The sequence below is a fragment of the Bufo gargarizans genome, chromosome 5, assembly GCF_014858855.1.
Source record: "Bufo gargarizans isolate SCDJY-AF-19 chromosome 5, ASM1485885v1, whole genome shotgun sequence".
Taxonomy (NCBI): domain Eukaryota; kingdom Metazoa; phylum Chordata; class Amphibia; order Anura; family Bufonidae; genus Bufo; species Bufo gargarizans.
In genome coordinates this window covers 22,839,660-22,983,838 of record NC_058084.1, presented here as the reverse complement: position 1 = coordinate 22,983,838, position 144,179 = coordinate 22,839,660, and the positions used below count along the sequence as shown (strand labels likewise).

At 45.9% G+C, this 144,179-nt stretch overlaps 1 protein-coding gene across 1 annotated transcript; it reads left to right on the top strand.

Moving 5' to 3' along the window:
• Positions 1 to 27,571: 27,571 nt before the first annotated feature.
• LOC122939587 (cytochrome P450 2C29-like) lies at positions 27,572 to 119,249 on the top strand. Its single transcript, XM_044295695.1, has 9 exons — positions 27,572 to 27,708; positions 34,246 to 34,409; positions 35,873 to 36,013; positions 68,948 to 69,108; positions 70,779 to 70,952; positions 85,547 to 85,688; positions 92,266 to 92,453; positions 113,048 to 113,189; positions 117,477 to 119,249. Exons 2-9 carry the CDS (start codon positions 34,340 to 34,342, stop codon positions 117,668 to 117,670), a joined length of 1,212 nt encoding a protein of 403 aa, XP_044151630.1. The 5' UTR covers positions 27,572 to 27,708; positions 34,246 to 34,339; the 3' UTR covers positions 117,671 to 119,249.
• The last annotated feature ends 24,930 nt before the right edge of the window (positions 119,250 to 144,179 follow it).

Genomic DNA, 144,179 nt, shown 5'->3' with positions numbered 1-144,179 from the left:
AACGCTGCTTGCAGCGCTCAGCTGTCCGCCTGGCCGTGCGGATCCGTTCAGACTTACAATGTAAGGCCCCATGCACACGGCCGTGTTTCACGGCCGTGTGCGGGCCGTGGAACCGCGGCCTGGATCCCTCCTGAGAGCAGGAGCGCACGGCGTCACTGGTTGCTATGACGCCGTGCGCTCCCTGCTGCCGGCACAGTACAGTAATACACTGGTATAGATCATACCAGTGTATTACTGTATTGCGGCGGCAGCAGTGAGCGCACGGCGTCATAGCAACCAGTGACGCCGTGCGCTCCTGCTCTCAGGAGGGATCCAGGCCGCGGTTCCACGGCCCGCACACGGCCGTGAAACACGGCCGTGTGCATGGGGCCTTACATTGTAAGTCTGAACGGATCCGCTCAGGCTGCTTTCACACTTAGAATTTTTTCTAAGTTATTAATGCAGACGGGTCCGTACTGAATGGAGCCTCCGTCTGCATTAATATGATCGGATCCGTTCAGAACGGATCCGATCAAGCGCAAGTGTGAAAGTAGCCTTACCTGTTCTACCCTCTGACTCACGGCTCTTTTAACTCAATGAATCGAATGAGTCACAAACTAAGTCGGATCTTTAGATTCTTTTAACTAGTGACTCATTCGATTCCTTTCTATTCTTAGACTCCCTGCACTTGTGTGACTCAGACGACTCGATTCAGAGAGCTGCTGGTGTGCTGTGCTTGCCTTGCCCCCTCAGCTCTGGTCGGTGATTGGTTGGTGGGCGGGGAGGGGTGGGGCTGGCAGAAGCAGCTTCCACTCTGAGATCATATTACGCTCCTCCCCGTCCCTCCCTCAGGCTCCGGCTCCCTGCGTCCCTGCTGCCAGCAGCGTGAGGTGAGAGACTCTGATCGGATCAGTCAAGTGAATGCTGCTGGCAGCAGGGACGGGGGGGGGGGGGGGGGCGCATTTTAGTTGGGGGGGCACATGGGGGGGCCCAGCATGATGTTGGGGGGGCCGTGGCCCCCTCTGGCCCCCCCCTGGCGACGCCACTGGGTGAAGCTGGTCATGGCGATATAGAGTCAGCAGGGTCTGGTTGTAGGCTTGTCTGAAGAGGTGGGTTTTTAGGTTTCTTTTGAAGGATTCCACTGTAGGTGAGAGTCTGATATGTTGGGGTAGCAAGTTCCAGAGTGTGGGGAATGCATGGGAGAAATCTTGGAGAAGGAGGTCTTGTGAGGATCGGAGATTGCGTGTGGGGATGTATCAGGAAAGTAACTCAGAGATGTAGGGAGGGGACAGGTTGTGGATGGCCTTGTATATATTTGTTAGTATTTTGAACTGAATTCGCTGGGCAATGGGGAGCCAGTTAAGGGATTGGCAGAGGGGAGAGGCAGAGGAGTTACAGGGTGAAACATGGATTAGTCGGGCAGCAGCGTTGAGGATAGATTAGAGGGGTGTGAGAGTGCTAGATGGAAGGCCAAAGAGGAGAATGTTGCAATAGTCTAGGCGGGAGATGATGAGGGCATGTACAAGCATTTTTGCAAATTCAAAGTTAAGGAAAGCGCAGATGCAGGAGATGTTTTTGAGTTGGAACCGAAGGTGATGGAAAGAGCTTGAATGTGCGGTCAGAAGGAGAGGGCAGAATCCAAGGTCACTCCAAGGCAGCGGACTTGGTTGACCAGGGAGACTGTGCAGCCATTGATCGTGATACATAGGTCTGTTGGGGGGGTTGAGCAAGATGGGGGAAATATGATGAATTATGTTTTCGCCATGTTAAGTTTTAGAAAGCGAGAGGAGAAGGATGATATAAAAGATAGACATTGTGGGATTCTGGATAATAAGGTGGTAATGTCTGGACCGGAGAGGTAGATTTCTGTGTCGTCAGCATAAGAGTGATACTGAGAAGCATGGGACTCTATGAGATGCCCCAGGCCAAAAGTGTAAATAGAGAAGAGCAGGGGTCCAAAGACAGAGCCTTGCGGGACACCAACAGAGAGCGAATGAGACGAGGAGGTGGTGTAAGAGTGGGATACGCTAAACGTTCTGTCTGTGAGGTATGATGTGATCCAGGAGAGGGTCAGGTCAGTGATGCCAAGAGATGAGAGAGTTTGCAACAGAAGGGAGTGGTCAACAGTGTCAAAGGCAGAGGACAGGTCAAGGAGAAGGAGGACAGAGTAATGTTTTTTTGGTTTTGGCTGTTAGTAGGTCATGTGTGACTTTGGTAAGGGCAGTCTCAGTCGAGTGGTGGGGTTGTAAGCCAAATTGTAGCCGGTCAAAGAGGGAGCAGGAGAAGAGGAGAAAGGACAGTTCCGAATGGACATGTTGTTCAAGTAGCTTGGAGGCATACGGAAGAAGTGAAGATGGGGCGATAACTGGACAAAGAAGATGGGTCAAGTGAAGGCTTTTTGAGGATGGGTGTAATGGTAGCATGTTTAAAAGCAGAGGGGAAGACACCAGAGGTTAGTGATAAGTTGAAGAGATGAGTTAGGGCTGGGATAAACACTGTGTTGAGGTTAGGGATGAGGTGTAATGGGATTGGGTCAAGTGCAAGGGTGGTGAGATGTGATCTGGAGAGTAGAGTGGAGAGTTTTTTTTCTGTAATGGTGGAGAAGTGGGTTTTGGGAGAAGAGGACTGAGCAGTTGTGTAGAGGCTCTGTGGGGACTGTGTACTGAAGCTTTCTCTGATGTTGACTATAATTTGTTTGAAGTATGTGGCAAAGTCCTCAGCTGAGATGAGAGGAGAGGGTGGGGGCGCTGGCGGACAGCGAAGGAAGTTAAAATTGTTAAAAAGTTGTTTAGGGCTGTGGGCCAGGGAAGATATGAGAGATGAGAAGTCGCCTGTTTTGCATCAGCGAGTAAGGATTTGAATATGAGGAGGGATAGCTGCGGCTTAATTTTATTACGCACGGGAAACCTCCCCCGGGCCGGACACGACACGGAAAGGATTGACAGATTGATACCCCTTACTTGATTCTGTGAGTGGTGGTGCATGGCCGTTGTGAGCGGGTGGATCAGGACGATTTGTGTGGTTCATTCCGATAACCAACGATGCTCCTCCGTGTTAAGTAGTTACGTGACTCCCAGTGGTGAGGATTGTGTTGACCAGACTCTTATATAGTGAGACTGGACTTGTAGGTGATGGCCTGCTGGTTAGCTGACCCTCTCAAACATTATGTGCAAGGGTCTGCTGCCGCTTTGTTGACTCTAGATAACTTCTGGGTGATCGCACGTCCCCATGATGTCAATGATCCATTTGAATGTCTGCCCTATCAACCTTATATGTTCTTTTATGCACCTACCATGGTGACCACACGTAACGGGGAATCAGGGTTCACTTCCAGAGAGGTAGCCTGAGTAATGGCTGCGGCTACCACTTCAAAGAAAAGCAGGCGGGGGCGTGCAAATTAGCCACTCCCGACTCAGGGAGGTAGTGACGATAAATAACAATACAGGACTCTTAAGAGGCCCTGTCATTGGAATGACAGGAAATGTCATAGGTATTTAGGATGAGGAAACGTTATACAGGAGAGGTACCACAAGTAATGACACTGCGTCTACGGCAATGGTACACTGTAACACTGTATCTCACAAATATATGAGAGCCTGCAGGTGAGCTGACCCTCTAAAAGATTTCCGCTGAGGGCCTGCTGGTGAGCTGACCCTCTAAAAGATTTTATCTTTTTTATATCTGCACATTTTACACAGCAGATGTGGCGTGGATAATTTTACTGTCCTCAGCAGACACTGTCTACGCAAAAAGTATGGTTGAAGGCCTGCTGGTGACCCTCAAAAACATTAGGGGTGAGGGTCTGCTGCTGAGTTGACCATCTAAAACATTATGGGTAAGGGCATGCTGGTGAACTGACCCTCTAAAAGATTTTTGCTGAGGGCCTGCGGGTAAGCTGACCCTGTAAAAAAGTGACCGAGAGGGATTGCGGGTGAGCTGACCCTGTAAAAAATTATATAAGAGGGCCTGTGGGTGAGCTGACCCTGTAAAAAATTATATGCAAGGGCATTATATGCAACGAATAAGCATGTTGATATGATGGAAGAGGAGGAGGAGGAGAAAAGAAAGATTGAACCATTTACTCTTTTTTGTGGTGGAAGGGGTGCATGGGAATACAGAATATTCAGTACATTATAAACAACACATTTAAAGTGCCTTTATGTTCATCCACTTTCCTCTGGTGGAGTTGAGAAGTCAGGGGCAATCCAGGCCTTGTTCATTTTTATAAGAGTCAACCTGTCAGCATTTTCCGCTGACAGGCGGAAACGCTTATCTGCTATAATGCCACCAGCAGCACTAAATACTAACTCAGACAAAACGCTAGCGGCATAAAAATGCATATAATGTGCGGGTTGCGGGGAAGGCAGCCTAACATGAAGTCAGCCATGTGTGCCAGATTACCAACAGGCAAGACTTCACTGTCCTCATCCGACTGTCCATCTTCTCATCCTCTTCCTCCTCCTCTGCCCACCCATGCTGAACAGATGGAATTTAACTTCCATGGGTACTACCCTCTGTAGCGGAGGCAACCATCTCCTGCTCTTCCTCCTCTGCATTGTCCAATTTGCTCTGGGAAGACGGACGGAGGGTGGTCTGACTATCACCCTGTGTAATGTCTTCTTCCCCCATTTCCACCTCTTCCCCATGCAAACCGCCAGCCTTAATTGTGAGCAGTGAGCTTTTGAGTAGGCACAGAAGTAGGATGGTTACGCTGATAATAGCGTTATCGCCGCTCACCATCTGTATTGATTCCTCAAAGTTTCTTAAAACCTCACAGAGGTCAGACATCGATACGCACTCCTCGCTTCTGATTAGCGGAAGCTGACTGGAAATGCAACAACCATGTAGCAGCTGGTATTCCACTATGCCCTTTGATGCTCACAAAGCCTGGCCAACATGTGTAACGTGGACTTCCAGCGTGTGCTCACGATGCACAACAGCCGGTGAGCTGGCAATTTCAAGCGCTGCTGCAGCGTCATTGACAGATCGGCTGAAGCTGTTGAAGACTTGCGGAAATGTGCACACACGCGGCACTCCTTTACCAGTATCTCAGGCAAATTGGGGTAGGTTTTGAGAAACCACTGAACCATTAATTAAGACGTGGGCTAGGCATGGGATGTGTGTGAGCTTCCCGAGCTCCAAAGCCGCCACCACGTTACATCCATTATCACATACAACCATGCCTGGTTGTAGGTTGAGTAGCGAGAGCCACAGCTCAGTCTGGTCTCTTATCCCCTGCAACAGCTCTGCGGCGGTGTGCTGTTTGTCCCCTAAGCATATCAGATTCAGCACGGCCTGTTGACACTTCCCCACTGCAGTGCTACACTGCTTCCAGATACCGGCTGATGGCTGACTGGTGCTGCACGCGGATAATTCAGAGGTGGAAGTGGAGGAGGAGGCGGAAGAGGAGAAGTCGGGGTTTTAGCCACTAACGTAGGTGCTGGCGGAAACCCTCGGCGTCGGTAGCACCTGTGCCATCTGGGGTACGACTCGCTCCCGGCCTCCACAATGCTCACCCAGTGTGCCGTCAGGAAAATGTAGCATCCCTGGCCAAATGCACTTGTCCATGTGTCCATGGTTAAGTGGACCTTCCCAGTAAATGCGTTGGTCAGGGCACGTGTGACATTTTGGCACACATGTTGGTGTAAGGCGGGCACGGCACACCTTGAAAAATAGCGGCGGCTGGGAACAGAGTAACACGAGATGGCCGCCGACATCAGGTTGCGGAAGGTCTCAGTGTCCACTAGCCTAAATGGCAACATTTCCTAGGCCAGTAATTTTGTAAGGTGCACATTTAGTGCTATGGCCTGTGGGTGGGTGGCTGGGTATTTGTGCTTGTGTTCAATTGCCTGGGGTAATGACATTTGTACGCTGCTCTGCAACAGGGAAGTGGATGTGGTCGCTGATGGTGCTTGCGAAGGTCCAGGTGTAGGACAGGAGGCATCCCCGCCTGTGCCTTCGACAGGCGACTGGCCAGCACGTACCATAAGGGAAGAGGAGGCAGTGGTGTGACCTGCAGACACAGATTGTGGTCCCAGGCGTTCGTCCCACTTGATAAGGTGCTTGGATGCCATGTGGTGGATCATGCTGGTGGTGAGGTTGCTAGTATTCATGCCCTGGCTCATTTTGGTGTGGCACAGGTTGAAAACTGCTATTCTTTTGTCGTCCGCACTTTCCTCAAAAAAGCGCCATACTGCGGAACACCTACCCGTTGGGAAGGAAGATTTATGAAAGGGGGTGCTCTGTGGAACAGTTGTGAGCCTGTTTGGTGTGGCCCGCCTTCTCCCTTTTGCCACCCCACTGCCTCTGCCAGCCTGTTGCGGTGCTGCATGTCGCTCCCCCTCTGTACTGCTGTCCTTGCTTGACTTTCCACCTTCCCAGGTAGTGTCAGTGACCTTATCGTCCACCACCTCCTCTTCCTCACTCTGATTATCCTCCTGATTTGTTGACCCAACCACCTCAGTGATTGACATCTCTGTATCATCCTCTTCATCAACCTCTTGAGACAGTAATTGCGGTTGACTCAATGGCAACTGTGTCTCATCATCCTCCACCTCATTACACACTAATTGCCGTTCCCCATCATCATTTTCTTGTGACTGTGGATGCTGTAGAGGTTGGGAATCATGGCACAAGATCTCAATCTCAGCGTGCTTGGCGAGAGGGCCAAATCAAGTAATGGCGATGAAAAGAGCTCCTCGGAATATCCGAGTGTGGGATCACTTGTTTTACCAGACTGTCCATTGTGGGAGGAAGGAGGATCAGTGAGAGGATTCTGTTGACCAGACTCTTGGCTACTGAGACTGGACATGGTGGAAGACAGGGTTGTGTTTAACTACCATAACCCTAACCCAATCCAACTGACCAACTGATCGCAATGTTATGAGCTAAAAAGTTTTTTCCTGCAACGCCCTGCAAACTGGGACATGAAGCTAGGTATCATGGATGATTGTTTTTCTTGTGCTCTGGCAGAGGGCACAGTTTCAACGCGGCCAGGGCCACGGCCTCTGCGTGAACCATCAACATCATGGCCACATCCCCGTCCCTTAATGCTCGCCTTCTTCATATTAAATGTTATATGCACTCTTCACACACAAGATGTGGCACGGATGTCACAGTTCACAGCAAGCACAGTATATCAAAAGTATGATAAAAGGAAAATAGATTTCACTTTTTTTTTTTCTATCTCTGGTCCTGACACATAGAAGGTATTGCACAGATGTCAGAAGTCACTGCAGACACCCTCTATAGAAAAAGTATGGGAAAGTATGGAAAAAAAAATTGATGGCTATATTATACTTCTGCCACCACACCTTTTTCAACAAAATAGATTGCAATCACACTCCCTACCCTATCTGTCCCTTCCTAAGCGCAGTGCACTATATAGCACCCGATCACGTGTTCCGGCCAGCCAATCACTGTAATGCCAGTAACCAACATGGCTACGGCATTACAGTGAAGGCAGTACTCACCTGCATGTTTATTGGCTACATAACAGCCAAGAAACATGAGGGGAGGAGACTTGAGCATGGTGCACGTGCACATGCGGTACACAGCCAAGTACCGCCATGTGCCGAGCATAGCGAAGCTCGAGTGAACATCAGTCATCAGTTCGGCCGAGCATGCTCACTCAACACTAGTAGCGAACACTGAATGATATGCGTATTATACCCAGGGTTTCTCCAATGCTCTGCTATTTTCTTTAGTTAAATGCGTTTCCTGGAGACATATACAGTCATGTGAAAAAATTAGGACACCCTTTGAAAGCATGTGGTTTTTTGTAACATTTTTAATAAAAGGTTATTTCATCTCCGTTTCAACAATACAGAGAGATTAAAGTAATCCAACTAAACAAAGAAAACTGAAGAAAAGTCTTTTCAAGATCTTCTGTAAATGTCATTCTACAAAAATGCCTATTCTAACTGAGGAAAAAGATAGGACACCCTCACATGTATTCCCTCTTAAATTGGCTCAGATCTCACACAGGTATATCACACCAGGTGCACATAATTAGTAGATCGTTACTCTGCATGTTGAATGAGGCTTGCCCTATTTAAACCTCAGACATTTAGTTTGGTGTGCTCCTGACTGTTGAAGTGAGAGTGAGCACCATGGTGAGAGCAAAAGAGCTGTCAGAGGACTTCAGAAAAAAGATTGTAGCAGCCTATGAGTCTGGGAAGGGATTTAAAAAGATCTCAAAAGATTTTGAAATCAGCCATTCCACTGTCCGGAAGATAGTCTACAAGTGGAGGGCTTTCAAAACAACTGCCAACATGCCCAGGACTGGTCGCCCCAGCAAGTTCACCCCAAGAGCAGACCGCAAGATGCTAAAGAGGTCTCCAAAAACCCTAAAGTGTCATCTCGAGAACTACAGCAGGCTCTGGCTACTGTTGATGTAGAAGTACATGCCTCTACAATCAGAAAGAGACTGTACAAGTTTAACTTGCATGGGAGGTGTGCAAGGAGGAAACCTTTGCTTTCCAAGAGAAACATCGAGGCCAGACTGACATTTGCCAGAGATAAAGTTGACAAAGACCAGGACCTCTGGAATAATGTTCTTTGGACAGATGAGTCCAAAATTGAATTATTTGGACACAACAGCAGAGGACATGTTTGGCGTAAACCAAACACAGCATTCCAAGAAAAGAACCTCATACCAACTGTGAAGCATGGAGGTGGAAGTGTCATGGTTTGGGGCTGCTTTGCTGCAGCAGGACCTGGTCAGCTCACCATCATAGAATCCACGATGAATTCTACTGTGTATCAGAAGGTGCTTGAAGAACATGTGAGACCATCAGTTAGAAAATTAAAGCTGAAGCGGAACTGGACCATGCAACATGACAATGACCCAAAACATACTAGTAAATCAACCAAAGATTGGCTGAAAAAGAAGAAATGGAGAGTCCTGGAATGGCCAAGTCAAAGTCCAGATTTGAATCCCATTGAGATGCTGTGGGGTGACTTGAAAAGGGCTGTACGTGCAAGAAACCCCTCAAACATCTCACAGCTGAAAAAGTTCTGCATTGAGAAGTGGGGTAAAATTTCCTCAGACCGATGTCGAAGACTGGTAGATGGCTACAAGAACCGTCTCACTGCAGTTATTTCAGCCAAAGGAGGTAACACTCGCTATTAGGGGCAAGGGTGTCCTATCTTTTTCCTCAGTTAGAATAGGCATTTTTGTAGAATGACATTTACAGAAGATCTTGAAAAGACTTTTCTTCAGTTTTCTTTGTTTAGTTGGATTACTTTAATCTCTCTGTATTGTTGAAACGGAGATGAAATAACCTTTTATTAAAAATGTTACAAAAAACCACATGCTTTCAAAGGGTGTCCTAATTTTTTCACATGACTGTATATCTGGTAAAATATTTTTAATCATGTTAAATAAAGCTATCCTTTTTACACCAGTTCCTAAACCTCTGATGTTCCACGAGACCATGTGCATCCTTTACCTTATTTCTTTTTGGAAGAATATAAGTATGGGTGTTGGCACCCAACCCAAAAAGCAAGACTGGAGGAAAAAAAAAAAAAACAGCAAAGGAGAGAGGAAGAGAGGGAGGGTCGTTTCGCGGCAAACTTTACGCGTTCACATATGGCGATATTCGCACCCACCATATTATTTTAAATTGTAAAGAACTTTGACCCATGACACATCCATCAGGTGGGACAGGACAGCCAATTAAAGGGAACCTGTCACCAGGATTTTGTGTATAGAGCTGAGGACATGGGTTTCTAGATGGCCGCTAGCACATCCGCAATACCCAGTCCCCATAGCTCTGTGTGCTTTTATTGTGTATAAAAAACGATTTTATACATATGCAAATTAACCTGAGATGAGTCCTGTACGTGACTCATCTCAGGGACAGGACTCATCTCAGGTTAATTTGCATATGTATCAAACCAGTTTTTTTTACACAATAAAAGCACACAGAGCTATGGGGACTGGGTATTGCGGATGTGCTAGCGGCTATCTAGAAACCCATGTCCTCAGCTCTATACACAAAATCCCGGTGACAGGTTCTCTTTAAGACGTTTCAGAACATGGACACACCCCCTACCTTATAAATAAACCCGATCTGGCCGCCATTTTACATTCAGTCTTTTGCCAGTGTAGGGAGAGGTTGTTGTGTGGAGCAGGGACAGACTGTTAGGGACACCAAACACTAGCTAATAGGGCCACAAAAGTCCTTTTAAGGACTGGTATAGGTGTGCTATCGATAGGTGTGGTACACAGAGGGTGCGATATACTTATAATATACTTTCTAACATAGAAAGAATATTATAGTGCAATTTTATTGTGCAGCAGTTGTGTGCGGTTCTGCTGCGATACCGCAGCTATACAGAGGGACAAACACTATTGGAACCAATAATTTCTACTGGTGTGATTTACCAGTTGCCCCCCCAAAAAAATGATTGAAGCAGGGGTGCTATATATCAATTATATACAGAGAGTGCAGAATTATTAGGCAAGTTGTATTTTTGAGGATTAATTTTATTATTGAACAACAACCATGTTCTCAATGAACCCAAAAACTCATTAATATCAAAGCTGAATATTTTTGGAAGTAGTTTTTAGTTTGTTTTTAGTTTTAGCTATTTTAGGGGGATATCTGTGTGTGCAGGTGACTATTACTGTGCATAATTATTAGGCAACTTAACAAAAAACAAATATATACCCATTTCAATTATTTATTTTTACCAGTGAAACCAATATAACATCTCAACATTCACAAATATACATTTCTGACATTCAAAAACAAAACAAAAACAAATCAGTGACCAATATAGCCACCTTTCTTTGCAAGGACACTCAAAAGCCGCCATCCATGGATTCTGTCAGTGTTTTGATCTGTTCACCATCAACATTGCGTGCAGCAGCAACCACAGCCTCCCAGACACTGTTCAGAGAGGTGTACTGTTTTCCCTCCCTGTAAATCTCACATTTGATGATGGACCACAGGTTCTCAATGGGGTTCAGATCAGGTGAACAAGGAGGCCATGTCATTAGATTTTCTTCTTTTATACTCTTTCTTGCCAGCCACGTTGTGGAGTACTTGGACGCGTGTGATGGAGCATTGTCCTGCATGAAAATCATGTTTTTCTTACCTTGCAGACTTCTTCCTGTACCACTGCTTGAAGAAGGTGTCTTCCAGAAACTGGCAGTAGGACTGGGAGCTGAGCTTGACTCCATCCTCAACCCAAAAAGGCCCCACAAGCTCATCTTTGATGATACCAGCCCAAACCAGTACTCCACCTCCACCTTGCTGGCGTCTGAGTCGGACTGGATCTCTCTGCCCTTTACGAATCCATCCATTTGGCCCATCAAGACTCACTCTCATTTCATCAGTCCATAAAACCTTAGAAAAATCAGTCTTGAGATATTTCTTGGCCCAGTCTTGACGTTTCAGCTTGTGTGTCTTGTTCAGTGGTGGTCGTCTTTCAGCCTTTCTTACCTTGGCCATGTCTCTGAGTATTGCACACCTTGTGCTTTTGGGCACTCCAGTGATGTTGCAGCTCTGAAATATGGCCAAACTGGTGGCAAGTGGCATCTTGGCAGCTGCACGCTTGACTTTTCTCAGTTCATGGGCAGTTATTTTGCGCCTTGGTTTTTCCACACGCTTCTTGCGACCCTGTTGACTATTTTGAATGAAACGCTTGATTGTTCGATGATCACGCTTCAGAAGCTTTGCAATTTTAAGAGTGCTGCATCCCTCTGCAAGATATCTCACTATTTTTGACTTTTCTGAGCCTGTCAAGTCCTTCTTTTGACCCATTTTGCCAAAGGAAAGGAAGTTGCCTAATAATTATGCACACCTGATATAGGGTGTTGATGTCATTAGACCACACCCCTTCTCATTACAGAGATGCACATCACCTAATATGCTTAATTGGTAGTAGGCTTTCGAGCCTATACAGCTTGGAGTAAGACAACATGCATAAAGAGGATGATGTGGTCAAAATACTCATTTGCCTAATAATTCTGCACGTAGTGTACTTTCTATATAGTGCATTTGGGAAGTGCAACATTTGTTTGCAGTTTAGCTGCGTTACCTCAGCTACAGACAGTGACAAACAACATTGGAACAAATAATTTCTACTGGTGTGATATACCAGTTGCCCCCCCAAAAAATGATTGAAGCAGGGGTGCTATATACCAATAATGTACTTTATATATAGTGCAGTTGGGTGGTGCAGAATTTGTTTGCGGTTTAGCTACTTTACCTTAGCTACACAGAGTCAAAAACGCTATTGGAACAAATAATTTCTACTGGTGTGATATACCAGTTGCCCCCCCAAAAAAGTAAAAAAAAGTTGCCTAAAGTAAAATTGTTATTCAGTGACCGCATAATGTACATCGAGCCACATAATCGGAATTTATGTTATGTCAGGTGAATGCCTAATTTTTAAAGCCATTACTCCCGTGGCCTAAAATAAAAAATTTCTAGGCTCCGACAGGGCACATTTCAGAGAATTTCGGTTTAAGACGCATAAAAATGTCCCCTGATTAAGATACATATTTTTTGTTAGAATTTTTGTCATTGATCCCCCTCTAGTACCGTATGTCACTGTCCATGTTGTGGGACTATTTGTGCACTTCTACTAAGTATTTGGTGGCTGCAAATATGAGCTGAAGGATTTTCAGGTTCACCTGCCATTAAAGTGAACCGCAAACTTGCGGTTTGCGTACATTTGATCGCGTTCGCGCAATCGCGTTCGCGAACCGTCCTGGACGATGTTCATCGATCACTACCTAGCATTAACTCCCTCCACCCGACTCGATGCCTATTTATTAAGCATGTTTCCCCATCCAATCTCTGACTTCTTCCGGAGTATTGAAAAACCACGTTTTTTCTCTCCATTCAACTCATTGCCTTGCGGTAAATAACGCGGAATATTTAACCCCTTATTTACGAAGTTCTTTTTTCATCTCTATAAATCGACTTCTCTCCTGCACAGTCTCCTTTGCATAATCTGGAAATACCATCACAAGAGTCCCTTTATATTCCAGTTTCCCTTTTTTCCTTGCCCTGAAAAGTAGCTCATCCCTATCCCTAGATGTTAGCAGTTTGACCAGTATTGGTCTGGGTCTTGTGCCTTGGGGGAGGGGGGGGGGAGTTTTATGGGCACTCTATGTGCACACTCTACAAAATCCACATGCCTTGTCACATCCTGCCCAAATGTTTCCGTCAGCCAGTTCTGCATAAACAAGGCCACATCTTGCCCTTCCACTCCTTCCTGAAATCCCATACATCTTATATTTGCTCTTCTAGATCTGTTTTCCATGTCCAATTATTTATTCTTTATTTCTTTATTTTCAGATATTACTTTTCTCCTCTCTGAGACTGTTTTTTTGTAATAAATCTTCCATGTCTGATGCTCTCTTTTCAACCTCTTCTAGTCTGTTCTTATACTTATACAGGTCTGCTCAAAGTAGCTCTACTTTTTCATTTACATTCCCCACTTGGAGAGAGAGATCCATAATTGATGTATTACACTTTTTGATCTCTAGGAAGATATCCTGCAAGCTAAGTGCTTGCTCACCATTTATTCTACGTCTCCTTCTGGTATATTCTCCCTGGAATCTCTGTCCACTCCCTCATCTCTCCACTCATAGCACCCAGAATATTATCTTTTTCAGTCTTAAAACTTTTCTTGAGTTTTACAATCTTTTTTTTTGCTGAACATTTTTGGGAGAGCTTATTTGTTTATTCATGCAGGTTAACAAGTGTTGTTTAGTTCGATCACCTTTTTTAATGCCTGGGGTGATGGAAGTGTCCAAATTCATTTGAGATTTCCCTCTCTTTCCCCCTGTGTGTTTTGCCATTCTTTATTGATTGATTTATCCTTATTCCCTCCCCCCACATTCCTACACAACTCACTACACTCCTTCTTTTTCACAGTAATTAATGAGAGGGACCACTAACTGTAGTTCATAAATGTCCCTATAAAAGGTAAATACTTAACCAAATATTGAAGAAGAAAAAAAATCACTAACCAAATAGTCTTATATTTTCTGGAGGATCTCCTCTCCAGTAACGAGATGTCCCCACCCTCCACTTGAGAGAGTATATTACTAGACATCGGCTCAGATCTCAAAACCTTCCCATCAGTTTCTCACATGTCCCACCACTCCACTTGGCTGAATACATGGAATAAATGTTAGTTATTAACAAAGAGTAATAACAGCAATGGAGCGGGGCGCAGACATAGCGGAGTGCGCATTGACTTTGGGGGAAGACCTCAGGCTAGGAAGGGGTTAAGTTCAGGAGGCTTGCTGGGGGGGGAGGAGTAGTAATTTCGCGGGCAGGATATATGGTTGTGGGAGTGGTTTGGGAGGCAGTCGTCAGTAGAAGGCAGAGTGTTTTAGCTGCAAGATGTCGTCTCTGGAGGTCCTTTTGTCAGCGGTCCGGGCTGCGGTGCAGGAGCATGGTGCGGAGCGTCTGCAGGAGACGATACAGGCGGCTCTTGTCCCTTCATCTGAGGTGGCTGTGGCGGCGCGTCCTTACAGGGCGAGGAGGTCTGTTCCCCCGGAGCGGCTGAGTCCGGAGTCCACCCCCCGAGTGCGTCGGCGTCTCAGGAGCCCCCCGGCGAACCCTCCGTTGCGGCCTGCGGTTCCGGTGCTTGGCGCGGTGCCCAGGCGCAGCGGGAGGACCTCGATTGTGCGTGGAGGAGCGGCGGGGGAGGGCCGGGTGGCGCCCAGTCCCGTCTCCCAGGTGGTTAGAGGAAGAGAGCGTGGGCGAGCGGGTGCCTCCCCTGGTGCGGTTCGGCGTGGGGAGCGAACCCTTGCGGCCTTACCTGCTGGTCGGCGGAGCGGTGCGGTCGGGCAGTCTGGCAACCTGGGCCTTCCGGTGGGGAGAGGGGAGAGGTCTTCTGCGCCGCGGCCGGCGGCTTCCGGTCGGCGGCAGGAAAGTTCGGGATCTGGTGAGCGAGGAGGACGGGGGAGTTCGGCGCATGCGTCGCGGCCCCTGGCGGTGAGTAGGCGTCATGGCAGCCTGGATGGGGCTGTGGTTGGTGCTCCGCCTCCGGATTTGGTGCTTCAGGATGCGGCTTCCAGCGATCCAGCTGGGGAGCCGGGGATGCTGGGATTGTCTGATGAGGAGGACCTGCGGCCCAGTGTGGGGGCCGGTGCGGCTCAGGATTTACGGGATGGCGGTCACCTGCGGGTGCAGGGGGATTTTGAGATGTCGCAACTGGAGGAAGGGGAAGTGGAGTCGTGCGAGGATTCGGCAGCAGGCGTTGTGGACGTTCCTGTGGGGGAGGATGCCGTGCCACGTGGGTTGTCTTCGCCACTGCTGACGTCTGGAAGGAGTTCTGCGGCTGCCGGTGATGGTTTCCGGGGACGGCCAGGTGAGAGATCGGCGGGTCAAGGACACATTGTGGGGGGAGGGGGTGCTGTTGCGGATACTGTGGGGAGCTCTGATGTGTTGGTTCGCCGGTACCGGTCTGGGCTCCGGTTCGGCCTGTGGGGCAGGAGCAGGGGATGGCGCAGGTTTCGGTGGGGGTTGGTGAGGACGCCGTGGCGGGGGGTGGCCCTGCGCTCGGGTCAGGTGTCGTAGCGAAGGTTGCGGGCGAAGTGGGTGATGGGGTTCGGTTGGCGGACGCGGCTAAGGGTGAGATTTATGTGTGTTTTGAGGGGCCGCTGGGGGCTCACTTGAAGCAGGAGGTTAAGGAAAAGATATGGAGGGACGAGTATGTGGAGATTTTTTCGTTGCTTCCGTTGGAGAAGAATTGGCTTCAGGCCTTTGCAATTTTAGCTAGTGTGGTTGGGGAGAGGGCGCCGGGGCACTGCTCCGCGCTCTTCTGTTATATGGACGCCATCGGTGAGGCGCATAGGACCTATGGGGGTGTGGCGTGGCTTAGGTATGATGAGCAGTTCCGGCAGCGGAAGGCGGTCAGGCCTAGCATTCGTTGGGACCATAAGGATATTGGTCTGTGGATGCGGTTGATGGCGGCGCCGAGGGGGGGCTCCCAGCCCTTTCGTGGGGCGGCCGGGGGTGCCTCGGCCTCTGAGTCCTCAGGGGGAAGTAGGAGGGGTTGTTGTTGGCAATACAATGAGGGTCATTGCCGGTTCTTGTCCGACTGTCGGTATAAGCATGAGTGCTCCGGCTGCGGCGGTTCCCATAGCCTGTCGAGATGTTTCAAGCGGGGAAAGGGTAAGGGATCCGAGGTTGCGCAGAAGAGGGGTGACGCCGGTGAGGGTGGCCGAGATGGAGCCTTATTTAAGGATGTATCCAAATAAGGAGGCTGCGCAGTTGTTGTTGGCGGGATTTACCGATGGTTTTGTGATTCCATATGCTCTGGGTGGCGTTAGTCGGGCGCTGCGGAATTTGTCCTCTGCGTTGTGTCATCCGGCTGTGGTTAGGGACAAGATTGCGAGTGAGATTGCTGCTGGCAGGGTTGTGGGCCCCTTTGTGGAGTGTCCTTTGCCGGACTTGTGGGTTTCTCCTTTGGGTTTGGTCCCTAAGAAGGAGCCCAATAGGTTCCGGCTTATTCATCATTTGTCCTATCCGCTGGGGGGGTCGGTGAATGATGGTATAGCGGATGAGTTGTGTTCCGTTTCGTACACGTCTTTTGACGAGGCGGTGCGGTGGGTGCGGCGTTTTGGTCAGGGCGCCCTGCTCGCGAAGACGGACATTGAGGCCGCCTTTCGGTTGTTGCCTATTCACCCTGATAGCTTTCACTTGCTTGGTTTTCAGTGGGACGGTTGTTACTACGTTGATTGTTGTTTGCCGATGGGTTGTGCGATTTCGTGTTCTCTGTTTGAGGCGTTCAGTTCTTTTCTGGAGTGGGTAGTTAAGAGGGAGGCGGGTTGGAGTTCGGTGTTGCACTATCTGGATGACTTCCTGTTTTTGGGTCCGGCCGGATCTAGGGTGTGTTCTGTTCTGTTGCATACCATGGAGAGGGTTGCGGCGCGTTTTGGGATTCCATTGGCGGCTGATAAGACTGAGGGCCCCTCCACGGTGATAAAGTTTTTGGGGATTGAGATAGATAGTGTGGCAATGGAGTGTCGTTTGCCTGGTGATAAGGTGTCTGGTTTGTTGGAGGACGTGGTGTTTTTGCGGAAGGCGAAGAAGGTCCAGCTCAAGCGGGTCCAATCAGTCCTGGGTAAATTGAATTTCGCTTGCCGCATCTTGCCGATGGGGCGGGTTTTTTGTCGTCGTTTGGCACTAGCTACGGCAGGGGTTGTCGCTCCTTTTCATTATTTGCATTTGCCTGCTGCGGTGAAGGAGGATTTGGTGGTCTGGGAGACCTTTTTGTCCGAGTATAATGGTAGGTCGGTGTGGATGGAGGCGGTTGTTGGTAATGTTGATTTGGACTTGTTCTCCGATGCGTCGGGCTCGTTTGGCTATGGGGTCTTTTGTCAGGGTCAGTGGAGTGCGGGGGCGTGGCCGGTCGAATGGAGGCAGGCTGGTTTCCTTACTAATTTGGTTTTGTTAGAGCTTTTTCCTATTGTTTTGGCTACTGAGTTGTGGGGGGACAGGCTTAGGGATCGGCGGGTTCGGTTCTATTGTGATAATATGGGTGTTGTGCAGGCAATTAATAGTCAGACGGCGAACTCGCCTCCGGTGTTGAATTTGTTGCGGCATCTAGTGTTACGGGGATAGCAGTTGAATGCGTGTTTTGTTGCGGTGCATGTGCCTGGGGTGGATAACTCACTTGCTGATTCCCTTTCTCGCTTTCAGTGGGATCGGTTCCGCAGCCTGGCGCCGGGTGCCGAGGTCGAGGGGCTGCCCTGCCCCCAGTGGCTCTGGAGCGTGGCCTTGGGGTGTCGGCGGGCCTGATTAGACAGTCTCTGAGTAGAGGTACGTGGGCGGCCTATTCTTCAGTGTGGGCGTTGTGGGAGGAATTGATTGAGCGGACGGGGGGTTGTAGTTCCTTTGAGGATTTTCGGCTGTTGTTGGTTTTCTGGGTGGGTCAGTCTTATGCGGATGGCCTGTCTTTTTCGGTTGCATCAAAGAGGGTGGCGGCTGTCGCCTTTTGGTTGCGCTTGAGGGGCTTGGCCGACGTGTCTAGGTGTTTTATGGTGCGCCAGGCTTTGAAGGGTTACCGTCGTGGTGCGGTGCGGAGGGATGGTCGTAGGCCGGTTTCCTTTGCGGTGTTGCAGCTGCTGTGGAAAGTGGCGGGGTCGGTGTGCAGGTCGGCATATGAAGTGTGTATGTTTCGGGCGGCGTTTGCATTGGCCTTTTTTGGGGCTTTTCGGATTTCGGAGCTGGTGGCTGCTAGTCGCACGAGTGGGGGTGGTTTGTTGTGTGAGGATGTTGTGCTGGTGGACGGTGCTTTGAGGTGTTTGGTTCGCAGGTCTAAGACGGATCAGGTGGGTAAGGGTGTGGTGCTGTGGCTTAGGCCGCTTGCGGGGTCGGTTGTTTGCCCGGTGCGGTGTGTCGAGGAATTTTTGGCGTTGCGTCCGCGCGGCCCGGGCGCGTTGCTGGTTCATGTGGATGGTTCATGTTTGTCTCGGTTTCAGTTTGTGGCTGTATTTAGGAGGTGTTTGTCAGCCGCGGGCCTTCCAGCGGGGGATTTTGCATCGCACTCGTTTCGGATTGGGGCCGCGACTGAGGCTGCCAGGTGGGGGCTTGCAGAGGCGGTGATCAAGCGCATGGGGCGATGGGAGTCGGATTGTTTCCGTTCATATATTCGGCCTCATCTCTTATGACGTGTGGGGGTGGTATTGGTTTTTATAGGCTGCTTTGTGTGGTTGGAGTGGTGGGGACGTTTTTTATATGTTATGTTGATTTTGTTTGTTTTGTTGCAGGGACTGCTCCTTGCCTGGCGTGGATTTTTGGGCATTCATACGTCTACTGGGGGGCTTTGCGAGCAGACGTTCGGAGGAACGGCCGTCAATTGGGGTTTTCGATGGAGGAGTTGCAAGTTCGGTGGATTGGTATACGGGGGCTTCTCTGGGGGCGGGTGTTGCCTGAGATTCATACGAACGTCCTGTTGGATCGCCCGCCTGATGTTTTGGTTTTGCATGTGGGTGGCAATGATCTGGGGGTTCGTCGCTCGCGGGACGTGATTCGGGAAATTAAGTTGGATGTGTTGCGCTTGTTGTCGGATTTTCCGGATTTGCTGTTGGTCTGGTCGGAGGTGGTGGCGCGGAGTAGTTGGCGTTTTGCTAGGTCGGTGGAGAGGATCAACAAGGCGAGGGCGAAATTGAACAAGGAGGTGGGGCGTTTTGTTCGCAGGCAAGGAGGCGTGGTGGTTCGTCATCGGGAATTGGAGGCGGCGTCGCCTCAGTTCTTGAGATCTGATGGCGTGCACCTTAATGATGTGGGGATTGACATGTGGGCCTTAGGTATTCAGGAGGGGTTGGAAATTGCTCTGAGGGTGTGGCAGGATGCCCACAGGTGAGGTGTCACCGGTGGTCTTCTGGTGGCTGATTGGTAAGAGATCCTGGGGGAGCAATACAATGGTTTAAGAGATGCAGGACATGTTGGAGCCTGTATCTCATGTGGTTTGTGAATGCCGAGGATGGGGCTCCTGTTTGGGCTAAAAGGCCTACAGGAGGAGATACTTGGGTACTTCAAGGATTTGGTGCCCTTGGGTCGGTGAGTGCGGCCAAGGGTAACTTTGAAGTATAAGGAGAGATGGTTACGGAAGATACCGCTTGTTGGGGTTGCCCTCCAGGATCCTTGTTATGGTATAATTGCTCATAATGTTGAAGGATGTATTAAAGTGTTTGTTGTTATTATTATTGTTTGTGTGGATAATAAAGTTGGCCGTAATGGTCATTTTACCAAGCAAGAAGGTGTCAGTGTGGTTATTGGTAAGTAAGGGGGTTTCTGTGAATCTAGCCGGAGGGGAATTCTTCCATCCCAGTAAGTCATAACAGCAATGGAGCGGGGCGCAGACGTAGCGGAGTGCGCATTGACTTGGAGGGAAGACCTCAGGCTAGGAAGGGGTTAAGTTCAGGAGGCTTGCTGGGGGGGGGAGGAGTAGTAATTTCGTGGGCAGGATATATGGTTGTGGGAGTGGTTTGGGAGGCAGTCGTCAGTGGAAGGCAGAGTGTTTTCCCGCCCTCCCGCCCTTTATTTGGTGGTTTGCCGTGGGTATTGGAGGTTGAGGGGTTGGCTGATTGGTAAGAGATGCTGGGGGAGCAATACAATGGTTTAAGAGATGCAGGACATGTTGGAGCCTGTATCTCATGTGGTTTGTGAATGCCGAGGATGGGGCTCCTGTTTGGGCTAAAAGGCCTACAGGAGGAGATACTTGGGTACTTCAAGGATTTGGTGCCCTTGGGTCGGTGAGTGCGGCCAAGGGTAACTTTGAAGTATAATGAGAGATGGTTACGGAAGATACCGCTTGTTGGGGTTGCCCTCCAGGATCCTTGTTATGGTATAATTGCTCATAATGTTGAAGGCTGTATTAAAGTGTTTGTTGTTATTATTATTGTTTGTGTGGATAATAAAGTTGGCCGTAATGGTCATTTTACCAAGCAAGAAGGTGTCAGTGTGGTTATTGGTAAGTAAGGGGGTTTCTGTGAATCTAGCCGGAGGGGAATTCTTCCATCCCAGTAAGTCAATGTTAGTTTTGGACATCAACTCAACATCAAATCAAGTTCTTGTTAGAAGTAAAGGGCCAGTTAGTCAACCGTTACCAAATAAACTTGTCTTTTTTTGGAGGATCTCCTTTCTCCAATAACAAAGTAGCCCCACAGATTCACTTAAGTGAGTACGTGACACAAATGATAACTTAACATCATTTCAATACTCAAAATGTTCCCAACAATTTCTCACATATCCCACCACTCCACTTGGCTGAATACATAGGGTATAGGTTAGATTTGGACATAGAGTAAATGTTAGTTTTGGACATCAACTCAGTTCTTGTTAGGAGTACAGGGTCAGTTAGACAAAAATAGCCAGGTAATTTGGCCTTTTTTGGAGGATCTCTCTCCTGTAACAAGATACAAAAAATATGTGGCAAAAATGTTAACTAGACGTCAATTCAATACCTAAAACTTCCCAACAGTTTCTCGCATGCCCCACCACTCCACTTAGCTGAATACATAGAGTCAATATTAGTTTTTTTTTCCTCTCCTTTCCTTTCTCTTTCCTCCCTCCCCTTGAGATAGAGTGAATGTTAGTTTTCGACGTCAATTAGGCAAGAGGTCATCAGAGAAAAGGACTATATACAGATGCATCCTCTCTTACCTGATCTCCAAACTGGAAGTGGAGTCAATTTTGTCCTGACAGCAAAACAATATCATATGGCAAGACTGTAACTAAACTCTAAAGGGCTGCAATACACATCACAACCACTGGGCGGTGAGTGCTCCACATTTAGCTTATTGCTTAAGCTGCAGAGAAGCTAGCCTCAAATATGAGATATTTAGCGGCAGACCTAGCTAGATTTGGTGAGATCTAATGTGAATATTAAATGTACGAAAGTCAAACACATGAGAATAAAGGGACACTAAATCCAGAATCCAAATATCATGTGTGATACTGCCTGCTTAGCTGTGTATCTAATCATATCATGTGTGATACTGTCTGCGGAGCAGTGTACCTCTGTAATTCTTCCTTGTATGATACTGTCTGCTCTGCTGTGTATCTAATCCTAGCATGTGTAATACTGTCTGCAGAGTTCTGTATCTAAACCTATCATGTGTGATACTGTCTGCAGAGCTGTGTATCTAAGTCTATTGTGTGTGATACTGTCTGCAAAACTGCATATCTAATCCTATCATGTGTGATACTGCCTGCTGAGTTGTGTATCTAATCCTATCATGTGTGATACTTTCTGCTAAGCTGCATATTTAATCTTATCATGTGTTATACGTTTTGCTAAGATGTGTATCTAATCCTGTTGTGTGTGATAATTTCTGATAAGCTGTGTATCTGATCCTATCCTGTGTGATACTGCCTTCTGAACTTTGCATCTAATCCTATTCTGTGTGATACTGTCTGCAGAGTCATGTATCTAAGCCTATTGTGTGTGATACTGCCTGCTGAGCTGTGTATCTAATCATATCATTTGTGATACTGCCTGCTGAGCTGTGTATCTAATCCTATCATGTGTGATACTGCCTGCTAAGCTGTGTATCTATTCCTATCATGTGTGATACTGCCTGCTGAGCTGTGTATCTAATCCTATCCTGTGTGATACTGTCTGCTGAGCTGTGTATCTAATCCTATCATGTGTGATACTGTCTGCTAAACTGTGTATCTAATAATATCATGTCTAGTACTGTCTGCTGGGCTGTGTATCTAAACCTATCATGTGTGATACTTTCTGATGAGCAGTGTATCTAATCCTATCCCGTGTGATACTGTCTGCTGAGCTGTGTATCTTAACCTATTCTGTGTGATACTGTCTGCTGAGCTGTGTATCTAATCCTGCCGTGTGTAATACTGCCTGCTGAGCTGAATATCTAATCCTATTATGTGTGATACAGTGGCTCATTTTACATTCTGATTTGTTGACCCAACCACAACCTCAGTGATTGACAACTGTGTCTCATACTCTACATCAACCTCTTGAGACAGTAATTGCGGTTGACTCATTGGCAACTGTGTCTCATCATCATCCACCTCATTACACACTAATTGCCGTTCCCGATCGTCATCTTCTTGTGACTTTGGATGCTGTAGAGGTTGGGAATCAGGGCACAAGATTTTCTTGTCCCTCTTCTAGTGTGCCTGGTGAGAGGGCCAAATCAAGTAATGGCGATGAAAAGAGCTCCTCGGAATATTCGAGTGTGGGATCACTTGTTAGGCCAGACTCTCCATGGTGGGAGGAAGGAGGATCAGGGTAAGGATTCTGTTGACCAGAATCTTGGCTACTGAGACTGGACTTGGTGGAAGACAGGGTGGTGCTTAACCGACTGGAAGTCTTATCTGCTGCAATCCAACCAACCACATGGTCTCACTGGTCTGACTTCAAGAGTCTTGTCCTGCGACGCTCTGCAAACTGGGACATGAAGCTAGGTATCTTGGAAGATTGTTTTTCTTGTGCTCTGGCAGCAAACACAGTTTCTCCGCGCCCAGGGCCACAGCCTCTGCGTGAACCATCAGCATCACGGCCACTTCCCTGTCCCTTAATGCTCGCCTTCTTCATATTAAATGTTATATGCACGCTTGCCAAACAAGATGTGGCACGGATGTCACAGTCTACAGCAAGCACAGTATACGGTATGGAAAAAGGAAAATAGATTTCACTTATATTTTTCCTATCTCTGGCCCTGACACACAGAAGGTATTGCACAGATGTCACAAGTCACTGCAGACACCCCCTATAGAAAAAGTATGGAAAAGTATGGAAAAAAATAATTTGATAGCTATATTATATTGCTGCCACCACACACAATAGTCCTTAAAAGGACTTTTGGGTCTTTGAAGCGTTTTTCAACAGAATAGATTGCGATCACACTCCCTATACTATCTGTCCCTTCCTAAGCGCAGCTCTCCCTGACTAATAATGAGCCGAACACGCGCCATCAGGTGCTATATAGCACCCGATCACGTGTTCCGGCCAGCCAATCACTGTAATGCTAGTAACCAACATGGCTACGGCATTACAGTAAGGTTAGTACTTACCTGCATGTTTATTGGCTGCATAGCAGCCAAGAAACATGCGGGGAGGAGACTTGAGCATGGCGCTCGAGCACATGTGGTACTCGGCTAAGTACCGCCATGTGCTGAACATAGCGATGCTCAAGCCGAGCAGAAGTTCAGCCGAGCGTGCTCGCTCAACACTAGTAGCGAACAGTGAATGGCATGCGTACTGTACCCAGGGTTTCTCCAATGCTCTGCTATTTTCTTTAGTTAAACGCGTTTCCTGGAGACATATAATTGCTTGTAAAATATTTTACATGGAGGAAAAAAAAGATGGCTCTCTGCACCATCCAAGAGACCCTATGTATCGGGTCTCCCACTGGTGCGCTCCACGATTCACGCCAGCATTGAGCCACGACCCGGGAGGAAGCAGCACACGCTACGTCTTGCGTCCCCTCACATGCTCCTCCTCTGTGTTTGCGGTGTTTTAATTTCCTTTTTATTTATTTATTTGATCTACCAGTATGTCAGACAGAGAAGTGTCAGGCCCTGTGCAGGGGAGTAACAGAGGCCTAAATGTTTCTGGCGCAGGCACAGGTCGCAGCAGAGTAAGTGGCAGTGGCAGCAGGGGCCATTTCCAAAGGCCTGAGCTCCCGTTGTCAGCTAGAAGTCGTGTCCTGACCAGCAACCCAGCAGTTCTTGAATGGTTGACTCGTTAATCCACTTTGTCCCAAGTGACATCAGACACCCCCAGCCAAGAGTCGGTGGGTTTGTCAGACACAACCCTTAGTTGGCATGGCCCTGTGCCCTCACCTGTCTTCTGTCCTTTTTTGTTCCCTCAGCCAGAGAAGTATTATATGCTGTGGGCTCAGCTCCGCTATACAGTGAGGGCGGGTTACTAGAAGACAGTCAGCAGCTATAGGAGGAGACATCCGCTGCTTGCTTAGCTAGGCGGGCAAGTAGTGATGAGGAGAGTGGCGTGGGAGCTGGTGTTGCGAATGCTCCTGACCCCGAAACGGTTGAGGAGGACATCAGTGACGTGCAGACAGTACTTGATGATGATGATGTAGCCAATCACACTTAGGAGTCGGGTGACGAAGGGGCTTCATATTTTTTTTCTTTATATAATAATGTAATATTATAAAATCCGGTGTCTCTATGATAAATCTGCCTACTGTTCTCCCCAATGCCCCTAAATACTATACCACAGAAATTATACTGCTATACAGATTAGTCCACCTATAGTAATATAAAAGTCCTATCTATAGCAATAATTCCCTCCCAAAGTTCCCTTCTTAGTAATACTTACCACTACAATGCCCCCAATAATGATACTACTCCCCAAGAGTGTCCCTGTTAGTGATAGTGCCCTCCATATTGTACCCAATAATAATGGCCACCATAGTGCACCCAGCAGTAGTAAGGCTCTCCATAATATTAAAAAGGCCCCCCTGTAGTACTTATCCACCATTATAGTATCCCCAGTAGTTATAATGTCCCCTATAAGACCCCCAGTGGTTACTGTCTAATGCCCCCTAAAGTGCCCCTGTGGTTATAGTGCTCTCCTGTAGTGCCCCAGTAGTTTAATGCCCTCCTGTGGTGCCGCCAATAGGTATAATACTGTCCTGTTGCTCCCTAGAAGTAAGAAGGCTCTCCTGTGGTGCCTTCATCAGAATAATGCCCTCCTGTTGTGCCCCCAATAGGTATAAACTCTTCCTGTAGTGCACTAGTAGTAATAAGGCCCTCCTGTGGTGCCCCCAATAGGTATAATACTTTCCTGTAGTGTCCTGGTAGTAATATTTCCCTCCTGTGGAGCCCAAATAGGTAAAATATCCTCATGTAGTGCACCAGTAGTAAAAGGATTTCCTGTGGTGTCCCCAATAGGTATAATATGCTCCTGTGGTGCCCCTGTAGCGACCACAGTAATTCAATTGTATCGCCCTCCTTAGGTTGGCAAGGCAGTTGTATTGCTACCAGCCGTAACATTCTGGGCCCTGGACAAAACATCAGGGACTCAAGCCCTGAATGTTTTGACCTGTCGACACCCCCGTTTATCAGTGCGCAGTACCCTAGACTTGGGGGTATCTGCAATTTTAAATAGTTTTGTAATGTTATGTATTGTTATGTATTGGCCTAGTGTACCAGCAGGAGGAGGTGTGTTTGGCATTGGTAGACAGTAACAACGCTAGCCACCCTGTTCCTCCCCTCTTGGTAGGACTGGGCTGGTGTGACTTCCTGCCAGAAGGCATAGCTCATGAAAAACCAGAGAGGGGAGAGGAAGCACATGTCAGAGCACCTACTCATGGGAACAATATATGATTTTCTAGAGAGAACTACAAAATTAATCTTCAAGAAAGCACCTGAGAGACAAAACACAGAGTGAACAGCAAACAACAGCTTTTCAGACACTGCTGCAAGGTGAGGGACTACATTTTAGACACCTGTCACCTAAACCAGCAATAGGCCAGACAAATATCAAGACTGAATCTGATACTGGACACCTATACCCACAAGTGCCACTATATCGTCTTCTAAATTGCCACCATACCTCCTCAACTGGTGCCAGAAACTGCACTTGAGTTTGCGGATACTGGATGTACAGCAAGTTCTATTTTGCACTTAGTAAAAAGAGACTTCTATGTTTAGGAGCCTGAGGGAGTATACTGTGACAGAACACTGAAGGAGTACACCATGACACAACACCTCATCAGGATCACAAGCACTTCCATCCTCTACACCAGCTCCTCAGGGGCTCGCTGCAAGTGCTCCCCACACTGGTGACCTTGTAGCAGTGACCACGGCATAAGAGACTTTTTTTAGGGATTCATATATTGATGAGACTGGCAACTGTGATCTCTGTATCTATTCTGTATTATAGTTACTCCTGCTGTATATCGGTGACTCCTGTGTCAGTGACTCCTGGACAACTGATTCCTGTACTGGGCACTCCCATAAAGGTGACCACTGTATAAATGCCTTCTGAATTGGTGACTCATTTATCAGGGTGTCCTGTATCATGGACTTTGTCTTGGTAACACCTGTGTCAATGACCCTGTATCGGAGATTCTTGGATTTAGGACTCCTGTATCAGTGACTACTATATCCATGGCTACTCTATTAATGTCTCCTGTATCCGTGACTCCTGTGTCTATGACTCATATACTGGTGTCCACAGTATTGATGAATTCTGTATTGGTTTATGTATAAGTGACTCCTATATTGTTGATTCCTACTGTATATCAATGACTCCTATATTGTAAGCAGTGACTAGCTCTTGTATTTAGTTACCCCTATACAGTATTGATGACCCCTGTATCAGTGACCTCTTTCTTTGTGACAGAACAAGCATTGTAATTTAGTCCTGCATTTGACTCAATGACCACAAGTGGATAACATCAAATCAACACGTTTCTGTGTATATTGTATCATATTGTCACAGAAGCCAACTACCTAAAACATAACTTTTATTCTTAATGCAAGAATTTGTTTGTTAAACCGTTGGTGAGACCAGAAGTATATTATCCAACAGGAATTTATTTAGCGCATTGAATGACCCAGGCATCCATATGGGCCAATCTGTGTGGTAAGGGCTTTTCAAGGACAGATAGTTCTAGGCACGGGGACAGAGTGCCTCTACCATCTGGGGGCATCTCTGGGCAGAGAATAAGACCAGGGATATCCTAGGGCTACACCAGGGACCCCATATGGTTGTCCAGTACCCGTTGTCAGTACCAGGACATCTTCATCTGTTCCTTGTTGGCTGCTTAAGGTTGTGTTTTTTTGTTTGTCTGAGTTGTATATGTATTAGTCCCCAAGTGAGGGACCTTTTGATCTTATTGCATTAAGAATAAAAGTTATGTTTTAGGTAGTTGGCTTCTGTGACAGTGTTTTGTATACAACTACCAATTAAGTATTTCAGACGGTCGATTATATATTGTATCATATCAGCATAGGGTTAAAACTCAGAAGATGACCAATTGGTCTATTGTAGTGAGATAATAGACTGCAAAGTGGAATTACTAATCCCATCCTCTGTATGTTTATAATCTCAGGAGCCATGGTGATGTCCATCATCGTCTCTCTTTATCTCATCCTCTTCATCACTCACTTTATTATCCGATCATGGTGGAAACAGAATAGATACAAGTCATTGCCTCCAGGACCTACCCCAATGCCTGTGCTGGGAACTCCCAAGTATATGGATTTAAGATATGCTAAAAGGAACTTCACAAAGGTAAGTGCCTACAAGGAGAAATGGTGCGGTGCATGCTGGGTAATGTAGATGCAGTGCTCCCTCAGCATTGCATATTAACTAGTTCTAGGATGATCACTCTAAATTGAAATTTTCTAGGCTGAAACCCTATGGAAAAATGGTTCCGCAAAATAAAAATAAAAATTTAGGATTATCTTCCCAGGCACTGACCATCTATTGCACCATGATGCGACACAAGCCAATGAGAAACCTTTTTGTTGGTATAGAGCCGTTTGCAGACACTGAACAAGCAGAGAAAACTCCAGTGGCGGTTACAGGGCACATAATATTACTTTGTATAAGTATGTCTGACCATATAATACATCGATGAACCATGTCCATCAGGTAGTGAGCCACTCTTTGTGGATAATGGGGGGAGTCTGGATCAGGGAACTGCCCCTCTACATAGTCCATAATATTCATGTATTTATTATAGTAAGTATACGCTTCATGAGAGTGCCCCAATAAAGGTGAAAGATGCTGATGAAATATTGATCTACATATTTTCAGATTATTTTGAGGCATCATAATTCCTGTGTACAGTAAACATAGCATGCCTTGATTGTTTATGTGGCTTTACTGAACATAGAAATTGATGGCCAATGGATGGCGATCATTGGGGCTGGAGACTTGGGAGTAGCAGGAAGCACAAGGTTTCATCCCTTGCATAGCGGCCATACCAAGGTAATGCAGCTCACTTTCCAGTCAAGTAAATGATGGTTGAGCTCTACCGTACATCCGTGCCAGAAACTATACAGCGGACTGAGCCTTTCAACCACTGATAGTTTATGGCACCAGCAGCTGCCCACAGCTTAATGGAGGCAAATCAGGAATATAATCCATGTAGATCCGAGGCCAGGGTTCTTTTGGTATAGGGAGAGGTTGCAGTACACTTAATGGCACCAATTGTGTGGATTTTATCTGTGGACAGGAGAAGGCGCTGTGAGGAGAATGGCAGCGGTAGTTGTGGCACTGATAGGTGCTATATTGGTTCATGGTGGCTGTACAGTGGTGATTGGAGGGGGCACTTTATTCTGTCTTCTTGCTGTTTTGGGGACTTCCGTCTAGTGTTAGCTGGGGTTCCCTTGATGGTGAACAGCTGGCAGGGTGGAAGACCAAACAGCAAGAGCATGACTTGATAGTGCCAGTGGTGCAATGGTGGTGCAAGGAAATAATCAGGACAGTGTAGGGGTAACAAATCCACTATTCTTTACTGAGGTAGTTTAGGCAGTTTATAAACAGAGATAGTGGTAGCATTCAGTTGTCACGGTCCCTTCCATGACAGAGGTTAGAAGTGGAATTCGATCCAAATTTATAGATAAATTTGATTCGCCTAGAAGGCAAATTTCCTCTTGCTTAATGTCAGCGAATCAATTTAACCTGAAATAGTATAAAAAATGGAAAAAAAATTAACTTAATTCCTCAATTTGCTCGCGGCGAGCCACCAGCCTCCATCTTACTTGAAGATCTTGGCCGAAATCCCGTGCGGCGCGAGATTAAATCACCACGCTGGCCGGCGTGATGACATCACCAAGCCAGCCGGCGTGATGATGTAACCTTGCGCCGCACAGTATTTTTGCCAAAATCTTCAAGCAAGATGGCGGCGGCCGGCCAGTCGCGAGCAAATGGAGGCAATAAGTTTGATCTTGTAAGTTTAAATTATTGTTACTTTTACGCTCAGATGCCGTGATCATGTATGAATGCGGCATCTTGGGGGTACAATGACGAGGGCGGCGCTATCGCAGCTCCCTGTCATTGCACCCGCTACTTGCAACAAAATGCGCTTCGTGACAAAGTAATTTTTTTCGTGGCAATTTTTTTTGTAAAATTCGGCGAAGCAGCCAAATCAAATTTTCTATAAATTCACTAATCTCTAGTTAGAAGATCTGAGAGACTGGCGGCACATGAGGTTATCTGACAGTCTCTCTGTTTTCACTTTTGCAGTGTTGTTTTTAGTAATGACCACACCTCTTGTGTCAGGTGCAGCTTGTGGTCATTACTGCAACTGTATTTAGTCTGGACTCACACTTCATACCATGCGGTATCTGCCTGGAGTTTAAAGAGCTGATGTGTGGTTCGTTTCTAAGTTCCTACTCATTCATTTTCTATTGAAGATAAAATGTATTTCACTTTGTATTTTGTTGTTCTCTATTGCTTGTTGTTTACTAGGCCTCAGGAAGATGCTGGTTCGTTCATCTGGGAAGGAACCAGTAGTCTCAGACCCTGTCACTACTCCTAGGGATTTTCAGGGTTACTAGGTCCAAGTTTCCGGTGTAGGAATATTCCCACATTCAGGGTCTATTCATACTGACAGGAGTCAGGGCCAGGTTTAGGGTTTATTAGGTGGTCATCCGTTCCCTTTCCTTATCCTTGAGGCCTAGTTCCTGGTCATTTTCCTTCTGTGGTCATTCTGGTGTTTATCCCCTTTCCCCAAATTGTGACATTATCAACCGCCGAAAAAACGTAATTTTGTTTGTGTCAGTGCAGCGATGGATACTATTTCTGCACTGGTCGGACAATTGCAGGGACTGTCTTTGGAGGTAGCTGACGTCCGCACAGCCATCTCACAGATCCAGAGACCACAGGCGGCGGGTCCTGGCAGCGAGAACCAGGCCTGTCCTGAACCTAAGGTCACTCTCCTGGATAGATTTTCCGGGGGGAAATGACAACTTTATCATGTTCAGGGAGTCGTGCAAATTATATTTTAAACTACGTTCTAACTCTTCTGGGGATGAGAGTTAAAGAGTCGGTATAATCATTTAGTTACTTAAAGGTGATGCTCAGTCTTGGGCTTTTTTGTTGCCGACTGGATAACATTCCCTCTGGTCAGTAGATTAATTTTTCAGAGCTCTAGGTCTTATCTACAATGACCCAGATCGGATCTCCCTGGCCGAGACTAAGTTGCGTTGCTTACGTCAGGAGAGCGTTCTGTGGAGATCAGACTGAAGCCAGAGTTTAGCACAGCAGAAAAAGAGAAAGCAATGTATCCAAGTTTGCCTGCCAGTTTACCCCAAAACTTGCTGGAACCAAGAGAAAGATCCAATATTGGCTGGATGAAAGTTTTTTCGCGTAAAGCCATTGAACGTTATAAAGTCTGCACTTGACTTATTCTCCACCAGCTACCACTCTCCTCTTTATTGCTACGGAGCCTAACCCTGGGAAGCGACAATATCCAGTTAAGAGCACCGTGACACACAGAACTAACAAGGCTACATCACCACTCAGCATCCCTAAAAACAATAGGACACAATGGGCCCTGGGAGGTGGCACATTGCACTCTTTCCCCAAAGAGAGATAGTACCCCCAAATCCTGAGTTAGGCCTTTCACCCAGTTAAGCCAATACACTCTGCCCTGAGGAGGGGCAATCACCCTGAAACAGCTGTCTCCAAGTCATGTCTCAAGGCCTATTTAAAGGGTCGAACATTGACTGATAGCATTAGAGGCAGAGCTTGTTAAGAGCTTGTTAATTTCTTCTTAGAATTCCCGAGGAGCATTTATGGCCTAAAATGGCCTATAATTTTTGTCACACTGATTAAGGAGCGCTCTCCCCAAGGAGAGATAGTACCCCCAAATCCTGATGCATTACAACATTGCTTTTCATGATAGTAAATGGGGTTGTGATGCAACATGCCTTGATCGTGACCCAGCAGTGGCAAGAATCCAACACTCGCATGCTACTTTGCCATCATAGACCACTGTCTGTCTTTGTAGCCAAATCACAGTGCAGTGAGAGGAACATTGCTAGTACACCCTTGACCCATCTTACCTTAATCCTGTACCCCTCAGCTGAGAATTACAGACAAGTTTACAAGAACCTTATTGCCAGCCTTAGATTCTGCAGAGAGAGAGAGAGAGAGAGAGAGAGAGAGAGGGAGAGAGAAAAAGAGATACTTTGGAGAGACAGAAAGAAGGAGTACTACAACCCCCCATCTTTGTCTACTGTATATGCATACAGTGGTATTGGTGTATATGTTTTTGATACTGTTGGATGTACTACAACTCTCATTCTGCACTTTAGTAAAGCAAGACTTGTTTATTTATTTTTTTACAATCAGTTACTTATTTCTGCACTATACAGTTGTAACACCAACGATTGACCCAGAGCCAGAATGTGGGTAGTAGCAGCACCAGGTATTCAGACAAAAATAGCACTACCCTGTTTCCCCGAAAATAAGACAGTGTCTTATATTAATTTTTGCTCCCAAAGATGCGCTAGGTCTATTACAGCAAGAGCAAAAACTGGAAGTAGGTCTTATTTTCGGGGGATGTCTTATTTTCGGGGAAACAGGGTAGTAGTAGTAGGCAGCAGTTGCCCCTGGCTTCGAAAAGGAGTAGCAATATCTTTGAAGAGAAAGAGGATGAGATTATGGATTAGATAGTTCAGTCCTCCTCTCAGTCATATCAGGAAGACGTGGAAGTGACTTTGGAGTTCCATGCTGTGGAGCCAGTCTTCTCTCCTGCTGCTCCTTGCAGCCCCAGAGAAGGCTTTCAGTGGAGTCATCTCAATCTTCACTGCCCCTTCCTAATTGAGCACCTTCCTTTTTCCTTAGAAGTGGCAATAAAACACCACCAAGCCCTTCTGCTGATAGTTAAAAAAAAGTTTCCCTGTTGATGACTTGTCACAGTTTGGTTTTCCCTTAGGAGGAGGAGGTTTGGGAGACTGGGGACCCCATGCATAGCTGTGTGTGAGCCACAGCATTGAATTTAGGGGCAGTGAACGTGGAAGTCAGAGAAAATGATATCTGCGTCTGATAAAAGCTGCAGGAATGGTGAGAGCTCTGATAATGATTGTGTGCAGGACAGGAGCGGGATAGGGTGCTGAGAAGAAGCAACATCAGAGGAGAAGGGTCGTGGCAGCAGCAATAAAGAGCAGAGGTGACCAAGGCCACGTCTGTTTTGGGAACTGGCGATGTTGTTGACACTGTGGGTGGGTTAGGCTTAAAATATGCCAGAGCTAAGCTGAGCTTGGTTTCCTGTAGCTTTGTGCGAGCAACTCCTGTATGGCGTTTCTTCTCCATAAGGCAGGCACACAAAACCACAGCAGTGCCAGATCTGCAGGATTAAAATAAGCCTTGGCCATTCAAACACTCATAGGAACCCAAGCTCTATTGCAGCACATGAGGCAGCATCACCGCCTCCTTTGGGAAATTACAACTGGCAAGCATTACCAATCAGAACAAGTCTGTCATCCTTCTCCTGGTTCTCTTTGTGGCAGCCAACCCACATCCTCAAGCAATAAAATATCTTTGCCATCATCATCATCACCCCCACCTTCTTCTCCTGCTAGGACTACCTTGTCCTCAGTTCTATCCTGAGACATCTATAATGGAAAGTTTGGTCACAAAGAAAATTTTCTCTAGTAGCAATTATAGTAGCTTGTCTACGAGCTGAACCCCCCACCTGGTTTCATTACTGGTGGTGCAGTCACTGCAGTAACATTGTAGTAGTGTCTTGTACTCTCTCATGGAAGAGAAGGCGCGCCACAACTTATCATTTTCAATGTGTGGCAAGCTGCACTCTATGGTGGACTCCTGGAGCAGCTGTTACAGGCAGGGACAGTACATGTATTTTACGGTCCACTGTGTCCATGTTTTTTGCGGCAGTGGAGAGGTAGCACCCCAGCAACATGGCCAGGTCCTTTTGACCCCCTCCCAGCCATATCATGGGTCTGGCTCCCACAGCAGGCACTCATCTGCCTCCTCTACCGCCTCCTCCATGGACACGGTCCTGTACCCAACAGCAGCAGGGCACAGCATCGCTCCTACTCCCCCACCTTCCTATCACATGTGTCAAGTCAAGCGTTGCCACGCCATGATGTGGCTGCTCTCACCCTGCCTGATCAGCTCCACCAGCAGCGAGCAGTTGCTACAGTACTTAGAGCAGCAAACATCCAGCTGGCTGTCACCTCACTAACTCCAACCGGGTAAGGAGGTCAGCGACAATGAGCACAACATCCTGGCCGACTTGAACCAGGGGGAAATAACACATGCTCCCTGCATGGCCTTTAGTAAATAATGCTCTGGCCTGTGCAAGGTGCTGGCAATGTCCAAGAGACTGTTCCTCTTTTCAGCCATTCTCACATGGTGAGGAATGCTCTCCTGGACATGCAGCATCAGAATGGTCTGCAGCAACACCACATTCCAAGTCGCTGTAATTCAACATAAGATGCCACAAAAAATGCAAGTGCAAATGGTAACTGTAATCAATGTTGTTATAATAAAAATAAAAAATCATAGAAAATGAACAAAAAGAGGCAACATGTCCTATGAGACTAAGAGGGTGTTATATACCAATTTTCAGGGCATTTGGAGCAACTTTGTTTTGGCCTGAAACTAATCCAGTCATAACTCATAACCAAACTTTTTTTTAAATTTGGTGAACCTGAACTGAATCTCGAAATGGTTCACTTCACTCATCTCTAATGCAGACAGCTATTTACAAAGGGTTAAGTTCTTGTGACAAAACATGAATACATTCAGTTTTATAGTTTTTTATCTGTTTTATGTTTCCTCCATCAGCTTAGTCAGAAATACGGCTCAGTATTCACCATCTGGAAGAAGTCAGAACCTGTGATTGTTCTGTGCAGGTTACGACACAGTGAAAGACGGCCTGATGGATAACGCCGAGTACTTCTGTGAGCGACCATATATCCCAGTAGTGTACAGCTTCAGCAAGGGATACGGTGAGATGAACACATTACAGTTACACATGTTAAGAAAATACACAGGTCCATCCTGGAGAATCTCTGTAAAAGTCAACTAAAAATCAACCAGCAGTAATATAGTATATACTATCAGTAGTAATAAGTCAGAGCAAGTGCAATTTTATTTTTTTCTTAAAAAATTGCTTATATGAGAATTCTCCTGTGTAAAATACTGGTGAGTGGTGACCCATGCTTCGGTCATGGAGGCAAAATAGTGTGGTTATAATTTCTCCGGAGAGGTGTTAAAGCCGCATTGTAAGTGGCAGACTGTAGACGTTGCTCCACCTCTAGTCATATTTGGTTTCTCCAGCTGATTTCACACCTCTTTTTCACCTCTCCTCTGTGTCTAAGATGCAAATCTCACTGTCATCAAATGACTGTTCTGAAGCAGAAGTCACCAGTATGTATTTAATTCTCGTATTTCTGTTAAAATGGGAAAAAATGTATGAAATGTTCTTGCAGGGTTCTTTTGAGGTTCTGCTGCAGCTACTTCTCATTCCCTTGCTGACAGCTTTCCCTGCCTTTTCCTTTTCTACACAATTCTCCTTTGTTTTAATTCTAGCCTTTTCTGTTAATGTTCCCAGCAGTAGAATAGAAGCTTGATTGTGACTGGTTTTCCCGGCAGACACCTTCACACCATCCATCCTCATTCACAGCCCAGCACAGAATGACGTTCTGCCAGAGAACCTTCCTGCATGCTGCAGCTCTGACTGGCACATCTAGGCTGTCTGTCCGCCTGGGAGCTAATCTGGACAAACCCCTCGCCCCTCTCAAGCGTATGTGAGGATCATTCTTCTTCCCCCCTAGTGCTTTTTCCCACCCACATGTGCAGTAAATTGGTGCTATGCACCATTTTACTCGATTTGTCAGAAACTATCCTTAAAAGGTTCGGGTTTGTATACCAAATGAAATTTTGGGAAGTTTATAATGAACCTGGTTTGTTACAAACTGGGTTGCTCATCTCTATTGCATACTATTGCAGTTACAATAGTAGTACCCCCATGTCTGGGGTACTACACTTCTCTCATAGCTGACTCTTCACTGTCATCCAGAAGCACGCCAAATCTCCTACCTTAGGAGAAAGCCTGTGCAGAGCCACACTACTGGATCCACACCCATGAGAAGAGGAATCGTTAACCTGAGGTGCCTCAGTGGGAAACATTACAACAACTTTTTTTTAATCTGTAAAATAATTAAAAAAAATATGTAATCCCCGTTGGCATCAACAATTCTCGTGCACAGCAACAAGCTGTCAGTTCAAATTTACTACTGTGTAAGGGGTGCAGGTCAATGCTCTCATGAGACAAGCCACAGAAACCACATAAGAAGGGATGTAAATATGTGACCCCCTGGTGTTAGAGGGACATTTCTTTCATCATCATGGGAAACTAATAAAGATATTATATTCCAGCATTAACATCTTAATGTTCTTCTCTCCTTAGATGTCAATGGACCACGATGGCGCTCACTCCGTCGCTTCACCGTAGATTTTCTTAGGAAGTATGGGATGGGGAAGAAGGTCATGGAGATGAGAATATTGGAAGAGTCCAAGTACCTTGTCCGAGCTGTAGCAGAGTCAGGAGGTGAGTAGGCTCCTCATATTCCCAATGAGAAACAGTTAATAGCTCTAAGGATCATGAGTAGGGATGAGCGAACTCGAACTGTATAGTTCGGGTTCGTACCGAATTTTGGGGTGTCCGTGACACGGACCCGAACCCGGACATTTTCGTAAAAGTCCGGGTTCGGGTTCGGTGTTCGTCGCTTTCTTGGCGCTTTTGTGACGCTTGCAAAGCAGCCAATCAACAAGCGTCATACTACTTGCCCCAAGAGGCCGTCACAGCCATGCCTACTATTGGCATGGCTGTGATTGGCCAGAGCACCATGTGACCCAGCCTCTATTTAAGCTGGAGTCACATAGCGCCGCCCGTCACTCTGCTCTGATTAGCGTAGGGAGAGGTTGCGGCTGCGACAGTAGGGCGAGATTAGGCAGATTAACTCCTCCAAAGGACTTGATTATTGATCGATCTGCAGCTGTGGGTCATTGAGCTGCTGATACTCAATTGCTCACTGTTTTTAGGCTGCCCAGACCGTTTGTCAGTCACTTTTTTCTGGGGTGATCGGCGGCCATTTTGTGTCTTGTGGTGCGCCAGCACAAGCTGCGACCAAGTGCATTTAACCCTCAATGGTGTGGTTGTTTTTTGGCTAAAGCCTACATCAGGGTGAAGCTGTCACACCAAGTGCATTTAACCAGCAATAGTCTGTTTATTTTTTGGCCATATACTACATCAGGGGCAAGCTGCGCCCGTCACCAAGTGCATTTAACCCTCAGTAGTGTGGTTGGTCAAGCTATCACACCAAGTGCATTTAACCAGCAATAGTCTGTTCATTTTTTGGCCATATCCCAGTCTAATTCTGTCAGTAAATCCATACCGGTCACCCAGCGCCTAAATACTAGGCCTCAAATTTATATCCCGCTAAATCTGTCGTTACCGCTGTACTGTTGTGGATGGGCAAGTTATTTAGTGTCCGTCAAAGCACATTTTTTGTTCTGGGTTGAAATACAATTCCCAATTTAGCAATTTCATAATTTAGTGGTTCCTGCTGTATCAGAGCTATTTGAAATCTATCCCTAAAGGGGTATATAATATTCAAGGTGCACATAGGGTCATTCAGAATAACTTCACACACACGCTACTGTGCATTTCCAAGTCCAATTCTGTTAGTAAATCCATACCGGTCACCCAGCGCCTAAATACTAGGCCTCAAATTTATATCCCGCTGAATTTGAATACAATACATTGGGCCAAATAATATTTTTATTGTTGTGATGAACCATAACAATGAGGAAAACATCTAGTAAGGGACGCGGACGTGGACATGGTCGTGGTGGTGTTAGTGGACCCTCTGGTGCTGGGAGAGGACGTGGCCGTTCTGCCACATCCACACGTCCTAGTGTACCAACTACCTCAGGTCCCAGTAGCCGCCAAAATTTACAGCGATATATGGTGCGGCCCAATGCCGTTCTAAGGATGGTAAGGCCTGAGCAGGTACAGGCATTAGTCAATTGGGTGTCCGACAGTGGATCCAGCACGTTCACATTATCTCCCACCCAGTCTTCTGCAGAAAGCGCACAGATGGCGCCTGAAAACCAAGCCCATCAGTCTGTCACATCACCCCCATGCATACCAGGGAAACTGTCTCAGCCTCAAGTTATGCAGCAGTCTCTTATGCTGTTTGAAGACTCTGCTGGCAGGGTTTCCCAAGGGCATCCACCTAGCCCTTCCCCAGCGGTGAAAGACATAGAATGCACTGACGCACAACCACTTATGTTTCCTGATGATGAGGACATGGGAATACCACCTCAGCATGTCTCTGATGATGACGAAACACAGGTGCCAACTGCTGCGTCTTTCTGCAGTGTGCAGACTGAACAGGAGGTCAGGGATCAAGACTGGGTGAAGGACGATGCAGGGGACGTTGAGGTCCTAGACCCCACATGGAATGAAGGTCGTCTGACTTTCACAGTTCGGAGGAAGAGGCAGTGGTGAGACCGAGCCAACAGCGTAGCAAAAGAGGGAGCAGTGGGCAAAAGCAGAACACCCGCCGCCAAGAGACTCCGCCTGCTACTGACCACCGCCATCTGGGACTGAGCACCCCAAAGGCAGCTTCAAGGAGTTCCCTGGCATGGCACTTCTTCAAACAATGTGCTGACGACAAGACCCGAGTGGTTTGCACGCTGTGCCATCAGAGCCTGAAGCGAGGCATTAACGTTCTGAACCTGAGCACAACCTGCATGACCAGGCACCTGCATGCAAAGCATGAACTGCAGTGGAGTAAACACCTTAAAACCAAGGAAGTCACTCAGGCTCCCCCTGCTACCTCTTCTGCTGCTGCCGCCTCGGCCTCTTCCTCCGCCTCTGGAGGAACGTTGGCACCTGCCGCCCAGCAAACAGGGGATGTACCACCAACACCACCACCACCACCTCCGTCACCAAGCGTCTCAACCATGTCACACGGCAGCGTTCAGCTCTCCATCTCACAAACATTTGAGAGAAAGCGTAAATTCCCACCTAGCCACCCTCGATCCCTGGCCCTGAATGCCAGCATTTCTAAACTACTGGCCTATGAAATGCTGTCATTTAGGCTGGTGGACACAGACAGCTTCAAACAGCTCATGTCGCTTGCTGTCCCACAGTATATTGTTCCCAGCCGCCACTACTTCTCCAAGAGAGCCGTGCCTTCCCTGCACAACCAAGTATCCGATAAAATCAAGTGTGCACTGCGCAACGCCATCTGTAGCAAGGTCCACCTAACCACAGATACGTGGACCAGTAAGCACGGCCAGGGACGCTATATCTCCCTAACTGCACACTGGGTAAATGTAGTGGCAGCTGGGCCCTAGGCGGAGAGCTGTTTGGAGCACGTCCTTCCGCCGCCAAGGATCACAGGGCAACATTCTTTGCCTCCTGTTGCCACCTCCTCCTTCTCGGCTTCCTCCTCCTCTTCTTCCACCTGCTCATCCAGTCAGCCACACACCTTCACCACCAACTTCAGCACAGCCCAGGGTAAACGTCAGTAGGCCATTCTGAAACTCATATGTTTGGGGGACAGGCCCCACACCGCACAGGAGTTGTGGCGGGGTATAGAACAACAGACCGACGAGTGGTTGCTGCCGGTGAGCCTCAAGCCCGGCCTGGTGGTGTGTGATAATGGGCGAAATCTCGTTGCAGCTCTGGGACTAGCCAATTTGACGCACATCCCTTGCTTGGCGCATGTGCTGAATTTGGTGGTGCAGAAGTTCATACACAACTACCCCGACATGTCAGGGCTGCTGCATAAAGTGCGGGCCGTCTGTTCGCGCTTCCGGCGTTCACATCCTGCTGCTGCTCGCCTGTCTGCGCTACAGCGTAACTTCGGCCTTCCCGCTCACCGCCTCATATGCGACGTGCCCACCAGGTGGAACTCCACCTTGCACATGCTGGACAGACTGTGCGAGCAGCAGCAGGCCATAGTGGAGTTTCAGCTGCAGCACGCACGGGTCAGTCGCACTGCGGAACAGCACCACTTCACCACCAATGACTGGGCCTCCATGCGAGACCTGTGTGCCCTGTTGCGCTGTTTCGAGTACTCCACCAACATGGCCAGTGGCGATGACGCCGTTATTAGCGTTACAATACCACTTCTATGTCTCCTTGAGAAAACACTTAGGGCGATGATGCAAGAGGAGGTGGCCCAGGAGGAGGAGGAGGAGGAAGAGGGGTCATTTTTAGTACTTTCAGGCCAGTCTCTTCGAAGTGACTCAGAGGGAGGTTTTTGGCAACAGCAGAGGCCAGGTACAAATGTGGCCAGCCAGGGCCCACTACTGGAGGACGAGGAGGACGAGGATGAGGAGGAGGTGGAGGAGGATGAGGATGAAGCATGGTCACAGCGGGGTGGCTCCCAACGCAGCTCGGGTCCATCACTGGTGCGTGGCTGGGGGGAAAGGCAGGACGATGACGATACGCCTCCCACAGAGGACAGCTTGTCCTTACCCCTGGGCAGCCTGGCACACATGAGCGACTACATGCTGCAGTGCCTGCGCAACGACAGCAGAGTTGCCCACATTTTAACCTGTGCGGACTACTGGGTTGCCACCCTGCTGGATCCACGCTACAAAGACAATGTGCCCACCTTACTTCCTGCACTGGAGCGTGATAGGAAGATGCGCGAGTACAAGCGCACGTTGGTAGACGCGCTACTGAGTGCATTCCCAAATGTCACAGGGGAACAAGTGGAAGCCTAAGGCCAAGGCAGAGGAGGAGCAAGAGGTCGCCAAGGCAGCTGTGTCAATGCCAGCTCCTCTGAGGGCAGGGTTAGCATGGCAGAGATGTGGAAAACTTTTGTCAACACGCCACAGCTAACTGCACCACCACCTGATACGCAACGTGTTAGCAGGAGGCAACATTTCACTAACATGGTGGAACAGTACGTGTGCACACCCCTCCACGTACTGACTGATGGTTCGGCCCCATTCAACTTCTGGGTCTCTAAATTGTCCACGTGGCCAGAGCTAGCCTTTTATGCCTTGGAGGTGCTGGCCTGCCCGGCGGCCAGCGTTTTGTCTGAACGTGTATTCAGCATGGCAGGGGGCGTCATTACAGACAAACGCAGCCGCCTGTCTACAGCCAATGTGGACAAGCTGACGTTCATAAAAATGAACCAGGCATGGATCCCTCAGGATCTGTCCGTCCCTTGTCCAGATTAGACATTAACTACCTCCCCTTAACCATATATTATTGGACTCCAGGGCACTTCCTCATTCAATCCTATTTTTATTTTCATTTTACCATTATATTGCGAGGCTACCCAAAGTTGAATGAACCTCTCCTCTGTCTGGGTGCCGGGGCCTAAATATATGCCAATGGACTGTTCCAATGTTGGGTGACGTGAAGCCTGATTCTCTGCTATGACATGCAGACTGATTCTCTGCTGACATGAAGCCAGATCCTCTGTTACGGGACCTCTCTCCTCTGCCTGGGTGCTGGGCCTAAATTTATGAAAATGGACTCTTACAGTGGTGGGTGACGTGAAGCCTGATTCTCTGCTATGATATGAAGACTGATTCTCTGCTGACATGAAGCCAGATTGTCTGTTACGGGACCTCTCTCCTCTGCCTGGGTGCTGGGCCTAAACTTATGAAAATGGACTCTTACAGTGGTGGGTGACGTGAAGCCTCATTCTCTGCTATGACATGCAGACTAATTCTCTGCTGACATGAAGCCAGATCCTCTGTTACGGGACCTCTCTCCTCTGCCTGTGTGCTGGGCCTAAATTTATGAAAATGGACTGTTCCAGTGTTGGCTGACGTGAAGCCTGATTCTCTGCTATGACATGCAGACTGATTCTCTGCTGACATGAAGCCAGATTCTCTGTTACGGGACCTCTCTCCTCTGCCTGTGTGCTGGGCCTAAATATATGCCAATGGACTGTTGCAGTGGTGGCTGACGTGAAGCCTGATTCTCTGCTATGACATGCAGACTAATTCTCTGCTGACATGAAGACAGATTCTCTGTTACGGGACTTCTCTCCTCTGCCTGTGTGCTAGGCCTAAATATATGCCAATGGACTGTTGCAGTGGTGGCTGACGTGAAGCCTCATTCTCTGCTATGACATGCAGACTGATTCTCTGCTGACATGAAGCCAGATCCTCTGTTACGGGACCTCTCTCCTCTGCCTGGGTGCTGGGCCTAAATTTATGAAAATGGACTCTTACAGTGGTGGCTGACGTGAAGCCTGATTCTCTGCTATGACATGAAGACTGATTCTCTGCTGACATGAAGCCAGATTGTCTGTTACGGGACCTCTCTCCTCTGCCTGGGTGCTGGGCCTAAATATATGCCAATGGACTGTTGCAGTGGTGGCTGACGTGAAGCCTCATTCTCTGCTATGACATGCAGACTAATTCTCTGCTGACATGAAGACAGATTCTCTGTTACGGGACCTCTCTCCTCTGCCTGGGTTCCGGGGCCTAAATATCTGAGAATGGCCTGTTCCAGTGGTGGGTGACGGGAAGCCAGATTCTCTGCTATGGGACCTCTCTCCAATTGATTTTGGTTAATTTTTATTTATTTAATTTTTATTTTAATTCATTTCCCTATCCACATTTGTTTGCAGGGGATTTACCTACATGTTGCTGCCTTTTGCAGCCCTCTAGCCCTTTCCTGGGCTGTTTTACAGCCTTTTTAGTGCCGAAAAGTTCGGGTCCCCATTGACTTCAATGGGGTTCGGGTTCGGGACGAAGTTCGGATCGGGTTCGGATCCCGAACCCGAACATTTTCGGGAAGTTCGGCCGAACTTCTCGAACCCGAACATCCAGGTGTTCGCTCAACTCTAATCATGAGGAACATCGGAGAATAAACATGATCGAATCCATTCATTAGAATTAGAATTTCTTCAGATTTGATTCAGGAGACTTGTTCCAGAGATAGACGGAGTGTTTGAACAGAATTCAGGTGTCTCCAGAGTGCATGCGCGAACACAAGGAGCAGGGCATGGCTAGTGAACACAATGACAATTGACAGTTAAACTGTTAAATTACACAATTTATTCACCCCAATTTGAGAATTAAGGCTTAATAGAATTCCGTATCTATTAAACAAGGTGGACACCCCAATAACAGTAAAATTACACAGTTTGTTCACCTCATTTTGAGAATTGAGACCTAATGGAATTCCTATTTTATAAAAATAAATAAAGGGGGACACCCCAATGACTAATGTTAAATTATACTACTTATTTACCTCAATTTGCGAGTCAACGCATAATAGAATTACACATATTTTTCACAAGGTGGACACCCCAATAATAGTTAAATTACACAGCTTATTCACCCTAATTTGGGAAAAAAGGGAGTAACAGAATTGCTTATCTATTAAGCAAGGTGGACACTGTTCAATGCAGGGATCGGTGTCCACTGAGCTGTCTCCTATGAATCCCTTCAGCTTCAGATTGCACAGGCTGCACTGCCCCTGCACTGTCCCTGTAGTCTCCCTATTTTCTCCCTACAGTATATACAATTCTCCCTATGATCTCCTTACACTGTCCCTACACTGTCACTGCAGTATCTCTATCCAATAGTATACAATTCAATCTTTTTTAAACACTGTCCATAGCACTTGTCATGTCTCTCCCTAAGTTCAGTTCACTGTAAAATGGCTGAGACCGGACGGGATTCATATTTTTATAAGGCTATGACATCACTGGGGATGGCTATCTGCTGATTTGCTGGCTGCACTGCATTATGGGTGATCGCTTGTTCCTGGGCATGCTTTCACTTTGCAACACGTCACAAGCATTTTAGATAAAAATAGATTAGTTACCATGAATCGCCAGGAAATTCTGGATTCATTGCAAATCAAATATTTCCAAAATTTGTAATCAAATTCTAGTTTGGATGCTTCGATTCGCTCAACACTAATAATGTGTAGAGATGAGTGAAGTTTTTCAAAAATTTGATTTGGTTGCTTCGCCAAATTCAATTCAAATTAACTCATCATGAATTGTGGTCTTTCCCAGCCTGCAGTTAAACTTTAGAGACAATGTATCCTGGTGTACATCACTGTGATAGCTAGTCCGTTCTGGTAATGAAACAGTTACTGTACATCAGAATGACAGGCAGGTCACATATATGGATGCGTCCATCATCGTGCAGGCCACCAACATTCCTAGCTAACCCCCAGCTAAACAAAAAATAAATAAAAACATACGGCACCCTTGAGTGAAGAATGCTGTGTGCAGGTGTCCCGATTACTGTTGAAGGCAGTGCCAATAAAGTAGTCGAGAAAAAAAGGTTTTTAATCCATGTTCTAGCAGTGCAAACCCTATTATTTAAATAGGGTTCTGTTAGATGTAGAATGACTGTGCATCACTATTAGGCTTTGTTAAGGCTGGGTTCACACGGGCGTGTCCAGATGCGTCCCGCTGTATTGCTGCAAACCCGCGCGATTAGGTACGCAATTGCAGTCAGTTTTGACTGCGATTGCGTTCCGATGTTCAGTTTTTATCGCGCGGGTGCAATGTGTTTTGCACGCGTGTGATAAAAAACCGACTGTGGTACCCAGACCCGAACTTCTTTACAGAAGTTCAGGTTTGGGTTCGGTGTTGTGTAGATATTATCATTTTCCCTTATAACATGGTTGCTAGGTGACAGCCTATTCACTGTATTATTTTCCCTTATAACATGGTTGCTAGGTGACAGCCTATTCACTGTATTATTTTCCCTTATAACATGGTTGCTAGGTGACAGCCTATTCACTGTATTATTTTCCCTTATAACATGGTTATAAGGGAAAATAATAGCGTTCTGAATACAGAATGCTTAGTAGGTGATCAATTGAAGGTTAAAAAAAAGAAAAAATATTAACTCACCTTCTCCTCTTGATCGCGTAGTTTCCGGTCTCTTCTTTACTTCTTTAATGATGAACTACCGGCTAGGACCTGTGATGACATCAGATCACATGCTCCAATCACATGGTTCATCACCACGTGATTGGAGCATGTGATCTGACGTCACCACAGGTCCTTTAGCCGGTAGTTCATCATTAAAGAAGTAAAGAAGAGACCGGGAACTACGCCATCAAGGACCTTCAATTGATCACCTACTAAGCATTCTGTATTCAGAACGCTATTATTTTCCCTTATAACCATGTTATAAGGGAAAATAATACAGTGAATAGGCTGTCACCTAGCAACCATGCGTGAAAATCGCACTGCATCCGCACTTGCTTGCGGATGCTTGCGATTTTCACTCAGCCCCATTCACTTCTATGGGGCCTGCGTTGCATGATAAACGCACAATATAGAGCAGTAATTGGTCAGTAATTGTCAGACCAAAGCAGATGCGGGTCAAACCCAAAGAACAGGTGCAGATCTATTCTTGATACCTAATCAGAGAGTAGGCTTCGATTTGCCTCACAATAAGTGATGGAAATAACTAACCAAATAACAAAAGTGGGAACTCTGCCTTACAGGTCAATATCCGCTCAGGTCTAATTTATCGGTGTGGACATTGTAGTGGCCCAAAGCTCAAGGAATAACCACATGATAGTGGGGAGGGTGTCAGCAGTAAGAGTACCTTCACACTTGCGTTTTTCTTTTCCGGCATAGGGCTCTTTCACACTTGCGTTCTTTTCTTCCGGCATAGAGTTCCGTTGTCGGGGCATTTGTCACAATGTTCTAGTGTGGCAGCAGGCCTGGTGCTATAATAAGGCAGACCAAGCGGCCGTCTTAGGGCGCTGAGAAGGGGGGACGGAAAAATGAAACTTTTTTTTTTTTCATTAATCACTTGCATGCTGCCGGCCTCCTGCGGCTGTTCTTCTCTGTGTGGTGGTCCTCATATCTTATCTCTGGGCTCCCGAGTCCTGACAAGTTGTTTGAGGACCTTTCCCACTCTGCCAATCAGTGGCCGCAGCTGTGTCACGTGTCAGGGCAGTAATTTCCCTCTGAGCCAATCACTGGTGTGATATATGACACAGCTGCAGCCACTGGTGAGGAGCATAATGTTTATTTTTACACAACATTAATAGAGGGGGAAATGTGCCATGGAGGAGGGGGAAGGGGGTGATGTGACATGGGGGGGAGAAATGTGCCATGGAGGAGGGGGAAGGGGGTGATGTGACATGGGGGGGAGAAATGTCCCATGGAGGAGGGGGAAGGGGGTGATGTGACATGGGGGGGAGAAATGTCCCATGGAGGAGGGGGAAGGGGGTGATGTGACATGGGGGGGGAGAAATGTGCCATGGAGGGGGTTGAAATGTGACATGGAGGGGGTTGAAATGTGACATGGGGGGAGAAATGTGACACAAAGGGGTGATGTAAAAAGCAGGGGGTGATGTGACATGGAGGGGGAGAAATGTGACATGGAGGGGGAGAAATGTCACATTTCTCCCCCTCCATGTCACATCACCCCCCCATGTCACATTTCTCCCCCTCCATGTCACATAACCCCCCTATGTCACATTTCTCCCCTTCCATGTCACATCACCCCTTGCTTTTTACTTCACCCTCTTTGTGTCACATTTCTCCCCCCTCCATGTCATATTTCTCACCCCTCCATGTCAAATTTATCATCCCCCTCCATGTCACATTTCTCATCCCCCTCCATGTCACATTTCTCACCCCCCTCCATGTCACATTTCCCATCCCCCTCCATGTCACATTTCTCATCCCCCTCCATGTCAAATCACGCCCTCCTTTTTACATCACCTCCACCGAGTTGGGGGGGGGGGGGGGGACCAAAATGTAGCTTTGTTTGTGTGTGCTAAAATCCTTGCACCGGCCCTGTGTGAAGATTCATCTTCATAAAGGTTAGTCTCTCAACATTTTGGGTTGAATAGCGAGTTCTCTTTAGGGTAACTGCTACCTGCCGCACTAAACTCCTGCTCTGATGCCAGATTACTGGCCAGGCAGGAAAGCTTGCCCAGGGCAAACTCAGAAAGTTGTGGCCACAATTCAAGTTTGCATGCCCAGTAGTGACAGGTATGCCACCACCTGTTGGTTCAGGCTCCATGTCCTGCTGCTGGGTGGTTTCTTTAGTAGCCGGGTGAAGCAAAGTACTCATTAGAGACTGAAGATTTAAGTTGCTGCTCATGTGGCTGGTGCTGCTCCTGCCCCCCCACCCCATGCAAAAGTCATGGCAGTGGAGCATGAACTCAGAGAGTCCGCCCGGTCAGACCTTTGAGAGGATGAGGCACGTAGGCAGCAACCAACTGACTACAAAGGCTGTCTTGATAGTAGTTGAGCTTTTCATCCCCCTAAGATGGTGTAAAAAAAGGCACCCATTCTGCACTGTTAGTGAGGATCTAATATTGTAGAGAGCCAGTAGTCATTTCTCTGCTGAATGGGGATAATGCGGCTGTCACTACGCAAGCAACTCAGCATGCATCTGGCCATTTGCGCAATGGACTCGGAGGGACTCCCTGCCTCCATCTCCACTGCATACTGCCAAGGTCTGTCAAGGTCATCTGCATCGTCTTACTCGTCGGCCTACAGCTCCTCATGCTCCTTCTGCTCCTCTCCTGTTACTTGGGCAGATAAACCACCTAGTTCTGTATAGAATTTCTTGGAGTTTATTTCCTCCCCATCATCCTCCTCCTGTGCCAGTTCAGCCTCTGCAAGGCTCAGGTGGCCGTGAGATGTAGGCGGCACGTCTTCTGTCCCCTCGCCAGTCAGATTTATCAGCATCACATAGTCCTGGCGACTGACAAATAAAGTTGTTCCTCATAGGGCCTGAGCAAATGGCAGGTGTAACTCATGAGCTGCCACTGTGTAACATGAAAGTTACATCGAGAAGTAGTCTTGTCTGTCTCCATCATCAATAAATCGGTCACGGGTGTCCTCTGCTAATAAAGTCTGTCCAAAATGTGGAGAGTGGAGTTCCAACATATGGAAACTTTGCATGTGAGGCTTTTTTGAGGAACAGCTGCCTTTGTAGCTCGGGGGGGGGGGGGGGGGGTGATTTGCACAGTAAGAGTGGCTGAAGTGCATACACAGTTTCATTCACATTTTCAACAGTTGGGTGGAAGACTTGCAGTTGGGTGGGAGACTTCAGCAACCGGGTGACAACCAGATTGAAGACATGCGCCATGCGTCAGCCATCCCTGATGCATTGCAGACAAAATATATTCCCATTATTGGTGACCATAGTTTCTACCTCCAGTTGGTGAGGAGACAGCCAGGATTCAATTTCTTGGTTGTGACACGCTTTGCATAGATGGTATGCTGGAGGACAACTCTGAACTGTGCCTACAGTGAAAGCTGAGCACAAGATGGAGGATGGGGAGGCAGAGGAGGACATTAGTGCGCAAATCCCAAAGCGGAGGCAGCATTGCCATCACCTGGCCAAGTTGCTGTTGTGCCTGGGTCAGAACCACATTTACCAACCTGTAATATTATTACACTCCATAAATAGATCTAGGCCCGCCTTGAACCCTTTTAAGTGAATTCACCATCACCACCATAGTTCCATAGACTCATTGCTCTTACAGTAAAGAATCCTCTTCTATGTTTGTGTACAAACCTTCTTTCCTCTAGACACAGAGGATGTCCCTTCGTCACAGTCTTGGGTATAAATAGATGATGGGAGTGATCTCTGTACTGACCCCTAATATATTTATACATGGTTGTTAGATCTCCTCTCAGTCATCTTTTTTCTAAACTAGAAAACACTAATTTTGATTATCTTTCTGGGACCTGTAGTCCACCCATTCTAGTTATTACTTTAGTTGACCTCCTCTGAACCCTCTCCAGCTCTGCTATGTCTATCTTGTTCACAGGAGCCCAGAACTGTACACAGTTCTCCATGAGTGGTCTGACTAGTGATGTGTAAAGTGGTAGGACAATGTTCTCATCACCGGCATCTATGTCCCTTTTTATGCAACCCATTGTCTTATTGGCCTTGACAGCAGCTGCCTGACACTGGTTTCTACAGCTTAGTTTGCTGTTCACACAAATCCCTAAGTACTTTTCCATGTCAGTGTTAGAGCTTGTTCACACGACCGTGTGAAGCCCGTGCTGTGGACTGCAAATTGTGGTCCGCAATACATGGGCACCGACAGTGCCCAGCCGCATGTGGATCGCGGACCCATTCAGTTGTCAGTGTTAAACCTCATCTGCCACTTCAATGCCCAAATCTCCAATCTATCCAGATCCATTTGTAGCAGTATACTGCCCTCTTCCATGTTAATTATTCCCATGTAATGATGACATTCGACTCTCTAACCTTGGTTGGGCACAAGCCATCAGTTCACTGAAATATCCAGAGTCGACAATATTGAAAGGGAGGGACTGTAGTACCAATGTGGCCAGGCACATGTTCAGCTTCTGTGTCATTGGATGAATTCACGAATACTGTTGTATCTTTGGAATCGCCTCGGTGATCATTTGCTGGTGAAACACGTGACAAGGAGGAGCATCAGAAGCCATAAATGAAAGAATGGAATTACAGTTTCCATCTGCTGAGGTTGAGAAGCCCTGACTGCTGGAGAAGGCGTGTGGGCTTCTGCGAGATGCAGCAGTTGCTGCATCAGAAATGGCCACTATATTAGAGCCACGGTTTTCCCAGGTCACTATATGGTGATGCTCCATGTGTTGATGCAGAACGGTGGTACCATCATTAGCAACCTGACTGCGATTCACCATCTGCCCACATATCCTGCATACCACCATGCTAACGTCCTCCAGTGGCTGAGTATGGCATTTTACCTCCAACACTCCGTTCTGATGTGAGATGGGAAACAGCTCTCATTGTTTGAACACTGTTTGTGTGGATAAAATTAAATGTTCTGGACTGACATTCTGCTGGTTGGCCACAAGATGCCGCTGTTTCTTAAACACAGCTAAAAAACTGCAGATATTTGAATATTCAAAGGAGGTGGGGTTTTGAGAACCTGCTAGAAAGGAGACAGCAGCCATCTTAGAAGCTGAGAATGAGGTACTGTGTGTGTGAGCAGAGACTCTAAAGGATCCATGAGTGAGAAGACCCCTCAGTGACCACAGCTGCAGATGAGTAAAGCTGATCCTTGTGCCAGACCCAGATCCTGTCCAGGGCAAGGAGGACTGTTTACAGGAAGGCTGATAAGAGCTTAGGAACAAAGCTGTATACCCTGCGGGACCTCATGTTAGCTGGAGAGACTGGTTGCTTGGTTCAGAGTCATCATGGGATGAAGACCCGGGTTGGTAAGATCATACATGCTCCTCATTGCAGAGTTGGTGCCTAGAGACTGAGACTAGTGATGAGCAGCAGAGGCAATATTAGAATTTGCAATATTTTGCAAATATTTTGTAGAATATTCATCATATATTCGTGAATTTGTGAATTCGAGATTATATTCTTAATTGCGAAAATCAGCAATGTATTATTTGCGTAATGCACGAGAAATACCGGTGTGGAGTAGGCGACTTTTCTATTGGTTGCTAGGGAGGTTGCTAAGCTGTGACAAAGCCTTCTCATTGGCCCACTGTCATGGAACCATGAACCAGACGTACAACAAGAGATAAGTGGAAATAAGAAGGCTTTATTGAAAATCAAGCTGTAAGGCAAAAGTCCAAACGGATGGCTAAACCGAAGCAGGGTCTTGCGAAGCCAGAGGTCAGGAACCAGAAGGGTAGTCAGACGAAGCCTGGATCAGGAACCAGCAGGGTAGTCAGACGAAGCCTGGATCAGGAACCAGCAGGGTAGTCAGACGAAGCCAGGATCAGGAACCAGCAGGGTAGTCAGACGAAGCCAGGATCAGGAACCAGAAGCAGCAGCAGTCTTAGAAGCATGTGTACACAGGAGGACCAAGCAAGGAACTGAAGCCACAGACCTCCTATATATGTGAGCTAGGCATCCAGCTCCTCCCAGTGGGAAGGAGAAGCCGCAGGGTGGGAGGCTACAAGAAACCCAGAAACCAAGATGGCCGCCAGCACATGTCAAACGAAGGAGAACAGCAAGAAGGTAAGACCATGACAGTACCTCCCCCTCAAGGGCCCCTCCTCCGCGGAGTAAAGAACGGTTTCTGAGGGAAGCGTGCGTGGAAGGCTCGGAGCAAGGCAGGAGCATGGACATCTGCGGAGGGAACCCAGGAACGCTCCTCTGGACCATAACCACGCCAATGGACCAAAAACTGCACCCGACCGCGGACCAGGCGTGAGTCCAGGATATTGCTCACCTCATACTCCTCACGATTGCCCACTTGGACCGGACGAGGCCGAGGAACCGAGGAAGTGAAACGATTACACACCAGTGGCTTCAACAGGGAGACATGAAACACGTTGGAGATCCGCATGCCAGGAGGAAGCGCAAGGGCATAGGCTACCGGGTTTACCCTGCAAAGCACTCGGAAGGGACCAACAAAGCGAGGCACCAGCTTGGGAGTGGGCACTCGAAGGTTGAGGTTGCGGGTGGACAACCATACGCGGTCTCCGACCTGGTAGGAAGGAGCGGGCGCTCGTCTGCGATCAGCCTGGAGTCTCTGGCGCTGCACAGAGACCTCAAGGGACCTCTGGATCTGTACCCAAGAAGCACGTAGGACGGAAAGGTGATCCTCCACAGCCGGAATATCCTGGGGAGAGAATACCTCCGGTAGCACGGCAGGTTGGAACCCATAATTGGCCATGAAGGGAGACGTCCCAGAGGAAGAGTTCACCGCCGTGTTCCTGGCAAACTCAGCCCAAGGCAGGAGGTCAACCCAATTGTCTTGGTGGTCGGAGACATAGCAACGAAGGAATTGCTCCAAGGCCTGATTGGATCGTTCTGCGGCCCCATTGGACTGAGGGTGGTAGGCCGAGGAGAAAGAGAGATGAATCCCCAACTGGGAGCAAAAGGCGCGCCAGAACCTGGACACAAACTGACTCCCCCGATCCGACACAATCTCCTTGGGCAAACCGTGCAACCGGAAGACCTCCCTGGCAAAAATCGAGGCCAACTCTTGTGCAGAGGGTACCTTCTTGAGAGGAACACAGTGGCACATTTTGGAAAACCGATCCACAATCATGAGAATGACCGTATGGCCTCGGGATGCAGGGAGGTCCACAATGAAATCCATCCCCAGGTGTGACCATGGACGCTCCCCGGTGGCTATGGGTTGCAAAAGGCCCAACGGAAGGTGCCGAGGGGACTTACTCTGGGCACAAACGGAGCATGCCGCTACATATGCGGCGATGTCGGAACGTAGAGAAGGCCACCAGAACAGACGTGAAACAGCCCAGGACAGCTGATTCTTTCCAGGATGCCCCGCGGCCTTGGAGTTATGGTAGGTTCGCAACAACCGAGTGCGCAACTCCTCGGGCACAAAACATCTGCCGTTGGGTCTCCCAGAGGGAGCACCAGATTGAGCCGCCAAAATCTGCTCACCCAGGGGAGAGGTCAGGCTGGTGCGAATGGCGGCCAGGATCTGATTCGGAGGTATGACCGAGGTCGGAATCGACTCCTCCCCGGACAGCTCGGAGTACTGCCGTGATAAGGCATCCGCTCTGATGTTCTTGGAACCGGGTAGGTAGGAGACCACGTAATTAAAACGTGACAAGAACAGAGCCCATCTGGCCTGACGTGGTGTCAATCTCTTGGCCTCAGAGAGGTAGGTCAGATTCTTGTGGTCCGTCAGGATGAGAACCGGAACCACCGAGCCCTCGAGCAAGTGCCTCCATTCTTTAAGGGCCTGCACGATGGCCAATAACTCCCTGTCACCAATCTGATAGTTGCACTCCGCGGAAGACAGTTTCCGGGAGTAAAACCCACAAGGAAGCAGAGGACCCTCTGGTGTTCTACGCTGAGACAGAAGGGCGCCTACTCCCGTCTCAGACGCGTCCACCTCGAGGACAAAAGGCAACCCAGGGTTGGGATGCGACAGAATCGGAGCCGACACAAAGGCGGACTTTAGAGCCTCAAAAGCTCGGATGGCCTCGAGCGGCCAGACCTGGGGATTACTGCCCTTCCTGGCCAGATCCGTGAGAGGCTTGGCTAGCATGGAAAAGTCCCTGATGAACTTCCGATAATAATTGGCGAAGCCCAAAAAGCGCTGCAGGGCACGAAGACCACTGGGCTGGGGCCACTGTAAGACAGCCGAAACCTTCTCAGGATCCATGGAGAACCCCTCAGCGGAAATGATGTAACCTAAGAAGGTTACCTGGGATCGGTGAAATTCGCATTTCTCAAGCTTACCGAACAGCTTGTTCTCTCGTAACCGTTGCAACACTCGTCTGACATCCAGAATGTGGGCCTCCATGGATTCAGAATATACCAAGATGTCATCCAAATAGACCACCACACACTGCTGCAACAGGTCACGGAAAACATAGTTGATGAATTCCTGGAAGACTGCGGGCGCATTGCACAACCCAAAGGGCATAACCAAGGATTCATAATGACCAGTCCTGGTGTTAAACGCGGTCTTCCACTCATCGCCCGCCTTGATCCTTACCAGGTTATATGCCGCCCTCAGGTCGAGTTTGGTAAAGACCGTGGCCCCTTTGAGGCGATCGAACAGCTCGGAAATCAAGGGTATCGGGTAAGCGTTCTTGATCGTGATGCGATTGAGACCCCTGTAATCGATGCAAGGCCTCAACTCACCGCCCTTCTTTTTCACAAAGAAAAATCCAGCCCCTGCCGGGGACGAGGATTTGCGAATGTGTCCGCGTGAAAGCGCCTCCCTCACATACTCCTCCATGGCCTCATTCTCCGCTACCGACAGTGGATAGACTTTGCCACGAGGAGGAACGGCACCAGATTGTAACTCTATGGCACAATCGTATGGGCGGTGCGGAGGTAGGGCAACCGCACGCACCTTATCGAATACATCCCGGTACTCCTCGTATTCAGGAGGCAACAGAGAGTCCGAGGAAGTACACAGCAACTTGACAGGCCCATGGATGCAACTAGCCCCACACTGCGGTGACCACGAGAGGATCTCGGCCGATCTCCAATCGAAAGTCGGATTATGCCTCTGGAGCCAGGGGTACCCCAAGACCACCGAGTAGTGTGGAGACGAAATAACCTGGAGACAGACCGACTCTCTGTGAACGGCACCAATGGCCATCCCCACTGGAAGGGTCTCCTGAGTCACGTGTGGCGGCAGAAGGGGTCTGCCGTCTATCGCCTCAAGAGCCAGTGGGGAACCTCGAGGCTGCAGAGGAATGGAATTGGCGGCAGCGAACACACTATCAATGAACAAACCACCCGCACCAGAGTCCACCAACGCCTGGGTCGTCACCGAGCCCCCGACCCAGGAGAGGACAACAGTAATCAGTGGTTTGTCAACACGGGAAACCGGGGACGAGGAGACTCCACCCAAGATCTGCCCCCGACAGGATCTCAGGTGCGAGCGTTTCCCGGACGGTTCGGGCATGCCAACCGAAAATGCCCACCGAGACCACAGTACATGCATCGGCCCTCGCGTCTCCGGAGTACCCTCTCCCCCTCGGACAGGCGAGCAAACCCCAGCTGCATGGGTTCACCCCAGACAAGTCATCCCCAGGAGGCGTGGGAGGAGAGGGAGGCACGGGTGGGACAGCAAACGTAGGCGCCAATCTGTTAGAAGACCTCCGCAGGCTCTCCTTAAAGGAAGGTCTCTCCCTGAGTCTGGTGTCAATCAAAATCAGGAAAGAAATAAGAGACTCGAGCTCCACTGGTAGGTCCTTAGCTGCAACCTCATCCTTCAAGGCATCCGAGAGACCATGAGAGAAAGCAGCGACTAGAGCCTCATTATTCCAGCCCACCTCTGCTGCCAGGGTACGAAACTCAATGGCGTATTCAGCTACGGATCGTGAACCCTGTCTGATGGACATAAGGAGCTTCGCAGCAGAGGCAGCACGAGCCGGCACATCGAATACCTTCCGAAGAGAAGCAACAAAACCGGAAAACTCGGCAACCACCGGATTGTTGTTCTCCCATAAAGGGCTGGCCCAGGCCAAGGCCTTGTCCGAGAGCAGCGAGATCAAGAAGCCCACCTTTGATCTCTCAGTAGGAAAGGCATGTGGCAGCAACTCGAAATAAATGCCCACCTGGTTAAGGAAACCTCGGCACTGAGTTGGCTCTCCCCCAAAGCGCTGTGGAAGGGGGGCAGAACCGGTCATACCCCGAAACACCGCAGGCGCAGCAACAGGTGTCGGGGTAGACTCTGGCGCAACAACCGGAGCGGCAGTAGGAGCGACAACCGACCCATCGGCAACGGAACCTAAATGAGCTGTGCGTGCAAGCAGGGTTTGCAACGCCACAGCGAACCGACCCAACAGGTGATCCTGCTGATCAAGTCTGGCAACCAGCGTAAGTAGCGAGGATGGTCCTGTACCGTCAGAATTCATGGCTTGGTCCTAATGTCATGGAACCATGAACCAGACGTACAACAAGAGATAAGTGGAAATAAGAAGGCTTTATTTAAAATCAAGCTGTAAGGCAAAAGTCCAAACGGATGGCTAAACCGAAGCAGGGTCTTGCGAAGCCAGAGGTCAGGAACCAGAAGGGTAGTCAGACGAAGCCTGGATCAGGAACCAGCAGGGTAGTCAGACGAAGCCTGGATCAGGAACCAGCAGGGTAGTCAGACGAAGCCAGGATCAGGAACCAGCAGGGTAGTCAGACGAAGCCAGGATCAGGAACCAGAAGCAGCAGCAGTCTTAGAAGCATGTGTACACAGGAGGACCAAGCAAGGAACTGAAGCCACAGACCTCCTATATATGTGAGCTAGGCATCCAGCTCCTCCCAGTGGGAAGGAGAAGCCGCAGGGTGGGAGGCTACAAGAAACCCAGAAACCAAGATGGCCGCCAGCATATGTCAAACGAAGGAGAACAGCAAGAAGGTAAGACCATGACACCCACAAGCTAGAAGAAGTAAGGGATGATCACCTGATATGTACTATGTTGAAAAAAACAAAACAAAAAACTATGAATATTCATCATTACGAATATATAGCACTATATTCTAAATATTTGTGAATTCTCGAAGTACCGATATTCGAGAACAAAAATTGCTTTTCGAATATTTGCGCTCAACACTAACTGAGACCAGGCCTGTAATTAGCTAGTTAGGGTCTCTGCTTTCTGTCAGGCCTAAAGTGTTGCTACTGTTACTACAAGGACTCCATTACTAAAAGGGACATTGCACATTTGAGAGCTGATAAACTCCCCCCACGAACTCCGTCCAGTTCAGCATTTTGCTCAGTCTAGCCTGCGGTGCAACACAACAGTTTACAATCTTACCGTGCTCTATAGAATTTCCCCTCCCATAACTAGTCCGGTAGGCACGTGCTACAGGACTGGTTATGAGAGGGGGAATTCTATAGAGCACGGTAAGATTGTAAACTGTTGCGTTGCACCACAGGCTAGCCGTATTAACCCCTTAAGGACTCAGCCCTATTTCACCTTAAGGACTTGGCCATTTTTTGCAAATCTGACCAGTGTCACTTTAAGTGCTGATAACTTTAAAACGCTTTGACTTACCCAGGCCGTTCTGAGATTGTTTTTTTGTCACATATTGTACTTCATAACACTGCTAAAATTGGGTCAAAAAAGTGAATTTTTTTGCATAAAAAAATACCATATTTACCAAAAATTTAGAAAAATTTGCAAATTTCAAAGTTTCAGTTTCTCTACTTCTGTAATACATAGTAATACCCCCAAAAATTGTGATGACTTTACATTCCCCATATGTCTACTTCATGTTTGTAGCATTTTGGGAATGATATTTTATTTTTTGGGGATGTTACAAGGCTTAGAAGTTTAGAAGCAAATCTTGAAATTTTTCTGAAATTTACAAAAACCCAATTTTTAGGGACCACTACAGCTCTGAAGTCACTTTGCGAGGCTTATATAATAGAAACCTCCCAAAAATGACCCCATTCTATAAACTACACCCCTCAAGGTATTCAAAACTGATTTTACAAACTTTGTTAACCCTTTAGGTGTTGCACAAGAGTTATTGGCAAATGGGGATGAAATTTGAGAATTTCATTTTTTTGCCTAATTTTCCATTTTAACCCATTTTTTCCACTAACAAAGCAAGGGTTAACAGCCAAACAAGACTGTATCTTTATTGCCCTGACTCTGCCGTTTACAGAAACACCCCATATGTGGCCGTAAACTACTGTACGGCCACACAGCGGGGCGTAGAGTGAAAGGTGCGCCGTATGGTTTTTGGAAGGCAGATTTTGCTGGACTGTTTTTTTGACACCATGTCCCATTTGAAACTCCATAAAAGTGACCACATCTAAGAAACTACACCCCTCAAGGTATTCAAAACTGATTTTAGAAACTTTGTTAACCCTTTAGATGTTGCACAAGATTTAATGGAAAATAGAGATACAATTTCAAAATTTCACTTTTTTGGCAGATTTTCCATTTTAATATTTTTTTTCCAGTTACAAAGCAAGGGTTAACAGCCAAACAAAACTCAATATTTATGGCCCGGATTCTGTAGTTTACAGAAACACCCCATATGTGGCCGTAAACTGCTGTACGGCCACACAGCGGGGCGTAGAATGAAAGGTGCGCTGTTTGGTTTTTGGAAGTCAGATTTTGCTGGACTGGTTTTTTGACACCATGTCCCATTTGAAGCCCCCCTGATGCACCCCTAGAGTAGAAACTCCATAAAAGTGACCCCATCTAAGAAACTACACCCCTCAAGGTATTCAAAACTGATTTTACAAACTTTGTTAACCCTTTAGGTGTTGCACAAGATTTAATGGAAAATAGAGATACAATTTCAAAATTTCACTTTTTTGGAAGATTTTCCATTTTAATATTTTTTTTCCAATTACAAAGCAAGGGTTAACAGCCAAACAAAACTCATTATTTATGGCGCTGATTCTGTAGTTTACAGAAACACCCCATATGTGTTCGTAAACCGCTGTACGGGCACACGGCAGGGCGCAGAAGGAAAGGAATGCCATACGGTTTTTGGAAGGCAGATTTTGCTGGACTGTTTTTTTTGACACCATGTCCCATTTGAAGCCCCCCTGATGCACCCCCAGAGTATAAACTCCAAAAAAGTGACCCCATTTTAGAAACTAGGGGATAGGGTGGCAGTTTTGTTGGTACTAGTTTAGGGTACATATGATTTTTGGTTGCTCTATATTACACTTTTTTTGTGTGGCAAGCTAACAAGAAATAGCTTTTTTGGCACGTTTTTTTTTTGTTATTTACAACATTCATCTGACAGGTTAGATCATGTGGTAATTTTATAGAGCAGGTTGTCACGGACGCGGCGATACCTAATATGTATACAATTTTTTTTATTTATGTAAGTTTTACACAATGATTTCATTTTTAAAACAAAAAAATGTTTTAGTGTCTCCATAGTCTAAGAACCATAGTTTTTTCAGTTTTTGGGCGATTATTTTAAGTAGGGTCTCATTTTTTGCGGGATGAGATGACGGTTTGATTGGCCCTATTTTGGGGTGCACATGACTTTTTAATCGCTTGCTATTACACTTTATTGTGACGTAAGATGACAAAATGGCTTTTTTTACACAGTTTTTATTTTTATTTTTTTACGGTGGTCACCTGAGGGGTTAGGTCATGTCATATTTTTATAGAGCCGGTCGATACGGACGCGGCGATACCTAATATGTATACTTTGTTTTATTTATTTAAGTTTTACACAATGATTTTATTTTTGAAACAAAAGAAATCATGTTTTAGTGTTTCCATAGTCTAAGAGCCATAGTTTTTTCAGTTTTTTGGCAATTATTTTGGGTAGGGTATGATTTTTGCGGGATGAGATGACGGTTTGATTGGTACTATTTTGGCGTACATGCGACTTTTTTGATCACTTTTATTACCTTTTTAGGGAACTAAGGTGGGCAAAATTTCAATTTCCTAATAGTTTTTTTTTTTTTTTTTTAATGGCGTTCACCGTGCGGGGAAAGTAACATGACCGTTTTATAGATCAGGTCATTACGGACGCGGCGATACCAAACATGTGTAGGAAATTTTATTTTTTTCATTTTTATTCAGGGATAAATGTGTTTTATTGATTTTTACTTTTTTTTCCACTTTTTTTTGACCCAGACCCACTTGGTTCTTGAAGATCCAGTGGGTCTGATGTCTGTATAATACAGTACAGTACAATATATATTGTACAGTACTGTATTTTACTTACACTTTGTCTGAACAGATCTCTGCCTTCAGCACAGATCTGTTCAGCACCATGGACAGCAGGATGCCTGAGACGGCGTCCTGTTGCCATGGGAACCTTCCCCGTCTGCTCAGTAGTGGTCAGAACTGCGCAGACGGGGAAGGGTAAGGACGGGGCTCTGGGGGGGCTGTCTGGGAGCTCCCTCCCTCTCCATTCGGGGGGCTGCAAAGGCACTGCAGCCCCCCGATGGGAGAGGGAGGGAGCTACTTCTTACTGTTAACTTTTTTCATACAGCGGTCCGTACGGACCGCTGTATGGAAAGGGTTAAACGGCTGACATCGCATCACCGATGTCAGCCGTTTATACCAGGGTGCCAGCAATGTGCTGGCACCCTGGTATACCCACTCTACACCAACGAATTTTCAAGGGGAGGCGGGCGGGGGATCGCGATCCCGCCTGCCGCACCGCCCGCCTCCCGCACCGCCCCCACCGCCCACAACTCCCCCCCCCTGCACCACCCGCCGGCAAAAAATCATGCAGGGGTGCAGGGGGGGATGTAAAATCTATATTTGAGGTACACTAAAGTTTCTGATCCCCGCGGTCAGGGACCGCGGGGATCAGAAACTGCAAAAAGCGCAGCAAACCGTAGGTCTGAATTGACCTGCGGTTTGCGGCGATCGCCGATAGGGGGGGGTCACATGACCCCCTCTGGCATTGTCACAGGATGCCGGCTGAATGATTTCAGCCGGCATCCCGTTTCCATTAACCCCCGCGGCGCCGGAATCTGCATTTAAAGTTAGGACGTACCGGTACGCCCTGAGTCCTTAAGGACTCGGGAAATAGGGCGTACCGATACGCCCTGCGTCCTTAAGGGGTTAAGCACCCAAATAATTGTTTGTGTTTGCTTCAGGGTAATAATAGGTACGGTGAGGCAGTTTTAGTTGTGCCCGCCAGTAGGTAAATTACTGCAAAATTTCCTCCGGAATCTAGCAGAGTGCAACACAGGGGTCTCAGTCTCTGGGCTGAGTGTATGTAAATTTATTTTATGTTCTCAGCATTTGTGGTTGTGTTTATTACCACGTTTTACTAAAATTCTGTTTTGGCAAAAGCTGGTGTTGGAGTTGCTTTCCTTGTTTGCAACTTCCCTGTATCCCAGGGAGCCCAACCCTGTACACGGTAGTGATGAGCGGCATAGGCAATATTCTTTTTTGTGATATTTTGCAAATGTTTTGCATAATTTTTGCAATAAATTAGCAAATTCTAGTATTCGTGATCTCCAGTCATTATTTTCACGATTGCACAAATCGGCACTAATAGTAATATAGTAACATAGTACATAAGGCCGAAAAAAGACATTTGTCCATCCAGTTCGACCTATTATCCTGCAAGTTGATCCAGAGGAAGGCAAAAAAAAAACTGTGAGGTAGAAGCCAATTTTCCTCACTTTAGGGGAATAAAAAATTCCTTCCTGACTCCAATCAGGCATCAGAATGACTCCCTGGATCAACGATCCCTCTCTAGTAGCTATATCCTGTAATGATGCGCAGATCTTTTGCACAATACATGCAACTTAATATTTTATCAGCTCTGAGTAGATATTACGGATTGGTGCACTAAGTATTGTTGTGACATCACAACACTATGTCTGTAGCATGTACTGTATGGACAGCAGAACCTAACACCCTGCACTGGAACCTATCAGCTACACTATATCAGGATATAACCTGCACTGACTATCTCCCACTAACTATCTGTATTATATACGGTATATGAGCTAACTAACTATCTAATGTAATTGGATCAGGAATAGGATCCAGATGAAAGCACAGAGCACAGCAATGTCACCGCTCTCTCTGTCAGAACTGCAAAAAACAGCAGAAAATGGCTGCTGGGGAGTTTCTTAAAGGGGGAGGCAACTTTCCTATTTGTTGCTAGGGATGTTGCTAAGCTCTGACAAAGATACTGCAGCCTTCTCATTGGCCCACAAGTAAGAAGGGAGGTTACTGATTAAAAAAACAAAATCTAGAATATTCACAATTACGAATATATAGCACTATATTCCACATCTTTGCAAATTATCGAAGTGCCGATATTCGTGATATCGAAATTTGCGATTAGAATATTTGCGATCAACACTAGTACACGGCTAACACTAGCTGCCTGCCACTGCCTTTATGAACCTGCGCACTGCTAGTTGTTTCCTGACATGTAGGCTCCTAAGTAGCAGATAATCTACCCTGTGCGCGTTTGGCTCCAGATCTCCCACTGCTTCCACCCTGCTGCTGTTTCACAGGCCTGCTGCCAGCCTTACCTCCTGATGATGATGATGATGCCCTCTCTTCACTCGGCTCCCACGTGTGATTGGCTACATCATCATCCACTAATATCTGTTTGTCACTTATGTCACCCTCATCAGTTTCGTGGCCACGTTCCTCACTGCTCACAACGCATGCTCCCAGCTGACTGCCATGATCGCTAGTTGCACGAGAGAGGATGCAGAAGACCTCCTCTCCAAGTCTTTGCTGGCCCTTAGCTGCTGATTGTCCTCACTAAGCTCGCCCTCACTGTAAAGCGGAGCAGAGCTGGCAGCATGCATAACTTTGTGAGCAGAAGGAGCAACAAAAGAGGCAGTTGCAGGACAAGTGAGGGCACAGAGGCTGTTCCTGGGCCATGCCAACTAAGTGTGGTGTGAGAGGAACCTACCAATTCCTGGCTGTGTGTATCTGTTGTCACCTGAGATGATGTTGAAGAGCGAATCAACCATTCCAGTACAGCTGAATTGTTGGTTAAAAAGCAACTGTTTGGATGACTGTCGCAGCTATGGCCCATTGCTGCGGCTGCTGCTACCACCCCCTTTCATCTGCTGCTACTTGTGCCAGCTAAAGCAACATTTTTGCCACTGCCCATTCCTTTTGAGGGCCCAGGCAACTGTCTGTTGTCTATAGTGTACAGTAACTTTATGAGTAATGTAACAGATAAAGTATGAACGGTGCAGCAGATAGACTAGAAAAACATGCCTATATATTAGACCACCTGTTGACAAAGTGTCTGATGATGTAACGGAACAGATCAATTATTAATGGCGCAGCAGATTAACTAGGTACATGCATCTATATATTTGTATTTGGGTCGGCTCAAGATAAGTACGCCTACCTACCTACTATGCTAAGCAGTAGGGGTATGCCGAGACTGCTGTAGGCTAAAGGGGCCTAAAATAGCAAACATAGCTCAGGGCAATAGTGTTATTAACAAAATTACAATACCAGATTCCTGAGAACATTAAACATTTCACCCTGCGGATTTGGTATATATCGTGCATAACAAGCCGACTGCCATCTGCCCAACTTCTTAATAACATGCACTGAGACGTTGTGCTTGGAGGCGGCGAAGCCGCACCAGTGCGAAAGGAATGCCCTGTGATGGAACTGGGACTGACCCCAACATTTCTCAATAATATTCGGATGGATTTGAGAAAGTTCTGACAACTCAAAGGCGCAGAGCCCAGCTTTAGCAGAAGAGCATACCCTGGGGTTGCTTCGGTAAAGCGCGTCCAATCCAATAATCATATATAGAGTTCAACATGTTCTCTAGTATTGCAAGTGTGGGATGTACAGCCTATATGGTCGGTCAGTGCCGGCACAGCAGGTGCGTCTGAAAAAGCAGTACTCAGACTGGATGCAGCGGCGTCCCGCTAGAGGTGAGTATTTGTGTTTGCGATCACACTCCTATCGAAACAGTCTTACCGGTTTCAGAGGTACTCTGCCGTCCTATGGACTCTGAAGTTATCTGCCGTCCTGTGGACTCTGATGGGATACTTTCCCTTTTCTCTTTCCAGGATCCACTTTAGTCGCGTCAGTGAACTGCTCCACACAGGCCGTTCGTTCCAATCCAGGCCTCGGCTTTCCGTCACTTTCTCCCGCGGACCAAACTGTAAGTGGCTCGGCAGATATCCTTCATTAACTGTTTCTGGTGCACTTGCGTTCAGGTGGGGGGTCTGACCAGACGCATTTCGGGGTTACAATATCCCCTTCCTCAGTGGTAATCGGACCCCCCGAGTACCATCTCTTTTATAGGAAAATAGTGTTTGCTGCAAAACCCGGAATGGATCCCATTCCGGAAGTCATCTGGATATTTAGTTAGCATAAGTATTTATTTCATTCCACTATACTGCATAGATGAACAAATATCCTGTGTCATCAATACTGCTGCTCCATCAGACTAGCCTTCCTTTCCTTCCTAGCCTTCTGCACAATCAGAATTTCGTAACTGCTCATCAAATAAAAACGCACTCTCTTAATCCAGCGGTATCGGTGCGTTTTTAGTTCCTTTTCTTGCTGCTGAGTCCTAACTTTAAACATTTTTCAGTATAATTCTGCAATCTATAACACTATCTAATATAAATCTATAGTATAAGTCACATTATGTTAAAATTAGGGCACATTATATTAAAAATAAAAAAATAAATAAAAAAAGGCTTTTATTATAATTAAATGAATATATTATAAAATTGGTATTGTAGTGCCAAAATAAACTAAAAAATCACACAATACGAATGCACCAGATCAATTTGAATTGGAGGCAGACGGGATGAAAGAACAATTTTTGAATAAAAAACATCCTGAAGAGGTTCTAAACCTTGCCCTTAATAAAGTAAGGAAGATGGAGAGAAAAAATGTCTTCATAGAAAAAGATAATAAAAGTACTCAATCAAAGGAAAACCAATTAAAAATGATATTACCCTACAGTAGTGCCCACAAGAAAGTAAAAAGCATTTTATATAAATATTGGGACATAATAAAAAAAGACAAGGTGGTGGGAACAACCATCCCCCTTAAACCCCTAATTGTGTTTACCAAGGCACACAATTTGGGTAACAAAATAGCACCAACTGTTAAGGAGGATATAGGAAACAACATGTCGGTTCAAAAATGGATTAATTTTAATGTTTTTTTTTCAGATGTGGGCAGTGCGCAAACTGCAAAGTGACCTCATTCACTAAACAAACTAAAGAAGTAATTTCTACAATTAATGGGTTTAAACATAATATAATTTTTTTTTTAACTTGCTCCTCGGAGAATGTGATTTATATTTTAGAATGCCCCTGCAAGCGGCAATATATTGGCCGAACCAAAAGAACCTTTAAAAAACGTCTTGCAGAGCACATTGCTATTAAGAAAGGGGTGGAAACCCACTCACTTTCAAAGCATTTTAAAATTGTCCACAATAGTGATCCATTGGGTATAAAATTTGCTGCCATTGATTAGGTACCCAGGAGTTGGAGAGGGGGGAATCACATTAGTAAAATGTCCAGGCTAGAAACACAAAGGATTTTTGAGATGGAAACTATGATTCTGGGAGGACTAAAAGCGGAGTATAAATTATTTGGGTTCCTGTAGGATGGGGTTGGGGGTCTCCCGTCGGGGGTGAACCCCGCCGAGTGTAGTTTGTTCGCTCGGCGGGCTTCCCCCCGGACGGTGGACCTTCATCGCATCTAAAGACGCAATTTACAAGAAGCCCTAATGAGAACACTTGTTTAAATGAAGATCTACATTTCCCATTATATTTTACATATTTTTCATATTTATACATTTTTTACATTTTATTGCACCACTTAGCTTTCAAACCACCTTGGATTAAGTCCCTAGTAGGATCGGGGATATAGCAGTAAGAACTAGATAATTTTATCAGTATATATTTATTTTAGTTATACCGATCCAGTTACTTACTGGTATATTTTTAATATATTTTTAGATATTTTTCACATGTTTTAAATGGAATGTACAATAGATTGTAATATATACCTCATTGATCTTAAGGGACCTTTTAAGTGATTTTAAACTATAAAGCAATCGCAGCACAATCGCACTGACAGTGTTCAGGTGACAGTTGCGGTTCCCTGCAACATATACAAAACTTGGACCAAATATAGTGCCGGGACAGATAATCAGACTAGGGAGTGTCCCCAGCACATTAATTGGCGACCCTACCTATGTTTGACTGAATGAAACACTATTGGAGCGAATATAAACATATGATACTCATATATATATATACTATTTTTTACCCTACCAGTGGCATTCGTATTGTGTGATTTTTTAGTTTATTTTGCCACTACAATAACAATTTTATTATAAACCTTTTTTTAATTTTAATTTTTAATTTTTAATATAATGTGCCCTAATTTTAACATAATGTGACTTATACTATAGATTTATATTAGATAGTGTTATACATTGCAGAATTATACTGAAAAATGTTTAAAGTTAGGACTCAGCAGCAAGAAAAGGAACTAAAAACGCACCGATACCGCTGGATTAAGAGAGTGTGTTTTTATTTGATGAGCAGTTGCGAAATTCAGATTGTGCAGAAGGCTAGGAAGGAAAGGAAGGCTAGTCTGATGGAGCAGCAGTATTGATGACACGGTATATTTGTTCATCTATACAGTATAGTGGAATGAAGTAAATACTTATGCTAACTAAATATCCAGATGACTTCCAGAATGGATCTATTCCGGGTTTTGCAGCAAACACTATTTTCCTATAAAAGAGATGGTTCTCGGGGGGTCCGATTACCACTGAGGAAGGGAACAAAAAAGGGGGAGGGGTCAGCACATCCCAATGTGCAGGTGCACGTTGCTTGTGGCTGGAGATATCTGACAAACACATAGTGCAACAGCACTCTGCAAACCAAAAGCAAAGTACAAAGGTATATTACATTGCAAGTGCTATGCTAATAACTTAGAGATGCTTGGCAAATACATTTTGTACAAAATCATTTGAGCCCTTCTGCCGGCGTCAAGGCGACCTCTATAAGAAGGGTCCTAACACTAAAACTCACCTGTTGGGTGCCATAACAGCGACCATGGATCCAGAAAGTTATTAGCATAGCACTTGCAATGTAATATACCTTTGTACTTTGCTTTTGGTCAGACCCCCCACCTGAACGCAAGTGCACCAGAAACAGTTAATGAAGGATATCTGCCGAGCCACTTACAGTTTGGTCCTCGGGAGAAAGTGACGGAAAGCCGAGGCCTGGATTGGAACGAACGGCCTATGTGGAGCAGTTCACTGACGCGGCTAAAGTGGATCCTGGAAAGAGAAAAGGGAAAGTATCCCATCAGAGTCCACCGGACGGCAGATAACTTCAGAGTCCATAGGACAGCAGAGTACCTCTGAAACCGCTAAGACTGTTTCAATAGGACTGTGATCACAAACACAAATACTCACCTCTAGCGGGACGCCGCTGCATCCAGTCTGAGTACTGCTTTTTCAGACGCACCTGCTGTGCCGGCACTGACCGACCGTATAGGCTGTACATCCCACACTTGCAATATTAGAGAACGTGTTGAACTCTATATATGATTATTGGAATAGACATATTCCAGAGAAATATCTAGTGACTTATTTCACCGCTTCGATATTACTCCTTTGTTGCAACTAGGTACTTACATTGATACATTTCTGTTGCGACCAACAATAGAGGAGACATTTGCTATATGCTGCTATCTAACACTGTGGTGTAATATTGATGCTGCTACAATTGATGCTGCTATATTTATTGTATTTTATGTGATGTTTTAACCAAAGTCATTTACAGGAGGTTTATTAATTTAGCTATTTATACCCTGCACATTGTGTACCTCTGGTGGTACACCCACGATATATATATTGTTTTATTGGAATCGATTGACAGGAGGTTTATTAATTTATATGGTATATATACCCTGCCCACTGTGTATCCCTGGGGGTATACCTACGATATATATATACAGGGAGTGCAGAATTATTAGGCAAGTTGTATTTTTGAGGATTAATTTTATTATTGAACAACAACCATGTTCTCAATAAACCCAAAAAACTCATTAATATTAAAGCTGAATATTTTTGGAAGTAGTTTTTAGTTTGTTTTTAGTTTTAGCTATTTTAGGGGGATATCTGTGTGTGCAGGTGACTATTACTGTACATAATTATTAGGCAACTTAACAAAAAACAAATATATACCCATTTCAATTATTAATTTTTACCAGTGAAACCAATATAACATCTCAACATTCACAAATATACATTTCTGACATTCAAAAACAAAACAAAAACAAATCAGTGACCAATATAGCCACCTTTCTTTGCAAGGACACTCAAAAGCCTGCCATCCATGGATTCTGTCAGTGTTTTGATCTGTTCACCATCAACATTGCGTGCAGCAGCAACCACAGCCTCCCAGACACTGTTCAGAGAGGTGTACTGTTTTCCCTCCTTGTAAATCTCACATTTGATGATGGACCACAAGTTCTCAATGGGGTTCAGATCAGGGGAACAAGGAGGCCATGTCATTCGATTTTCTTCTTTTATACCCTTTCTTGCCAGCCACGATGTGGAGTACTTGGACGCGTGTGATGCAGCATTGTCCTGCATGAAAATCATGTTTTTCTTGAAGGATGCAGACTTCTTCCTGTACCACTGCTTGAAGAAGGTGTCTTCCAGAAACTGGCAGTAGGACTGGGAGTTGAGCTTGACTCCATCCTCAACTCAAAACGACCCCACAAGCTCATCTTTGATGATACCAGCCCAAACCAGTACTCCACCTCCACCTTGCTGGCGTCTGAGTCGGACTGGAGCTCTCTGCTCTTAACCAATCCAGCCACGGGCCCATCCATCTGGCCCATCAAGACTCACTCTCATTTCATCAGTCCATAAAACCTTAGAAAAATCAGTCTTGAGATATTTCTTGGCCCAGTCTTGACGTTTCAGCTTGTGTGTCTTGTTCAGTGGTGGTCGTCTTTCAGCCTTTCTTACCTTGGCCATGTGTCTGAGTATTGCACACCTTGTGCTTTTGGGCACTCCAGTGATGTTGCAGCTCTGAAATATGGCCAAACTGGTGGCAAGTGGCATCTTGGCAGCTGCACGCTTGACTTTTCTCAGTTCATGGGCAGTTATTTTGCGCCTTGGTTTTTCCACACGCTTCTTGCGACCCTGTTGACTATTTTGAATGAAACGCTTGATTGTTCGATGATCTTCTGAGCCTGTCAAGTCCTTCTTTTGACCCATTTTGCCAAAGGAAAGGAAGTTGCCTAATAATTATGCACACCTGATATAGGGTGTTGATGTCATTAGACCACACCCCTTCTCATTACAGAGATGCACATCACCTAATATGCTTAATTGGTAGTAGGCTTTCGAGCCTATACAGCTTGGAGTAAGACAACATGCATAAAGAGGATGATGTGGTCAAAATACTCATTTGCCTAATAATTCTGCACTCCCTGTATATTGTGTTATTGGAATTGATTCAATGTATCACCCTTTCAAGTCACATGTCTATAATTCTATTATTTTGTAACTATTCATTAAATGTAGTGTCCAAATTTCTTCAGGTGTGCCCAGTCTTTTTGTATATTTATATCTTGTTGTATTGAGTAGTAGGGTGAGACTACTGGTCTGTGAGCACCCTGGTTAGTGACTAGTAGCCCTGTGCGTCCTGCTACTTTATATTTCTTATTAAGACTGGTGTCTAAAACACTGGTCTTAATAAATGACCCCCTAAGTCTGATGCACAGTCAGTCTGTGGAAAACAGGACAGATTAAGAATGAAAGGTGCAGCAGTAAAACAAGATGCACAGTGCAATTACTTAGAGCCTGCACTGTCCCTGCAGTCTCCCTATGCTCTCCCTACAGTGTCTGAAAACTCTCCCTACGATCCCCCTGCACTGTCCCAACACTGTACCTATCCAAGATTATACATTTAAAGCTTTGGCCTAGCCAAGTTCTGGACCAAGCATTTGGCACACCTTTCACTATGCTCAGTTCACTGTAAAATGGCTGAGAGCGGGCGAGGTTATGCTTTTTATAGGGCTGTAACATCACAGGGAATGGCTATTTGCAGATTGGCTGGCTGCACAGCATTATATATTTATTTTATGCACTTATATAGCACTTACAGACATTAGCATCACTCTGTCCCAAATGGGGCTCACAATCTAAGTTCCCTATCAGTATGTCTAGTGTGGGAGAAAATCGGAGTACCTGGAGGAAACCCGCGCAAACACGGGGAGAACATACAAACTCCATGCAGATGTTGTCCTTGGTTGGATTCGACCCCAGTGCTGCAAGGCACCAGTGCAATCCACTGAGCCACCGTGCTGCCCGGTGGGGAAGCGGGGGGATTATGGGTCATATCTTCTACCCGGACTTCTTACTTTCACTTTGTAACACATGTAGCCACTATTTTAGGGGAAAATAATAAAAAAATTTACAGCAAAGCGAGAGGAAATTCGTATTTGTTGCGAATTAAAGTTTTCCTGAAATTCGGATTGAATTCAATTAGTTTGACTTTGATTTACTCAACACTAATAATATGTATGTGCCTGATCTGCAGCAGAGGCTGATGGTGACTCTGTGGCTGGAGGTCACAGTATGACTTTCTCTTTCTCTTTCTGCAGGGAAAGTGTTCAACCCGACAATGGCCCTGTCCTGCGCTGTGGGAAACACAATGGGTGGAATGATGTTTGGGCTGCACTTTGATTACAAGGACAAGCAGCTGCATGATCTTCTCTTTTCCATCACCAAACACATTAGAGGATTTGTTTCTCCACTAAGCACGGTTGTCTGTCATAATTTTATGGGTCACGTTACAATCTGCTCCAGACCTTTCAGGAACATTGCCTTAGCTGCTGGCTAGACACGTCATGATACTTGTGGCACAAGATGACCAACTTTATAAACATGATTTTGCATTATTGTGTCACAAAATATCTGTTCTATAGGTGACTATGTATAGCCACCCAGTGGTCACCCGTGCAGCTGAATTTGGTCTATGTGGCTCATAGAGCTGAACTTCTACTCCCCTCTGCGCTGATTTCAACATCTGTAAATGGGGTGACACATGACTGCTGCAGCCAATCTCACAGCCACAGAGGCCAAATCCAGTGGCGGGGAACAGTTGAGTGTCATCACCACCGCTGATCGGCCATATCTATAGGTCTAACCTAGAATCAGATAACCACTCTAAAAGTGTAGTCCAGGATTTTACTATTGATGGTATGTCCGAGGAATAGGCCATAAATAACTATTCAGCGGGAATGTGACAACTAAGCGGGAATGTGACAACTAGCACCTTCGTCGTCAGCTGTTTCAGAGTAGCTCTGGCAGCAGAGATCGACATCTGAACTTCTGTAGACAGCTGACCACTGTGTAGTAGACTGACCAGGTTGCCATTAACTTATATGGGAGCAATGGTACAGTAACCAGTTCTGTCCATTACCTATTGGATGAAGCTGTGTAATTCAGGCGCCAACTTCTGGTGCAAAAGCTATCCCGAAAAAGCTGATTGTGGGTGTGTGGGGTGCCAGACCCTAGCTGATCAGATACTGACAGCCTACTCTGAGGATAGACAATCAATAGCAAATTCCTGGCCAACCATTTTAACCAAATTTGGTAATGTATGGTAAGGGTGGACACAATTGCACTCTTTAGTTAAATAAGTTTATTTCTGCTGGTAAAACAGTAGCACATAAGGCAGTTGGAGATTGTTGTATAAAGCATTCACTCTTTTTTACTGCCAGGACCTCCAGTCCCCAAATGAACATTGATGGAAGCTCATGTGCCCTATTCCCGTCAGTGGCCTCCATTGACTAAAACTGCACTCTCCATTAGAAACTAGTGCATGTATTTAGAGGAAAAAGTGTCCAGTGACATCACTGCCTCTCTCATTACCTACAAAGGCTTAGAAAGAACAGAATCCAGTGACTGCACTACCTGTTCACTACCTACAAAGACATAGAGAAAACAGTGTCTAGTGACATCACTGCTCTGCTAACTACCTAAAAAGACTCGGAGAGAACAGTGCCCAGGGACCTCAGTGCCCACTCACTACCTACAAAGGCTTAGACTGAACCCTCTAAGTCTTTGTAGGTAGTGAGCAGAGCAGTGAGGTCTCTGGACATTGCTCCCTCTAAGTCTTTGTAAGTAGTGAGCAGAGCAGTGAGGTCTCTGGACATTGCTCCCTCTAAGTCTCTGTAGGTAGTGAGCGAGCAGTGAGGTGACTGGACACTGTTCCCTCTAAGTCTTTGTAGGTAGTCATTGACCAGTGACCTCACTGCCTCCCTCACTACAAAGACTTAGAGGAAACAGTGTCCAGTGACCTCACTGCCTGCTCGCTACCTACAAAGACTTACACCTACAAAGGTTTAATGTATTCTTCTTGCTCTCTTGGACGGCCTATTCTTTTCATTAATTGTCATGTTTATCTTTACTTATGGACTCTCTCTACAGGTCTGCAATTCTCTCCCAATTCTTCTGAATATCCCATACATCAGAAAAAAAGTATTTCAAAATACTGAATATATTTTGAGATTCGTGGCAGAATCTGTAAAGCATCACAAAGAAAATTTGAATCCAGAGTCGCCAAAGGATTTCATAGACTATTTCCTTCTGAAGATAAAGGAGGTAAGAGGATTCATGAGGGTCTGCTGAGAAGACATAAGCTGAGAAGACATATACCTCAATTTTTGCTTAGGCTGAACTTGTCTAACTGTATATCAACTATTAGTTGGCTTAATTTGAGACATAATTTTAAACCAGAGTTGTGGAGCAATTTTGGCACTAAATGTCAGCTCTTGGATCTCACCCTTTCCCTATGAAGCCACACCCTTTTCTGCAAGCCCCACCTACTTATTGGGCTAGGAGTAGGGATGAGCGAACTCGAACTGTATAGTTCGGGTTCGTACCGAATTTTGGGGTGTCCGTGACACGGACCCGAACCCGGACATTTTCGTAAAAGTCCGGGTTCGGGTTCGGTGTTCGTCGCTTTCTTCGCGCTTTTGTGACGCTTTCTTGGCGCTTTTTGAAAGGCTGCAAAGCAGCCAATCAACAAGCGTCATACTACTTGCCCCAAGAGGCCATCACAGCCATGCCTACTATTGGCATGGCTGTGATTGGCCAGAGCACCATGTGACCCAGCCTCTATTTAAGCTGGAGTCACATAGCGCCGCCCGTCACTCTGCTCTGATTAGCGTAGGGAGAGGTTGCGGCTGCGACAGTAGGGCGAGATTAGGCAGATTAACTCCTCCAAAGGACTTGATTAACTGATCGATCTGCAGCTGTGGATCATTGAGCTGCTGATCCTCAATTGCTCACTGTTTTTAGGCTGCACAGACCGTTTGTCAGTCACATTTTTCTGGGGTGATCGGCGGCCATTTTGTGTCTTGTGGTGCGCCAGCACAAGCTGCGACCAAGTGCATTTAACCCTCAATGGTGTGGTTGTTTTTTGGCTAAAGCCTACATCAGGGTGAAGCTGTCACACCAAGTGCATTTAACCAGCAATAGTCTGTTCATTTTTTGGCCATATACAAAATCAGGGGCAAGCTGCGCCTGTCACCAAGTGCATTTAACCCTCAATGGTGTGGTTGTTTTTTGGCTAAAGCCTACATCAGGGTGAAGCTGTCACACCAAGTGCATTTAACCAGCAATAGTCTGTTCATTTTTTGGCCATATACTAAATCAGGGGCAAGCTGCGCCTGTCACCAAGTGCATTTAACCCTCAATGGTGTGGTTGTTTTTTGGCTAAAGCCTACATCAGGGTGAAGCTGTCACACCAAGTGCATTTAACCAGCAATAGTCTGTTTATTTTTTGGCCATATCCCAGTCTAATTCTGTCACTAAATCCATACCGGTCACCCAGCGCCTAAATACTAGGCCTCAAATTTATATCCAGCTAAATCTGTCCCTAGTGCTGTAGCTGGGCGAGTTATTTAGTGTCCGTTCAAGCACATTTCTTGTTCTGGGTTGAAATACAATTCCCAATTTAGCAATTTCATAATTTAGTGGTTTCTGCTATATCAGAGCTATTTGAAATCTATCCCTAAAAGGGTATATAATATTCAAGGTGCACATTGGGTCATTCAGAATAACTTCACACACACCCGCTACTGTGTATTTCCAAGTCTAATTCTGTCACTAAACCCATACCTGTCACGCAGCGCCTAAATACTAGGCCTCAAATTTATATCCAGCTAAATCTGTCCCTAGTGCTGTAGCTGGGCGAGTTATTTAGTGTCCGTTCAAGCACATTTCTTGTTCTGGGTTGAAATACAATTCCCAATTTAGCAATTTCATAATTTAGTGGTTTCTGCTATATCAGAGCTATTTGAAATCTATCCCTAAAAGGGTATATAATATTCAAGGTGCACATTGGGTCATTCAGAATAACTTCACACACACCCGCTACTGTGTATTTCCAAGTCTAATTCTGGCACTAAACCCATACCTGTCACCCAGCGCCTAAATACTAGGCCTCAAATTTATATCCCGCTAAATCTGTCCTTAGTGCTGTAGCTGGGCGAGTTATTTAGTGTCCGTTCAAGCACATTTCTTGTTCTGGGTTGAAATACAATTCCCAATTTAGCAATTTCATAATTTAGTGGTTTCTGCTATATCAGAGCTATTTGAAATCTATCCCTAAAAGGGTATATAATATTCAAGGTGCACATTGGGTCATTCAGAATAACTTCACACACACCCGCTACTGTGTATTTCCAAGTCTAATTCTGGCACTAAACCCATACCTGTCACCCAGCGCCTAAATACTAGGCCTCAAATTTATATCCCGCTAAATCTGTCCTTAGTGCTGTAGCTGGGCGAGTTATTTAGTGTCCGTTCAAGCACATTTCTTGTTCTGGGTTGAAATACAATTCCCAATTTAGCAATTTCATAATTTAGTGGTTTCTGCTATATCAGAGCTATTTGAAATCTATCCCTAAAAGGGTATATAATATTCAAGGTGCACATAGGGTCATTCAGAATAACTTCACACACACGCTTCTGTGCATTTCCAAGTCTAATTCTGTCACTAAATCCATACCGGTCACCCAGCGCCTAAATACTAGGCCTCAAATTTATATCCAGCTAAATCTGTCCCTAGTGCTGTAGCTGGGCGAGTTATTTAGTGTCCGTTCAAGCACATTTCTTGTTCTGGGTTGAAATACAATTCCCAATTTAGCAATTTCATAATTTAGTGGTTTCTGCTATATCAGAGCTATTTGAAATCTATCCCTAAAAGGGTATATAATATTCAAGGTGCACATTGGGTCATTCAGAATAACTTCACACACACCCGCTACTGTGTATTTCCAAGTCTAATTCTGGCACTAAACCCATACCTGTCACCCAGCGCCTAAATACTAGGTCTCAAATTTATATCCCGCTAAATCTGTCCTTAGTGCTGTAGCTGGGCGAGTTATTTAGTGTCCGTTCAAGCACATTTCTTGTTCTGGGTTGAAATACAATTCCCAATTTAGCAATTTCATAATTTAGTGGTTTCTGCTATATCAGAGCTATTTGAAATCTATCCCTAAAAGGGTATATAATATTCAAGGTGCACATTGGGTCATTCAGAATAACTTCACACACACCCGCTACTGTGTATTTCTAAGTCTAATTCTGTCACTAAACCCATACCTGTCACCCAGCGCCTAAATACTAGGCCTCAAATTTATATCCTGCTAAATCTCTCGTTAACGCTGTCCTGTTGTGGCTGGGAAAGTTATTTAGTGTCCGTCAAAGCACATTTTTTGTTCTGGGTTTAAATACAATTCCCAATTTAACAATTTCATAATTTAGTGGTTTCTGCTATATCAGAGCTATTTGAAATCTATCCCTAAAAGGGTATATAATATTCAAGGTGCACATTGGGTCATTCAGAATAACTTCACACACACCCGCTACTGTGTATTTCCAAGTCTAATTCTGTCACTAAACCCATACCTGTCACCCAGCGCCTAAATACTAGGCCTCAAATTTATATCCTGCTAAATCTCTCGTTAACGCTGTCCTGTTGTGGCTGGGAAAGTTATTTAGTGTCCGTCAAAGCACATTTTTTGTTCTGGGTTGAAATACAATTCCCAATTTAGCAATTTCATAATTTAGTGGTTTCTGCTATATCAGAGCTATTTGAAATCTATCCCTAAAAGGGTATATAATATTCAAGGTGCACATTGGGTCATTCAGAATAACTTCACACACACCCGCTTCTGTGCATTTCCAAGTCTAATTCTGTCACTAAATCCATACCGGTCACCCAGCGCCTAAATACTAGGCCTCAAATTTATATCCAGCTAAATCTGTCCCTAGTGCTGTAGCTGGGCGAGTTATTTAGTGTCCGTTCAAGCACATTTCTTGTTCTGGGTTGAAATACAATTCCCAATTTAGCAATTTCATAATTTAGTGGTTTCTGCTATATCAGAGCTATTTGAAATCTATCCCTAAAAGGGTATATAATATTCAAGGTGCACATAGGGTCATTCAGAATAACTTCACACACACGCTTCTGTGCATTTCCAAGTCTAATTCTGTCACTAAATCCATACCGGTCACCCAGCGCCTAAATACTAGGCCTCAAATTTATATCCAGCTAAATCTGTCCCTAGTGCTGTAGCTGGGCGAGTTATTTAGTGTCCGTTCAAGCACATTTCTTGTTCTGGGTTGAAATACAATTCCCAATTTAGCAATTTCATAATTTAGTGGTTTCTGCTATATCAGAGCTATTTGAAATCTATCCCTAAAAGGGTATATAATATTCAAGGTGCACATAGGGTCATTCAGAATAACTTCACACACCCGCTACTGTGCATTTCCAAATCTAATTCTGTCACTAAACCCATACCTGTCACCCAGCGCCTAAATACTAGGCCTCAAATTTATATCCCGCTAAATCTCTCGTTACCGCTGTCCTGTTGTGGCTGGGAAAGTTATTTAGTGTCCGTCAAAGCACATTTTTTGTTCTGGGTTGAAATACAATTCCCAATTTAGCAATTTCATAATTTAGTCGTTTCTGCTATATCAGAGCTATTTGAAATCTATCCCTAAAAGGGTAGATCATATTGAAGGTGCACATAGGGTCATTCAGAATAACTTCACACACACGCTTCTGTGCATTTCCAAGTCTAATTCTGTCACTAAATCCATACCGGTCACCCAGCGCCTAAATACTAGGCCTCAAATTTATATCCCGCTGAATTTGAATACAATACATTGGGCCAAATAATATATTTGTTGTTGTGGTGAACCATAACAATGAGAAAAACATCTAGTAAGGGACGCGGACGTGGACATGGTCGTGGTGGTGTTAGTGGACCCTCTGGTGCTGGGAGAGGACGTGGCCGTTCTGCCACATCCACACGTCCTAGTGTACCAACTACCTCAGGTCCCAGTAGCCGCCAGAATTTACAGCGATATATGGTGGGGCCCAATGCCGTTCTAAGGATGGTAAGGCCTGAGCAGGTACAGGCATTAGTCAATTGGGTGGCCGACAGTGGATCCAGCACGTTCACATTATCTCCCACCCAGTCTTCTGCAGAAAGCGCACAGATGGCGCCTGAAAACCAACCCCATCAGTCTGTCACATCACCCCCATGCATACCAGGGAAACTGTCTCAGCCTCAAGTTATGCAGCAGTCTCTTATGCTGTTTGAAGACTCCGCTGGCAGGGTTTCCCAAGGGCATCCACCTAGCCCTTCCCCAGCGGTGAAAGACATAGAATGCACTGACGCACAACCACTTATGTTTCCTGATGATGAGGACATGGGAATACCACCTCAGCATGTCTCTGATGATGACGAAACACAGGTGCCAACTGCTGCGTCTTTCTGCAGTGTGCAGACTGAACAGGAGGTCAGGGATCAAGACTGGGTGGAAGACGATGCAGGGGACGATGAGGTCCTAGACCCCACATGGAATGAAGGTCGTGCCACTGACTTTCACAGTTCGGAGGAAGAGGCAGTGGTGAGACCGAGCCAACAGCGTAGCAAAAGAGGGAGCAGTGGGCAAAAGCAGAACACCCGCCGCCAAGAGACTCCGCCTGCTACTGACCGCCGCCATCTGGGACCGAGCACCCCAAAGGCAGCTTCAAGGAGTTCCCTGGCATGGCACTTCTTCAAACAATGTGCTGACGACAAGACCCGAGTGGTTTGCACGCTGTGCCATCAGAGCCTGAAGCGAGGCATTAACGTTCTGAACCTGAGCACAACCTGCATGACCAGGCACCTGCATGCAAAGCATGAACTGCAGTGGAGTAAACACCTTAAAACCAAGGAAGTCACTCAGGCTCCCCCTGCTACCTCTTCTGCTGCTGCCGCCTCGGCCTATTCTGCTGCTGCCGCCTCGGCCTCTTCCTCCGCCTCTGGAGGAACGTTGGCACCTGCCGCCCAGCAAACAGGGGATGTACCACCAACACCACCACCACCACCTCCGTCACCAAGCGTCTCAACCATGTCACACGCCAGCGTTCAGCTCTCCATCTCACAAACATTTGATAGAAAGCGTAAATTCCCACCTAGCCACCCTCGATCCCTGGCCCTGAATGCCAGCATTTCTAAACTACTGGCCTATGAAATGCTGTCATTTAGGCTGGTGGACACAGACAGCTTCAAACAGCTCATGTCGCTTGCTGTCCCACAGTATGTTGTTCCCAGCCGGCACTACTTCTCCAAGAGAGCCGTGCCTTCCCTGCACAACCAAGTATCCGATAAAATCAAGTGTGCACTGCGCAACGCCATCTGTGGCAAGGTCCACCTAACCACAGATACGTGGACCAGTAAGCACGGCCAGGGACGCTATATCTCCCTAACTGCACACTGGGTAAATGTAGTGGCAGCTGGGCCCCAGGCGGAGAGCTGTTTGGCGCACGTCCTTCCGCCGCCAAGGATCGCAGGGCAACATTCTTTGCCTCCTGTTGCCACCTCCTCCTTCTCGGCTTCCTCCTCCTCTTCTTCCACCTGCTCATCCAGTCAGCCACACACCTTCACCACCAACTTCAGCACAGCCCGGGGTAAACGTCAGCAGGCCATTCTGAAACTCATATGTTTGGGGGACAGGCCCCACACCGCACAGGAGTTGTGGCGGGGTATAGAACAACAGACCGACGAGTGGTTGCTGCCGGTGAGCCTCAAGCCCGGCCTGGTGGTGTGTGATAATGGGCGAAATCTCGTTGCAGCTCTGGGACTAGCCAATTTGACGCACATCCCTTGCTTGGCGCATGTGCTGAATTTGGTGGTGCAGAAGTTCATTCACAACTACCCCGACATGTCAGAGCTGCTGCATAAAGTGCGGGCCGTCTGTTCGCGCTTCCGGCGTTCACATCCTGCTGCTGCTCGCCTGTCTGCGCTACAGCGTAACTTCGGCCTTCCCGCTCACCGCCTCATATGCGACGTGCCCACCAGGTGGAACTCCACCTTGCACATGCTGGACAGACTGTGCGAGCAGCAGCAGGCCATAGTGGAGTTTCAGCTGCAGCACGCACGGGTCAGTCGCACTACAGAACAGCACCACTTCACCACCAATGACTGGGCCTCCATGCGAGACCTGTGTGCCCTGTTGCGCTGTTTCGAGTACTCCACCAACATGGCCAGTGGCGATGACACCGTTATCAGCGTTACAATACCACTTCTATGTCTCCTTGAGAAAACACTTAGGGCGATGATGGAAGAGGAGGTGGCCCAGGAGGAGGAGGAGGAGGAGGAGGAAGAGGGGTCATTTTTAGCACTTTCAGGCCAGTCTCTTCGAAGTGACTCAGAGGGAGGTTTTTGGCAACAGCAGAGGCCAGGTACAAATGTGGCCAGCCAGGGCCCACTACTGGAGGACGAGGAGGACGAGGATGAGGAGGAGGTGGAGGAGGATGAGGATGAAGCATGGTCACAGCGGGGTGGCACCCAACGCAGCTCGGGTCCATCACTGGTGCGTGGCTGGGGGGAAAGGCAGGACGATGACGATACGCCTCCCACAGAGGACAGCTTGTCCTTATCCCTGGGCAGCCTGGCACACATGAGCGACTACATGCTGCAGTGCCTGCGCAACGACAGCAGAGTTGCCCACATTTTAACCTGTGCGGACTACTGGGTTGCCACCCTGCTGGATCCACGCTACAAAGACAATGTGCCCACCTTACTTCCTGCACTGGAGCGTGATAGGAAGATGCGCGAGTACAAGCGCACGTTGGTAGACGCGCTACTGAGAGCATTCCCAAATGTCACAGGGGAACAAGTGGAAGCCCAAGGCCAAGGCAGAGGAGGAGCAAGAGGTCGCCAAGGCAGCTGTGTCACGGCCAGCTCCTCTGAGGGCAGGGTTAGCATGGCAGAGATGTGGAAAACTTTTGTCAACACGCCACAGCTAACTGCACCACCACCTGATACGCAACGTGTTAGCAGGAGGCAACATTTCACTAACATGGTGGAACAGTACGTGTGCACACCCCTCCACGTACTGACTGATGGTTCGGCCCCATTCAACTTCTGGGTCTCTAAATTGTCCACGTGGCCAGAGCTAGCCTTTTATGCCTTGGAGGTGCTGGCCTGCCCGGCAGCCAGCGTTTTGTCTGAACGTGTATTCAGCACGGCAGGGGGCGTCATTACAGACAAACGCAGCCGCCTGTCTACAGCCAATGTGGACAAGCTGACGTTCATAAAAATGGACAGTCCATGGCATGGATCCCACAGGACCTGTCCGTCCCTTGTCCAGATTAGACATTAACTACCTCCCCATAACCATATATTATTGGACTCCAGGGCACTTCCTCATTCAATCCTATTTTTATTTTCATTTTACCATTATATTGCGATGCTACCCAAAGTTGAATGAACCTCTCCTCTGCCTGTGTGCTAGGCCTAAATATATGCCAATGGACTGTTGCAGTGGTGGCTGACATGAAGCCTGATTCTCTGCTATGACATGCAGACTAATTCTCTGCTGACATGAAGCCAGATTGTCTGTTACGGGTCCTCCCTCCTCTGCCTGGGTGCTGGGCCTAAATTTATGACAATGGACTGTTGCAGTGGTGGCTGACGTGAAGCCTCATTCTCTGCTATGACATGCAGACTGATTCTCTGCTGACATGAAGCCAGATTGTCTGTTACGGGACCTCTCTCCTCTGCCTGTGTGCTAGGCCTAAATATATGCCAATGGACTGTTGCAGTGGTGGCTGACGTGAAGCCTGATTCTCTGCTATGACATGCAGACTGATTCTCTGCTGACATGAAGTCAGATCCTCTGTTACGGGACCTCTCTCCTCTGCCTGTGTGTGTGCTGGGCCTAAATATATGCCAATGGACTGTTGCAGTGGTGGCTGACGTGAAGCCTGATTCTCTGCTATGACATGCAGACTAATTCTCTGCTGACATAAAGACAGATTCTCTGTTACGGGACCTCCCTCCTCTGCCTGGGTGCTGGGCCTAAATATATGCCAATGGACTGTTGCAGTGGTGGGTGACGTGAAGCCTCATTCTCTGCTATGACATGCAGACTAATTCTCTGCTGACATGAAGACAGATTCTCTGTTACGGGACCTCCCTCCTCTGCCTGGGTGCTGGGCCTAAATATATGCCAATGGACTGTTGCAGTGGTGGCTGACGTGAAGCCTCATTCTCTGCTATGACATGCAGACTAATTCTCTGCTGACATGAAGACAGATTCTCTGTTACGGGACCTCCCTCCTCTGCCTGGGTGCTGGGCCTAAATATATGCCAATGGACTGTTGCAGTGGTGGGTGACGTGAAGCCTCATTCTCTGCTATGACATGCAGACTAATTCTCTGCTGACATGAAGACAGATTCTCTGTTACGGGACCTCTCTCCTCTGCCTGTGTGTGTGCTGGGCCTAAATATATGCCAATGGACTGTTGCAGTGGTGGCTGACGTGAAGCCTCATTCTCTGCTATGACATGCAGACTAATTCTCTGCTGACATGAAGACAGATTCTCTGTTACGGGACCTCCCTCCTCTGCCTGGGTGCTGGGCCTAAATATATGCCAATGGACTGTTGCAGTGGTGGCTGACGTGAAGCCTCATTCTCTGCTATGACATGCAGACTGATTCTCTGCTGACATGAAGCCAGATCGTCTGTTACGGGACCTCTCTGCTCTGCCTGTGTGCTAGGCCTAAATATATGCCAATGGACTGTTGCAGTGGTGGGTGACGTGAAGCCTCATTCTCTGCTATGACATGCAGACTGATTCTCTGCTGTCATGAAGCCAGATTGTCTGTTACGGGACCTCTCTGCTCTGCCTGTGTGCTAGGCCTAAATATATGCCAATGGACTGTTGCAGTGGTGGGTGACGTGAAGCCTCATTCTCTGCTATGACATGCAGACTAATTCTCTGCTGACATGAAGACAGATTCTCTGTTACGGGACCTCCCTCCTCTGCCTGGGTGCTGGGCCTAAATATATGCCAATGGACTGTTGCAGTGGTGGGTGACGTGAAGCCTCATTCTCTGCTATGACATGCAGACTAATTCTCTGCTGACATGAAGCCAGATTGTCTGTTACGGGACCTCTCTCCTCTGCCTGTGTGTGTGCTGGGCCTAAATATATGCCAATGGACTGTTGCAGTGGTGGCTGACGTGAAGCCTCATTCTCTGCTATGACATGCAGACTAATTCTCTGCTGACATGAAGACAGATTCTCTGTTACGGGACCTCCCTCCTCTGCCTGGGTGCTGGGCCTAAATATATGCCAATGGACTGTTGCAGTGGTGGCTGACGTGAAGCCTCATTCTCTGCTATGACATGCAGACTGATTCTCTGCTGACATGAAGCCAGATCGTCTGTTACGGGACCTCTCTGCTCTGCCTGTGTGCTAGGCCTAAATATATGCCAATGGTCTGTTGCAGTGGTGGGTGACGTGAAGCCTCATTCTCTGCTATGACATGCAGACTGATTCTCTGCTGTCATGAAGCCAGATTGTCTGTTACGGGACCTCTCTGCTCTGCCTGTGTGCTAGGCCTAAATATATGCCAATGGACTGTTGCAGTGGTGGGTGACGTGAAGCCTCATTCTCTGCTATGACATGCAGACTGATTCTCTGCTGTCATGAAGCCAGATTGTCTGTTACGGGACCTCTCTGCTCTGCCTGTGTGCTAGGCCTAAATATATGCCAATGGACTGTTGCAGTGGTGGGTGACGTGAAGCCTCATTCTCTGCTATGACATGCAGACTAATTCTCTGCTGACATGAAGCCAGATTGTCTGTTACGGGACCTCTCTCCTCTGCCTGGGTGCTGGGCCTAAATTTATGACAATGGACTGTTGCAGTGGTGGCTGACGTGAAGCCTGATTCTCTGCTATGACATGCAGACTGATTCTCTGCTGACATGAAGCCAGATCCTCTGTTACGGGACCTCTCTCCTCTGCCTGTGTGTGTGCTGGGCCTAAATATATGCCAATGGACTGTTGCAGTGGTGGCTGACGTGAAGCCTCATTCTCTGCTATGACATGCAGACTGATTCTCTGCTGACATGAAGCCAGATTCTCTGTTACGGGACCTCTCTCCTCTGCCTGTGTGTGTGCTGGGCCTAAATATATGCCAATGGACTGTTGCAGTGGTGGCTGACGTGAAGCCTCATTCTCTGCTATGACATGCAGACTAATTCTCTGCTGACATGAAGACAGATTCTCTGTTACGGGACCTCCCTCCTCTGCCTGGGTGCTGGGCCTAAATATATGCCAATGGACTGTTGCAGTGGTGGCTGACGTGAAGCCTCATTCTCTGCTATGACATGCAGACTAATTCTCTGCTGACATGAAGACAGATTCTCTGTTACGGGACCTCTCTCCTCTGCCTGGGTGCCGGGGCCTAAATATCTGAGAATGGACTGTTCCAGTGGTGGGTGACGGGAAGCCAGATTCTCTGCTATGGAACCTCTCTCCAATTGATTTTGGTTAATTTTTATTTATTTAATTTTTAATTTAATTCATTTCCCTATCCACATTTGTTTGCAGGGGATTTACCTACATGTTGCTGCCTTTTGCAGCCCTCTAGCTCTTTCCTGGGCTGTTTTACAGCCTTTTTAGTGCCGAAAAGTTCGGGTCCCCATTGACTTCAATGGGGTTCGGGTTCGGGACGAAGTTCGGATCGGGTTCGGATCCCGAACCCGAACATTTCCGGGATGTTCGGCCGAACTTCTCGAACCCGAACATCCAGGTGTTCGCTCAACTCTAGCTAGGAGCAGATAATTCCTGTGAGCCTAAAAATACCAAATTGCACCACATTTTGCTGCAATTTCCTCCAGAATCTGGGTGTCCTCAAATGACGGGGCCAGGGGTTTTTGCTTTGAGATGGTGTGGCACTGGCTAGTCCATTTCTTGTATAGAAGGAACAGCAAAAGCTCATGAATGGAATAATGAATCATCTACAGATCCAGCAGAGGCCTATCCAGCAATTCAATACATACAACAGATATAGCATTCGTTAAACAAACGTTCATCACATTATAAAAGTTCATTTGGCAAGACAAACCTTCATGCGCAGTTTGCTTAACACTGTCTTTCCAACACAAATTCAGTGCGTGGCCACACTACGTGTAGGAATGTTAGGCTAACATGGTAGCGCACCATGTAAGCAAAGATACAGCTTGCCCTATCTGTAATTTAGTAGATGCACAAAAATGTTGAGGACAGCATTCAGAAATGTGGGCTTTCTTCAGCAATCGCCTTATACTTGTAGTGTGTGTAGTTTCCCAGACCTGGGTGTACTACAAAATAACTACAACATTTTGGTGCCAGTATTGACATGTCCATGGTCCCCACAAGTGAGAAGACAAAGAGTGATGGAATGTACAGTGCCTTGCAAAAGTATTCACGCCCCTTGACTTTTTTCGTGTTTTGGTGCCTCACAACCTGGAAGTAACATGGATTGTTTAAAGATTTGCATCATTTAATTTACGGAACATGCCGACAACTTTGAAGATGTTTTTTTTTTTTTTATTGTTACGCAAACAACAAATAGGACAAAATAACAGAAATTCAATGTGCATAACTATTCACCCCCCTAAAGTCAATACTTTGTAGAGCCACCTTTTGCGGTAATCACAGCTCCAGGTCGCTTTGGATAAGTCTCTATGAGCTTGCCACATCTTACCACTGGGATTTGTGCCCGTTCCTCCTTGCAGAACGGCTCCAGCTCCTTCAGGTCGGATGTTTGCGCTTGTGAACAGCAATCTTTAAGTCTGCTCACAGATTTTCTATTGGATTGAGATCTGGGCTGTGACTCGGCCGTTCCAACACATTTACATGTTTCCCCTTAAACCAATCAAGTGTTGCTTTAGCAGTGTGTTTGGGGTCATTGTCCTGCTGGAAGGTGAACCTCCATCCTAGCCTCAGATCTCGCACAGAGTGGGGCAGGTTCTGCTCAAGATTCACCCTGTATTTAGCACCATCCATCTTTCCCTCAGCTCTGACCAGTTTCACAGTCCCATCCCCCCAGCATGATGCTGCCACCACCATGTCTCACTGTGGGGATGGTGTTCTTTATGTGATGTGTTGGGTTTGCGCCAGACATAGAGTTTTCTTTGATGGCCGAAAAGTTCAATTTTAGTCTCATCAGACCGGAGCACCTTCCTCCATACATTTCGCAAACTCACAACGCGCCTTTTTGTTTTGTTGTTGAAAGTAATGGCTTTCTTCTGGCCACTCTGCCATAAAGCCCAACTCTACGGAGAGTGTGGCTTATTGTCGTCCTATGTACAGATCCTCCAGTCTTTGCTGTGGAACTCTGAAGCTCCTCCAGGGTTACCTTAGGTCTCTGTGCTGCCTCTCTGATTAATGCCATCCTTGCCCGGTCCGTGAGTTTTGCTGGGCGGCCCTCTCTTGGCAGGCTTGCTGTTATGCCATGTTCTTTCCATTTGGTTATGATCGATTTGATGGTGCTCCTGGGGATCATCAAAGATTTGGATATTTTTTATAATCTAACCCTGACTTGTACTTCTCAACAACATTGTCCCTTACTTGTTTGGAGAGCTCCTTGGTCTTCATGGCAGTGTTTGGTTAGTGATGACTCTTGCTTAGGTGTTGCAGCCTCTGGTGTGTATATGTAATGACAGATCGTGTGACACTTAGATTGCACACAGGTGACATCATGTCACTAATTATATGACTTCTGAAGGCAATTGGTTGTACCAGAGCTTTTTATGGGCTTCCTAACAAAGAGGGTGAATACATACGCACATGGCAATTTTCTGTTTTCTATTTCTATATAATAGTGTTATTTATATATTTTTTCTAATTTCACTTCACCAACTTCGACTATTGTGTTCTGATCATCACTTACAATTCAGATTAACAAAACATTGAACTTAAGGCTGTAATGTAGCAAAACACGAAAAAGGGGGGGGGGGTGAATACTTTTGCAAGGCACTGTAGCTGGTTGATCTCTGCTTATTCCAACGCTGTGTATATCCAGGGTCCAGCAAAAAGTCGGCACTAATCATTATTGTAAAATGATTATAATCTACAAGCTCTCTTTTTCCCCTGTGTTCAGTTTGACAAGTTTAGAGCATGTTTACCCTGCTCACCACAGATGGTTTTACTGCAGTGGACCCTCGTATCTGACCAGATTTGCCTGGTGCTGACACTGGTCCTGAAGAAGAATGAATCTAATCTGTCACTTATACTATAATGAAGACATTTCCAGTAAATTAATTAGACATGAGCGAATAATTGAAAAGTTTGATTCGGCTGATTCATAGAATTTTACAAAAATTTTTGATTTGTGATGAATTACTTCGTCATGAAGCACGATTTAAAAAAAAATTGTGGGTGAAATGACAGGGAGCTACTGTCAGATGCTGTGTTCATACATGATTGCCGCATCTGAGTGTAAAAACGTGTAAGATTAACAATAAAAAAAAATTCAATTAAACTTACCATTTGCTCGCAACGGGCCGGCCGCCGCGATCTTGCTTGAAGATCTGAAGCAAATTCTCTTGCGGCGCGAGATTACGTAATCACACCGCCTTGCGTGGTGACGTTATACATCACTACTCACGGGATTTCGGACAAGATCTTTAATCAAGATGGACGCTGGCTGGCCTTTACGAGGAAATGGAGGTTTTTTACACTATTTCAGGTTAAATCGATTCACTGTCATGAAGCACGAGGAAATTCAGCTTTGAGGAGAATCAAATTTATCCTGAAATTCGGATCAAATTCCACTTCATGGGATTCGATTCGCTCATCTCTAAAAATAATCACATTCCTGACTGAATGTTCTTTGCTTCCTCAGGTGGAAAATGAGGTGGATCCCGATTTCTGTGACACCAGTCTCCCTGCGATGGTTTTAACAACTTTAGCAGCAGGAACTGAGACGACAGCTGCCTCCCTAAAATTCATTGTGGTGCTATTGGCCCATTATCCAGAAGTGCAAGGTATGAACATGACTGACCCTGCCCTTAGAACATCATAAGCAATGAACTACAGTACATGAAGAAATGCAGGATAACAGTCAGAGGAGGTAAAAATAAGACATGTTCAATACTTTGATTTTGAAGATCAGTTATACAGAATAAAGTGTCGGATGAAACCTGATCCTCATATTACTGGTTATATCTAAGCCAGTAACAAAACCAGTATTAATGCTCCAATAAAAATGCAAGGACTGAGATGACGTATGCAAGGGCTGTCCCAACAAATGCACTACCAATAGAGGGCCAGCATGCAATAGTGACAAGTACAACTGGACAGTTTAAAGCAAGAGCACTGGAAGGGTCTTAAAGATCAAATATACAAACCCAATACACAAGTAATCTAATGTACAGCTGAAAGCAGAAGTTTATATACACTATAATAATTATTATTATTTGCCAAATGCCAGAATAATGAGAGAGAGAGAGAGAGAGAGAGAAAATGTTTTAAGGCATTTTTATTACTTTCTGCAATTTCAAAAGTTTACATACACTAAGATTACTATGCCTTTAAACAATTCTGGACTGCCCATATGACGATGTCATGTGTTTGGAAGCTTCTGTTAGGTTTGTTGGTTAGAGCCACCCCTGTGGATGTATTTAAATGCACACCTGAAACACACTGCTTCTTTGAGTAGCACCATGGGAAAGTCTAAAGAAATAAGCCAAGTTATCAGGAAGGGAATTGTGGACTTGCACAAGTCTGGCTCAACCTTGGGTGCAATTTCAAGATACCTGAAGGTGCCTCATTCATCTGTACAATCAATTATACGTACAAGTACAAACAAGATGGGAATGTCCAGCCATCATACCGCTCAGGAAAGAGACGGGTTCTGTGTCCCAGAAATGAACGTGCTATGGTCCAACATGTGCATATCAATCCAAAAGCAAAAGACCTTGTGAAGATGATGGCGGAAGCTGGTAAGATTGTGTCAATATCCACCGTGAAACTAGGACTGTATCAACTTGGGCTGAAAGGCCACTCTGCCAGGAAGAAGCCATTACTCCAAAAGATGAATGTTTGCAAATGCACACAGGAACAAAGACCTACATTTTTGGAGACATGTCCTGTGGTCTGACGAAACTAAAATTGAACTTTTTGGCTATAATGACCATCACTACGTTTGGAGGAAAAAGGAAAAACCTTGCAGGTGTGAGCAAGGCGACCAACAAACATGGCTCAGTTACACCAGTTTTGTCAGGAGGAATGGTCCCAAATTACGACCAACTATTGTGAGAAGCTTGTGGAAGGATATCCAAAACGTTTGACCCAAGTCATATAGTTTAAGGGCAATGGTACCAACCATTAATGAAATGTATGTAAACTTTTGACTTTGCAGAAAGTAATACAAATGCTTTAAAACATTCTCTCTCTCATTATTCTGGCATTTGGCAAATAATAATAATTATGGTAATCCTAATTGACCAAAAACAGGAAAGGTTTATTCTGATTTCATGTCAGATATTGAGAAAAACATGCATATGTGTATTTTTATATAGTGTATGTAAACTTCTGGTTTCAACTGTATGTACACAGTGACTCCACCAGCAGAATAGTGAGTGCAGCTCTGGAGTATAATACTCCTACTACTCGTCAGTCGTTCTGTCAGAAATCGATCACCGAAGCAATTGCCAAGAGACAACAGTATGCTTGCACACATCCAACGGCACAGAAGCTGAACGTGCTCATGGCCAAGTTTCTGGTGCTACAGTCCCTCCCTTTCCAAGTGGTGGACTCTGCACCTTTCAGAGAACTGATGGCTTGTGCCGAGCCAAGGTGGAGAGTCTCAAGCCGTCATTTCTTTCTGAAAAAGGCAGTACCAGCCCTGCACAAACATGTAGGTGGGCCAGTCCTTGAGCCTATTGGTGTCTGCCAAAGTACACGGCAGCTCTGACGTGTGGAGCTGTATCTACGGTCAGGGAGAGTACATGTCCTTTACGGCCCACTGGGTGAAAGTGGTTCCTGCACAGCCACAACAGAAACTTGGCAAGGTCACGCCGCTTCAGCCTCCTTGTTGTCACGCCATTGGTCCAGCGACAATGTCCACCTATGCCTCTTCATCCTCCACCATGTCCTCAGCCTCCTCTGCAGGGACAAGTCACAGTGTCCCACCAGCATATTACATGTGCAGGGCTAGGCGGTGTCACGCTGTTCTGCACCTGGTTTGCCTTGGCGAACGGAGTCACACAGGGGAGGAACTTCTCAGTGTTATGCATCAAGAAATCTAATCCTGTCATTCTCCGCAACAATTGAAAATCGGAACCATGGTGACCGACAACGGGAAGAACATGGTGTCGGCGCTGCGTCAAAGAAGGATGATCCATGCTCCCTGCATGGCACATGTGTTCAATCTGGTTGTCAAGCTATTCCACTCCTCTGCAAGACATCCTAAAAATGGCCAGGAAACTTTGCATGCACTTCAGACACTCGTACACCGTAAAGCATATCCATCTTGTTCTGCAGTGGCAGAACGGCGTACCCCAACATAGGCTGATATGCAACGTTTCCACCTGTTGGAATTCCACCCTCCATATGTTGGACCGACTGTACGAACATATAAAGGCTATCAACGATATCTTGATGATGCAAGCGGATAGGAGTACTCCCCTGTGTAACTTCGATGTCAGCCAGTGGCAGCTCATGCGTGACACCTGCCTTTTGCTCAGGTCCTTTGAGGACGCCACGTTATTTGTCAGTCGCCAGGACTAGGGGATGAACAACGTCATTCCTGGAACGGAGACAGGAGACGTGGCACCTAGATCTCATGGCCACAGGAGAAGTGTTGAGCGTGAATATTCAAATAGCGAATATTAATCTCGAATATCGCAACTTCTCTATTTCGCGAATTTTTCTAATATAGTGCTATATATTCGCTATATCGAATATTCGTCAATTTTTAACATCCGAAAACATGATTCCTCCCTGCTTCTTTCTTGTAGGTCAATGAGTCATTGGTCCACAAGCAACTTAAGCAGGAAGAAATCATGTTTTTATATGGAAAAAAATTACGAATATTCTAAAAAACAAATATATAGCAATATAGCTGATATATTTGCTATTTAGAATATTCGCCTTTCCAATCTGTACAGTTGTTCGCATACTCCTCCCCGACAAGCGTCCCCGTCACCATGGGAACGCCTGTGGGTTAGAAAATATCATCAGATCTGAGTTTTCCCTGAGATCATGAAAACTCAGATCCGATGGTATATTCTATCCCACAGGCGTTCCCATCGGGGAGGAGTATGCCAAAGTGGAATAACAGTACAGACTGAAAAATAAAAAAGAAAAATATTCTAAATAACGAATATTTTACCTATATTGCTATAACTTATTTTTTTTAGAATATTCGTCATATTCTAAAAAACTAAGTTATAGCAATATAGTGAATATTCGTAAAATACACATATAGACTGCAATTTAGCTAATATAGTGCTATAGTATTTTTTTTATAGTGTAAATTTTCAGTTCAGAAGAGAAAAAAAAAATACTATAAAAAAGATTATAGCACTATATTACCGGTAACTAAATTGCAGTCTATATGTGTATTTTACGAATATTCACTATATTGCTATAACTTTGTTTTTTAGAATATTCATCATATTCTAAAACAAGAATATATAGAAATACACATATAGCCTAGCCAAGTTAGGAAAGCAATACGCGACTATCACATATTATTCGCGATAAATAGAATAATAAATAGTTTTCGACGAATATAAGACGAATATTTAATCGAATATCTGCGAAATATCGCAAAATCGAATATGGCACCTCTTGCTCATCACTACACATGAGCCCTGTGGGGGCTGAAATGTGAGTAGGGGGAGGAGGACATTGGAGCTCAGGCTATGTGTAGAGAAATGGGTGGTTTTTCTACTCAGCTGACAGAACAGGAGGAGCAGGAGCAGCCAGAGGAGCTACAAGGCGATGAGGAAGACGAGGCAGAGGACCCAGACACACCGTGGCAGTATGCAGTGGAGATGGAGGCAGGGAGTCCCTCCGAGTCACTTGCACAAAAAGTCAGATGCATGCTCCACTTGCTTGCGTAGTGACAGCCGAATTGTCACCTACGGCAGAGGGATGACTTCTGGCTCTCCACCTTCTTGGACCCTCGATACCGGTCCAAAATGGGGGCTTTTTTTACACCGGCTGAGAAGGAGGACAAACTGACACTGAAGTACTACAGAGACATCCTATGTAGTTAGTTGGCCGCTGTCTATCTGCGCCATCATCGACCAGGGGGGCCCTCTGTGATCACGTTCCACTGCCATGGCTGCTGGGGAGGGGTGATGTGGAAGGAGCAGTACCAGCTCAATCAGCAGCAGCCTGAGTCTAGAGTTGCTGATAAGTAGCTTTTTACACCTGCATAGTGAAGAAACTACTCACCAGCAGCAGGTAGCCCTGGAGCAGGACCTGAACCAGCTGGTGGTGGCATACTTGAACAGCACCCTGTCAGCCGTCATAGAATAGCCGCTGGACTACTGGGCAGCCAAACTGTATTTGTGGCCTTCACTAGCAGAGTTTGCACTGGAAAAGCTGTCCTGCCCGGCCAGTACTCCATACATTGCAGATGGGATCTCTGTTAGACTAACTTGAGTCAGGGTTATTTGCACTGCAATCTGCGACTTTTCCCTGCTCATGGCAGGTCTAATAATGAGGGCGTGGTGTGTGCGGGTAAGGGGGTGGATCGCCAGGCCTGTCTCATTTATCATTTTCTATGCCTGTTTTACGCATCGAAAATGTTTTAAATCTTTGCCAGCAAGGAAGCTGGCATAGATTTAGACCAGCGGTGGATGACCAAAGTTATGTAGAGGCCTCTACATAACTCTGGCAGATCCACCACCTGCGTAGGGGTTATTAAGACCAGCGTCTAAAACACCAGTCTTAATAAATTACCTCCACAGTTTTTTCCCTTCTGGAGGACAGTTATTATGATTTATTTTTGCAGAATAGAGTGTCCTAAAGACTGTCATCTAGCTAGATCTCCACAAGAAAGTCAGTTCCTGTCCTGGGGCATACATCCTCTTTGATTCACAATCCACAAACATAGTACTGCCCACAGGGTTTTGAAATACCACCAATCAATCCGTACAATACACACAGACCCTCCCACACAAACTCCTCCCCTCTGGCTGTGATATGATTACTGAAAACAATGGGTAATATAATTATCAAAGGCAGAGAAATACAGTTTTATAAAACATATCACAGGAACCCCAAAACATGCAATAACCCCATAACCAATATATCCTCGGAACCGGGGGATCTGGGTGAACCACATGTCCAAAATTCACCCACATCCGTTCAGTAGTTTGGAAGATACAGTTTAATGCAGATTCCGCAGAACATATACAGGCTATATCAAAAATAATTACTGTATAATGTGTCCCCTGTTGTATAGTTTAAAACTACTGCCCGATGTCTTTGTGCACCAAATACCGGCGAGATGGCACCGTGTAGAAAAGTCCAAAAAGTGTCTGTGAGTTAAAAATAGCCGCCATCCATTGTTCTCCCCATGTGCTTCATCTATTGTTCTCACCATGTGCTTCATCCATTGTTCTCACCATGTGCCTCTGATACATGAAATGGTGGTCATCCAGTAACTCCACAGTATGTCCCCAGATGGTTCTTAAAGGGACATAATCCAGGGGCAGGAGGTGGGAAAACAGCCCCCTCCAAAACACTGTGGCGTAGTAGCTTTCGCCACAATCCTGTGTTTGATAGCCACCATGAAAGCCAAGGGTGTCCGAAGATGAAGCGATTCTTTGGCAACCCATCTGCAGTCCCAATGTGTTTTGTTAGGTCATATATATCTAAAATATAACATCATTATTTAGAGTTGAAGGAAGAGTAGACTCCAACATACATGACACTCTCCTGAAGATCAGCAAGAGGTGGAACCAGTGTTTTCACATCTGAGAAACTAGTGAGAATACTAAATGATTGCATGGACTATAACAGACACTTATGGATTGACCATGCGTCAATCCCATAAATGTCACTGAGCGTCTATAAAGTCTTTGGGTGGACATAGACATTAGACATTTATTGGTAAATGCAGTTGATCTTGGTGGAACGTAGAACTTGCTGCTGATTGTAGACCAGAAGTGGGCCAAGTAGAGTTTTAGAAATACGCAGAAAAGCATGGCATGAAAATACTACCTACAGTTATGACCAGTGGTAGATTAAGTAGACCAGCAGGGTTCACTGGGGAATGCTGGCCGATAGAAGAGGCTTCTAATTTTGTGTAGCAAGAAGATTCCACTTTATTAGAAACTTGCAGGCAGGACACTGGAAACTAGCATCTACTTGGCTCCAAGCCCGGTCATGCCTGCAGTGAATTTTGTTACATCTTCTTGTGAGATGTGTGGCAAAAAATGCAACATAATTTCAATGTGCAACAAATATTTGGGTACTTTGGCCGACAACTAGCCAAGAGAACCCCCTTCCCTAGTAGCCTTGGACCCTGGGTACCCACCCAAACTGCCTATATCCTAATCTACCATTGGTCACCAAGACAATCTTATCTTTGTCTCACAGCTAAAGTTCAGCAGGAGATAGATGAGGCAACCAAGAACTTGCGTCAACCTGAGATCGCAGACAGACCCCAGATGCCGTACACATACGCTGTCATCCATGAAATACAGAGAGTTCTTGATATTGCACCAACTGCACTTTTCCATGCCGTCAATCAAGAAGTCAAGTTCAGAGGTTACACCATCCCAAAGGTACTAACTCTTCTTTAGATTACGCAGAGATTAATCTAATGTATGACCCTCATGAAATATTCCTCCATAGGATTTTGCCATTTTATCTCAAGTTTTCCACTCCATATTTATTATAGTTCCTGATGTGCAGTGTTTTCAATGCAATTTGAAGCCAAAATAAGCTGTAGATCATAAAATGTAGTGTTGAGTGAAGCAAAACATCCGACGCAAAATTTGCTCCGAAGTTTATGAAAACTCTTATTCTAAACTAATCCAAATTTCCTCACGCTTCGTGGTAACAAATCAGTTTTCCTAAAATGTTGGCTGCACGTGTTACAAAATGTAACTAAGTGTAGAGGTGAAAAGCCCGGGGACGCAAGATCATCCTTAATGCCATGCATCCAGCCAATTTGCAGGTAGCCTTGCCCCTGCGATGTCACAGCTTAGCAGAGCCCTATAAAACCCTGAACTCATGCAGTCACCTCCATTTTCCTGTGAGCTGAGCATAGGGAGAGCTGTGACACGACACTCATGCACTAATTGTTAACAGAGATTATAGGATAATATTGGAGACTGCAGGGAGAGTGAAAGGAGAGCCTTCGGATTGCTCAACTGCAGACTCTGCTAGAATTTATCGCTGTGTACATAACTGTGCAGTGCACCAGGATTCAGAGTTAATCCATTCTATTAGCTGTAGAGTTACTCTGTCTCAGTATTACAGGTCACTGTTACCGGCAGGTCTAATTTATCGCCATGTACGTAAGTGTGAAGTGCACCAAAATTCATAGCTAATCCGTCCTGTTAGCTGTAGAGTTACTGGGCGTCAGTGTTACAGGTCACTGTTACCGGCAGGTCTAATTTATCACCATGTACATAGGTGTGCAGTGCACCAAGATTCATAGTTAATCCGTTCTGTTAGTTGTAGAGTTACTGTGCATCAGTACTACAAGTCACTGCTCCCGGAATGTCTAATTTTTCACCATGTATATAACTGAAATTCATAGCTAATCTGTTCTGTTAACAATGCAGTTGTTACACACTATGGCCAAACAAACAATTGCCTGGGCCCTCCAAAGGCACGGGTAGTGGCAAAAATGTTGTTGTAGCTGGCACAAGTAGCAGCAGAAGAAGGGGTGGCAGTAGCAGCAGCTGCAGCAACGGGCTAGAGCTACCACTGCCATCCAGCAGTCAGGGCTAGTCAACGTCAGCAGAAGGAAGCTGTCGTTCCTACCCATCGACTTCAATGTCATTTATTTCTCCTGATCCTTCTGATCCTCCTGGTCTTTTGTTTCGACAGCAATCGATCACCGAGGCAATTTCAAAAAGACAAGAGTATGCATGTACTCATCCACAGGCACAGAGACTCTATGTGCACCTTGCCAAGTTGCTGGTACTTTAGTCCCTCCCTTTCCATGAGTTGACTCTGCACATTTCAGAGAACTGTTGGCTTATGCACACCCATGGTGGAGAGTCCCTAGCCGACTTAACTTTTCCAAAAAAGCTGTACCAGCACTGCACACTTATGTTGAGCAGAAGGTGGGCCAGTTCTTGGGCCTCTCAGTGTCTGATAGAGTTCACACCAGCGCTAACATATGGAGTTGTAACTATAGTCAAGGACAATATATTTCTTTAACAGCCCCCTGGGTAAATGTTGTTCTATCCCAGACACAACAGAAACTTGGCCCTGTGACGGTAATACCACCTCTGTGTTGTACTGCTGGGATTTCTGCACCAATATCCTCCACCTAGTCCTCACCCTCCACTGTAGGCACAGTTCACAGTGGTCCTCCAGCATATCACCTATTGTATGCAAAGCTAGGCAGTGTCACATGGTTCTTGACCTCGTCAGCCTGGGCGAACAGAGCCACACTGGGGAGGAACTGCTCCACATCTTCAATAAAAAAAATTAATACTGTCTGTCTCCTCGCCAACTGGAGATAGGAACCATGGTTTCTGATAACGGGAAGAACATTTTGTCTGCGGTGTGACCAATGCGCCCTGCATGGTGAACATCTTCATTCTCATTGTCACCCAGTTCCTCAAGTCTTTCACTGGACTTGAATAGCTGTTAAAATGTCCAGGAAACTGTGCATGCACTTCATCCACTCTTACCGTGCAAAACATGCCCTCTGTCATGGATGATCCGCGAGAATATTGAACCATCTTCACAATATTATCAATATTACTATCCCTTACCGATCAATGGGCCTATTAAACAGTCCTCATTTCCATAGGCGCCCCCAGAGCTTACAATCTGATTACTCAGAGCGGCTCCTTCTATGTACCCAGAGAACAAAAGGATCCTTTTGTTCAAGTCCGTCAATATAGGCCAGCATGCTTCAGACTTCCTACAGACGTCGTCTCTCAGAATTCACTGGACATGTACATAGGACAAACATAACTCTAGGAGATGCCCAGGTAAAGTTATGGTGTTACCCCATCATAGAACCAGGTATAACAGTCATATTTGGTATCCCTGGACTCCATATTTTGTGGGGAATGTGAATCTGTGCTCGTTACTTATGTACAGCGGAGACATCCCGAGATATGGCACATACCATATTTCAGAACTGGCATTCATCTCAGAAATACAGCCGGCCCCAGCAGGGGGACTCTAAATTCCGCTCCTTGATTCTGGGATCCTAATAACAAGGGCCTAGAATCTGCTAAAGGAGTCCTCCACTTTTAACACCACCTGAAGAGGGCCTCAGCCAGAGAACCCGTGGGCTGTAGGCATATTTGGAATATTACACTCTGGACAACGGTTTCTTGGACTTTATCCCTGCAACGGACTATTTCACCAACGGACATCTTTTCTGCGGATAATAAGTATTTTCTTTCTTTTCTCCCTTTTTGTTTATTGGACTATACTTTCTTTAATCACTGGGCATATTGAGAAGTTGTATTGTGTATATGCATAATAAATGACCTCCAAGTCATTTCTCTAGCCATATGCCTGCTTTCAAACACTGCAAAAACTTACCCTAGCCTCTCCGAAGAGAAAGCTACTCGGTACTGTTAGCCAGATAGTGGGTTCCTTGCTCCCATAAATTGCAAGGTGGTGGCAGTTAAACTACCCTGTGTGTGGTTCCGGTCCGGTCGCTCAATCTGTGGTCCAATCCCCGCGCTTTCAGCCTATCGACTGTACGGACTCAAGTTAGACTGTTGGTGTGCTGAAAGTGGCTGGGAGGCCTGTTTGCGGATTGACCACTAGGGGCGCTGTGACGGTTTTGTGACGCGGTCACAGTTCGTCACACTCTCCATGAGCTGCAAAGGCAAAATGCTCTTCCCCAACAATGCCTGATACTCCACGCTCCATATGTTAGACCACCTGTACGAGCAGAGGAAGGCGATCGACGATTTCTTAATGCAGTAGACAGACAGGTCTGCTCCCTTGTGTAACTTCCCTGTTAGCTAGTGGTAGCTAATGCATGACACATGCTGTTTGAGGAGGCCACTTTATTTGTCAGTTGGCAGAACTAAGGGATAAATTATGTCATTCCACTCCTTCATGTCCTAGAGGGGTTGCTGACAGATCAGATTGGCGAGGAGACAGAAGATGTGGCACATACATCTCACGGCCACCTGAGGAGATTGAGCTGTCAGAGGAGGAGGAGGAGGATATAAACACCCAGGAATTTTATGCACAAATAGGTGATTTATCTTCCCAAGTGACAGAAGAGAAGCAGGAGGATCAGGGGGAGCATGAGGAGATGGAGGGCGACAATGGGGACAACACAGATGCCTTACTGTTGTAGTATACAGTGGAGATGGAGGCAGGAAGGCCCTCCGAGTCTGTGTAAATGGCCGATGCATGCTTTCTTCCTTGTGTAGCGACAGCCGCATTCAATAGATGTATGACTACTGGCTATCCACATTGGTACACCCTTGCTAGTGGTCAAAATGGGTACAGTATTTTTTTTAGACCTGAGAGGGATGCAAAAATGGACTACTACAGATACATGCTGTGTAGTCAGTTTGTTGCTGCCTATGTGCGCCATCGACCGTCCTCTGAAAAGCATGACCTGGGGGACCCTCTATGCTCACGCTCTACTGCCATGACTGGTGGTGGGCAGGGGCAGCACCAGCTCTATATGCAGCAACTTCAGTCTCGAGTCTCTGATAAGAAGTATTCTTCAGCCACCCAGCAGCAGGACATGCAACAGAACCTCAATCAGCAGGTGATTGCATACTTGGACTGCCCCCTGTCACCCCTAAACCAAGATCCCTTGGACTACTGGGTATGCAAACTTGAATTTCCAGACACCGGTGACTGATGCAATATACAGTAAAAATAAACAGTAATGTGAACACAGCCTTACTGACTCTGCTACTGCCCCCCCTCCCCACTCTGTCATGGGGCCACTATTGTCACTGCTGATGCCCCTCCTTCCCACTCTGTTATGGGGCCACTATTGTTACTGCCACTGCTGCTGCTGCCACACTCCTCACTCTGTTATAGGGCCACTATTGTTACTGCCACTGCTGCTGCTGCCACACTCCTCACTCTGTTATGGGGCCACTATTGTTACTGCCACTGCTGCTGCTGCCACCCTCCCCACTCTGTTATGGGGCCACTATTGTTACTGCCGCCACACTCCTCACTCTGTTATAGGGCCACTATTGTTACTGCCACTGCTGCTGCTGCCACCCTCCCCACTCTGTTATGGGGCCACTATTGTTACTGCCACTGCTGCTGCCACCCTCCCCACTCTGTTATGGGGCCACTATTGTTACTGCCACTGCTGCTGCTGCCACACTCCTCACTCTGGTATGGGGCCACTATTGTTACTGCCACTGCTGCCACCCTCCCCACTCTGTTATGGGGCCACTATTGTTACTGCCACTGCTGCTGCTGCCACACTCCTCACTCTGTTATGGGGCCACTATTGTTACTGCCACTGCTGCTGCTGCTGCCACACTCCTCACTCTGTTATGGGGCCACTATTGTTACTGCCACTGCTGCTGCTGCCACACTCCTCACTCTGTTATGGGGCCACTATTGTTACTGCCACTGCTGCCACCCTCCTCACTCTGTTATGGGGCCACTATTGTTACTGCCACTGCTACTGCTGCCACACTCCTCACTCTGTTATGGGGCCACTATTGTTACTGCCACTGCTGCTGCTGCCACCCTCCCCACTCTGTCATGGGGCCACTATTTTCCCTGTTACTGCCACTGCTACTGCTGCCACACTCCTCACTCTGTTATGGGGCCACTATTGTTACTGCCACTGCTGCTGCTGCCACCCTCCCCACTCTGTCATGGGGCCACTATTTTCCCTGTTACTGCCACTGCTGCTGCTGCCACACTCCTCACTCTGTTATGGGGCCACTATTGTTACTGCCACTGCTGCCACCCTCCTCACTCTGTTATGGGGCCACTATTGTTACTGCCACTGCTACTGCTGCCACACTCCTCACTCTGTTATGGGGCCACTATTGTTACTGCCACTGCTGCTGCTGCCACCCTCCCCACTCTGTCATGGGGCCACTATTTTCCCTGTTACTGCCACTGCTGCTGCTGCCACACTCCTCACTCTGTTATGGGGCCACTATTGTTACTGCCACTGCTGCTGCTGCCACCCTCCCCACTCTGTCATGGGGCCACTATTTTCCCTGTTACTGCCACTGCTACTGCTGCCACACTCCTCACTCTGTTATGGGGCCACTATTGTTACTGCCACTGCTGCTGCTGCCACCCTCCCCACTCTGTCATGGGGCCACTATTTTCCCTGTTACTGCCACTGCTGCTGCTGCCACACTCCTCACTCTGTTATGGGGCCACTATTGTTACTGCCACTGCTGTCACCCTCCCCACTCTGTTATGGGGCTACTTGAATCTTGGTGCACTGCAGGGTAAAGTCCACGGCATTAAATTAAACCTGACGGTAACAGTGACCTGTAATACTGATGCACAGTAAATCTACAGATAACAGAAGGGATTAAAAAGCATGTGTTTGGACTGCCAAACATGCATTAATACATTTTATTTCTCCACTACATTATTGGCGCTGCCTCCATTTCTTTATTTTGTTCCACTAAGGAGCCATTTGGACACAGCTCCTGCCGGGGCGCACATAGATTTTTTGCTTTACTGCTTTACTTTTTTTGCTGCTGTATGCTTTTCTTTTTGCTTAACATAAGGACTTAGCTATGAATCTTGGTGCCCTGCACAGTGATGTAGACAGCAATCTATTACACCTGTAATACTGACTGCACAGTACCTACAGAACAGATTAACTATGGATGTGAGTGTGCAGCTTAACTTCCAAGCCTTCACACTGAGATTGGGCCACCAAGTGGGGTGTGTATAGTTAGGCAGAGTGGCCTGATTATGCCTGATTTATGGCGATTCGTAACCAATTCATTCAGAATTAAACACATTTCTTGTCGAAGTTCGGCCAATTGGCTGAATCAAATTTTTCAAAACTGCTCTCATTTCTACCAGTGAAGCCTTGCAGTCAGCCTCACAGCCAATCAGGAGGAGTAATTATATTAACTTGTCCATTAGGCTCTATGTAAGGTCCCAGCACAGACGCCATTCTGAGCTCAGCCACTAATTATAGGATGTGTCTGCCAGAGACAAAGCAAGTAGACACAATTTAGTCAGGTAGATTACATTACTTAATATAAAGACAGGTTTTATCACTAGGGACAGGACAAGGGCAGTGTACTGTGTATGGTACCAGACAGGAGCTACATATGCATACGCACAGACTGCACTGCATATCAAGTTTTAAAGACACAGTACCTTTTTGTGTGCTGGAGCCAGCTAGCAGAACAGGTAATAAAAAAAATAAAAAATCTACTGGCTGATGATATTTTAAAGGGTTTGGACACTTTCTGGCTACTTGTTACTACTATATAAGTACGATTACTACATTGCATTTACTAATATAGCCTTTGTTGATATTCTGTGCCGTTTGCTATATGTTATACGCCATGTCATGTGACCAGGCAAATCACCTCTATGTGTACGTCTCTATTCAAACACACACACTGCCACCCCCTTTCCACCCACTAAACCCCTGACAGTGCAAGTGCAGATGGCAGGCAACAGTGTATTGTGTTGGAGGAGACATCTCATGCAGGTGATTTGCCTGGTCACATGACCCTCCATCAGTGGTCATTTTATGGACGTTTGTGTGGACAGCACAAAAGAGTTGGCAAACAAGGAATTATACCTTATGAAATATAGAAAATGAAGCAGAATTTCAACAAAGGGTATATTAGTAAATGCCATATAGTCATCCTACAAGCACGTTTGTCAACAGTAACCAGAAAGTGGTCAACCCCTTTAAACAATCATTCGGTAGTTGCATTAAGAACTTTCATTGTGCCCCTACCCCCCCCGAAAAAAAAACAACAAAAAAAACGTCCTATTGTTAAAAATTTACACATAAGTGTATTTTACTGCAGGGCATATATTGGATCCAGTGGTTGTCCATTTGCACCTTTTATTTTTTTTACATAAACCTGTTACAAATTTTTCATTGACCTTGCACTTACCCAGTGTCACTCTGACATGATTTACTATTGCTGTATTTCTATAAAATAGACCATACACCAATTTTCAGACCACTTGGAGCACTGTAGAATTTATATGTACCCAAACAAAATCTTTTGACTGATTTATTACACTCAGACCCGATATGAATTCCAAGAAAGTTGCTGATCTCTATTAGTTATGCTTTTTATTTCCTTTAGAGAAGACTACAGTAAAGTGTCTGAAACGTCCCATACCCACAGTATGCTGTGGTTTCAAAGAAAACTCAAGGAATAAAAATAAATAATGTAATGGTCTTAAAATGCAGCTCCAAAAAAGCAATAGTACAGAAGATGTGGCTTATCAATAGGATTCACCTGGTGAGGATTCAACTGAGATGACCCTCACCGATACTGAGAATGTGGAGATGTGGTCCCTTTCCACTTTAAGAGATTGTGGTTGGCTGCAGGTCTCCTGACCTCCTCCTGAAGCTTTGAATGGGTTTAGTGCTAAACCAGCTCTGCTTTTCCTTCATTTATAGGATTGTAGGGTTCCCACCTAGCAGAAAATGATGGGCATCACGGTAATATGTAGTGACGTTTTTTAATCATACAGAATACTTGTAACACCTGGCCAGTGGTGGGATTCTTCAGTACAATACAATCTTCATAACTAGAGATCAGCAAATCAATTGTTTATTTTTTTTTTGTATCCTTTATTATTTTCTGGAGCAAATATACAAGTTCTCATATCAACCAGTTAAAATTTACAAATATACTTTATACAAGTGAATACACTTGTTCCTTTTAACCCACCCCATCCCTTTTGTTTCCCCGCTGCGAGATCCGTCCGCATTTTAATATCTACCTTGATTTCTGTTTCCAAAAATTTCCAGTATAAGGGATCTTGGGAGCCTGAAGCAAGTAAGGGAGCCTGCCCCCTCGGGGAGCCATCACTCCAAATTCCTTGCCACTCTTCTATAGGCCTCAATAGTGTCTAGCCGAGCCCTCCATTCATAAAAACTAGGGCTATTCTTCGTACCCCAATATTTAATTATCAAGGCCTTTGCCACCATAAAACCTTCCATGCTAACTCGTAATTGGTAGGGGGTCAGCTCAGAGCGGGGGGAAAGACCCAATATTGCCTGCGTAAAACTTCGCTTCAATTTGATCTTATATCTTTTATGTAATTCCTCATAAATACTAGTCCAAAACCCACGCACTTCTGGACAATTCCATAGTAGGTGACCTAACTCCGCACTTTCTGATGAACATTTCCAACACAAGTCCTTCCTTTCCTTATATATCTTGGCGAGGAAGGCGGGGGAGTAGTATAGGCGGTGAACAATCTTGAACTGTATCAATCTGTATTTCTGAGAGATCGATACTTTTTTTTATGTTTTGATATACCATATCCCATTCCAAGCTGTTTCCCTCGCCCAATTCAGCTTCCCAGCCTCCCTTAATTTTAAATATAGTTATTTCCCCCAAACAGTCCCGGAGTTTATGATATATTTGAGAGAGTGTAAGTTGAGTATCCTTAAATCTGAAACAATAATCCAAAAAGGGGCTTGCCCTAATGGCCAATAAGCTTTTATCCTGAGTGCTCATATATGCGTGACTAATTTGTGCATACCTATATCTATCTAAGAAGGACGGTGTACCTTTTATTAATTCATCTAAGGGAATAATATTACCGTGTGATATTATATGAGTTAAGCGGTTAATTCCGCGTGAATTCCAGTATTTATAATCTACAATTGACTTAAATTCTTTTAAATCATAATTGTGCCAAAGTGGGGTAAAATGAGTAGGGAATGTCTCACCCAGTAATTTTTTTAGCTTATTCCAAACCTTATTTAGTGTATCGCTAATCAAACATTGTTTTTTCCTTATGTCCAAATGACCAGTCTCCAAGACAGAAAAAATATCCCCATATGCCCCTGGAAATCCCTTGAGAGGATACCCAACAACAAAGCGGCCTGGCTTTCTGCCCTCCCAAACACCACTTTATCTGTGCTGCAATATAGTATCCCTGGAGGAATGGAAGGGAAAGGCCACCCCTTCTCTCCGAAATACAGAGATATTTTTGCTTAATCCTAACCCTTCCCCTCCCCCAGATTAAGTTGTTCATCAATTTGTCCACTAACCCAAAAATGGAATCCTCAATCCATATCGGGCATGCTGTCAGAGGATATAATGCAATAGGGAGGACCACCATCTTGATCAGTGCAATCCTTTCCTCCTGTGACAGAGGCAGCTTCTGCCAAGACCGGATCTTCTCCCTGATCTTATTAACCATAGGAATTATATTTAAGGAATTATATCGAGACAGGTCCGCACTTATGCTGATACCCAGATATCGGATGGAATCAGTTAGTCCGAGTAACTTAATGCCTAAGGGCCGGTCAGGGGGCACTCGGACCAGAGGGAGAAGTTCAGATTTATCCCAGTTTACTTTATACCCCGATATTGCCCCATATTCTTTCAAGATATGCATAACAGGTGTAACGGCTTTCCATCCCTGCCTCAGGAATACAAGAATGTCGTCCGCATATAGACTAATCTTATCCTCCTCTCCTCTCCCTCTAAATCCTATGATCTGATTAGACTGCCGGATTTTACAAACGAGAGGTTCCAGAGCTAGGGCAAATATCAGAGGTGAAAGGGGACAACCCTGCCGTGTACCTTGCTATAGGGGAAGCTGTTCCGAGTCGATCCCATTTATCTTAACCCTGGCCCTAGAATCTGAATAAAGTAACTGTATCCATTTAATGAAATGTTCGCCCAAATTCATTTTATCCAGAGTCGCCCACAGGAAGGATCACTCCACCCTGTCAAAGGCCTTCTCGGCGTCCAAAGACAGGATGGAGCGATCCTCCCCAACATATACGTTAAGAAAGGCCCTGCGAATATTAGATTGTATATCTCATTTTGGGATGAAACCCGTCTGATCCGAATGGATCAGACGGTGAACAACCCCCCTTAACCTGTTTGCAAGTACTTTTCCTTCATTTGTAGGATTGTAGGGTTCCCACCTAGCAGAAAATGATGGGCATCATGGTAATATGTAGTGACGTTTTTTAATCATACAGAATACTTGTAACACCTGGCCAGTGGTGGGATTCTTCAGTACAATACAATCTTCATAACTAGAGATGAGCAAATCAAAGTTGACAATGTGGAATTAGATCCGAATTTCAGATAAAATTTGATTTGCATCGAATCTGAATTTCCTCACGCTTCTTGGTAATGAATCACATTTTTTCCTAAAATGGCTGTTGCACATGTTACCACATGGAGCAGATCTCTGGGAACAAGGGATCACCCACAATACCATGCATGCAGCCAATCAGCAGCCAGCCAGCCCTGTGAAGTCACAGCCCTATAAATAGCGGCAGCCATCTTGGATTCTGCCATTTTCCAGTGTACTTAGTGCAGGGAGAGATGTCAGCAGATTGCTAGGGACAGTGCTAGGAAAGACTTGAAAACTAATTTTGCTGAATAGAAGTTCAGGTAAAGAGCATTAGAAGTGTAAGTAAAGGGTAGGGAGGAATTATTCCAAATATTGAAGCAGAACAGGGTCCAATAGGGAAGGATAAAGCCTGGGTAATAGGAATAATCCTATTACACCTTGCTGCACTAACTGCAGATCCAAATTGCCATTATACAGGTCCTTCTAAAAAAATTAGCATATTGTGATAAAGTTCATTATTTTCTGTAATGTACTGATAAACATTAGACTTTCATATATTTTAGATTCATTACACACAACTGAAGTAATTCAAGCCTTTTATTGTTTTAATATTGATAATTTTGGCATACAGCTCAAGAAAACCCAAATTTCCTATCTCAGAAAATTAGCATATTTTTTCCGACCAATTAAAGAAAAGTGTTTTTAATACAAAAAAAGTCAACCTTCAAATAATTATGTTCAGTTCTGCACTCAATACTTGGTCGGGAATCCTTTTGCAGAAATGACTGCTTCACTGCGGCGTGGCATGGAGGCAATCAGCCTGTGGCACTGCTGAGGTGTTATGGAGGCCCAGGATGCTTCAATGCGGCGTGGCATGGAGGCAATCAGCCTGTGGCACTGCTGAGGCGTTATGGAGGCCCAGGAGGCTTCAATGCGGCGTGGCATGGAGGCAATCAGCCTGTGGCACTGCTGAGGTGTTATGGAGGCCCAGGAGGCTTCACTGCGGCGTGGCATGGAGGCAATCAGCCTGTGGCACTGCTGAGGTGTTATGGAGGCCCAGGATGCTTCAATGCGGTGTGGCATGGAGGCAATCAGCCTGTGGCACTGCTGAGGCGTTATGGAGGCCCAGGAGGCTTCAATGCGGCGTGGCATGGAGGCAATCAGCCTGTGGCACTGCTGAGGTGTTATGGAGGCCCAGGATGCTTCGATAGCGGCCTTAAGCTCATCCAGAGTGTTGGGTCTTGCGTCTCTCAACTTTCTCTTCCCAATATCCCACAGATTCTCTATGGGGTTCAGGTCAGGAGAGTTGGCAGGCCAATTGAGCACAGTAATACCATGGTCAGTAAACCATTTACCAGTGGTGTTGGCGCTGTGAGCAGGTGCCAGGTAGTGCTGAAAAATGAAATCTTCATCTCCATAGAGCTTTTCAGCAGATGAAAGCATGAAGTGCTCCAAAATCTCCTGATAGCTAGCTGCATTGACCCTGCCCTTGATAAAACACAGTGGACCAACACCAGCAGCTGACATGGCACCCCAGACCATCACTGACTGTGGGTACTTGACACTGGACTTCAGGCATTTTGGCATTTCCCTCTCCCCAGTCTTCCTCCAGACTCTGGCACCTTGATTTCCGAATGACATGCAACAGTCCAGTGCTGCTTCTCTGTAGCCCAGGTCAGGCGCTTCTGCCGCTGTTTCTGGTTCAAAAGTGGCTTGACCTGGGGAATGCGGCACCTGTAGCCCATTTCCTGCACACGCCTGTACACGGTGGCTCTGGATGTTTCTACTCCAGACTCAGTCCACTGCTTCCGCAGGTCCCCCAAGGTCTGGAATCGGTCCTTCTCCACAATGTTCCTCAGGGTCCGGTCACCTCTTCTCGTTGTGCAGCGTTTTCTGCCACACTTTTTCCTTCCCACAGACTTCCCACTGAGGTGCCTTGATACAGCGCTCTGGGAACAGCCTATTCCTTCAGACATGTCTCTCTGTGTCTTACCCTCTTGCTTGAGGGTGTCAATGATGGCCTTCTGGACAGCAGTCAGGTCGGCAGTCTTACCCATGATTGCGGTTTTGAGTAATGAACCAGGCTGGGAGTTTTTAAAAGCCTCCGGAATCTTTTGCAGGTGTTTAGAGTTACTTAGTTGATTCAGATGATTAGGTTAATAGCTCGTTTAGAGAACCTTTTCATGATATGCTAATTTTTTTAGATAGGAATTTTGGGTTTTCATGAGCTGTATGCCAAAATCATCAATATTAAAACAATAAAAGGCTTGAACTACTTCAGTTGTGTGTAATGAATCTAAAATATATGAAAGTCTAATGTTTATCAGTACATTGCAGAAAATAATGAACTTTATCACAATATGCTATTTTTTTTTTAGAAGGACCTGTACTTCTGCTTTCAGGTTTGCAATAGATGATACCTCTGTAATTCCAACAAACCTTTCTTGTTATTGGGGTGCAAGTGCTGTGTAATACAGCCATTAGCAGGGTGTATTACTAGGAAATATGTATACGTCTTATTAGCCATTGTGCGGTGCAGTTATATTTTCTAAAGCCCTTTTTGGCATGTATTAGTGTAAAAAATATATATTATTTGCCGTTGTGTGGTGAAGAAAATTACAGCTTTTTTTAGGGTGTATTAATTTCCTTTTATTTACTTTTTTGATCTAACAGTATGTCAGTCAGAGAAGTGTCAGGCCCTGCACAGGGGAGGGAAAGAGGCCTAAATGTTTCTGGCACAGTCGCAGGTCGCAGCAGAGTAAGGGCTTGTGGCAGGGGTCACAACGAGAGGCCTGAGCTCCCAGTGTCATCTAGCGTTTGTGTCTTGAACAGCAACCCAGCGGTTCTTAAATGATTGACTAAGAGTCGGTCATCCACTTCGTCCCAAGTGACATCAGACACCTCCAGCCAAAAGTCAGTGGGTTCGTCAGACCTTAGTTAGCATGGTCCGGGAGCAGGCCCTGTGTCCTTATCTGTCCTCAACCTGCCTCTGTCCTTTTCTGTTCCCTCAGCTAGAGAAGTATTATATGCTGTGGGCTCAGCCTCACTATATAACATGGACGAGCTGCAAGAGGACAGTCAGCAGCTATTGTCCCACCAAGATATGGAGGAGACATCCGCCGCTTCCTCCAGTAGACAGGCAAGTAGTGATGAGGAAAGTGGCATAAGTGCTGGTGTTGCGAGCGGTCAGGCTCCTTGCTCAGACACAATTGAGGAGGACATCAGTTACATGCAGACAGTACTCAATGTAGATGTAGCCGATCGCAATTGGGAGCCATGGAACGGAGGGGATTCATCCTCATCGGGAGAAGAGGGTGGCAGCTTGCGTGTAAGGCAGCGGCGGAGTCAGCAAGTCGCTAGAGTGGCCGAAGTCAGCAGGGTGGCAGCAGTGGAAGGTCGGGAGCCAAACGTGCCCGGAATAGACCTCCCGCTTCGCAGAAACCTACGTGCCTGGAAAGTAGTGGTGCAGGGGTTCATGGAGGCAGCGGCCATAGCAGTCAGTCAGTGCGGAGTGTTGGGTGTAAAATCACCTACTCGGCAGTGTGGCAGTTTTTTGCTATGGCCAGTTGCTGATTCTGTGGGCAGAAGGTAAAGCGTGGCCAGGTTGCCAATGTTGGCACCACAGCCCTGTGTCAACATATGCAGCGTCACCATAAAGTGGCTTGGGAGAACGTGGCTCCAATGTGATGGTCCAGCCTGCCTCACCAACCGCTGCATCACCTAGTGGCATGCACCTGATTTCAGGCAGTCAAGGCTCCACCACCTCAGCCGAAAGGAAGCTGTCTGTCCTTCCCATCGTCTACTGGTCCTGATGCTCCTGCTCCTCCTCCTTCTACTCCTCGTCAGTCATTCTGTCAGCAATCGATCACCGAAGCGATTGCCAAGAGACATCAATATGCATGCACTCATCCAACGGTTCAGAAGCTGAACGTGCTCCAGTCTGGTGCTGCAGTCAATTCCTTTCCAAGTGGTGGACTCTGCACCTTTCAGAGAACTGATGGCTTGTGCCGAGCTGAGGTGGAGTGTTCCAAGTCATTTATTTGCCAAAAAGGCAGTACCAGCCATGCACACGTATGTAGAACAGAAGGTGGGCCAGTCCTTGAGCATGTCAGTGTCTACCAAAGTGCAGGGCAGCGCCGACGTGTGAAGTTGTAAGTATGGTCAAGGACAATATATGTCCTTTATGGCCCACTGGCTAATTGTGGTTCCTGCCCAGTCAAACCAGCAACTTGGCCAGGTGACGCCGATTCCTCCTCCACGTTCTCACGCCGTTGGTCCTGCGACAATGTCTGCCTCTTCCTCCTCATCCTCCACTGTGCCCTCGGCCTCCACTGCAGGGACAAATCACAGTGCTCCTCCAGCATACCACATGTGCATCAAGAAATTGAATCCTGGCTTTCTCCGTGACAACTCAAAATCGGAAAAATGGTCACCGTCAATGGGAAGAACATGGTGTCGCTGCTGCGTCAAAGAGGGCTAAGCCATGCGCCCCGCACATCTGATTGTCAAGTGGTTCTTGAAGTCTTTCACCCATCTGCAAGACATCCTAAAAATGGTCAGAAAACTTTGTATACACTTCAGCCACTCGAACACCGCAAAGCACACCCTTCTTGAGCTGCAGCGGCAGAACGGCCCGCTCCCCACTCTGTCATTGTGCCACTCTGTGGACTCCTCATGCTGCTGCCAACGCCACATTATGTCACCTTGCCAGTCTGTGGCCTCCTCCTGCTGCTGCTAACTCAACACTATGTAACCTTGCAAGTCTGTGGCCTCCTCATGCTGCTGTTGCTACCTCCATAATCTGTCATCGTGCCACTCTGTAATCTCCTCATGCTGCTGCCATCTTCACACTCTGTCATTGTGCCACTCTGTGGACTCCTGTCACTGCCAGCCCTGGGAGAGATCTTGGAAGTTTAAATATACGGAGGACTCAGGAGTAGAGATGGCCTTACGGTTCACCCGGCCGCCGTTTCGCGGGGAACTTTGCGTGTTCACGATTCGCCGAACATGCAAACATATGGAGAAATTCTTTTACTTTGTGAAGAACTTTGACCCATGACAAGACAGCCTAATGAGACGCTTCAGCACATGGACATACCCCCTACCTTATAAATAAACCAGATCTGTCTGCCATTTTACATTCAGTGTTTTGCCAGTGTAGGGAGAGGTTAGATACACCAAACGCTAGCTAATAGGGCCACAAAAGGTATTTTAAGGACTGGTATAGGTGTGCTATCATTATGTGTGATACACAGAGGGGTGCAATATACTTATAATATACTTTTATAATGAGTCAAAAACACATAGATCTATATAGTGATCACCTCGAAGTCAGCGGCCTAGGGGATAGGGGCTTACTAGGGCCATTTTTACATAGGGTAATGTTCCGGACGGGGTCGCTCTTATCAGGGCGGCTGGTCTGTGGTTTGGTTAGGCTATCAGGGCCAGAATAGCACCCCCATGTAGGGCAATATCAGGGACAGTTCTTTGCCCACCCTGTCCCTCAATACCACATCATCATCTAGCCCAGGGATAGATGTTTTTTGCTTTCCCTCCTGGATTCATGGATGTGCACTGGAACCCCCCAGATTGTGGTAGGACATATGGTTTCTGATTTGGTGCCGCCGAGCACCTGATTTAGTGCCGCCGAGCACTAGTTTTTGCCTACCACATCTATGCTTAACTTTAATAATTTAATTTATTTTCATTTTAAGGGATATCTTTTCCATTTACACATCCGCAAAATGGGTCCGCATTCCTTCTGCAATGTTGCGGAACAGGTGCAGACCCATTTATTTTCAATGGTGCTGGAATGTGCTTTCCGCATCCGAATTTGCGGATCCACATTCGCATTTGCGCATCCGCACTTCCGCATCTGTGCTTCCGTTTCCGCAAAAAATAGAACATGCTATATTCTTGTCCGCAATTGCAGACAAGATTAGGCATTTTCTATTATAGTGCCGGAGATGTGCGGTCCACAAATTGTGGAATGCACATTGCCGGTGTCCGTGTTTTGCGGATCCGCAAACACTTACGGATGTGTGAATGGACCCTCATAGTAAAATTATTAAAGATTACGTTTTATCTTTATGTATATTCTAATGGATTTCCTTCCCTGTACAATGTTATAATACACTTTCTATGTTAGACGGTATACTATAGTGCATTTGTATTGTGTGGCAGTTGTGTGTGTTTCTGTTGCGATACTGCAGGTATATAGAGGGACAAGCGTTATTAGAACAAATAATTTCTACTGGTGTGATATACCAGTCATCCCCTCAAAAAACTGATTGAAGCGGGGTGTTATATACCTATATACTTTCTTTATAGTGCATTTGGGTACTGTATAGTGCATTTGCGCATGCGCGTACGCGAAAATTACATTGCCGATATTTTGCATTGAAAAAAATAATTAATGGAGATCGCAAATTTGAATAATACATCTGGTGTCACTGTCCATGTTGTGGGACTATTTGTGCACTTCGAGTAATTATTTCATGGCTGCAAATATCAGCTGAAGATTTTTCAGGTTTGCCGGCCATTAAAATGAATGGGACCCGCCACAAACTTGCGGTTCGCGAACATTTGATTGTGTTTGCAAACCGTCCCGGCAGATGTTTGTCCATCACTACTTAGGAGTCTACTAGACAGATCTCTTCTTTTCATTGTTGCTGACAGGTTTCCACCCCTCCGCAGATGCTACTCATTATCAGTCAGGTGGCTCGTTATATGTTCCGCCTCTCACTTGTTTCCCTGCGGCTGATAGCTTATCTGTGGAGTGCTCTGCTTGTGTGGTAGTTCTCCTTTTCCAGTTTATCTCAAGCTAAGTTCTTTCCCTTTTCTTGGTGTGTCTGTCCTGACTAGGCCTCAGGTAGACACTAGCTCCTTCAGTTTGGAAGGAGTCGGTTGCTTCTTTCCCTGTTCCCTAAGCTGAGGGTTTGGTGCAGTGCTTCAGCAGTCTCAGGTACCGGTGCATGCGCATTCCTACTATTGAGACTTGCACATGTTGTTAGCAGCTTAGGGAGAGTATCAGGGAATGCTAGGAGCTCTTTATTCCCTAGGTTGCAGGCCTAGTCTGTTGTTGTTTAGTTGTGGATCCCTTTGATTGTCTTTCCTTCCCCGTACTTCCCGTGACAACTCCTCATGCTGCTGCTGCAACCTCCACACTATGTCACCTTGCTACTCTGTTGCCTCCTCATGCTGCTGCTGCCACCTCCACACTCTGTCATTGTGCTGCTTTGTGGCCTTCACATGCTGCTGCTGCTGCCACTTCCACACTATGTCACATTGCCATTCTGTGGCCACCTCATGCTGCTGCTAACAAAACACGATGTCACCTTGCCAGTCTGTGCCTCCACATGCTGCTGCTGCCACCACCTCCACACTCTGTCATTGGGCCACTCTGTGGCCTGCTCATGCTGCTGCTACTGCCACCTGCACACTATGTCACCTTACCAGTCTGTGGCCTCCTCATGCTGCTGCCACCTCCACACTATGTCACTTTGCCAGTTTTTGGCCTCCTCATGCTGCTGCTAACTCAGCATTATGTCACTTTGTCAGTCTGTGGACTCCTCATGCTGCTGCTGCTGCCACCTATAGTGAACAAACCAAAAAGGAAAATGCAGCAGCACAACAGTCAGATTTTGTATTGGTGGTGCCCGCTGTGTCAGGTGCCAGTTCGTAGCACCCATCACAGAAAATACAATATAAAAGATCTGCCATGGCACTCTCATTTCTTCAGCATTTGAACATTTAATCACCAAATCTCAGCGACGTTTCGACCAGACTGGTCGAAACGTCGCTGAGATTTGGTGATTAAATGTTGAAATGCTGAAGAAATGAGAGTGCCATGGTACATCTTCTATATGGTATTTGCTGCTGCCACCTGCACACTATTTCACCTTGCCACTCTGTGGTCTCCTCATACTGCTGCTAAATCGACACTATGTCACTGGGTCACTCTGTGGCCTCCTCATGCTGCTGCTGCCACCTCCACACTCTGTCATTGTGCCACTCTGTGGCCTCCTGATCCTGCTGCTGCCACCTCCACACTATGTTACCTTGGCAAATTATGGCCTCCTCATGCTTCTGCTGTTGCTACCTCCACACTGTGTCACCTTGACATTATGTGGTCTCCTCATGCTGCTGCTAAATCAACACTACGTCACTGGGTCACTCTGACCTCCCCATGCTGCTGCTGCCACTACCTCCACACTCTTTCATTGTGCCACTCTGTGGTCTCCTCATGCTGCTGCTGCTGCCATATACACAGTATGTCACCTTGCCAGTCTGTAGCCTCCTCATACTGCTGCTGCCACCTCCACACTATGTCACCTTGCTAGTCTGTGGCCTCCTCATGCTGCTGCCATCTCCACACTATGTCACCTTGCCACTCTGTGTCCTCTTCATTCTGCTGCTAACTCAACAGTATGTCACTGGGACACTCTGTGCCCTCCTCATGCTTCTGCTACCACATCCACACTATGTCACCTTGCCACTCTGTGGCTCCTTACGCTGCTGCTAACTGAACTCTATGTCACTGGGTCACTTTCTTGCCTCCTCATGCTGCTGCTAACTCAACACTATGTCACCTTACCACTCTGCGGTCTCCTCATGCTGTTGCTAGCTCAACACTGTCACTGGGCCACTCTGTGGCCTCCTCATGCTGCTGATAACTCAACACTATGTCACTAGGCCACTCTGTGGCCTTCTAATGCTGTTTCTGCTGCCACCTCCACACTATGTCACCTTGCCACTCTGTGGCCTCCTCATACTGCTGATAAATTAACACAATGTCACTGGACCACTCTGTGGCATCCTCATGCTGCTGCCACCTCCACACTATGTCACCTTGTCACTCTGTGGCCTCCTCATGCTGATGCCACCTCAACACTATGTAAATGGACCACTCTGTGGTCTCTTCATGCTGCTGCTACCTCAACACTATGTCCTTTGGTCACTCTGTGGACTTTTCAAGCTGTTCTCCCACCCTCCCCATTGCATGACTGGGCCACTATTTTGCCTTTTTGGCCTGGTTGATATCAACATTTATTTGACTCTTCTTCTGATATGTCAGAAGGAATGAAAAATGAGACGCACAGTGGATCCTTCTGTGTAGCAGCTGTAAGGCTTCTATGGTCCCCTCAGAATTGGCTTATGATTTGGTAGCCAAAAGCAGGAGTAGGTACAAAACACAAAAGTCATGCAAATATTCCATTCACGTGTCATCTCTGTTTTAGATCCACTCCTGTTTTTTGGGGGGCTTTAGCAATACTGATGGATTACTGACCAAATGCTGACCGACTGAAGGATCCATTTGTTGGGGATTATTGTTCTGACAGATCAGAGGAAGGGCAAAATAATCAGTGACATCAACACAAACTTACTGCTGACACCTTCTCCACTCTGTCAGGGGTCTCTACTTGTATAAATGTTTAATAGAACAGGTTCTGTGGACATCCATGTGGAATCAGCTGACGACGGTGTAAAAGGAGTGTGCTTTTTCACGCTACGGTAGGATCTGGGCCTCTGCACTGTTCTTTATATCTGGAGCTAACATCGACCTGTAAGTCTTAGTTATTTGGTCAGTTTTGGCCCCATACCTGCCCAAATAAGTGGAGTGTGCATTGATTCTAAGAGCCACGCCTGTCATGTGTGTGTCATATTGACTCACAGTATTATTTCACTACCACAGCAGACTCCCTATGCGTGTTACTGCAAGGCACAGTGTTCTACACCACTATACAGGCTCTCTGCAGCCAGGAAATAGCAGTTTTTTAACGCAATTTACCACAAATAAATTCAGATCATATTGAATCTTTTCTGAAAATTCTGTGAACCGTCCGAATCAAATTTTTGAGAAATTCGCTCATCTCTACTCATAACCATAACATATTTACTGTATATAGCACATATTCTTTCCTGTTTTCAGGGAACAACCGTGATCCCCTTCCTCACTTCCGTCCTGATGGACCCATCTCAGTGGGAGACTCCAGAAGAGTTCAACCCTAGACATTTCTTGACTGAGGATGGGCAGTTCCGCAACCAGTTGGCATTCATGGTTTACTCAGCAGGTAAGAGCTGGTAGTAAAGAAAAGACAGACAGAGCATATGGTATATTTATTGCAGGAAATAGAGTTTATTACCAGGTAGAAGTGAAAAAACTGTAGATGTGTCTCTTCTAATTGGTCACCGATGCAGCAGCTTCAGGACTGGCTTCCAATGTTGTGCCATGGTGGAACAACATGCACTTGTGGTTTTATGATGCAGTTTTTGTCCACACAGTTTTCACAAGGGATAGTCCTGGTGTAGTTGGCAGCTGACCCACACAGGTCAGAAACACTATAGTCAGTAAAAGGCCAAGGTCGGGGCATGTATGGATTGTGGAAATATAGAAAACAGAACCAAGGTCAAGACCGGCAGCACAGGGCCAGAATGGTGAGCAGGCACAGGTCAGGCAGCAGAAGGTCAGAGTCAGTAAATGGGCAGAGGTTGGTACACGGGCAGACAACAAAACAGCACACTTTTGTAGAGAACTAACAAAGTTATGAGCCTTATTGCTCAGGCACCTGATCACTGGGGTGCCTAAATAGGTGCCTGAAATATCCAAATAGGTGCCTAAATTATCCAAAGGTTGCAAGCCATTGGCAGGTAAAGAGTCGGTCATGAACTGCTCCTTTAGAGCCTGGGGAAGCATTCTTGCATTACAGGCACTGGAGGAAGGACCTGGCTGACGATCAATTCACAACCTGTGAAGGGAAACAGGCCCGCTAGTGGTAGCTAGTAGCCATCGCTGTAACTTGTATGTATGCTCAGTATAAAGAACAGGCACATGATTTATTGTTCCCAAAAACTGTACACAGTGCCAGCGTTGGGGGGGGGGGGGGCAAACTGGGCCCCGATCCTCTAAGGGGCCCCCTCCTGCTTCAGTCTTGTAGATTGGAATAAGTGACTCCAGAGTGGGGAATTATCCGCTTAGGAGTCCCTGCTCAGACTTCATGTATGGACGTGTCCACATATGGAGTCAGTGTTATGAACATGAAAGGGGTATTCCCAAGCATGGTCATTATGCTTAGGGACACCCTGTGTATATAAAACTAATTTACACTCTATTTTTGAAATGTTTCTTCGGGGATTCAAACTCACAACAATCTACATTAAAGGCAAGAACCTTAACCACTGGGCCATAGAGCTCAATGTTAAGTCTCTGGTAAAAAAAAACTCATAGAAGTTTCTCTTGTATAATACAATAGAGCCTTCTATGAGGTTCTTAACATAGGAGAAACTTCTATGAGGTTTTTCAGCAGTAACAAAGCATTGAGCTCTTATAGCCCAGTGGTTAAGGTTCTGAAGTAAAAAGGAAAGAGCATCCCTCGGCTCAAGGAACCAACCAATAGCGGATGATGTATCTTCAAAAGGTATTTATTGCTTTTCGGGGAAAGAATCCCCTTCATCAGGTGAAAATATGATGCAATATTTTCACCTGATGAAGGGGATTCTTTCCCCGAAATGCGTTGTGTGTTTGCAATAAATACCTTTTGAAGATACATCATCCGCTATTGGTTGGTTCTTTGCGCCGAGGGATGCTCTTTCCTTTTTAGTTCATTCCAATCCTCCGTGTGGGCCTAGGCACGCCTATCTGAAGACACCTGCATCCGTGGCTGCATACCTACCTTCACATTGGGGATTAAACTCATCTCCAACATGTCCAAATTAGTGTTGTGCCTATCATTGCACAACCCTAAAAGGTGAGCCTCCTATATTGGAGTACATTTTATATTTCCAAACGTTTTTACCCTATGGTGCGCCCTGTTTCTCTGTTTATACAGTAAACACCTTGCCTCTATACATCAGTGGTTAAGGTTCTGTTATTTAATGTAGGAGGTTGTGAGTTCAAATCCCAACAGAACTTTTTTTTTTAAATAGAAGCTAAATAAAACTTAAATACACAGGGTGTTCCCAAAATTTGATTATATTGAGAAAAAAAGAGCAAAGCGTAAAATATGTTCAAATAACACCTGTATTAACCCACACCAACCTTTTTAATGTGTGTAACAAGCATTTTTGTTGGGAAAGGTGGCAACCCTAACAGCCCCCCCACTCGGGACGTCTATAGGCCCACTCACTGCAGCGCGCTAAGTCTTATCAGGACTCACTTTGTAAACTTTTTTTTTTTTCTTTTCATCACGATATTCTGACCCTCGTAACTTTCATAATGTCCACAGAGATGTGTAGGGGCTCATCTTTTTGCGGCACGATCTGTTGTTTTTGACAATACCATTTTGGTTTGTGTATGACTTGATCACTTTTTATTCAATTTTCTTGGGAGATAAAGTGATGAAAAAGCACGAATCTGCCTTTTAAATTTTTATGGTTTTTATATATTTTCAAAACTTTTTTTTATACTTTTTGTTAAGTCCCCCAAGTGGACCACAACTTACAATCATCAGATGCAAATTGCTCCATTATTCTGTATATAAATCACTATATCACAGTTCAGTGCTGCCATCTAGTGGCCTGAACTGGGATATACCAACAATGAGCCTGAAAGCTGAGTACAGGCTGCAGCTCATTTTCAGAACAGGGTGCTTTCCCTGATCTCCGCTGGGGGAAAGCGCGCCTGAAGAGGAATCCCGCGCTTCCGGTTTTTAACACTCTCAGATGCCGTGAGTAAGGGGAACTCATTTCTGTGAGAGAAGGGGGCATGTGGCGTATCCTGGGACCATGAGGGTGAAGAACTGTGTGAGGAGCTTTACGGGGTGTAAATCTGTGAGGGAAGGCCAGAATCGACAGAATGTAACTGTGTTGTTAGCACATTATTACAAGATTTGGGGCCCCACTTTTAATTTTGCCCAGGGCCACATTTTGTCTAAAACCGGCCCTTACTGTAGAGGACCAGTAGACTTTGTTTGGAGATCACATCAATATAGGAAAAGACTCTTTAAACTTTGAGCATTCTTACTATGGAATGCCTGACCTTCAAGAAGCACTAATGGCAGATACTATGACAGCAGTTAAAAAAGGGCAAAAGGTTTATCTAATAGCAAATCATTTCACAGGCAAAAATATTTTTTAGCTAGATTCAGGATGCTTGATAAATTAGATGCAGGGTAAGGCCAAACTTTGGAAAATATATCAGTAACACAATGATGTGAAACAAGAACTACGGAGTTTCATGGCAGAATATAAATAATCAGTAGGGCTGTGTGCTACACCATGGAAAAAGGTCAAGCAAGTGTAGGACAAGGGCTCCACAGAAAACGTGGATTTAACTCTACTCCATTATCAGCCAGAATGTGCAAAACTAAGATCAGGCAAAGGAAATCATTGAATAATAGGTTATGTAACTTTCTAACAGACAGTGGTTCAATTCCTCTCCATTTTCTAAACATCTGCTTACAGTCAGTGAATGGGAATGCTCTTGTTTGCAGTCTCAAGTTGGTAAACACGCATAAAAACCTTGAGTCAAAGCTCATGGGCCCAGATGCAAAAGGTCAGCTTGCACTTGCTCTTTGGTGTCAACTCAGGCATGAACAGCCAACTTTAATCTATTTGGTTTGTAGGTTTTCGCATCGGACTCACATTAGTTAGTGGATACCCCTTCACAAGAGTTTAAGTAGTGGTAGGGTTGAGGTATGATCTTCTGTACAGTTGAGCAGTCCCTTCCATGCAGGCGCTCTTTGAAAACACTGTAACTTTTTCAGCCACCCCTCTTCATTTATCTCCACAGTCTTCTTTGACTAAAGGCTACTTTTGGCATCAAAATTTATCATCTCCTTTCTGAAAATGGGCGTTCTGTCAGCTTGCATCTTAAAGGAGTTGGCCACCTTTTGGGAATGGTTTTAGCAATCTGCCCTCTTGGGCAGACCTACAAAGGGAAACATACTTACCTGATCCCTGACGCTGGGTCCTAGCTCCTTCACTTCCCGTCCTCACCAGCCTCTCTTGGGTCCCCTGCTGTCAACATCTGCTTTGACATCTCCGCAGCTGATGGCTGGCTGCAGCAGTGACCTGCTATCCTTGCGGCGTGTCAATTGGTCATGTGACACAATGGGAGCAGGTCACCTCTGTTGCTAGTGATTGGCAACAGAGCAGCAACAAGGTGGATGTTGAAAGCGGGAGACCCAACCAAGGCAGCTGAAGCCTGGGAGTGAAGGAACGGGAACTTAGCAGCAATAATCTTGTAAGTATGCTTCTTTTTGCACTTCTGTCCAGAAGTGAGGGTGTTGCTGGTGTTTTTTTTTAATTTTTATTCAATGACCAAAAGCAAAGGTGTTAAAATAGTGAGAATCTGAAGCACAAAGTGGCAACTAGAGTTAATAATGACCTGATTATTACCTAGAATTGTATTCTTCTTCTAGGGAAGCGAGTTTGTCCTGCAGAGAACATGGCCCGCATGGAGCTCTTCCTGTTCATATCCGCTCTGCTCCAAAAATTCACTTTCATCCTTCCCCCGGGAACAAAACGTCAGGATGCAAAATTTCTGAACTTACACAAGACTGAAATCCTTTTATATGCCGAGATACTCGCTGAACCTCGTATGTTGTCCAAGTGACCGCCTGATGTCCAGCCGCGCACCATGGAAGAGAATGAGAAGACATAACAATCCAGAAAATGATGAATGAAAATATGTTAAAATGTTTAGAATATTGGTAATCCAGATACAATGTTACTGTAGCTTTCCCTTTGTAATTACAGCTCAGACATCACATGTCAGAATATCTCATGACATGTCCTATTGTGATTACAGGAGATTATTCCACCATGTTCTGTATATTAGAAGCCTTCTAGGGGGAATGGGGTGAAATCCACTTCTGTATATGGAGATTTGGATCATTTAAACATTTTAACTAGAGATGAGCAAATTGATTCTAAAAATTCAAAATATATCCAGATTTTATATATTTTTTTAAATTTAGATTTTTTTAGAACCTACGTTTATTGATATTGATTCTAGTGAATTTTTCCAGAGAGAGAAGAAGCGAGAGAGAGTACAGTACATTCAATAGTATATTCAAGGGTTGATCCGTATACAAATCAAATTGCATGGCCGAATTGTACGAATCGGACAAAAAAGAAAGTTAACAAAATGTGGTCATCTCTAATTGTAATATAACAATAGAATAGAATATGGTAAATAAGTCTAACCAGTTAACCCTTTCCCTGCCAGGTGCTTTTGGACTTTTCTGCACCTTTGGCGGCCCGGAGAATATTCACAGTTTTTAGTGCACATATTGTGTAACCCAAATTACAAGCCAGAAACACAACAACCCCCATACCTATATATTTTTAAACATGTTCTCAAAATGCAGCGCAGCACTTTAGACACAAAGAGAACTTGATACAATTTTGTGTAAAAGTGTACATTTTCATTTAAATAAATTGTAGAAAACTTAAAACTTGGGGCTAAAAGCATAACCAAATCAGAAAATTGGACTCATAACACTCCTAATGGAGATAACCGAACCAGTGAAGGTTCATTTCGGGTCTGGTTCGTCAAATTTTTTAAAAAGTTTGTTTTGGACCCGAATTGAATCAGGCTGAACCAAAGATGCTCCAATTGCCCTGAAAGTTGGTATATAACCCCCTCTAGCCTCCTAGGATAACGCAATAGTTAATGATTTCTGAGTGACGCTGACATACATGTGGGTAAATGCATGTTTGACAGCATTGACATACAGCGTGTTACCACAGCGCGCCGACACATGTGTTCTGCTTTTTGCATATTTCAAAGCTGCCCTCATTGTGGGCAGATGATGTTTAATCTTTTGCCTATCGCTGCACGACTTTATACGTCACGGCGGTGGGCTCCTATCTGTAAAAGAAAAAAAATGAAAAATTCAAAAATTATAGCAATAGTTGCTAGTATTAGCAATAGTATAGCGACTACGTACACACCCATACAATTATATAACCCCTTTTTCGTTCATGAAAAAAAAAAATGAATATATATTTATTATATTTATATATATTTATTACTATTAGCAATAGTATAGTGGAATTTGTGTGTGTAAAATTTACAAACATAAACACATTATATATTATAAAAAACTAGGTATTCATTTTAGCTATATTTTGTATAGCAGGTTTTTTTTTCTGTGTAAAATATACAAACATACGCATATTTTTTTTATTTATAAAAAAGCTAAAAAGAACATAAAAAAAACACATTCAAATGTCCAAATTTCCCTGAGATGAATACATTATGTGAACAACATTAAAAGAGTCACCTTGAAGGGGCTTGTAATGTTTTGGCACTGTACAAGATTTTTCTGGCAGTAAGGTGCCATAGAACAAGCAATAGAAAAATAAAAGTCTTGCGGCCAGCTCAGCCAGTAGATAAATTACATTAGTAGCAACCATTTTCAGGGTACAAGCGTATGGTAATGGTTTCAGAAATGTCATCTTGAAACGTTTTGCAATAGAAAAAAAATTGATAAGAAAGGAAAAATATGAACCCCGAAAAAAACATTAAAATTGCATCTGTGTGGAACCTCAATATACTTAAACGGACGATTGAGGCTTGATGCTCAATTTCACCTTAATACACACAGGTAGATTGCTGCCACACCTTGGGTATTGCTGCAGCAATTACATACTGTATACAATATCTCACAAAAGTGAGTCCACCCCTCACATTTCTGTAAATATTTTCTTCTATCTTTTCCTGGGACAACACTGAAGATCTGACACTTTAATACAATGTAAAGTAGTCAGTGTACAGCTTGTATAACAGTATAAATTTGGTGTGCCCTCAAAATAACTCAACAAACGGCCATTAATGTCCAAACCTTGCGCTCCAACACCTTCCATCTGAGGATGCCCCACAGATGCTCAATAGGGTTTAGGTCTGGAGACACGCTTGGTCAGTCCAGCACCTTTACCCTCAGTTTCTTTAGCAAGGCAGTGGTTGTCTTAGAGGTGTGTTTGGGGTCCAAAGGGAGGGGATCATTCTCTGCTTCAGTATGTCACAGTACATGTTGGTATTCATGGTTCCTTCAATGAACTGTAGCTACCCACAGCCGGCAGAACTCATGGAGCCCCAAACCATGACATTCCCACCACCATGCTTGACTGTAGGCAAGACACCCTTGTCTTTGTACTCCTCACCTGGTTGCCGCCCCACACGCTTGACCCCATCTGAACAAAATACTTTATATTGATACTCTCATCAGACCACAGGACATGGTTCCAGAAATCCATTCCCTTAGTCTGCAAACTGTTGGACTTCAGCAAACTGTTTGCTGGCCTTTTTGTGCACCATCTTTAGAAGAGGCTTCCTTCTGGGATGACAGCCATGCAGACTAGTGTGATGCAGTGTTCAGCATATGGTCTGAGCACTGACAGGATGAGTCCCCATCCATTTAACCTCTGCAGCAATGCTAGCAGCACTCATGCAATCTCTGGATATGATGCTGAGCATGTGCACTCAGCTTCTCTGGTCAACCATGGGGAGGCCTGTTCTGATTGGAACCTTCTTTTTTTCACATCAGAGAGCTCTTTGCATGAGGAGCCATGTTGAACTTCCAGTGACCAGTATGAGAGAGTGTGAGAGCGACAACACCAAATTTACCACACCTGCTCCCCATTCACACCTGAGACCTTGTAACACTAATGCATCACATGACATCGGGGAGGGAAAATGGCTAATTGGGCCCAATTTGGGCATTTTAATGTAGAGGTGTACCTACTTTTGTTGTCAGCGGTTTACATATTAATGCCTGTGTGTTGAGTTATTTTGAGTGCACGCTCAATTTACACTGTTATACAAGCCATACACTGACTACTTTACATAGTATCAAAGTATCAGATCTTCAGTGTTGTCCCATGAAAAGATATAATAAAATATGCACAAAAAATGGGAGGGGTGTACTTACTTTTGTGAGATACTGTATATGCAGCTTAATTACATTTTAAAATCCCCCCAAAATTTCAATTGCAACCGTGTAGAAACTGAATAAATGTAAATGGAGGATTGAGGCAGCCTGAACTGGTACACTCATCCTTACCTCCTAGTCATAAAAGTTCAACATGATCAGAGATAAAAGCTGAACATTTATGCTTGAGTATTTTCATAAACTTTCCAAAACTGCAGGGACTAAAAAGCAAGGTTTAAGCTGAAAATTAGGGATGAGCGAATTGACTTCTGATGAAACATCCAAAGTCGATTTGCATAAAAGTTAATTAGAATACTGTGGTGCCTTGGAACCAAACCCAAGTTCGGTAAAAGTTTTTTACAGTTGACATTAGTTTCTGAAGTTATTACCCGAAGTCTCGCGAGACTTCGCAAAGTAATAACTCTGGCTCATAGGAGCCAATACATTCTAATACTGTTCGGAGCGCGAACAGTATTCTAACAAAGTTTTATGCAAATTGACTTTGGATGTGATTACCTTATGAGATGAGTTAGATGCACATGCGTTGAACCACATTAGTTTGGAAGCTAGAATAACTTGCCACTAGGGATGAGCGAACTCGAACTGTATAGTTCGGGTTCGTACCGAATTTTGGGGTGTCCGTGACACGGACCCGAACCCGGACATTTTCGTAAAAGTCCGGGTTCGGTGTTCGTCGCTTTCTTGGCGCTTTTGTGACGCTTTCTTGGCGCTTTTTGAAAGGCTGCAAAGCAGCCAATCAACAAGCGTCATACTACTTGCCCCAAGAGGCCATCACAGCCATGCCTACTATTGGCATGGCTGTGATTGGCCAGAGCACCATGTGACCCAGCCTCTATTTAAGCTGGAGTCACATAGCGCCGCCCGTCACTCTGCTCTGATTAGCGTAGGGAGAGGTTGCGGCTGCGACAGTAGGGCGAGATTAGGCAGATTAACTCCTCCAAAGGACTTGATTAACTGATCGATCTGCAGCTGTGGATCATTGAGCTGCTGATCCTCAATTGCTCACTGTTTTTAGGCTGCCCAGACCGTTTGTCAGTCACATTTTTCTGGGGTGATCGGCGGCCATTTTGTGTCTTGTGGTGCGCCAGCACAAGCTGCGACCAAGTGCATTTAACCCTCAATGGTGTGGTTGTTTTTTGGCTAAAGCCTACATCAGGGTGAAGCTGTCACACCAAGTGCATTTAACCAGCAATAGTCTGTTCATTTTTTGGCCATATACAAAATCAGGGGCAAGCTGCGCCTGTCACCAAGTGCATTTAACCCTCAATGGTGTGGTTGTTTTTTGGCTAAAGCCTACATCAGGGTGAAGCTGTCACACCAAGTGCATTTAACCAGCAATAGTCTGTTCATTTTTTGGCCATATACAAAATCAGGGGCAAGCTGCGCCTGTCACCAAGTGCATTTAACCCTCAATGGTGTGGTTGTTTTTTGGCTAAAGCCTACATCAGGGTGAAGCTGTCACACCAAGTGCATTTAACCAGCAATAGTCTGTTCATTTTTTGGCCATATACAAAATCAGGGGCAAGCTGCGCCTGTCACCAAGTGCATTTAACCCTCAATGGTGTGGTTGTTTTTTGGCTAAAGCCTACATCAGGGTGAAGCTGTCACACCAAGTGCATTTAACCAGCAATAGTCTGTTCATTTTTTGGCCATATACAAAATCAGGGGCAAGCTGCGCCTGTCACCAAGTGCATTTAACCCTCAATGGTGTGGTTGTTTTCTGGCTAAAGCCTACATCAGGGTGAAGCTGTCACACCAAGTGCATTTAACCAGCAATAGTCTGTTTATTTTTTGGCCATATACTACATCAGGGGCAAGCTGCGCCCGTCACCAAGTGCATTTAACCCTCAGTAGTGTGGTTGGTCAAGCTGTGACACCAAGTGCATTTAACCAGCAATAGTCTGTTCATTTTTTGGCCATATACTACATCAGGGGCAAGCTGCGCCCGTCACCAAGTGCATTTAACCAGCAATAGTGTGGTTATTTTTTGGCCATATCCCAGTCTAATTCTGTCACTAAATCCATACCGGTCACCCAGCGCCTAAATACTAGGCCTCAAATTTATATCCCGCTAAATCTCTCGTTACCGCTGTCCTGTTGTAGCTGGGAAAGTTATTTAGTGTCCGTCAAAGCACATTTTTTGTTCTGGGTTGAAGTACAATTCCCAATTTAGCAATTTCATAATTTAGTGGTTTCTGCTATATCAGAGCTATTTGAAATCTATCCCTAAAAGGGTATATAATATTCAAGGTGCACATTGGGTCATTCAGAATAACTTCACACACACCCGCTACTGTGTATTTTCAAGTCTAATTCTGTCACTAAACCCATACCTGTCACCCAGCGCCTAAATACTAGGCCTCAAATTTATATCCTGCTAAATCTCTCGTTACCGCTGTCCTGTTGTAGCTGGGAAAGTTATTTAGTGTCCGTCAAAGCACATTTTTTGTTCTGGGTTGAAATACAATTCCCAATTTAGCAATTTCATAATTTAGTGGTTTCTGCTATATCAGAGCTATTTGAAATCTATCCCTAAAAGGGTATATAATATTCAAGGTGCACATTGGGTCATTCAGAATAACTTCACACACACCCGCTACTGTGTATTTCCAAGTCTAATTCTGTCACTAAACCCATACCTGTCACCCAGCGCCTAAATACTAGGCCTCAAATTTATATCCTGCTAAATCTCTCGTTACCGCTGTACTGTTGTTGCTTGGAAAGATATTTAGTGTCCGTCAAAGCACATTTTTTGTTCTGGGTTGAAATACAATTCCCAATTTAGCAATTTCATAATTTAGTGGTTCCTGCTATATCAGAGCTATTTGAAATCTATCCCAAAAAGGGTATATAATATTCAAGGTGCACATAGGGTCATTCAGAATAACTTCACACACACCCTCTACTGTGTATTTCCAAGTCTAATTCTGTCACTAAACCCATACCTGTCACCCAGCGCCTAAATACTAGGCCTCAAATTTATATCCTGCTAAATCTCTCGTTACCGCTGTCCTGTTGTAGCTGGGAAAGTTATTTAGTGTCCGTCAAAGCACATTTTTTGTTCTGGGTTGAAATACAATTCCCAATTTAGCAATTTCATAATTTAGTGGTTTCTGCTATATCAGAGCTATTTGAAATCTATCCCTAAAAGGGTATATAATATTCAAGGTGCACATTGGGTCATTCAGAATAACTTCACACACACCCGCTACTGTGTATTTCCAAGTCTAATTCTGTCACTAAACCCATACCTGTCACCCAGCGCCTAAATACTAGGCCTCAAATTTATATCCTGCTAAATCTCTCGTTACCGCTGTACTGTTGTTGCTGGGCAAGATATTTAGTGTCCGTCAAAGCACATTTTTTGTTCTGGGTTGAAATACAATTCCCAATTTAGCAATTTCATAATTTAGTGGTTTCTGCTATATCAGAGCTATTTGAAATCTATCCCTAAAAGGGTATATAATATTCAAGGTGCACATTGGGTCATTCAGAATAACTTCACACACACCCGCTACTGTGTATTTCCAAGTCTAATTCTGTCACTAAACCCATACCTGTCACCCAGCGCCTAAATACTAGGCCTCAAATTTATATCCTGCTAAATCTCTCGTTACCGCTGTACTGTTGTTGCTTGGAAAGATATTTAGTGTCCGTCAAAGCACATTTTTTGTTCTGGGTTGAAGTACAATTCCCAATTTAGCAATTTCATAATTTAGTGGTTTCTGCTATATCAGAGCTATTTGAAATCTATCCCTAAAAGGGTATATAATATTCAAGGTGCACATTGGGTCATTCAGAATAACTTCACACACACCCGCTACTGTGTATTTTCAAGTCTAATTCTGTCACTAAACCCATACCTGTCACCCAGCGCCTAAATACTAGGCCTCAAATTTATATCCTGCTAAATCTCTCGTTACCGCTGTACTGTTGTTGCTGGGCAAGATATTTAGTGTCCGTCAAAGCACATTTTTTGTTCTGGGTTGAAATACAATTCCCAATTTAGCAATTTCATAATTTAGTGGTTCCTGCTATATCAGAGCTATTTGAAATCTATCCCAAAAAGGGTATATAATATTCAAGGTGCACATAGGGTCATTCAGAATAACTTCACACACACGCTTCTGTGCATTTCCAAGTCTAATTCTGTCACTAAATCCATACCGGTCACCCAGCGCCTAAATACTAGGCCTCAAATTTATATCCCGCTGAATTTGAATACAATACATTGGGCCAAATAATATATTTGTTGTTGTGGTGAACCATAACAATGAGAAAAACATCTAGTAAGGGACGCGGACGTGGACATGGTCGTGGTGGTGTTAGTGGACCCTCTGGTGCTGGGAGAGGACGTGGCCGTTCTGCCACATCCACACGTCCTAGTGTACCAACTACCTCAGGTCCCAGTAGCCGCCAGAATTTACAGCGATATATGGTGGGGCCCAATGCCGTTCTAAGGATGGTAAGGCCTGAGCAGGTACAGGCATTAGTCAATTGGGTGGCCGACAGTGGATCCAGCACGTTCACATTATCTCCCACCCAGTCTTCTGCAGAAAGCGCACAGATGGCGCCTGAAAACCAACCCCATCAGTCTGTCACATCACCCCCATGCATACCAGGGAAACTGTCTCAGCCTCAAGTTATGCAGCAGTCTCTTATGCTGTTTGAAGACTCCGCTGGCAGGGTTTCCCAAGGGCATCCACCTAGCCCTTCCCCAGCGGTGAAAGACATAGAATGCACTGACGCACAACCACTTATGTTTCCTGATGATGAGGACATGGGAATACCACCTCAGCATGTCTCTGATGATGACGAAACACAGGTGCCAACTGCTGCGTCTTTCTGCAGTGTGCAGACTGAACAGGAGGTCAGGGATCAAGACTGGGTGGAAGACGATGCAGGGGACGATGAGGTCCTAGACCCCACATGGAATGAAGGTCGTGCCACTGACTTTCACAGTTCGGAGGAAGAGGCAGTGGTGAGACCGAGCCAACAGCGTAGCAAAAGAGGGAGCAGTGGGCAAAAGCAGAACACCCGCCGCCAAGAGACTCCGCCTGCTACTGACCGCCGCCATCTGGGACCGAGCACCCCAAAGGCAGCTTCAAGGAGTTCCCTGGCATGGCACTTCTTCAAACAATGTGCTGACGACAAGACCCGAGTGGTTTGCACGCTGTGCCATCAGAGCCTGAAGCGAGGCATTAACGTTCTGAACCTGAGCACAACCTGCATGACCAGGCACCTGCATGCAAAGCATGAACTGCAGTGGAGTAAACACCTTAAAACCAAGGAAGTCACTCAGGCTCCCCCTGCTACCTCTTCTGCTGCTGCCGCCTCGGCCTATTCTGCTGCTGCCGCCTCGGCCTCTTCCTCCGCCTCTGGAGGAACGTTGGCACCTGCCGCCCAGCAAACAGGGGATGTACCACCAACACCACCACCACCACCTCCGTCACCAAGCGTCTCAACCATGTCACACGCCAGCGTTCAGCTCTCCATCTCACAAACATTTGATAGAAAGCGTAAATTCCCACCTAGCCACCCTCGATCCCTGGCCCTGAATGCCAGCATTTCTAAACTACTGGCCTATGAAATGCTGTCATTTAGGCTGGTGGACACAGACAGCTTCAAACAGCTCATGTCGCTTGCTGTCCCACAGTATGTTGTTCCCAGCCGGCACTACTTCTCCAAGAGAGCCGTGCCTTCCCTGCACAACCAAGTATCCGATAAAATCAAGTGTGCACTGCGCAACGCCATCTGTAGCAAGGTCCACCTAACCACAGATACGTGGACCAGTAAGCACGGCCAGGGACGCTATATCTCCCTAACTGCACACTGGGTAAATGTAGTGGCAGCTGGGCCCCAGGCGGAGAGCTGTTTGGCGCACGTCCTTCCGCCGCCAAGGATCGCAGGGCAACATTCTTTGCCTCCTGTTGCCACCTCCTCCTTCTCGGCTTCCTCCTCCTCTTCTTCCACCTGCTCATCCAGTCAGCCACACACCTTCACCACCAACTTCAGCACAGCCCGGGGTAAACGTCAGCAGGCCATTCTGAAACTCATATGTTTGGGGGACAGGCCCCACACCGCACAGGAGTTGTGGCGGGGTATTGAACAACAGACCGACGAGTGGTTGCTGCCGGTGAGCCTCAAGCCCGGCCTGGTGGTGTGTGATAATGGGCGAAATCTCGTTGCAGCTCTGGGACTAGCCAATTTGACGCACATCCCTTGCTTGGCGCATGTGCTGAATTTGGTGGTGCAGAAGTTCATTCACAACTACCCCGACATGTCAGAGCTGCTGCATAAAGTGCGGGCCGTCTGTTCGCGCTTCCGGCGTTCACATCCTGCCGCTGCTCGCCTGTCTGCGCTACAGCGTAACTTCGGCCTTCCCGCTCACCGCCTCATATGCGACGTGCCCACCAGGTGGAACTCCACCTTGCACATGCTGGACAGACTGTGCGAGCAGCAGCAGGCCATAGTGGAGTTTCAGCTGCAGCACGCACGGGTCAGTCGCACTACAGAACAGCACCACTTCACCACCAATGACTGGGCCTCCATGCGAGACCTGTGTGCCCTGTTGCGCTGTTTCGAGTACTCCACCAACATGGCCAGTGGCGATGACACCGTTATCAGCGTTACAATACCACTTCTATGTCTCCTTGAGAAAACACTTAGGGCGATGATGGAAGAGGAGGTGGCCCAGGAGGAGGAGGAGGAGGAGGAGGAAGAGGGGTCATTTTTAGCACTTTCAGGCCAGTCTCTTCGAAGTGACTCAGAGGGAGGTTTTTGGCAACAGCAGAGGCCAGGTACAAATGTGGCCAGCCAGGGCCCACTACTGGAGGACGAGGAGGACGAGGATGAGGAGGAGGTGGAGGAGGATGAGGATGAAGCATGGTCACAGCGGGGTGGCACCCAACGCAGCTCGGGTCCATCACTGGTGCGTGGCTGGGGGGAAAGGCAGGACGATGACGATACGCCTCCCACAGAGGACAGCTTGTCCTTACCCCTGGGCAGCCTGGCACACATGAGCGACTACATGCTGCAGTGCCTGCGCAACGACAGCAGAGTTGCCCACATTTTAACCTGTGCGGACTACTGGGTTGCCACCCTGCTGGATCCACGCTACAAAGACAATGTGCCCACCTTACTTCCTGCACTGGAGCGTGATAGGAAGATGCGCGAGTACAAGCGCACGTTGGTAGACGCGCTACTGAGAGCATTCCCAAATGTCACAGGGGAACAAGTGGAAGCCCAAGGCCAAGGCAGAGGAGGAGCAAGAGGTCGCCAAGGCAGCTGTGTCACGGCCAGCTCCTCTGAGGGCAGGGTTAGCATGGCAGAGATGTGGAAAACTTTTGTCAACACGCCACAGCTAACTGCACCACCACCTGATACGCAACGTGTTAGCAGGAGGCAACATTTCACTAACATGGTGGAACAGTACGTGTGCACACCCCTCCACGTACTGACTGATGGTTCGGCCCCATTCAACTTCTGGGTCTCTAAATTGTCCACGTGGCCAGAGCTAGCCTTTTATGCCTTGGAGGTGCTGGCCTGCCCGGCAGCCAGCGTTTTGTCTGAACGTGTATTCAGCACGGCAGGGGGCGTCATTACAGACAAACGCAGCCGCCTATCTACAGCCAATGTGGACAAGCTGACGTTCATAAAAATGAACCAGGCATGGATCCCACAGGACCTGTCCGTCCCTTGTCCAGATTAGACATTAACTACCTCCCCATAACCATATATTATTGGACTCCAGGGCACTTCCTCATTCAATCCTATTTTTATTTTCATTTTACCATTATATTGCAAGGCTACCCAAAGTTGAATGAACCTCTCCTCTGCCTGTGTGCTAGGCCTAAATATATGCCAATGGATTGTTGCAGTGGTGGCTGACGTGAAGCCTCATTCTCTGCTATGACATGCAGACTGATTCTCTGGTGACATGAAGCCAGATTGTCTGTTACGGGACCTCTCTCCTCTGCCTGGGTGCTGGGCCTGAATTTATGACAATGGACTGTTGCAGTGGTGGCTGACGTGAAGCCTGATTCTCTGCTATGACATGCAGACTGATTCTCTGCTGACATGAAGCCAGATCCTCTGTTACGGGACCTCTCTCCTCTGCCTGGGTGCTGGGCCTAAATTTATGAAAATGGACTGTTGCAGTGGTGGGTGACGTGAAGCCTCATTCTCTGCTATGACATGCAGACTGATTCTCTGCTGACATGAAGCCAGATTGTCTGTTACGGGACCTCTCTCCTCTGCCTGGGTGCTGGGCCTGAATTTATGACAATGGACTGTTGCAGTGGTGGCTGACGTGAAGCCTGATTCTCTGCTATGATATGAAGACTGATTCTCTGCTGACATGAAGACAGATTGTCTGTTACGGGACCTCTCTCCTCTGCCTGGGTGCCGGGGCCTAAATATCTGAGAATGGACTGTTCCAGTGGTGGGTAACGGGAAGCCAGATTCTCTGCTATGATATGAAGACTGATTCTCTGCTGACATGAAGCCAGATTGTCTGTTACGGGACCTCTCTCCTCTGCCTGGGTGCTGGGCCTAAATTTATGAAAATGGACTCTTACAGTGGTGGGTGACGTGAAGCCTGATTCTCTGCTATGACATGAAGACTGATTCTCTGCTGACATGAAGCCAGATTGTCTGTTACGGGACTTCTCTCCTCTGCCTGGGTGCCGGGGCCTAAATATCTGAGAATGGACTGTTCCAGTGGTGGGTGACGGGAAGCCAGATTCTCTGCTATGGAACCTCTCTCCAATTGATTTTGGTTAATTTTTATTTATTTAATTTTTATTTTAATTCATTTCCCTATCCACATTTGTTTGCAGGGGATTTACCTACATGTTGCTGCCTTTTGCAGCCCTCTAGCCCTTTCCTGGGCTGTTTTACAGCCGTTTTAGTGCCGAAAAGTTCGGGTCCCCATTGACTTCAATGGGGTTCGGGTTCGGGACGAAGTTCGGATCGGGTTCGGATCCCGAACCCGAACATTTCCGGGATGTTCGGCCGAACTTCTCGAACCCGAACATCCAGGTGTTCGCTCAACTCTACTTGCCACCATTCAAGTCTCTAGGTAGATTTGAAAGGTTATGGTTGTGTGGATCTTTAGGAGGTGACTAGTGCTGAAGGAAACACGCTTCGGATCTCATACACAGGAACCCATTCATACTCTGTAGGTGCTGGAGGAGAGATGCAGGAATTTGTACACACTCAGAAAGAGCTCAATACTGCTGAGAATGCACAAAAGACAGACATAATGATTTTTTAAATATGAACACACAAACTACAGAATGGACTTTTGGAACTGAGACATCCACATCAGACAGCAGTGGTAAAGACATCTCGGCGGAAGGTAGCACAAAGCTCTAACACTATCAATATAGGACCATGGACTGAAGCTGGCACACACAGACAGATTGATAAACATGATTGCACAACCAGGGCAGGTCACAGTCCTCAAGAGCATTTGTAGACTTAACAGACTCATTAGTCCAACAGATGCAGAAACACAAAAAGCAAAAGAATGATTAAACCTCACAATACAAGACTGAGAAGGAGTAGACGCACATAGGCACAATTCACAACACAAGTTACCGGGGCTAGGATATACGAAGCACTGGCACAAGCGAAACAGTCAGACCAAAAATGGTCTTAAATCAGCATAATTTTGTTAATGTCTTTTAATTTTTTAGGACGTGTGAGGGCTTAGAATATAAAATCAATTTTTCAAGAAAAATTCCTAAACCAACTTTAAGGACAAATGTAAGCACTTTTTTTTATTTGGTTACATAATAGAAACTACCCATAAATGACCACATTTCAGAAACTAAACCCCCCAAATTATTAAAAACAAATTTAAAAAATAGTGTTAACCCTTTAGGTGTTTCACAGGAATTAAAGCTAAATGTAGGTGAAATTTAAAAATGTCATTTTTTTCACACTTTCCATTTTAGTAATTGTTTTTCATATAACACAGCAAAGGTTAACAGCAAAACAAACCTCAATATTGATTACCTTGATTCTGCAGTTTACTGATTGTAAACTGCTGTATGAGCACACCGCAGGGGTCAGAAAGGAAGGAGCTCCATTTGGCTTTTGGAGGATGGATTTAGCATGAATAGTTTTCAGGTGCCATGTCGAATTTGAATAGTAAGGTAAGGTACCTCTACAATGGAAACCCCCAAGAAGTGACCCCAGTTTGGAAACAACATCCATCAAGGAATGTTTTGAGAAGTGTACTGAGTACTTTGACTTAACAGGCATTAAACAGAATTCAGAAACACATAGCCATAAAAAATGACATTTTTCCCCAAAAATATTATTTTAGCCCCAAATTTATAGATGATAGGATTAGATATGGCCGTTCAGTAGACAGAATGATACAGCAGACAGTATCACATATGATATGATTAGATACAGTAACCAAGCAGGCATAAAAGGATTAGATGCTTAAACTAAGCAGACATAAAAGGTTTAGAACTAGAGTTGAGCGGACACCTGGATGTTCAGGTTCGGCCAAACTTCGAACCCGAACCCATTGAAGTCAATGGTAACCCGAACTTTTGAGCACTAAAATGGCTGTCAAAATGTAATGGAAAGGGATAGAGGGCTGCAAATGTCATCAAAATGTGGTTAAGAGCATGGCAAGTGCTCTGCAAACAAATGTGGATAGGGAAATAAAAAAACATAAAATACGCAAACATAAAAAATTATAATCTTGATCTAGGATGACCAGGTCCATATGGAGTAGGAGGTTGAGGAGGCGGTGGATTTGGCGGTGTAGGTGAAAGTGGCGGTGGAGGAGGAGGAGGTAGCCTACACTGCTTTTTGGTTCAATTTTTTTTTTAAATTATGGTACACTCCAAAACATTGGGAAATATAACCCTCCAGTCGTGCTAAACACACGTTCAGACAATACAATGGCTGCAGGGCAGGCCAGCACCTCCAAAGCGGAAAGGGGAACTTTGGTATAGCAGTGGTACTATACACCCAAAAATTGCAGAATTTCACCAGAAAATGTAAATGACAAAGTAGTGAAATGATATAAAATAAAATACGTATAAATAAAAATAAAAAAATGATTTATGAGGTGGAGTTCCATATGGAGAAGGAGTCTGAGGAGGCGGTGGACGTAGCGGTGTAGGTGGAAGTGGCGGTGGAGGAGGACGAGATAGCCAACACAGGTTTTTGGTTTTAATATTTTTTTTTTTATTAGGGTACACTCTAAAAGAGTGTGAAATATCCAAAATACAACAATGAGCAATTGTGCTGCAGTATAACAATGGCTGGTTAAGGCAGGTATACATGTCTATTCTGCACAAGGTACAGACAAGTCTTGTGCGATCCAAGCCTGGTTCATTTTAATGAACGTGAGCTTGTCCATGTTGGCTGTGGACAGGCGGCTGTGCTTGTCTGTGATGAAGCCCCCTGCCGTGCTAAAAACACGTTCAGATAATACACTAGCTGCAGGGCAGGCCAGCACCTCCAAGGCGTAAAGGGCAAGCTCAGGCCATGTGCCCAATTTGGATACCCAGAAGTTGAAGGGGGCAGACCCGTCATTCAGTACGTGTAGGCGTGTGCACACATAATGCTCCACCATGTTGGTAAAATGCTGCCTCCTGCTAAGACGTTCCATGGTTGTTGTGGCATGCTGGCAAAGCTTTTCCACATTTCGGCCATGCTAACCCTGTCTTCTGAGGTGCTGGCGGTGCCCCAGCTGCATTGGCGACCTCTTCCTCTGCCTTAGCCTTGTGCTTCCACTGTGCCCCCGCTGCCAGGTGGGAAAGCCATCAGCAGCGCGTCTACCAGCGTGCGCTTGTACTCGCACATCTTACGATCACTCTGCAGTGATAGAATTAAGGACGGTACATTGTCCTTGTAATGGGGATCCAGCAGCGTGGCCACCCAGTAATCAGCACAAGTTAGAATGTGGGCAACTCGGCGGTCGTTGCGGAGACACTGCAGCATGTAATCGCTCATGTGTGCCAGGCTGCCCAGAGGCAACGAAAAGCTGTCCTCTGTAGGAGGTTTATCGTCTGTGTCCTCTGTATCCCCCCATACACGCACCAGTAATGGCCATGAGATAGTCTGGGTGCCGTCCTGCTGTGAACATGGTTCCTCCTCCTCCATCTCCTCATCCTCCAGAACTGTGCCCTGGCTGGACAATTGTGTACCTTGGGTTTGTGGGTGCAGGAACCCACCCTCGGAGCCACTTGGGAATGACTGGCCAGAAATCCTACGAAATTATCCCTCTTCCTCCTCCTGTGCCACATCCTCTTCCACGTCACATATGAGGCGGTGAGCGGGAAGGCCGAAGTTACGCTGCAGCACTGACAGGCGGGTTTGTCCTCCAAACAGATACGTTTTAAAACTGCCTGCTGTCGTTTACCCCTGTCTGTGCTGAAGTTGGTGGTGAAGGTGTTACGCTGACCAGATGAGGAGCTGGTAGAGGATGAGGAAGCAGAGTAGGAGGAGGCAGCAACAGGAGGCAAACTGAATCGCCCTGCAATCCTCGGTGGTGGAAGGACATGTGCCAAACTGCTATCCGCCTCAGGCCCAGCCGCCACTGCATTTACCCAGTGTGCTATTATAGAGACATAATGTCCCTGACCGTGCTTACTGGTCCACGTATCCTTAGTGAGGTGCACCTTGCCACAGATGGCGTTGCACAGTGCACACCTGATTTTGTCCTTCACTTGGTTGTGCAGGGAAGGGATGGCTCGCCTGGAAAAGTAGTGGTGGCTGGGCACGACGTACTGTGGGACAACCACCGCCATAAGGCCTTTAAAACTATTAGTCTCCACGAGACGGAATGACAGCATTTCAACGGCCAGTAATTTAGAAATGCTGGTATTCAGGGCCAGGGATCGCGGGTGGGTAGGGGGGTACTTCTTCTTGCTCTCCAGTGTTTGGGAGATGGAGAGCTGAAAGCTTCCGTGGGACATTGTGAAGATGCTTGGTAACCCAGGTGTTGATGTTGCTGGCAGATCCTCTGTAGTGATGAGCGGCAGGGGTCATATTCGAATTTGCGATATTTCGCGAAGATTTTGTAGAATATTCGTTGATTGGTAATGATTGTGTAATATGCAAATTTTCGGAATTCAAATTTTCGTAAAATACAAATTTTTTATTGCAAATTTTTCAAATTACAACTATTAGACAAAGAAGATTATAGCACTATATTAGCTAAATTGCTCTATATTCGTTTTTTTTGAATATTCGCTATATTGCTATAACTTCATTTTTTCGATAGTCGTAATATTCTAAAAGAAGAATATATAGCAATATAGCGAATATTTGAAAAAAAACGAATAAAGAGCAATTTTGCTAATATAGTGCTATAATCTTCTTTGTCTAATAGTTGTCATTTTTTTCTCATCTGAAGTTCAGATTGGAAAAAATTGCATCTATAAAAAAAAAAGATTATAGCACTATATTAGCTAAATTGCTCTATATTTGATTTATTTTTTCGAATATACACTATATTGTTATAACTTGGTTTTTTCGAATATTCTTAATATTCTAAAACAAGAATATATTGCAATATAATGAATATTCGAAAAAAAACAAATTTAGCTAATATAGTACTATAATCTTTTTTTTTATAGTTGTAATTTTTTTTTCCAATCTGTACTTCAGATGAGAAAAAAATTACAACTATTAGACAAAGAAGATTATAGCACTATATTAGCTAAATTGCTCTATATTATTTTATTTTTTTTATATTCGCTATATTGCTATATATTCTTGTTTTAGAATATTACGAATATTCCCAAAAATGAAGTTATAGCAATATAGCGAATATTCGAAAAAAAATCGAATATAGAGCAATTTAGCTAATATAGTGCTATAATCTTCTTTGTCTAATAGTTGTAAGTTTCGTCATATTCTAAAAAAAGAAATTATAGCAATATACGTAAAATACACATATAGACTGCAATTTAGCTAATATAGTGCTACAGTATTTTTTTTGTAGTGTAATTTTTTTTATAAATCTGAAGTTCAGAAGAGACAAAAAAAATTTGACTATTAAAAAAATACTATAGCACTATATTAGCTAAATTACAGTCTATATGTGTATTTTACAAATATTCACTATATTGCTATAACTTATTTTTTTTAGAATATTCGCCATAATCTAAAACAAGAATATATAGCAATATAGCATATATATATATAGCATATATATTCGTAAAATATATTCGTAAAACATATTAGCCAATAGCCATAGCCAACTAATAGGAAAATTAACTTATACAGTTAAAAAAAAAATAATGCAATACGCGAATAATTAAATCTCATATAATTTGCGATAAATAGAATAATGACGAATATTCGATTTCGAATATTCACAAAATATTGCGAAATCGAATATGGCACCTCCCGCTCATCACTAGTGATTAGTTTCAGCATCTTTTGTTTTTGAAAAAAATAAAAATAAAACAAAAAGTTTTTTTTTTGTGTTTTAGAGTTAGTGTTTTAGGGTTTCGGATGGGTAATGATTAGTGTCAGCGTCTTTCGTCTGTGAAAAAAAAAAAGGTTTACTGTGTTTTAGTTTTTTTGTGTATATTTTATTTTACCTTTTTTGACCCACTGTCCGCAACCCAATAAAGTTTCCCCAAATTCCCTCATTATTTTCCTTATATATATATTTTTTGTATATAAAAACACACCGTGAATGCATGTGGACGTGCCGGCAGCCCTGGCCATGGTTTGGGAGTTATTTCCAGTGCTGGACCACTCCCGGCACAGGGCTGCTCCTCTACACATGGAGGGGTGGGCGCAGGTGGCAAGGGCGGTCGCCTCATCTGTGATTTTTTTGGGCATGGCTGCCGCCCCATTTCTTCTCAAGACCCCGAGGCAGTGGTGTCATTCGTGACACAAGCTAGTGGCACGGAGTCCTCTGCTCCGGCTCTGAGCAGCAGCAGATCCCCGCCTCCTGCAGGACCAGCCCTTAGCCACCAAGAATCGACCCTGATGCTGTTTGACAGCGACAGTGAGAGGGACATCTTGGGGGTGATAATGCAGGAGAGTGACCTAGAGCTTGGTCCGGATGCTCAGGACCTTTTGGAAGGGATGGAGGAGGAGGAGGATACCGCCCGTCAGTCCCCCAGTGACATTCCTTCCAACTGGTGCGAGTGGTTTCAGCCACAGAACCCCTGCACTTAGTCATACCCAGGCGTCAGCGAGGGGACAACGGAGTCAGGTCAGGGGCTCCACGTCTGCTGTTCGCCTCAGTCAACCACTGGTCGACCTTGGGTCAGATATTACAGGGGATGAAGAGGAGGGTGACTTAGAATGGGTGCCACCTTGTCAGGTGACAGCAGCACTGCTCAGGAAGGTAGGCACCAGAGGCCAAAGGTGCGCCAGGTCACCAGCTAGCCCAGTGGCTCCACTCATAATAGCAGCAGGAGTTAGCAGAAGCAGCAGCAGGTGCCGCCTCCACCTGTGCACACCAAGCCCGAACAGGCGCAAGCCAGCATCTGACAGGAGGTCCTCTCTATCGCCTCCACTGCCAAAGCATTTGAACGCACCATGCCCTTCGCCCGCAGGGACCGACGTGTGCTTTCACTCAATGGGCTCCTGGCAAGGGTTATCGCCCAAGATCTGCTGCCCTTCAATATCGTCAACTGCAATCCATTCTGGCAGATGTTGGAGCAGGCCCAACCCAGATAGCGTGTCCCCAGCCGCCATTTCTTTGCCAGGACCGACATCCCTGCCCTACACCAGCACATTGTGCAGAATGTATCACTGTTGTTGGATAACGCTGTCAGCGACAGGGTACATCTGACAATGGATGCCTGGACCAGTAGACAAGAGCAGGGACGATACATCAGTTTTACATACCATTGGGTGTCCCTCCGAAGCGCCGGGGAGGGATAATCAGATGTGGCGGCATCTCAGTTTGTGGCGCCGCCCCGGGGTGTCCGAGGGAGAACTGCTGCTCTCCCTCAAGCCACTTTCTCCACGGCTGCTGAGCCCCCCAGCAAGCGTGCCCATAGCTAAACAAATGTGGGGCACGCCTACTGCCAGGCTGTGCTCCAGCTTGTGAGCTAAGGGGAATGTAGACACACCAGATCTGATGTTCTGGCCACCCTCCAGGCTCAGGTGGCTGACACCCCGAAGGCGCCAGGCAGGTATGGTTGCCTGTGACAACGGCAGGAACCTCCTCTCCGCCCTCAATGCTGGCAGTCTAAAACACGTGCCCTGCATGGCACATGTCCTCAACCTTGTGGTACAGAAGTTCCTACGCACATACCCAAGGTTAAATGACATCATGCAACATGTACGTAAGGATTCCCAGCCATTTCCGATGCTCCCCAACCGCCACCGCGTCCCCAGCCTGCCACCTCACAGGCTGGGGATGCGGTGGCGGTTGGGGAGCATCGGAAGTGGCTGGCAATCCTATGTACATGTTGAACTCCACCCTCGACATGCTTGAGAGGTTGTGGGAGCAGCGACGGGCGGTGAAAAAATATCTGCTGGACCAAGGCACTTCTGGGCCATCACACCCACTCCCCTACATCGCCAATGGGGAGTGGGGGCAGATACACCAGGTCTGCCATGTGTTGGTCCCATTCGAGCAGGCAACCAAGATGGTCAGCGGGTAGCATGTCGGCCTCAATGACATGCTCCCCATAGTGTTCCTACTGGACAGGACACTAGATCGCCTGTTCGATGCTGGGGAGAGTGCCTTGGTGGAGCAAGAAGAGGCAACAATGCTCCACCAAGACCAGGCCCAGGAGGAGGAGGAAGAATTTGTTGAGGAGTTTGCTGACATCCAGGAGTCTGGGCCTGGTCAGGAGGGAGAGTCAGTGGCACTGTTAGTCCGGGGGTGGGGCGGCTCCCACAGGGAGCAGCAGCAGCAGGAGGAGGAGGACCAAGATGTCTTGGTCCCGGGCAGCCAAGAAGAGTCACAGCAGGCTGTCCTCTTCCCCATTGCTGCCCACATGCTGCAATGCCTCAGGAGGGACCCCCTGATCAAGAAAATTAAGGAGAGGGATGATTTTTGGTTAGCCATCATTTTAGACCCTCCCTGTAAGGGGAAACTGGAGCAGTTCATCCCAGTCAGCCGGAGGGAGGCACGTTTGAATAACCTGTGGACCTGTCTGAGCCACTTCTCCCCGCCCATCTCACCCAGCAGGTGGCTGGAACAAGCCACTTCTCTGCCCAAGCCTTCAATCTATCCAAATCCATCTGTAGCAGTATACTGTCCTCTGCAGTATATATATACTACAGTACATATATACTCATCGAACCATCGGCTCTACTGACTGCTGCGTCCCAGAGACCCTTGGCGCACAACATTAGAAGTAAGTCTGAGTACTCGGGTATACTATCTTTCAGGTACTGGAATTCATATATTAAACCTGCAGGTCCCACAATTATGCTGGACCGCTGTCTATAAAGTAGGTAAGTTTAGCTGCGTTGTTTGGTTCCCTACACTAGAGAGACCACCCCAGTGTTGCTTTATAGTTACTTTATAGTCAGTGCAGTCCCTCTATCCACGGATAGAATCCTATCTGGGCAGAGCTCTGCTAATCCACTCAGCAGTACCTATTAACCATTTCCCTCCAATTAGACAGGGATAATCAGCAGTGTTCCTCCTTTGTGGCCAGCACGGTTTCAGGATCCTTTTTCCCATTTATACTGAGTTATATATCCTTGGAGGGAATTAACCCTCTCTGAACCAGCAGCGGCTTAACTACACAAAGCTTTCTACTATCCCCTTTTTTCCCCCCTTGGCAGTGTATCCAATACTACTTTACCTATACTTTCTTACAATTGCCACCTGGTACCCAGCAGCATAGCCTCCATTTACACTAGTCTTGAAACACTGCATATACTATTCAACCATGTGTGATCTATGGGCAGATAGGCCAGTAGTTTTTTTTTACTATCTTTCCTATCTCAAAGATACCCAGCATATTCTGCGAATCCTGGAATCAACTAAATGGGAACAGGGGTATATTTTTGGCACCCTGGATGTTACTTCCTTAAACCATAAGGGGCAGGAGGCCACAAAATATTTTTCAAAAAAGGATGATACACTACCCTCTGAACAAATTGAGTTCATTGGCGAATGTATCTTATTCATCTTGGAACACAATTTTTTATTTTATTTGAGGAACGTTTTTATTTACAGACGTGGGGTACCGCAAAGGGGACCAGATTCACCCCGAGTTTTGCAAACCTATACATGGGGAGATGGGAGGAGTCTACCATATTTCCCAGTGGACATTTTCGGTCGAATCTGGACCTCTGGTACCGTTTTATTGGTGACATTATCTTTATTTGGAAGGGTGGGGAGGATCTTTTAAAATAATTTTTAGTTGAAATGAATAAAAAAAGATTTTTATCTTCAATTTACCCCACAACAGATACATTTCCTAGATCTAACGATTAGTATCCAAAATAACCAGATCCAGACACAAACATATATAAAACACACAGACAGTAATAGTTTTATTTCCCTTGACAGTTGTCACCTACCAGTTTGGTTAACCAATATCCCACGGAGCCAATACATCAGGTTGCGGCGTAACTGTACTTCCCTGGCACAATTTAAAGGGGTTGTACAGGTTCAGGGGTTGTCCAGTAAAACGGCTAGGGCAGAGCTAAAGCCCGCCCCTCAGAGCCGGTGACGTCACCGAACACACCGCTGGGCGGAAGTTACCGCCCGGCAGTGTGTTATTGAAAACAAAAGAGCCCGTGCCCTGCGCGATCTAGCGCAGGGCACTGGAGCGCATCGGAGCATGAGATGCTCCGATGCTAGGCTCAGGGGAGCTTCCGGGGTGAAAATAAGGGTATGTCCGGGTTCAGCTCTGAACCCGGACAACCCCTTTAATAAGGAAGCTAATACTTTGCAGAACAAATTTGAAGAAAAGGGTTATAAAAAGGATAAATTGGAGCAAATTAAACACGAAATAGCTCAAATAGATAGACAAACCCTCCTCCAGAGAAAAAAGGAAAAAACTGCAACAGGTGAAAATAATAAAGAAGAGACCACTATTTTTAAAATCCCTATTATTACACCATACAATGAAAGAGAGTTCCTTCTTAGAAGAATTGTCAAACGCCATTGGGATATTTTAAAATAGGACAAAGTTATAGGGTACAAAATTCCCCAATACCCGTGTTTTATATTTGAAAAGGCACATCATTTGGGTAATTTGGTGCCCCCCCTCTGTTAAAACCCAAGGAAATCAAAATTCAAAAATTATAAAGAAGAAAAAGGTTTTTTTCCTTTGTAAAATTTACAAAGCTTGCCAACATGTTAAACATAGTGGACCAATAGAAACAATAGAGGGTGCAAATAAGGTGTATGAAATAGATATCCATTTAACTTGCCATACATTTGGCGTAATCTACTTTATAAAATGCCCATGTGCCAAAATATATGTAGGGAGGACAAAAAGGAGCCTCCAAACAAGAATAAAAGAACATATAAGAAATATTAAAAAGAAGTTCGAAGGGCATCCACTCTCATACCACTATGCGGATAAGCATGGGGGCAGCTTTTCAGTATCCACCTTTGGAGCATCCACCTTTGGAGCATCCACCTTTGGAGCATTACTATGACTATATCAAATTAATGTAAAAAAATAAAACTAAATGTATATATAATTTAGACACCCTCGCCCCAAAGGGACTAAACCAAGAGATGGAATTATTTGCCTTTTTATAGTCTGAGATGGTGCACATTTTTGGAAGATCTCTTAGAAAATATTATATAGCAATAATATATTTCCTCCCCCTCTTTGTATTTTGTTTTTTGCATAGTCATCTAGGGAAATAGGACTATAAGACATCCATTATGCTGCTAATGGAGTATATCAGTAGTAATTAGGAGACCTGGTAGCTATGGAAACGAACGCTTATATACACTCACCTAAAGAATTATTAGGAACACCATACTAATACGGTGTTGGACCTCCTTTAGCCTTCAGAACTGCCTTAATTCTACGTGGCATTGATTCAACAAGGTGCTGATAGCATTCTTTAGAAATGTTGGCCCATATTGATAGGATAGCATCTTGCAGTTGATGGAGATTTGAGGGATGCACATCCAGGGCACGAAGCTCCCGTTCCACCACATCTATTGGGTTGAGATCTGGTGACTGTGGGGGCCATTTTAGTACAATGAACTCATTGTCATGTTCAAGAAACCAATTTGAAATGATTCGAGCTTTGTGACATGGTGCATTATCCTGCTGGAAGTAGCCATCAGAGGATGGGTACATGGTGGTCATGAAGGAATGGACAGGGTAAGAAACAGTGCTCAGGTAGCCCGTGGCATTTAAACGATGGCCAACTGCCACTAAGGGGCCTAAAGTGTGCCCAGAAGACATCCCCCACACCATTACACCACCACCACCAGCCTGCAGAGTGGTAACAAGGCATGATGGATACATGTTCTCATTCTGTTTATGCCAAATTCAGACTCTACCATTTGAATGTCTCAACAGAAATCGAGACTCATCAGACCAGGCAATATTTTTCCAGTCTTCAACAGTCCAATTTTGGTGAGCTTGTGCAAATTGTAGCCTCTTTTTCCTATTTGTAGTGGAGATGAGTGGTACCCGGTGGGGTCTTCTGCTGTTCATTATTTCAGTCAACGTTGCTCTTCTATCAGCTTAAATCAGTCGGCCCATTCTCCTCTGACCGCTAGCATCAACAAGGCATTTTCGCCTACAGGACGGCCGCATACTGGAGGTTTTTCCCTTTTCACACCATCCTTTGTAAACCCTAGAAATGGTTGTGCGTGAAAATCCCAGTAACTGAGCAGATTGTGAAATACTCAGACCGGCCCGTCTGGAACCAACAACCATGCCACGCTCAAAATTGCTTAAATCACCTTTCTTTCTCATTCTGACATTCAGTTTGGAGTTCAGGAAATTTTCTTGACCTGGACCACAACCCTACATGCATTGAAGCAACTGCCATGTGATTGGTTGACTAGATAATTGCATTAATGAGAAATTGAACAGGTGTTCCTAATAATTCTTTAGGTAAGTGTACATCTACATTGAAGCGGTCACTAACCATCCCTGAGGAAGGAATTTGTGAATTCCGAAATGCGTCAGGGGTATTGTGACCCAAGCAGGCATCTGTCCAAGGTGTGACATCAGAACTTTCGTTTTCCAAAGCTATCAGCGCAGTTTCCCTCGCGCGTGATCGGCTGGGACCGTTCGCGCTGGTAGAGGAAACAGAAGACTGCTCCTACTCATCGAACCATCGGCTCTACTGACTGCTGAGTCCCAGAGACCCTTGGCGCAGAACATTAGACGTAAGTCTGGGTACTTGGGCATACTATCTTTCAGGTACTGGGATTCATATATTAACCCCTTAGGGACCCATGACTAGAGTTGAGCGAACACCTGGATGTTCGGGTTCGAGAAGTTCAGAACGTTAATGCCTCGCTTCAGGCTCTGATGGCACAGCGTGCAAACCACTCGGTTTTGTAGTCAGCACATTGTTTGAAGAAGTGCCATGCCAGAGAACTCCTTGAAGCTGCCTTTGGGGTGCTCGGTACCAGATGGCGGCGGTCAGTAGCAGGCGGAGTCTCTTGGCGGCGGGTGTTTTGCTTTTGCCCACTGCTCCCTCTTTTGCTACGCTGTTGTCTCGGTCTCACCACTGCCTCTTCCTCCAAACTGTGAAAGTCAGTGGCACGACCTTAATTCCATGTGGGGTCTAGGACCTCATCATCCCCTGCATCATCTTCCACCCAGTCTTGATCCCTGACCTCCTGTTCAGTCTGCACACTGCAGAAAGACGCAGCAGTTGGCACCTGTGTTTCGTCATCATCAGAGACGTGCTGAGTTGGTATTCCCATGTCCTCATCATCAGGAAACATAAGTGGTTGTGCGTCAGTGCATTCTATGTCTTCCACCGCTGGGGAAGGGCTAGGTGGATGCCCTTGGGAAACCCTGCCAGCGGAGCCTTCAAAGAGCATAAGAGACTGCTGCATAACTTGAGGCTGAGACAGTTTCCCTGGTATGCATGGGGGTGATGTGACAGACTGATGGGCTTGGTTTTCAGGTGCCATCTGTGCGCTTTCTGCAGAAGACTGGGTGGGAGATAATGTGAAAGTGCTGGATCCACTGTCGGCCACCCAATTGACTAATGCCTGTACCTGCTCAGGCCTTACCATCCTTAGAACGGCATTGGGCCCCACCAAATATCGCTGTAAATTATGGCGGCTACTGGGACCTGAGGTAGTTGGTACACTAGGACGTGTGGCTGTGGCAGAACGGCCACGTCCTCTCCCAGCACCAGAGGGTCCACTAACACCACCACGACCAGGTCCGCGTCCGCGTCCCTTACTAGATGTTTTCCTCATTGTTACCGTTCACCACAATAACAAAAATATTATTTGGCTCAATGTATTGAATTCAAATTCAGGCCTTTTTTTACAGACACCTAACACTATCTGGCTATCTATTTAGGTACCGTATTACACTAATACAGGCACAGCAGTAACGACAGATTTAGCTGAATATAAATTTGAGGCCTAGTATTTAGGCGCTGGATTACAGGTATACGTTTGCACACAGAATTAGACTGGGATATGCACAGTAGCGTGTGTGTGAAGTTATTGAGAATGACACTATCTGCACCTTCAATCTAATATACCCTTTTAGGGATAGATTTAAAGTAGGCCTGATACAGCAGAAACCACTAATTTAGAGAATTGCAAAATTGGGAATTGTATTTCAACCCAGAACAAAAACTGTGCTTTGACGGACGCAAAATAACTTGACCAGCCACAGCAATAACCACAGATTTAGCTGACTATAAATTTGAGGCCTATTATTTAGGCTCTGGGTGACAGGTATACGTTTACACACAGAATTAGACTTGGAATTGCACAGTGGCGTGTGTGTGAAGTTATTGAGAATGACCCTATCTGCACCTTGAATCTTATATACCCTTTTAGGGATAGATTTAAAGTAGGCCTGATACAGCAGAAACCACTAATTTAGAGAATTGCTAAATTGGGAATTGTATTTCAACCCAGAACAAAAACTGTGCTTTGACAGACACTAAATAACTTCCCCAGCCACAGCAATAATGACAGATTTAGATGAATATGAATTTGAGGCCTAGTATTTAGGCGCTGGGTGACAGGTATACGTTTACACACAGAATTAGACT

Coding starts and splice junctions, on each gene's coding strand:
- LOC122939587 (XM_044295695.1), top strand. CDS start 34,340: ATGGATAACGCCGAGTACTTCTGTGAGCGACCATATATCCCAGTAGTG. Junction 34,410..35,872: donor CAGCTTCAGCAAGGGATACG/GTGAGATGAACA, acceptor TTCTCTCCTTAG/ATGTCAATGGACCACGATGG. Junction 69,109..70,778: donor TTGTTTCTCCACTAAGCACG/GTTGTCTGTCAT, acceptor CTCTCTCTACAG/GTCTGCAATTCTCTCCCAAT.